The following is a 144,179-nucleotide window of genomic DNA, read 5'->3' as shown; positions in this document are numbered from 1 at the left end:
TATACACATAAGTAATTTTATATTGACCACAAATCCAGTGTTCTTGATAGTTTTGCTTATTCATTTAAATAGGTAATCTGTGTAATTTATCTGTAATTACCTTCAGATTAAACAGACAATGTAAAGACTTTCTTGCAGAAGTTTTATGTCATATGCAAATGATAATAGCTATAGCTATGTATTTTCAATCCTTTCTTGTCTTAATTATCTGGCTAAAACTCACACTATCACTGTGGTGACAGTTTAGTTCCTGGTGTCAGAGAAACTTTGATAGAGTTTTCAACCACTTAAGATTTGCTTGCTTTATTTCATGAGTATGAATGTCCACCCTGTGTTAATGTATGTACACCCATGTGCAGTGTCCACAGAGGCCAGAAGAGGGCAGATGATCCCCCAGAACTGGAGTTAAAGAATGTTGTGAGCCATCAAGTGGATGCTCGGACTTAAAATCAGGTCCTCTTGCAAGAGCAGCCAGTGTTCTCATCCCCTGAGCCATCTCTTCATCCAGCAAAATTGGGTTTTTGTTAAATTTCGACACCAGTTGGTGGGGAAGAGTTTGTCTCAGGAGAAATGGAGGAAGAGGAGAGTGGAACTGCCAATTCTGTTAGCCCACCTGTCATGTAACACTCACTTCTGTGCCTGTTTGCCAAGATCTGCAGTACTAGAAGTAAAGATGGTCATCGCCAGGGATGGCTAAGCACTTATCCAGTAATAACCCTGCAGTGCCCACAAGTGGGGAGCAGTAGATGACTCAGCAGAAATCAGCAAGTCTGATGGAGCATGTTATCTAATCTTCTATTTATAAGATGGGTAGAAAAGCACAGTACGGATGGCTTTTCCAGTGCTATCCCACAAGCTTTCATAACCCCTACCTATTTATCCCTTTCTGAAGTACACATCATATAGGACTGCTAGTTTTTCCTCTCTTGACCAATCTAGAGATGGTTTTCATACTCCACTGGAACCTTCAGTACTTCTGTGTTCTTGGGTTAAAGTTGGGCACATTCCTCACAGAGCCCTGAGTGTGCCATATGGAACTCATGAACCCTTGGCAATACACAGGGATCTGAGCTGTGACCTAGTTTCCAGTGAGGTCTGGTGGCATACTCCTCCAAACAGAGTGAATGGTAAAGACTTAGCCTTCTGCAAGAAGACACATTAGACGCCAGCAAACCAACAGTGTCTTCCCTCTTCTTGTTATCCGTCCCTTAGGTAAGTCAGAAGGTATGTTTAATGCTCCCAATCTTGGCTGCTGAAGCTTCAGTTAATTCAGTGACTTATAACTGGTCAAAGTGCTGAGGACAAGTGATGGTTGAATTCTTGGCCCTAAGTGAGACATCTATGTCAACTCTGCTCCCCCAACCTCATGGATGTTCCCTGGTATATTAGATCATGAGGGCTGCATCCTGATCAGTGTTTAACCTAATGATGGATTTAAAGTTTTAGTAGTCTATTAGGTGGTCCAGCTGTAGAAAGTGAGAGCTAGACAGAGGAAGCAGATCTCTGAGAATGTCCCTTGAGAGATGTATGCTGTCCTGGAACCTTCCTATTTCTCTCTCTGCTTTTGGCTTTCAAGAGGTGGCCATCTGTACTCCACTAAGCCCTTTCTGCCACCTCTCTCTTACCACATACCCACAGCAATGGAACTAAGGGACCGTGGAATCTTAGCTCGGAGACCTCCACGACCATGAACCAAAATAATCTTCCACCATTTCAATCTCGGTTACTTGTCACAGCAATGGAAACCTAACACAATATCTCTCCTGCCCCACATTCTTTCCCCTTTTCTTTGCTAAGTATATAAGGCGAGGTCTTCGCATCTGCTTCTCCTTGCCGCTCTGGTTTTTCCTGTGCTTTTCCTAGGGGCTGTGTCTACTTTTAGAGCCGTTGTCTGACTATATAGTACTTGGGCTCAGACTCAGCATTTCAGGAAGAGCCAAGTCCTAAGAGGCAGGTTCTGCCTCATGGGTATCATGAGACATGAGTTCCAGGCTCTGTCATCGCCCCCTAGAGTTCAATCAGCCCGCATACTCCCTGAGGTCGGAAGCATGCTGTACACAGTGCCAGATGAAATCTTATGTTCCTAACTGTGAGAATATTTCCTCTGGAAATTAAGAATTAAATGAGAATAAAAAATTACAAGGGACCCTCTTTTTTTTTTCCTGACCTGTATCTTTCCCCTCTTACCTCTCCTAGTCCTGTCTATGGCTGACAACAGAGAGAAGGAAGCGTCCCTTGGCAGTTGCTATGAAGGGGCTGCTTGAATGGAGAGGAGAACTGTGCAGCAGGAGCTTTGGGAGGAAGGAGCTGCTCTGGGCAGTGCTACCCAGCTGAGCTCCTCCTCAAGCCTCCATATGCATCCCTCACACCACCATCAGACTGGGACACGAGCTGAGCATAATTAATTTTTATTGAGAGAGTTTTTCTGTCTGCAGACATTGTGTTCTGCTTTTGCTATGACGATAGAGTCTCCAGTACAATTTTGGATTTAATTATAGTTCTATTTCGAGGGAATGAAGAAGAAGGAAAAAAATCCACCCTATGTCAGAGGCACAGATAATTGCTGATGCCAGGTGGAACTGAGACATGGGTTCTGGGGCTGGGAACAGTTGCTTCCGGCTGATTCAGATCTCATGAGCCATTCAGCTAGCTTTGGTTGGGTTCATGAATCTCCAAACCAACCCCCATTCCTAGATTCAGCTTTAAGCCAGGAGGCAAAATGAAGGAGAGAGATGAGTGATGCGAATCTAAAATTGTGCAAGCATACTTACTAAAGGCTCACCCTCCCTCATCTCAACCCTTCCCACCCCCCAGGATTCCAGGGGCATTAAACCAGGCCAGGATTTTCCACATGGAAGTGATCAGCAGATTCCACAGTCCTCTGCAGGGCCTCGAGTCAGTTCATCCTGGGTTCTGGGATTGCCAGAGACCCTTTGCGTGTGAGGCTGCATCTGAAACTGATGCTGATGACCATCAGGAGCTGTGAGGCTTGAGCCAGGCCAGAGTTGGGTACAGCATTTACTTTGAGCAGTTGGCACAGGAGCATGATGTCAGACAGAAAGAAGAAATACAAGAGTAGGAAGAGGGCTCAGGAAGAAGAGTATGTTCACACAAGCACTCCAAGCCAGACCTTTTCCCCAGAGCTCCGTTTTAGCAAAGAGAACAGTAGATTTTTCCAGGCTGAACTTTGAAGCAATACTTGATGATGAAGACCTGTGATTCTAGCTATTTGAGAGGCTGTGACAGGAAGATAACAAGTCTGAAGCCTGGATGAGCTACACAGTGAGTTCAAGACCTGCTTAGCAACTTAGTGGGATTTTATCTCAAAATGAAATGGAGAAAATGAACTAGGGATGTAGCTCAGTGGCAGAGCATTTGCCTAACGTGCACAAGGCCTAAGATTCCGTTCCTGGCACCGCAAAGCAAAACCCATCCTAGGTTTGTGTTATAAGATCTGGTGGAAAGACCAATTACAGGTTAGCTGGTGGTTTCTGATTGGTTAGATTTAAGTCTTATTTTGTTGTTCACTCAGATTGTTCATCCAGGAATTAAAACACTAGCGTCATCCATGCCCAACAATATCAGAGTTTTCTCTTTTTTGCATTTTTTCTTTTATTGAAAACAGATTCTTTTCTCATACAATATACCCTGATTATACTTCCCCCCTCTGCTCATCTAGATTCCTTCCCACCTCCCCTCTAGAGCTACTTCCTTTCTGTCCATAGAAAAGAAAGGATTGTAAGAGATAACAACCATACGTGACCATATAAAATACAGTAAGATAAAAAAAAAAAAAAAAAAAAAAAAAAAAAACAACAACAAAAAAGTTATATCAACTCAAAAGGAGGAAAGGAGTCCCAAGAGCAGGCACAGGAGTCAGAGACCTACTCACTCTCACAGTAGGGAGTCCCATAAAAACACTAAGCTAATAGCTATAATGCATATACAGAGGACCTGGTGCAGATCCACGTAGGCCCTGTCCTTGCTGCTGCCATCTCTGTGAGCTTATATGTGCATTGCTTAATTGATTCAGAGGTCCTTGTTCTCCTGGCATCCTCCATCCCCACCGCTCTAACACTCATTATATCTCCTCTTCTGTAGGATTCCCTGAGCTCTGAGGGGAGGGAGAAGATAAGCACCTCCCATTTAGATTCTCTCTCTACGTAACCCCTGGCTATGGATCTCTGGATCTGTTCCCATCTGCTGCCATGGAAAGCCTCTCTGATAATGACTGGATAAGACATCTATCTATGAACATAACAGAATATCATTATGAGTCATTTTATTTATACTTTTTTTTTTAACTAGTAGTGTTTGCTTTACCCTAGGTCTTTGAGCTATCTAGTCTCTGGTTCTTGGTTACATAAGCAGTGTCATGCATGTCATAGTTTTCTTAAATGCTATTTTAAAACCAGGATCCTGGGTAGGTAAGCCAGAACAACTTTCTAAATAAGAGCAATGGAGGCAGGCTGCAGTTACAGATGTGTGTCAGTGCTGGAAAATGCAGCTGTCTCTTCACCCCTGTGGGTCTGTATCCATGGAGTCTACCAATTAAGGGACATTCCAAGACTGGGCTCTATCATATGACAATCCTTCACTTATATTTTTTGTGTATAGCTAAGACACTTTGTGTTCAAATGGTGCCTCATAAGGACAATAACTTCAATGACTAAGGCCTAGGAAAAAACTCAACCTTTTAATAGAAAAAAATATAACAAAAAGTAACAAAACAAACAAACAAAAACAAAAAATGTTTGTTCCATGGGGGTTTCAAAAGGAAACCCTTTTATAGCTTTAAGAGTTAGCTATAAAACTCAACATCAGTGAGCCAATCCTGGGTCCAGCTATACAGAGATTTATCAAGGAGATCAGCCTTGCTTTTCTTCTCATGCACACATGAGCCGGGCTTCCCAAACTTCGATCCCATGTCTCTGTTCCCCGGCATCTGAGGAGAGGCCAGAGAACAGGAGCAGCAGGCTTCTGTCCTGGGATACAATGTCTAAGAGTCAGGAAACATATCTCTTGCCTCTGAAGATAGCCCACCCCCATCATTTAAGAGAACTAACAAATGAAAGAACCCCGTGAGGATTAAACATCGCAGGCTGTGGCTGGAGAGCAAGTGAATGTCTATTCCATCCCAGGAAGAAGGAGAGAGGTGGGATTATAGCACACAACCCAACCTACATCAGTGTGGGCAGACTGCCCCCAAGCTCCAGGTTACTACTGGCAGGAAAGCATCTGTGATTCTGTGCCCCACTCAGGTAGACACATTCTTATTCTTCACCCATTTATTTCAGGCAGCTTTGACCACCTTTCCCTTTGCTCTTACCCCTCCTGGTGCGCATTAAATGGGTTTCTTGTTATTGTTGTCGCTATTGGTGGCAGTGGTCTTTGATTTAGGGTTTGGAGATTTGTTTTGGTTGGTTGGTTGATTTTGTTTTTCTTTGTTGTTTGTTGTTTGTTTTTGTTTCTTTGCCTAGTTCTTTGGATGGTTGACTTGAGACAGACCCTTACTTTGTAACCCAGACTGACCTCAAACGTGGGCTCTTCCAGCCTCTGTCTACCAAGGACATGTACTAGGACCCTGACAGTCTACAGTAAGAACTGATTTTCTCTGATATGTCTTCTGTAGCATAATGTAAGCTGCTCCAAAGCAAGAAATGGAAGCCCCTTCTCCCCATGTCCTGTTGCTGAACAGTGCCTGGACTCAAAGGGCAGCTAGTGAAAGCTTCTTTAGAGAGTGTGGGTTTAGGATTCAGGCATGACTTTGACTGATCATCTCTGCAAGCTTTTGGGCTCTGAGCAAATAGTATAACTCTCAGCCTCATCTGCAGAAATGAGCATAATAAAACAAACCTCATGCGGTTGCAAAGATTTCAGGCGATAATGAAGACACTTCAGGCAGCCCCGGGTACTCAATAGCTGTTTGGAATATACTAACAGGAAACCCACGGTGAAAGTGAGCGATGAATCATCAGTCCTGAAAGTCTGTGATTGTACCTGCAGCTGGTTCTGTACCCCCAAAGGACACCTCTCTCCACATACTTGAAAGAGTATAGGGACAGTGGAACTGGATGCAAACTGGAATCAGAAATGAAATCGAGGAGCATTTCAACCCTGTCTTGTATAAGCCACTTTCCCATTTCCTATTATCTCCCCTCAGTGACAGCTTGGGTTGGTATGACTTGAGGTTTACAGATTTCCTTAGACTTGAAAGTTAGGTCTCAAGTTGTCACCATCACCATCATCGCGAGTAGTGAGTTGTTGTATTGATGGTTGAGGTGCTGCTGCTGGGAATTGACCCTAGGGTTCTGCTTAAGCTTGCAATATCCCCCCATGCCCGCTTTCTGTTTCCCCCGGGAAGGCCTGTGGTGGGCTGCAACTCAGATGCAGGGTGGAGTACAGAAGAGGCCACCACAGGCTAATTGGTGAAAGAACTGCACTTGGCCTCTATCTACAAGGTTTGTGCCAAAGCTCTGAGTGTGACTTCCCGGTCAGTAGTGGCTTTGTCCTACACTGGAGGGTTGTCCTCCACGTAGAGAAAACAGCCTATGCAAAGATCCACATGCCCTGGAGAACTTGGTTGGTGGGCAGGCAGTCACTTAGGAATGGCCAGGGAGGACTAGGGAAAAGCCAGATCATGAGAAGGGCCTTTTCTGCAAAGCGCAAATAGATGTTACCCAGTAGGTGGTGGTGGACCACAGAAGGCAGTTTAAGCTGGGTTTTGGGCTATGGGTCAATCTCCCAGGTAGCATTTGGAGGAACCGGGGTACATTGGGCTCTGTCGCTCTACTCAGCGCCACCTGCTGGTTGGAATGCTCTCCTCAAATGCTGCAAACCTTCAGGTTTTCCTGCCCCTCCTTTTTTGGGACCTCACTCAAAGATACCAGGGTGCAGGTGGGTCAAGGAAATTGTCAATCTCACTGCTGATAGCAGCTCTGTCCTCCAGGAAGAGGAAAGATACTTCTTTTTATGGAAGGGCTAGATTCTTCCTTGACAACAGCTCTTAGAGTCTTGCTTAGTAACAGAAGAGCCCCACTCCCACTTTCCAAGCTCTTGGGAGCAGCTCCCACGCAGGCTCCACCAGCTCTCAGCCTGCCAAAGGCACCCCACTCAGAGGCTGCGGAAAGGACTCCCGGGGAAGCGGCATCTGTGCACCCGGTGCCACGCATGTGTGTGGGTGTGTCCGGAACGGCCCCCACTCTGCCAATGGAACGTAATACATTTCAGGACTCCAGAAAGCTGCACTGAACCTAGTCCCATGGAAGGTGAAGGCCTGACGACAGCAGCACCACACATAACACAAAAGTAGCAACAACAGAAACACCAGAAAATCCACATTTTTTACTCTATCTTGGACCGCTTTGTTGAGTTAAGCTGACCACCGAGCTATCCACACCTCTAAATTAGACATAGACGATACCTGCTTTTCAGGGACGTTGAAGAATTATAAAGCAAACGCTTCTTGTAGAATTGTATGAGCTTCACATGCTAATTTAACTGGGGCCTCGCAAAAGCACTGCCTACCTCCACTCCCACACATGTTTAATCAGCTATACTTATTAGAACTAGTGAAACCTACTAGGTTCTAAGTAACGTCGTAAGCTTTATAGGAGATTAAATGTATGTCATATTAAAGATATGTGATAACCTAGTCCTGGGATTGTTTGCAAAGGGAGTAGAATGGACGGTCATGCTGAGAGCCTGGATTTTCACGTGCCTCCTTAAACCTGAATTGACTCGGTAAAAGGAAGAAAAGAACACACTGTCCAGCTTAACCACAACTCAAATATTCGTGATCCATAGCACTTTGGCAGTTTGCAAAAGCAGTGTGTGTGTGTGTGTGTGTGTGTGTGTTGTGTCTGTGTATGTGTTACGTGGTGTGTGTCTGTGTGTGGTGTGTGTGGTGTGTGTGTGTGTGTGTTGTGTCTGTGTATGTGTTATGTGGTGTGTGTCTGTGTGTGGTGTGTGTGGTGTGTGTGTGTATGTGTTATGTGGTGTGTGTCTGTGTGTGGTGTGTGTGTGTGTTGTGTCTGTGTATGTGTTATGTGGTGTGTGTCTGTGTGTGGTGTGTGTGGTGTGTGTGTGTATGTGTTATGTGGTGTGTGTCTGTGTGTGGTGTGTGTGGTGTGTGTGGTGTGTGTGTGTGTTGTGTCTGTGTATGTGTTATGTGGTGTGTGGTGTGTGTGGTGTGTGTGGTGTGTGTGTGTATGTGTTATGTGGTGTGTGTCTGTGTGTGGTGTGTGTATGTGTTGTGGTGTGTGTGTGTGGTGTGATGTGTGGTATGTGGGGGGTGTTGTGTGTGTTGTGGGGTGTGTGTATATGTGGTGTGGTATTGTGTGTGTGTGTGGTGTATGTGTGGTGTGTACATGGGGAATTCAGGAGTGGTGGGGTTATGGAGAACCCTGGTCTCTGTAATGTGAGAGAAGAGCCATTCCTCCTCGGGACACAGAAGGATGACAGCTGAATGCCAGTTCCCAGATAGGCTACTTTCATCTCTGAGATGACAATTGTCACCTGCTCTTTTGTCACTGGATCAAAAAAAAAAAAAAAAAAAAAAAAGTCACAAGTGTTCTGAAAAACTATCCAGCACAGATGCTGGGGAAACTGAACACAATGCAAACCGTGTTATGAGTGGAGGGGTAGGTCAGGCATAGGGGATGGGAAGGATTGTCTTCCAGGCTAAAGGATGCAGCAAGCCATCCATCTGTCCCCTACCAGGGCCTGTAGAGGGAGAAAAGCAGCAGAGAAGTCTTTTCTGTCCACTCCAGAGACCCAGCCATCCCAAATACTCAATGTGAAACCCTCACACCTGTCTGTGCCCTCACACCACGTCTTTCTCCTTGCTACAAACATCCTCAATTAGACTTTCTATAATCGCCTTGCTGGCTATGGGTGACCTTAATCTCCATTGACATCCCATACATGAGAGTCTGTTAAGAAGAGGCACCTTGTAAGATACACTGGGGCAAAGGAGGCACAAGTTGTGGGGATAACAAACCAACATCTTATTGCATTTAAGTCCCACTGTGTGAGACATAGAATGCCCAACAGTGATCGGGTAGCTAAGAACCTGGGACTAGATAGGCCGTGGACCTAGAGGAAAACAAAATACTACTGACTGCTAAAAGAACGTAGCAGTAAAATGACTCCCAACCACAATCTGCTTTACTCAGCCATCATAGAAGCTTTCTCTAGCAGTAGACGGGAACAAATACAGAGACCCACAACTGGAAAATGAACACAGGGTGAGAGACCTGGCAACACTCACTCCTAAATGGGATGTTCCATCAAAGCCCTCCCCTCATGGCTCAGGGAACCATCTGCAGAAGAGGAGGCAGGAAGATTTTAAGAGCTGGTGGTTATGGAAGACACCAGGGTTTTCCAGACATGACAGCACTGATGCATGCATGAGTTCACAGAGACTGTGGCAGCATGCACAGGAGCTGCACACGTTCAAGCCAAATGGGATCCCAGAGCTGGGAGGGGAAGAGGCACAAGCCCCCATCCCTAACCTAGAAGTTATCTCTAATTGGCAAATGCTCACTAAGGAAACACACACACACACACACACACACACACACACACACACACACACACGCACACTTCAGTGCAGGTTCCTTGCCCAGCAGGAGATGGCAAACACAAAGCAGTGGTATTTTTGGAAGATTCTTGTGTATTTGTTTGTTTGTTTTGTTTTTGTTTCACAATACTTTGGGCTTTTTCCCCCATCCCTTCAGGTCTTTTGCACTTACAATATGGTCCCCAATTGTATGTATCTATGAAATGTCTGTGTGTTTCTCTGCATCTATATGTGCTTTGTGGAATACGTCCTTTGTTTCTTTCTCTTTGTTTTGTTCTACTCAGGTTTGTTTTATTCTTATTATTTTTATTACTCTTTTAGTTTTTATCCCTTTTTTGTCTATTATTTTTTTAGATGCCTGTTTGTTTTCTAACAAGATAAAGCAAAAAGGGAGAGATTTGAGTAAAAGGAGAGAAGGGAAAGAGGAGAGGCAGGGGAAGTCATAATCAAAATAGATTGTTTAAAAAAATCTTTCAATAAAAATACAAGAAGAATAACACCTCCTTGCTTAATATGCATAACCAAAGCTCTTGAATCACCAGATTTTCTTGCCCATAAGGCATTATAATGATGATGGTTGTGGTAATGTCAACAATAATAAACTGTGCAAGTCTATTTCTCACACATTTGTTAAGGGCTTTGTCTACATTAGCTCACTCGCTCTTTCTTAATGATCCCATGAAGGAAATTCTATTCTTATTTCCATTTTTAACTAAGTAGACCTGTAATCCCAGTTCTTTGAGGTGAAGCCAGGACAACCAAGAGTTCAAGGCCATCCTCTGCTACATAGTGAGCTGGAGGCCAGCCTGGATTTTTATGAGATCCTGTCTCAAATAATCGAAGTAACTCCATTCTTCACGCGAGGGAACTGAAACATTAAGACTGAGTAACCTGTATGAGTCATAGTCACACAGGCAGAGACAGGAAGGCCCAGGTCTGACCCTCTGCCCACTTTCTTAGAGCACTGTGTGTGTGTGTGTGTGTGTGTGCGTGCGAGCGTGCGTGCGTGCGTGTGTGTGTGTGTGTGTGTGTGTGTGTGTGTGTGTGTGTGTGTGTTTCCCTGTACCGCAAGATCATCTGGAGGCCATGTAAAGATGAGCCTGTGCTTTGGACACATGAAGTCAGGAGGAATAGTGAAATGAATTTCCATGGCTTCAAATGTGAGTCATACCAGTTGGAGTTGGGAATAGGAATGATGGTTTGGTGGGCACCCTGGTTGAGAGAGAGAGAGAGTGAACTAGACTGAACAAGATGACCCTTCTGTCCTCTGTCACCAGTTTCCTGGGTAGCGTCAGGTAGGACAATCCTGTTGACCTCAATCTCCTCTTTGTAGTATGCAGGCACCAGAAATGATGTTAGCTCTCCCAGTGCAGCTGAAAGATGATTGGCTTGGGGTAACCATGAAGACACATTCTCCTAGAGTAGAGCTGCAGAGCTCTCTTTTCCCCCTCTCTAGAGTTTCATCCTAAACCCTACGGTAGGCAGTTGTCCCCAACCACAGAACCTGGTGGACACGAGAAGATGCGGAAAGGGAAGAAAGAAATCTAGAAGCTCCCTTTTCCCTTTAACTTTTCCGTCTGGCAGCCAAATAACACATCTTGTCTCAGAGAGGCTTCCATGGCATATAATTTAGGGCCTATAAATAGATGACTGTTATTACACACACACACACACACACACACACACACACTTCTCTCTACTCAGACATCAGCAAAAATATTGTACAAGAAGCAAGCGGTGTAAAATGAAAGACACTTTTTCCTTTTCCCACCAGCTGGAAGGCTGTATCTGTCTGTACTTCTGCCTCTTGCTTTCAATGCCTTCTCTGCTAGGTTCTATTTCTACCTTTGCTCACCTTCTCCTCCCTTCACCCTCATCCATGTTCTTACTGTGATCTCTCTGCAATGCTCACCTCTCCCTCCTAAAGCTTTCATTATCAGGCAGCACTCTACTCTACCCCCAAAGACAGGTTCAGTCTTCATTAGTCTTCCCTAGAATTCTGAAGGACGCACAAGCAAGAGACACAGCCAGATGGACAGAAAGAGCTAAAAGATAAAAACTGCAAAGAAACCATATCAAGATCGGTGGGATTAGTGAATATAGCGGCTCACTCCTGTGATCCCAGAACTTGGGAGACTGAGGCAGGAGGATTTCTGTGAGTTTGAGGCTAGTTTGGGTTACAGAATGAACTTCAGGTCAAGAAGAACTCTTCAGTGAGTTCTGGATCAGCCTGGCCTTCACAGCAATACTATGTTTTAAAAACGAAAGAGAAGATAGAATGCGTGTGTCAGACATTATTTATTGTTTTGGCAGAATTATGAAGATGATAAGACCTGCTGTGATAGAGTCAGTAGGAAAGATTCATTTGCCATTAAATGAAATGTTCATTTATATAACATAATATTGACCTCACATATTCTTCAGTGAATCATTGCAACTGAACCTCAAATCAGTGAAAAAGAGGACAAGGGCCGGTAGAGACTGACAGGATTTGTCCTCTTCCCAAAGGTGCTTAGCCATTGAGTGGCAATTTCAGGACTGTATCCCCTGGGGGGGGATCCTACATGGATCCATTCACCATTTTCCTACTCATTGCAATGACTTACAGTGCTCTACGCATGTGTACTTCTACAGTTTTTATTCTATCTCTAGTGCTAGGAAGGATGTCGCACACGGGGGACGGGTAAATAAGTATGCCCTTAAAGGATGAGTCGGTGAAAAGATAGGTGGGTGAATATGTGGCTCTTCCACCCTTCCACTCACCCCCCCCCCTCACCGGGCAAGGCTGAGTAGTGATCAAAATGAAATTTGGCATGACATACCTTGCGTTACTTTCTGCCATCTTATCTGCTTCTGGACAACCCACAGTGGCTGTATGTCAGCATCCACACCATGGTCCCCAATCTTTACTAAACCCGCTCCTAAAATTCCAGGTCATCATAGCTCTGTCATGCCCCATCTCTAACACTAGCTGATTCTGCCTTATAAGCGGGCACTGCCTTAATTTCCCACCTACCATGAGCTCACAGCTTCCTCCACAGCCATGACTTGTTTACTTCCCTTATCTATCATCTGCTACACACAGCACACCATCTTGACCTTAGGAGCTTAACCTTTAACGTGTACTTTATTGGTGAGGAGTCTAAGATTTTGGGAGCTTCATAAATTATAAAAAAAAAAAATACCAGGATGTTAGTGAGTGTCTCTTTAATGGATGATGGTGCAGATACTAATTGGAGTAGAATTCCAGGCCATGTCTCTACGACTCTGAAAAGCAAGCTCTCTGAGGTACATTATCCTCTTCTAGTTCTTATTCCATTGATGTCCCTGATAATTTGGAGACAATACGAAAGGCTTGAAGACATCAATGAATTAAAACAATCAATTTCCAGTCTCTAAGCATTTGTAACCATCCCAATAAATTCTTTAAAACTGTTTTAATCTTTTTTTTTTTTTTTTTTTTTTTTTGGTCAGAGATCCTAAGGAACAGCATGTACGGAACATAGATAGCACCAGCTTTATTTGTGAATTAGGGGAACTTGTTATTAGCTCCATTTTTCAGCCTGAGGCATCGAGCTATTTCCTGTGTGGCCTACACTTACTGTGTGAGTAAGGGATGGCTCTGGAGACGGGCAGCCTTGGCTTGGCACTCATCCCTGTCATTTTACTAGCCTGATCACAAAGCATGCATTTGACTTAAAAACATATACTCGTTTTTGGATTATCACCATGAGACCAGGGAATTGCAATAAAGCCACTTAGAGGCTCACTCAAGTCTGGGTGACATGCTAGAGGTTGCTCCCTGGTTTCCACATTCAGACACACACACACACACACTCACACACACTCACGCAGGTACACACGCATACATGCACACATGCACACATACACGCACATATGCACTTTCAAACACATGAACATACACACCCACATGAACATACTAACATGCCCCTTTCAAAACTGGAAATGTGAAAATTGCTATCTATGGTCAACCTCTATACATTAGGCCTCTATCAATCAAAATTAGCCAGAAAAAGCTATCAATTACTCCAGCTAAACAGACAAAAACATTTTCTGGGTATCTGCCCACTGGGGTTATGTCTCTTTGCAAGTATTTCTTAGTGACACGAGGTTTGACATGAAAAGCAAATGACATAGTGGCACCACGTCTACCACCCAGCAACAGTACTTCTAAAGTCACCAAGGAGTAAGAGCCACGGCTGACTCACGCAGAGTCTCCCGTGCTGAATCAAACCACTGAAAACTGAGATCCGGGGCAGACAGGAGTTTCACTACTGCCCTTGCTGCAAAGCCTGCCTGGAACCTGACACCTGGCCCACAGTCCGTCTCAGGTTGTCCCCATCTGAGCCATGTCACTTGAGCGGCAACATGGAAGATGCTTGTGTGGAGACTGGGATGCTGGCATCTTTTATACATTTTTCAGACATCCCGTGGCCACCATGCTTTCTCTCTTTCTTCCTTGCTCAGACGCTGTTGGGCACCGTAGGCCAACAGAGAGTCAGTTACAAGCCTAAGCTGCTCTCTTGGGTTTTTGCATTTTAATGCAGGAAATTAGGTTGTGCAAAAGTAACATTTTAATCAACTGTCCCCTAGAAGCAAACCTCAGGGGATCTGTAGTAGAACAAAAGAGGAGTGTTGGAATCTGGGATTCCAGACTCTGGAGCTGTGAGGAACCACATACCTCACAACAGGGTGGTCGGGTGATGCAAGCTTGGCTGACCCACAGTTGAGACTGACAAGAGCCTTCCACGGGACTGTCACATGGAGGTGAAATTATGTGTTTAAAATTAGCCACCAAGACCCAGCACCACCATTAGCAGTTTTGAAGATAATTCCTATTTCTGTCTCGTGCGAACATGCTTATTTTTCTGTTGGCCTTTATTTGTTCTTTCTGCCTGTATGTGTAGAATCCAAGACAACCAAGTGATTGTGACTTTGTTTACTCTTCTGGGTTTATATATACCCCTAATTTTAAACACACTCCTTTGAAAAGCTGTGAGCTCTGGAATTTTTAAGTAAACAGACAGTTAGGCCAGGAGGGAAGCTAAGTGTCAAACAACAAAGGAGCAATGTTGTCGTACTTCACTATTTAGCAGACAGAAGAGACCCAAAAACAATACTAAATAATTAAATTCCAATAATCTCTCTGCCTGACAATAGACAACAGATCACACAAAAGAGTATGGCTGCGATGACAAGTCCCTTGAGGCAAGCTTTTCCATCTTAAACCTTCAAAGCCATTCCAGTCGCTTCGTCCCGCAATCACGGCTGCAGAGACACAGGACCCTCCTCATGCCACAGCTGAGAAAAGTGAGGCTCAGAGAGGGTCACCAGCTGGCCCAGGCTTACTCAGACGGGTTGCCATGGAAACAGTGCAAGCTCCTATTAGTTTATCCTGTAGACATTTGTTTCCATTCACCCTCTACTTCTGTTTCCAGATAAACCAGAGGTCTCATGTGAGCCTTCTTCATTCTTCTCTATGGCTGCTGCAGCCTAGATCGTTCCTAGAGGACTATTTTTGCCATTGTTACATGGGCAACAACTTTACCAAAAAGGGTCCTTATAAATGCCTGTCAGTCAAGAGTGTCACAGTAATTCTACCAAAGGGAAAAACCAAAATCTTGAAGCTAAATCATTTCATTCCAGTACACACAGTAACTCTACAAGAAGCAGTGTTTTGGTATCCCCTGTCATCCTCTAATCCATCCTAGACCACAGGTTAGCAGTCCACCAGAGATGTACTACTGAAGGCATTCCTGACGTGGTATCCATCCTGGATAAGACTGTCAGGGGAACCTTCTCCTCCAATTAAATGGGAAAATATTTGTGGGTTAAAAACAAAAGTTCATATAAGACAAAGTGCTGCATAAATGCAAAGTGCTCTTGTTACCTTCACATTTTGTGAATTCAACAGGAATATCTCTTTTTGTCTCTTTGTTTTGAGACCAACTTCCTGAAGTCCTTCTGAGGTTCTGTAGCCCCTGAAGGTATCAAGTACATTAATGGGCCTCTGTGTATGTGGTTAAGTGACTGTGCTGGGCCAATGATTATTGCTAGAGAAGCTAGAGTGATGAGCTGTCCATGTCCTCTCTCCAAGGCTTACACATGGCTATTCTTGGTTCCCAACTGTACTTGAGTGGGATTATTTCCCATTGTATTTCTCAATAGAAAACTTAGCTGAGTTATTCATCAACTCTGTGGGCCATGTGTCTTTCCTGGCTTCCTGTAATGGGAATGTTCACAGAGAGACGATAATTTGACCTTTTCCCCATTACTTGAAAAGGTGTGAGGTATGGACACATACACAAAAAAGTACATAAAACACAACGTGCAGTTTGAAAAATTGGCTATGAACCAATATAACAAGAGAATATTTGCTAAGAGGATCCCATGTGCCCATTGGGCATGTACAGAACCCATTGTAGTCATGTTTCATCAATTGATTGTTAATCTTACTTTTCATGGACTGAATGGTTTCTTTTCTGCTGCTAAAGACCCAATCCAGTGTCTTGAACATGCCAAACAATCACTCTACCACTGAACTACATCCCTAGCCCCAAGCTTTTATTTATTTTAAATATCGGTGTAAATATTTTGCCCATTGAGTTAGCTGCCTTTTTCATAGTTACCTGTAGGAATTATCTCAATTACTTGATACCAGCCTGTTGATTATTTCACGATATTCATATTTTCTTTTCCGATTTTCTGTCCATTTGTCTTCTTTATTCCGCTAATTAAATGGACCTTTGTCATATGATATGAAGTCAATGTTCAGCTTCATTTCTTCCATATGGATCCCTTATCGCCCCAGGAGTTTGTTGAACAGGTTGTATTGATTTTGTTTTTCAATTCTTGGGATCTAAGCCTCAGTCCTCAGACAATGTGCACTATTCTTAATACTTGGTATAGTAATAAAAATGTTTAAATAAAGGCCAGTGAGATGCCTCAGTGGTAAAAGGTGTTTGTGCCAAGCCTGGCTTGAGTTTGGTGCTGGGATCCACGTGGTGGAAGGGAGGGCAGACTGGATTCTCCCACATCGTTCTCTGACCTCCATACCCATGTGTGCACCCATGTACACATTTGTTAAAGAAGCATAAACAAGTGTAATAAATGTTTAATTGTTTAAATAGGCCTGCTGCATTAAAGAAAAACACAGATTCATGGAATTCTGTTTGTATTTGCATGACATTTATAAGCAAAGAAATGAACTATTCAAATTCATAATCCGTGTATCAAGCAGTACTTGGTTGCTTCTCTATTTTAGTGTCTGGTGTTTTTAATCTTCATGGCAGAGATCTTGAAAAAAAACTGTCATATCAGATTCGCTCCCAATGGCATCATCTTGCCTTGTAAAATTGTAAATGGTAGGGTTTTTTCCCTTCTGTTTCAGTTTGTTGCCCAATTATAAGAATGAATCTTATTGCTTAAGTATTGCATGTGAAGACCACAACCGTGTCAAACTCTTGCATTAACGACAATAATGTTTCTATGAATTCCTTTGGATTTTCTGCCCATAATTATGTCCTCTATAACAATGAGAGTTACTCTCCCTACTTTTCCATTCTTATAGCCTTTAGTTCCTTTCGTTGTTTTATCGAGCTGTCAAGGGACTCCAGGACAGGGCTGAACAGAACCAGCAACAGTGAGAACTCTGTCTGGTCCCAAATCCACAGTTTTCAGCATCCGGTGATATTTGTAGCAAGATTACAGCAGGTTCCCCTCCCCATATGAAGGACTGTTTGCTTTATTTCCGTTTCATGAGGAAGTTTATCATGAATGATTTTTTTTTCCCAATTAAAACCCAGACTGGTCACTTTCATGAAAGAGCCTGGGTTTTAATCCCTGTCCCCTGTTTTGCCTGTGTATCAAGATTCTGCAATGTTCATAAAGTATAATGGCTAGTGGGCACTTTTGAGCTATAGTCTGAGGGATGTATATAAACTGGAAATTTCACTCTTGTGTGTTTATAGATTTGCTTGTAAAATCACCTGGGACAAAGAGTTCTGGATAGGAAGAGCTTCAGTTTCCTTTTAATAGCATGAGAACAAGTTATAATTTTTATTTTTTGTGTAAAATGGTTTGAGTAAGTTATATTTTCCCTAAGAATGTATACAGTCAATATTAATTTCCAAGCATATTGCACTGATTTGCATAAGTAATTATATTTTAATATGTATAGTACTTTTGTTACTATTTATTCATTCCTGATATTACTATTCACCTAATTAATCTACCAATTCATATTTTAAGGGACACGGTATTACTCACGCTTATTTTTAACATTGTGCATATTTTATGTGTATGAGTGTTTTACCTGCATGTACACCTGTGTACCACATGAGTGTGTGATTCCTGAGGAGATCAGTACAGGACATGAGATCCCATGGGTCTGGAGTTATGCGTGGGCATAAACCAGCATGTGGGCCCTAGGAACTAAACCCAAGTTCGCTGGAAGCGTAGTCAGTGCTCTTAGCCACTCAGCCACCTTTCTGGCCCCTTATTCATAGTTTTAAGGAATCAAAATTTTATTCATAGTTTTAAAGAAACAATGTTTACTTTGTGTAACCAATGTTTCTACGTTGTGTGTTTTCTGTGCCATCAATTGACCTTCTCATCTTATCATGCCTTCTTCTCTTCTACTTGATTTCTGAAGTCAAGACATCTTGGCACTGCTTTCCCTGCCCTTGCCTTTTTAGGTTGTAAATCCCCCTCTGTGTGATTTCCTAAATGCATCCCATAGAGGACTGCTGTGTGCTGGGCATGGAGGCTCAAAGAAAGCGAAGTTCAGATATATGCAGTGTCAGTTCCTTTATGTTGTTATTTATTTATTTAATTATCCAGTTTTGAGGCAGAGCTTCATGTAGCTGGAACTCCCGATCCTCCTGCCTCAGCCTCCCATGTGGAGGGATGCCAGGCGTGCATCACCACACTGGGCTCCAGAACCGAGAACTGTCCATCACGACTAGTGAGGAAGACATCTTCCTAAATACTTAGCAGACTCTCTTACAAATCTGAGCCAGCTCACCCACCAATGGCTGCAGAGAATTTTCACCATAGCTTAGTTCAAAGTATGTCCTAAGAAGCACCATATTTGGGGGAATTTAAGGTACATGTTTTGATTACTAAGAAGTGTGTATAGATGTCTAATCATATGGGTATGGTCTAATTACATTTTTCTTTTTGTTTCTTGGCTTAATTGCATTCTTTATTGAAGAACATTCTTGATTTGATTCCAATCTATTAAAATTGGTTAAAATTGACAACATTCAGAAATGATTAAATCTTGTAAATCTTATATGTGCCCAAAAGGAATGAGTTTTCTACAATTATTCAGCACAGTGCTCTATATCTACCCTTTAAGTCAAAGTTTTAATTGGGCTTAAGTTCCCCATGCTATCATATTTTTATTAGAAATGTATCTGTGGTAAAGAGAGACACATTAAAAATTTCCCATTTTGATTTTAACTCTTATAATTGTCAGTTTTTATTTTATGAATCCTAAAGTTTTGAGTTTTATGTGCATACATATCACATTGCAAATTTTTGCTAATTGAAGCATTTCCTATAATAAGTCTATGCCATCTTTAGAATGTTTACCTCTGTTTTGTTTGACATTAATATATCCTTCTAGTATCTGTGGATTAAAATTTGTCTGCTATGTTCTTTCTATCCTTTTACCTTTTGCCTTTTTGCATTCTTACATTTGATGTAAGTCTCTTAAAAATAACATATGGCAGTGTATGTCTGCAATAGCTTATATGCAAGAATAAATATGTACTATCATATGTTATTCATATATGCTATATACTGTATGTAAAACTCTCAGTTACTGCTCTAGCACCATGCCTGTCTGCTTCCTGCTGTGAAGATCATGGACTACTCTCTAAAACTGTAAGCAATCCCCCAAATAAATATGAGTTACCTCGGTCGTGTGAGTGTGTGTGTGTGTGTGTTCACATGAATGTGCAGGCATGTTTGACTACATGAGCAAGTAGAGGCCCAAGAGTGACCGGCTGTGTACCTTATCTTTTGAGTCAGGGTACTCACTAAATCTAGAGTTTGCCAACTGGGTACATAGGCTGGATAGTGAGATCAAGGAATCATTCTGTCCCCATAATTCACCCCAGGGCTAGAGTTACTGAGACACCATGCTGGTCTTTACATGGGTCCTAGGAACTCCTTGTGATTCACAACAGGCATTTTCCCAGCTGAGCCCTCTTCCCAACTTCCAATTCTGGAAACGTTAATCTACTTAAATTTTTGTAGCAAGCAATGATTATCAGTCAAAAACTTACTGTCTTAATTGTATTTAACCAGGCTCTTTTATTTTCATTCATTTTTTTTTTTAAATATTGGAGCATTTTATTATCCCTTTTTGCTGTTTGTCTTAGTCACGGTTCTATTGTTGTGAAGAGACCATGACCAAGGCAACTCTTATCAAAGAAGGCATTTATTTGGGGGTTGCTTGCAGTTTTAGAGGGTTAGTCCATGGTCATCATGGCAGGAAGCAGACAGGCAGGAAGCTGGGACAGTAACCGAGAGTTTTACACTCTGATCCACAGGCAGCAGGAAGAGAAACACTTTCTCCAATAAGACCACACCCTTTCCCTCAAGGCCCCAATCCTAATTCTTCCCAAACAGTTCTACTAATTGAGGGCCAAGCATTCAAACATATGAGCCTACAGAAGCAATTCTTACTTAAAACCACCATACTGTCTATTACAGAGTTATGCATTCTATGTATTCCTTTAATATTTATCCTACAAACCAAGCCATATATACTTTATCTCTGTAAATGTAGATCTACACAATATCCTTATGCTCACTGCAGGTTGTATAAAGAACTTAGAACAATACATTCTACTTTTCCTCAGGGTATAATTTATTCTTACAGGATACTTTAATTCTTAATATGACAAGACATTATGCTCAGTGTTTCAACAGTAGGTCTACCAAAATTCTCATACATTCTTACAAGTCTTTCTTTTTCTCTCACTTGAGAGCAGACACATAATATTGTGGTAGTCTATCTTGGTTGCAACCTTGATTAGACTGAGAAACACCTAGATTAGGGAATATCTGTGAGGGAAATTCCAGAGAGGATTAACTAAACTGAATATGGAAAGCAGCATTCACTAGCTTGAGGACCCAAAGAAACAAAAGAGGAAGAAAGAAGACCCCCAGCACAGGGATGCTTGCTGTGCTCTGCTTGCTGGGCAGCTGTGCATCACTCTCTGCGGTATGTTACACATCAGCTCTCTTTCACCACAGTCCCAGGAGCGCATCCCGTGACCATGGACTGAACGTTCTTAAACTGTGAGACAAAATCACTCCTTGCCCCAAGTTATCACAGTAACAGAACAACGGATTGCACATGAATGGACACTAGAATCCTAGGCATAGCTCACAAGGTGAAGTGTGCACTGAACATAGAGGCATGGATGACGGATTCAAGGGCACAAAGGAACTGATGGGCAAAGCAGAACCAGGATCAAAACTCAGGTATGGGGGCAGAAGTCATGGACAACTAGTCAAAGCATAAGAATGAGTTTACATGAGAAATTAGGAAGCTAGGATTTGAAAAGGCAAGAAATGGAATCCAGTCAATCACCCTAACCATACATGTAAAGAGTCATAAACAGAAGGTTTATAAACTGAGTAATCTTCTACCACCCTTCAGGGGGCATCTTATGAATGTCTTCCTGAGAAGTTCACAAGCTCACAGATGTGATCCATAAACCATATTAGGAAACTGGAAGCTGGAAAGTAATAGAAGTCGAGAATACAAGCAGAATTTATTCTATCTGTTGACACTTCTATTTAAACTATTGATCAAAGCACAGCTCAAAGCCCAACACTTATTAAGAGCACACAACAGACATCTCCTGGTTGACTTACTGACCCTCATTAGACAAATGTGACTATGCTTGTGTTTAGAATGATAAAAATGGCATCGGTGACATTTCTCAGCAGGTAAAGGCACTTGTGATGCAAGCTTGGCTGCCTGAGCTCGATATTCAGAACTCATATAAAAGTGGCAGGAGAAAACTTACCCGCCTAAAGTCATCCTCTGACCCCCATATGCACACCCATGCATAATCAGAGAGGGAGGGAAGAGGAGTGAAAACTACTTTGAAAATAAAGATCTGGCTATGTTTCCTATCCTTAGGTTCTTAAATTTAAAGATTGTGGCCAGCATATAGGTAAAACCTAAGACATGGTGACATGTATGCTAAGCAGAAGTTAAAATGTCAGGAAGGGACATTGGCTCCACTTGAGATAACCAGGCTGGTTTCAGGGATCAAATGACAGCCTTGCTTAAAAGACCATTCATGCACGACCTATCTTTATAACAATGACAGCCACAGGGTACATCGCTAACATTCTGAACCTATGCTTCTTGGTCTATTAATACTAGAGCCTAGGTCAAGGATTTGCTTTGTGGAAAATTACTTTGAAGCAGCCTTACTAGCGAAAAGTTGACACACAAGAGAGACACTCCCTCTACCTGCCTGCCACCTCCCTTACCCACCAATTGTTTCCAGCTCTTGAATATCTGCTGGTGCGTTTTCTCCTTGTATCCAAGTGTACATGTCTTGTGGCATCCTAGGTTTCTGAGAATGCAATACAGGTTAGATCATTGCCATGTTCACATTCTGCAAAGTTTTTCAAGACCCAATCAGATACCAGCAAAACTCTTGGCCTTAAAGCATAATCAGCTCACGAGCATTGACTAAATGCTAGGGTGGATGGATAGCTAAGAAAATGAGGGAGATAAATGGAGAAGAAGAATGGACAAGTAGATTCATCAAATGAACTCCCCAAGGTCAGTGGGAGGAGAGCATTTCCTCTTTACTCAACAGGCCATATGAGGGAATATCAATGTTGTAATTGTTCAGAGGACAAGAGAAAGAAAAACATAAAGAGATACAAAGGGACCAAGGAAGGCTGTTAAGGCTTCCTAAATCCCTGGTGACCAACATCACCAGGATTCTTCTGTTCTAGATTGAGGTGAGGGCCAGCAATGGTCTGTATCATTTTTAATGCATGGGAATCAAGAGCCACTGGACTCAGTATAAGTTAAATGAGGTTTATTTAGGGAGAATTCACTTACACATGAAACAGATGTGCTTCCGCGGGTTCCCTTCCAAGGATGCCACTGGATGCTTTCTGCCATCCAACCAGGAAGCAAGAACTCAAGCTGGGGTCTGGAATGCCAGACCTAGCCTCCCCCTCCCCCCGCCATCACGTCCATACCTGTGACCACGCCCATTTGTCAGTGCTATGGGTGCTGGTGGGGTGGATATGTCACTACAAACTTCCACTGTCAGCGCAGACTCCAATCAGAGAGTTTATTGCAAAAACAAAAAAAAAAAAAAAAAAAAAAAACCATAGGGGCATACTCTTAGCTGCCACCTTCCATATGCTCAGAACCTAGGACCCCACCATGAGCCTATGGTGTGACCTCCAAGGCCACCTAGATACACTGACATGGGTAGAAACAATCCAGATTATTGTTAGGATTCTTCATGTTGTCAAGGAGGAAAAAAAAATTCTCTATGTGAGACCCTTGCCTAGCCTACTTCCTCCTCCACAATGCCCTCCCTGAGATAACCTCTTCCTGAGATAGCCCTTTCTTGTAACTTGTCATTATTAATCTATCTAGGAAGACACAGATTGCATGTTGGCATATACAAAGGTTAAAAGAGGTTTGCAGTTGAAATCATGTCATACTGGTATTTTCATGGGAGCTACAGTACCTATCATGGGGGAAGGCAACAGTAAACCAGTGGGTAAATTATTTTAGTTGAGTGCTTATTAAATGCCAGGCTTCACTCAGAGAAGATCCTCTCTGGATAGTAATGGGAGGTTGATAGTTGATTATTGTATTGGCTCCTGGAGTTTCTATAACATAGTTTCACAGAATGTGTGGCTGAGAACAACAGAAATGTATTGTCCCACAGTTTCACTTGCTCAGAGTTGGAAACAAAGCCATCAGCAGAAATGATTCCTGTTAAGGTCTGTAAGAATCTGTTCTATGTTTCGCTCTTAACCTCTGGTAGCCCTGTGCTTTCCTTAGCTGAGAGATGGTCCACTCTCCTGTGTCTTTCTATAATTCCCTTCAGTTTGTAACTTTCTGAGCCTATGAAGATGCAGGCCATATGTACATCCTCGTTTTAATGTAATAATTTGTGAAAACTCAATTTTTAAATAAGGTTGCATTCCCCAGGCACTGGGAGTTAGGACTACAGTGTATTGGGAGGCACATAGTTCCACTCATAGCCATTAGTATTTGGATATTTGGAGATTCTAAGGAGCAGAATTCCAGACCATAGACAAGGTGCAAGCTAGGTGTGGACGTGAAGAGGATTGTGGTTTTGTGTGCTTCAGACTGGGATCAGCTTCACTTGGCTCCATGAAAGGATTTAATGAGCATTAGCATATCTGAAGGATAGATCCATGTACACATAACTTGTTTTATGTATTAATTCCTAGTATTAATACTGATGCACTTTTTTCTCTAGTCCAAAACTTCCCAGTTTTTGTGTTTTAAGAGGTTAAGAGACATGCAGTCCACCTTCCAAGTTTCTCAGACGTGGGGAATGGCTTGCTGTGGCTGGGGATCCTTTGCGACAGGTTGATGGGTCTTTTTTTTGGGAAGAGACAAGTCAGCACTGGTGGCCCGTTGGAAAGGGAGATTGGCATCTTCACTACCTACACCTTTGTAAGACATTAGGTAAACCACTCATTTCCCATTCTGCAAACACTGCCTTCTTCCTGGACTGACGGTTCCCAGGGGACCTGGCTGCAACTGAAGACTGCTCAGACCTGAGTAGTAGAGTGTGTCACAGTGCTACCTTCACTCTGGTACCACTTCTGAAAGTTGCCACGTGGACATGGGCAGAAAAAGATGCATCATAATATACTTTATCTCGTTGAACTATAATCACACCATTCTCCCTACTACACGGTTTGGGTTTTTGTTGTTTTGTACTGGTGATAGCAGCTACAGTGCTGGCAGGAGTGATGGTGGAGGGTACACAGTGCTAAGTGTGGGTTTGCAGACAATGTCAAGTTTACAAATGACTGTCTTGTTAAGTTACTAAGCAATAACGGACTGAAATTGTGAGTACCGATTCATTAAGTCAAACTTCATTGGCTGTGAGGAATCTTTCTAGTGTTGTGTCTTGGGGAAGGAGGGACTAAGGATTGACTCTGGGTACATACCCATCTCCACTGCCCCATTCGTCACAGGATGACATGGTGCAGAGAGGGTCCACAGCCACATCAGCATGGATGCTCTCTCCATTATCCTTTCCATTGGTTTTTCACACTTTCTCTGTCTCTTCTCTCCAGCTCATGCCCAAGCTTCTGGGTTAATGCATCATGTTTGTAACCGAATAAGAAAGTGAGCCATTTCCAACGAAAAGGCAAAATAGATTTAAAATCAAGAGTTTTGACCAAATGCAATTGGGTGTATCCTTAGTGCCAGAATTTGGGAGGCAGAGGCAGGAAGGTCACTACAAGCTTAGGGACACCCTTATCTACACAGCAAGTTCTAGGCAAGCCACAACTGCACAGCAAGACTCTCATCAAAACAAAACAGGATATTTCATATAAGACAGGGTAAGTATTCAGCTTGGAAAAGAAATAGAGTCTGTGTTTTTATTGGATAAGAGATTATCCTTAGGGTCCTCTGTAACGAGTACGGTTTTTCCGCCTGCCGCCGCCCTGTGTTGTCCCGCTGCTGCGCTGCCCCAAATAACACACTGAGACTTTGTATTTGATACAATGCTGTTGGCCCTGTTACTTGTTTCTTATCGGCTAGCTCTGCCTTAATTATTAACCCATTTCTGTTGATCTATGTATTTCTCTTACTGGGGAGCCGGCGGCATACTGTTTTCTCCAGACTCTCCATCTTGACCCCTCCTTACTACTTCCTATTTCCTCCTTGTCTCCTAGTCCCTCCTATCTTCCTTTCCTATTGGCCAACAGTGCTTTATTATTAACCAGTATGAGAAACATACAGAATGACCTCTCCCATCAGTCCTCCTTGTTTCCTAGCTTCTCTGGAGGTGTGAATTGTAGGCTGGTGATCCTTTGCCCTATGTCTATAGCTCTAGAGGAGGGGAAAGGGACAAGATCTCCCAAGCAAATTGGGAGCATGGAGGGAGGGGAGAGGGAGTTAGGAGGAAGAGGAGGGGAGAACAGGATGGGAGAGGTGGGCATGAGGGAACAGGAAGATTGAGACAGGGAAAGAATAGAGGAGAGCAAGAAAAGAGGTACCATAATAGAGGGAGCCATTATAGGTTTAAGGAGAAATCAGGCACTAGGGAAATGTCCAGAGATCTACAAGGATGAACCCAACTAACAATCTAAGCAATAGTGGAGAGGCTATCATTAATGCCCTACCCTGATAATGAGATTGACAACCACCTTATATGCCATCCTAGAGCCATCATCTAGTAGCCGATGGAAGCATAAGCAGACACCCACAGCTAAACACTGAGCCAAACTTCTGGGATCCAGTTACAGAGAGGGAGGAGTGATGAGCAAAGGGATCAAGACCAGGCTGGAGAAACCCACAGAATCAGCTAACCTGAACAAGGGGGAGCTCATGCACCCCAGACTGATAGCTGAGAAACCAGCAGAGGACTGACCCAGCCCCCCTGGATGTGGGTGTTAGTTAGGAGGACTGGGCAGTCTATGGGGCCTCTGGTAATGGATCAGCATTTATCCCTAGTATACTAATGGACTTTGGGAGCCCATCCCACACAGAGGGATGCTCCCTCAGCCTAGACACATGGGGGAGGGCCTAGGCCCTGCCCCAAATGAAATGGCAGACTTTGAAGATCCCCCGTGAAAGGCCTCACCCTCCCTGGAGAACAGAAAGGGGATGAGATGGGGGTTGGTGGGGTAACAGGGGGGGAAGGGAGGTTGAGGAAATGGGGATTAATATATAAAACAACCTTGTTTCAAATTTAAATTAAAAAGGGAAAAAAGTCATAAAAGAAAAAAAATACTCATCAAGGCACAGAAGTTCCACTCCAGTTAGGAGGCCCAACAGGCCCCAAGCCCTGACAACCCAAGTCTGGTCTCCAGAACCTACATTGTAGAAGTCAAACAACTTACACAAGTTGCTCTCTGATGTCTACACCTGTGCAATAGGACAGCAAGACAAATGCACACACACGAAGAAATCAATGTTGCTTTAACAGATGGAAACCTCTTCATCATCTCTCTGAGACAAATACGACCCCAAAATCAAAAACTGTTAAAAACACATGTAAGGCCTTCAGATTTAACAAGCGTTTGCTGAACGGTCTTTGAGATAAGTTGACTATTTATCAGGCAGGAGCATAGGCAGACCATGTCTGTCCCAGGAAGAGTGACCAGGACTCTGATGAGCTGATGGAGGTACAGGCCACCTACTGTGGAAACCTGAATGTGTCCAGCTGGAAAGATTGGAAAAGTCAGCTGCAGCCCATTTAGTGAGGCCTTTGTCTTCCGCTGGCTTTGTTAGTAGCTGATTGTCTCCACTTTGGTCCCATCTGAATCAGCTGTTAGCATTGTGGCACTCTCCAGATCAGCTATGCTTCTGTGTTTCTTAATAATAGCCCACATTTATTTAGTTCAGCATTTCCACGCAGCCTCCAACATACATTATTTCACTTTATCCTCGCACTGCCCGTGAGCAAGACCCGGCCGGCAGCAGGGAGGTCCAGTGCCGCAGAACACACTGCTGCCCAGTGGGAACTCAATGTGTTTCTGTTGAAGGGGGTTGGCTGGCCAGCTGGAGGGAGGAAATTACCTATTTAGTTTAAGTGGTTTTCCTAAAATGTCATGGGTCTTTAATACCAGTGTGGGAACAGAATCCTGCCTTCCAATATTTCTGTCCATGGTTCCTTTTACTTTGCCTTGACGTGCCACAGAGTCAGGAATAAGCACTTTACCAGGTGGGACTGAGATCTCCAGGCTTGTGGGAGTCAGCGTGTTACTCATTTGATCGCTTGGTTGGTAACTTGTGGGTTCTATACTGATTTTCAGGACCACTGTCATTTCAAAGGATCTGTAATACAACACATAGGGTATTTGTACTGATGTAAGTTACTTCTTCACATGGCCTTCTTTTTCTAGCTGGCTAGACTCTTAAGTTATTTCCTGTTTCTGCTTTCTGCAATTCTGGGGATCTAACTTGAGGCAGTGTGCATGCTAGGGGAAGCATTCTACCACAGAGCTACATTCCCAGCCTTAACTTTGCATATTTGCATACTATACTCATGTATGCCTAACTTTTGTTTTCTAATGATGTAGACACAACCTTCAGGGCACAGAATAAAATCACTTAAATTTGTACATCCATCATTAATTGGTTTATCATAATGCATAGGAAGTAATTACAGTTATCATTTCTGATAATTTTTACCAGTTTCTACTCTACCATAAATGGTTTCCACATTGTTCTATGGATAATTACCATTTTAATAAGTGTAGTATTTCGTCATTTACTCAATCTTACACCTCATTCTTTGTCATGGTTTCCAGTTATTGGTTACTAAAGATAACATCCCAGTGAAGATGTTTTAATTACCAAGCACACTGATAGACAATAATGCTCATGACTCACACAGTTGTCTAGTGTGGGGGCTTGGTTTGTATAATTCAGCAGTATTTTTTATGTAATTGCTATATGTTTAACGATGTGCAGCAGATGCTAGAATATCATAAAGTAAATTTATAAATTGAGTGTACTGGCACATACCTATAATTACAACACTCCAGAGGGTGAACTTCTGTGAGTTCAAGGCTATCCTGGGCTATTTAGTATGGGCAAATCCAGCCTGACCTACCAGAGTTAGATCTTGTCACATGCACACATGGAGAGAGAGAGAGAGAGAGAGAAGGAAGAAGGGGGAAAGAGGAGATACTTATGACTTTGGTGATAATGAGCAGACAGTACCTTAGACCCTGGAAGCTCTATTCATCTGTCAGAAAGTGTATACAGTCTGAAGGCCTCCTGTGAGAAAGACACCAAGGGCTCTGGGCTCATGGGAAATATGCAAGTTGAAAGCAAGACTGTCTGTCTTACCAGTGTTCATACTGGAACTCTGCCCCCACTGTCAGCATACTGACTTGTTAGCAAGTCTGAAGAAATGAACGATGGGAAATGAATTATCACCAAACTGTCAGAGGAGGGATGAGATGAGAGAGTTAGGATGGTTTAAAGACACATGATTCCACAGACCTAGCAGTGGGTTTGGCCAATGACCCAGGGGTGTGACCAGGGGTGTGACCAGTGTGCTGGAGGCATTGGAGTCTCAGTTATGAAGGGAATAGATGCTGTGTCCACAGGAGGTGATGCGTCCTTCGGGGGTAAAGGTTGTGAAGTGTGTTCTATCCAGACAGAGCTACTGAGGGAGCTGGTGCACTCTCCTTTCCGGGGAAACCCTGGACTCGGCTTAGACTCACCTCTAGCTCGCATTCACAACAAGTCTGCCCCCCACACTGTGATTGTCACTGGGGACCTGTCACATCCTAGGCACGCACAGCCTCTGGGGCAGGCTACCCAGCCTGTTGCCCTTTGCCCTTGCTTGTAAGGCAGATGCCCGAGCATCTACCAAGCTTTGCTGCTCAGCAGCTTTGCTTTTGTCAGCCATCATTGGAACTTGGAGTTTCAGAAGACGAATACTATCCCTCCAGAAGAAGTCAAGAGTTTCAGAAGATGAATACTATCCCTCCAGAAGAAGTCAAGAGTTTCAGAAGACAAATACTATCCCTCCAGAAGAAGTCAAGAGTTTCAGAAGACAAATACTATCCCTCCAGAAGACGTCAAGAGTTTCAGAAGACGAATACTATCCCTCCAGAAGACGTCAAGAGTTTCAGAAGACTAATACTATCCCTCCAGAAGAAGTCAAAATAAAGTCTATGTCCTCTGGGCCACCACAAAACCAAACCACCATGCTAACTGGATTAGAAAGTCCACAGACTTCCAAGTCAGCCTCTTTCATCAACTTCTTCAGTCCACACAACATTGAGCATCATATTAAACACACACACACACACACACACACACACAGACACACACACACACACACATGCACGCGCACACACACACATGAACAGTGAAATGACTAGTCTTTCTGACAATTAAAAAGAAAGGCAGACAAGAATTGTTTTCAACTTTTAAAATAGAAGCCTTTGAAGGCCTTTTTGATGTGGTGTATTGCTGGAAGATTTGACCACAAGAAAATTTAATTGAATAGCTGGGATTTGGAAAGTGTTGTATGGAATGCTTTGGAGATGGATGGGTGAAGCCAGCACAGCACTGTCTCTCAGTAAACCGAGCTCTGGATAGCAAGGCCACCATCTTAAAAGGAGGCTGGTGAAGTGCCATAACTTTTGAGGGGTGAAATTAATTTCTTCTAACCTGGAGAAAGAGGCAGGGTGGAAGGAAGCTTCCCAAAGAAGGTGGTATATTAATGGGAGACAGGAATGTGTAAAATTCTGGCAGGTGTCAATGGCAGTGGGGACAAGGTGGATATCATTCTAGGCAGTGGGACAGAAAAATTAAAAGTCCTTGGAAGGGAGGGGAGGATCTGGGAGCCCCCCCTGAGATCAGAAATGTCACCTTTTATTTTGATATTCTCAAGCCTCACCCAGTGGTCCAAGAAATACCCAGTAAGTCAATGAATGCACAAGAGAATACAGAAAATGTGGTTTGATTTAGTGGAAGCTGAGGGAGCATGAAAGGAGTAATGAGAAATAATGTTGCAAAGGCCACACCTTGAGTGGCCGTGGGCTTGATCCTGTGGGGAATAGAAGAGCTGCTGGAAAGATATGGGCTGGGTTAGGACATGATGAGAGCTCTACTTCAGGTAGATTAACCTGATAGCTAAGATGGATTCAAGTGAGGCAGAGAGATACTGTTTGGGAGGTTATTGCTGCAGTCCAAGCAAAAAGGTAATAAGTGCTCGAATTAGGGCAGTGGCTACTCGAGGGGATGTGAAAGATAGCAGGAAGACAGAACCAACTGCAGACTTGGTGTTGTCAGGGAGGGAGAGGGAGAGACATGGAGAACAAGGAGCCTATGGCCCTGGTGGCAGGGAGGATAGCAACACCATTAACAAAAACGGGAGGTGGCGCTGGGTTGAGAGGGAAGGTGATGAACAGTATCTTACACAGCAAGATGTGCTGATACGCTTGTTTCTACATGTAGGGTGTGTCAGCCTTTACCAGGAAAACTCATGCAAATGGTGGGTGGGCTCCCAGGGTCCAGCAGCTACAGCACTGCGTTTTAATGAACAAGGTGAAGAACCAAGTCATTTTCTGAGTGTGGGTTTTACAGACAAACTTCAACGGTGCTTTACACAGAAACTATTTTTGGGGGAAAAATCTGTTTTAATAAAGATTTGAGATAAAACTTGCCAGCATTCTTGCTATTCCTCATTATTAATGAATTAGGAGATACTCGGAGCTAATAAAAAAGCACATAAAAGGCTCATAAGCATCCTTCAGATCTCATTTATCAGTCAGTCACTTTCATTTCATAAAGCTAGAATTTCCAGTTTATCAATACTGCATAAGGGTAGAATTTGACTGTAGTCTTAACATGCTATTTCAACAACCATAAAACAGTATGTGGAATAAGCATTCATCCTCTACAGTCTAGACCGACACCACATACTGCAAGATAGGAAAGAAAGGGGTTTCTGGCCTCAGGAAGACACAGTAGTAGAGAAGATACACACACACACACACACACACACACACACACACACACACACTCCCAAAAAGCTGTAAGATCTCACAGTGTGACTTAACACCAAAAGAAAAAATGTAAGCAAGAAAGATGTAGGAATCAGTGTTCAAGTCCTGTCTTCAGAGAAAGATTCTGGGAAGAATCGCAGGTGAGGTAACACTGGACAATGGATAAGGAAGATTACTTTTTGAACAGTGAAAATCATTCTAAACCAAAAGTGAGTAAAAAAGAAATGAAGATGATTGGTTAACAGTTTCTTGATTGTGAAAGAGAGAATAAAGTGTCAAATCATGAAAGGCCATATGTCAAACACAAAGAGACATAGGTGTTATCTCTAAGAATCTGGTAAGATTTGTGCTCTAGTTTGGGTTGCCATGGCAGCATTGTAAAGAATGTCTTTGAAGGATGATATGAGATGGGCAAGGACCACAATTAGGATATTGTCACTATCCAGGTGACAGGTAGAAAGATTAGAGAAGATGGAGAGTCAAGAGCAAAACACAAAGGTTGGTTTTAGAACATAAAATCAATTGAACTTGTTGATTAATGAAAGAGGAGACACAGATGAAACTTGGATTCCTGAATGATGACATCTGTAGAGGGAAAAATAGAAGAAAGGAAATAGTTTGGGCCAAAGAGGACAAGGGTATGTGGGTATTATCCTATAGATATGAAATATTATTGTAGGAAAAACTGATGTTTAATAAAATAAAATTTTGGAAATAGTTCATTCTTAGCGTATAAAAGAACATAAGGTAATTTCCTTGGGTAATCGATGACTATATAAACAGATTAGAGAGATGGAGACACAGACAAACAGATGGAATTATGGGTTATCTAGTCATATGCATTTGTTAGTATTTAATGAATAATAAGCTTAAGATCTGTGTATCTGTAGTGTATATGTAGGTCTTCTAAAAAAATAACTACAGACCTACAGATAGTTGCTGAGCTGTGGTTGATTTGACTGTTAGTCATAGTGCTTTGGGTTAAGATTTCTGAAACTTCTTCCTGTGTGGTCTAGGAGAAAGAAATTGGGTGACATACTAATCATGATAATAAGAAACAAGTTTCTTATTGTTGTGTCTGGGATACAAAAGATCCACCAAAGAGCCTCCATGTTAAAGATGATTGGACCATTTGGACTCTGTTCTGGCCAATATATTAATTCATTGACTAATTCACAGTGTATGGGCTGTTAGGAGGCATGATCTAGTTTTTCAGGAAGAAGGCAACCGAGACCATAACATCACGGGGCACATCTTGTCTCTGATCCTGTTGACTTTTCTCTGGTTCCTGTCTGTTGTGAGTGAGCTTCTTTTTCTACCTGATGCTCAGGGATACAGCAAAGGCTCCAACTGCCCTTGAACTGAAACTTCCAAAACTGTGAGCCAAATCAAACCCTTCCTCCTTCAACTTCTTTGCCTCAGTCGGGTATTTGGTCACACAAGCAATACCAGTACACTATTGAATACAAGAATTATACATGTAAAATGAGGAAAGTGCATCACTCAGGAAAGCAGGCTCTGTTCCTCCCCTGGTGGTCTAAGATGAGAGTGACCCAGCCCCAATGCTGTGAGCAAGGGAAAGCTGTCCTGATGACTCACCTGACATATGGTAGCATGGACAGAGGAGAGAAGCCCTCCACCTCCAACCCCTGCCCATCAATGCCTGAAACAAATGGAGAAGCTGGCCCTGGGGTCATAAGAGAGGAAGGGCTGTCTCTGCCCCTCACCAACTGCAGCACCGGGAGAGTGGCCCCGTAACTCCCCTGGGCAACATAACAGAGCTGGCCCTGATGGTGTAGGTGTGGGAGAGCTGACCCTGAGGGCATAAACGCAGGGAAGCTGGCCCCACTGCTTGCTCATTGCTGCAAGAGGCAAATTAGTCAGGGCAGTGCTGGAGAGCTCTCCCTGGTGGTGAAGACAGGGAGGAACCATCAGGAGATCCACCCTTCAGCAGCTCAGGCCCAACACCGGGGTTAGGACTTGGCAGGCCCCAACATCCACCCCATCTATGATCTGCTGGAGCTCTTGAAGGGACCTGTAAAGCCCAAAGCTTCAGTATCTCCATAGCACATGGCAACAACAAGATAGCCAAGAAGAGGCCCCTGAAGGCCGAGCATCAGTAATGTGGTAGAAACCAGAGTCTTCGAGTCAGACCAACGACTCTTCAATGGACACTTGTAAATAAAGCTATATGGACAAGGGGGTTTAATGCAGTTTCCATGATGAGAATTTTAATTTTTTTCCTTTTTTTAAAAAAAAAAAACAGTTTATGTTTCTCTTTATTTTTTTTTTCCTTTTTCCTCTTAAATTTTGTTTTATTTTTTTTTTGGGGGGGGGTACAAGGGCAGAGAGTTGATGCAAAGGGATGAGGAAATGAATAGGATCAATATACATGATGTAAAAGACGCATAGAGTAAATAAACAGAAACAAGAAGGAAAGTGTATTCCAGCTATTTATCCTTAGAAAGCCTAGCAGCAATGCCGTCCTTCTAGCACTTAAATGTGTACAAAACCAAGATGCTAGCTTCTAAATGCCAATCTTCATTAAAGGCAACCAGGTTCCTTGTAGAAAAGTATAATTCCAAGCAAGGAATGGGCAATAAGAGTGGAAAAAAAATATTGATGAGTAAGAGAACTCTTAAAAAATTATGTATCAAAAGAACACAGAGGACAGCTTACACACGTGCCCATAAGGCCAAATCAGAGTAGTCTGACTATCAAAACAATTATAACAAATTTACTACAACCTACAGGATAGCATAAGAATCCATCTTTTAAAATAACTTTCAACACAGTGAGAATAGAAGAAAATAATCTCAACATAATAAAGGCCGCAAGTGAGAAATCCACCATAAATGATACACTCTGTGATTTAAAAAAAAAAAATCTACTGATAGGTTTTCCTCTAAGATCAGGAAGAAGACAAAATTAGCCCATTCTCGCCGCTCTTATTCACAAAGTCCTAGAAGTCATGGCCAGAGCAATTAGATAAGAAAAAGAAAAGGTGTCTAAGGCATTCCAAACGAAGAAATACAACTGTAGTTATTCGTAAATATCATGATCTTATACCCTAAAAGATCATAATTCCATTAAAAACTGTAAGAACTATAACCAAATCCAGTATAGTGTCAGGATACAAATTTACCATACATATGCGACTTGGTCTTTTAAATTTAGTTTTACTGTTATGTATTATAGTTGTTTTGCCCGCAGGTATGTATGTGACCCTTATGTGTGCCTGGTGTCAGGGAAAGTCAGAGAAAAGCATGGGATCCCCTGGAACTGGAGTTGTACATGGTTGTGAGCTACTAGGTAGATTCTGGGAACTGAACCTGGGTCCTCTCCAAAAGCAGCAAGTGTTCTTAACCACTGAGCCATCAGTTGAGTTTTTATACCACAACAATGAACTACCCAAAGAGGAAATTAGAGAGAAAACTCCATTTATTTTAGCATAAAAATAAATTTATAAAGTAGGAATGATCTCACAAGGTACATGTGCATGCCAAAATTATAAATATGTAAAAAAAAATTTAAACAAGACAAAAATGGAAAAGCACCTCCCCCTTGTGGATCTAAACATGTAACATTAAAATATCCATCCTACATAAGCAATTCACCAATTCAGTACAATTTCCATCACGGCTCTATTTTTCACATAAATAGAAAAATTCTAATATTCATATGGAAATAAAAAGATTACAAATATTGTGCAGTTGTTATATTGTCAACTTACCACAACCTAGGACCACGCAGAAAGAGAGTCTGGATGAGGATATAACTAGGTCAGATTGGCCTGTGTGTGTGTCTGTGTCTGTGTGTGTGTCTGTGTCTGAGGCTGTGTCTGTGTCTGTGTGTGTGTGTGTCTGTGTCTGTGTCTGAGGCTGTGACTGTGACTGTGTCTGTATGTGTGTGTGTGTGTGTGTGTGTGTATCTCTGTGTGTGTGTGTGTGTGTCTGAGGCTGTGTCTGTGTCTGAGGCTGTGACTGTGACTGTGTCTGTATGTGTGTGTGTGTGTGTGTGTGTATCTGTGTGTGTGTGTGTGTGTCTGAGGCTGTGTCTGTGTCTGTGTCTGAGGCTGTGACTGTGTATCTGTGTCTGTGTCTGTGTGTGTGTCTGTGTCTGTGTGTGTGTCTGTGTCTGTGTGTGTGTGTGTGTCTGTGTCTGTGTGTGTGTCTGTGTCTGTGTGTGTGTGTGTGTCTGTGTCTGTGTGTGTGTCTGTGTCTGTGTGTGTGTGTGTGTCTGTGTCTGTGTCTGTGTGTGTGTCTGTGTGTGTGTCTGTGTCTGTGTCTGAGGCTGTGACTGTGACTGTGTCTGTATGTGTGTGTGTGTGTGTGTGTGTGTATCTGTGTGTGTGTGTGTCTGTGTCTGTGTGTGTGTCTGTGTCTGTGTGTGTGTCTGTATGTGTGTGTGTGTGTATCTGTGTGTGTGTGTGTATCTGTGTCTGTGTCTGTGTGTGTGTGTCTGTGTCTGTGTGTGTGTCTGTGTCTGTGTGTGTGTCTGTGTCTGTGTGTGTGTCTGTGTGTGTGTCTGTGTCTGTGTGTGTGTCTGTGTCTGAGGCTGTGTCTGTGTCTGTGTCTGTATGTGTGTGTGTGTGTCTGTGTGTGTATCTGTGTGTGTGTGTGTGTGTCTGAGGCTGTGTCTGTGTCTGAGGCTGTGTCTGTGACTGTGTCTGTATGTGTGTGTGTGTGTGTGTGTGTGTATCTCTGTGTGTGTGTGTGTGTCTGAGGCTGTGTCTGTGTCTGAGGCTGTGACTGTGACTGTGTCTGTATGTGTGTGTGTGTGTGTGTGTGTATCTGTGTGTGTGTGTGTGTGTCTGAGGCTGTGTCTGTGTCTGTGTCTGAGGCTGTGACTGTGTATCTGTGTCTGTGTCTGTGTGTGTGTCTGTGTCTGTGTGTGTGTCTGTGTGTGTGTGTGTGTCTGTGTCTGTGTGTGTGTCTGTGTCTGTGTGTGTGTGTGTCTGTGTCTGTGTCTGAGGCTGTGTCTGTGTCTGAGGCTGTGACTGTGACTGTGTCTGTGTGTGTGTGTGTGTGTGTATCTCTGTGTGTGTGTGTGTGTCTGTGTCTGAGGCTGTGACTGTGACTGTGTGTGTATGTGTGTGTGTATCTGTGTGTGTGTGTGTGTGTGTGTGTGTGTGTCTGAGGCTGTGACTGTGGAGGTTTTCTTGATTGTTGGTTGAGATGGGAGGACCCATTCTGAATATGAGAAGCACACTATCATGGGTCATACCCTAAATTGTATGACTGAGAATAAAGTCAGCTGAGAGCAAGAAAAGAACAATCAAGCAGAGGCGTGCTTATTCTCACTTTGCTCTTGACCATGGGTGTGATACAATGCTTTCAGTTCTTGCCTTGAATTCCCCCACCATAATGGGGACTATAATCTGGAAGTTACAGTAACTAGAACTGTAACGGGCAAGTATAAGATGAAATAAGCCCTTCCCTCTCTCATATTGACCACTTCTGCAAGGCCATTTTATCACAGTAACAGAAAGAAAACTAGAAAAACAGCCAAATCGGCATTGAGAGAGAATAAAACCGGAAGGAAGCGTTGCTCCTTATTTCACAATACATCATGAAGTTATTGTACTCAGTTATGCTACTGGCATAAAGGTAGATATGTAGACCAACGAGAGAAACCAGCACTAAATTGAATTCATATGATCAACGATCTTCAGCATAGGCACAGAGAACACCACGGTCTCTACAACAAACAGTGGTAGCAAAGCTGTGTGTCTACAGGTAAAAGAATTAAATCAGACCCTTGTTTTCCACCATGTATGAGAAGGAATTCAAATCAGCTCAAGGGGAATTTAAGGCCTGAGTGTAGACACAGATGCAGCTCCTAAAAGAAAAGGCACTGCAAGAGAAAGGCTTTACAACGTGGGTCTTGGCAATGCATTTGTGAATGACTCTAAAAGCACGGGAGCAAAAGTGCAGATAAGCAAGTGAGACTAAGAAGTCCAACAACCTTCTGTACAGTAACAAAATACTCAACAAGGGCAACCGACAGGCTGAGAGAAAAGATTTTGTTGGGGATTTTTGTTTGTTTAAGAGAAAATTATCTGCAAATAGTACATCCAAAGAGGAGTTCATATCTAATATGTGCAACTCAGTTCAGGTATTTTTAATGTTCTGACCTGACAAAGTTAGCTAAGACTCTAAATTGATATTTCTCCAAGTAAGACATCCATGTGGTGCTAGGGCCCTGACCCAGTGGGAGAAGTACTCACCACATGAGCATGAGCACAAGAGTTCAGAACCCAGAACCTATATAAACGCCAGGAACCACAAGACAGCCTGGCTGCAAGCAGGAGCCAGAGACAGAGATCTCCAGGCCATTTGGATAGATACACAAGCCAAATAATAAGCTCTGGGTTCAAGGGAGAGCCTGTCTCAAAATTTAATGTAGAAAGGAGTCTAGAAAGATACTTAATGTCAAGCTCTGACCCCCATAGACACACACAGAGACATTTACACACCCCAGACACACAAACACTCACACAACACAAACACTCATACAAAGACACAACACACTCACACATATAATACACACATTTATCACATACAACACACATACAAACACACAACATACACACAGTACACACACACATATATGCAGACATACACACACACAACACACACACACACACAGACACACACACACACACACACACACACACACACACCCTCTTCCATCAGTTGCCGATGGCCAAAGCAGGGAATTACAATTAGTGGAACCCTGAGAGTGGAAACCCTGAGAATGAGAGATGGTTGAGCTGTAATTATGGACACCACAACAGCTGTGACTGACCGCTAAGCCATGAACCACATGGTGATACACAGCTTAATAGAAATTAATTTAAATGTAAGAGCTAGCTAGTAATAAGCCTGAGCCATTGGCCAAGCAATTATACTTAATATTATGCCTCTGAGTGATTCTTTTATAAACAGCTGCCGGTCTGGGCAGGACACAGAAAACATCTAGCTATAAGCAGATTAATTGGGTAGAAAGTGGTCAGTGACAGTAGGAGGGAGGTGAGAGACAATGGAGGGGTAAGTGGAATCACAGTGCATTGCATACAAGTATAATATTGTCAAAGTTAAAAAAAAAAACACTAACATAAATTGCTCTTGAAGCATGACTTCACTAAGAACTTACCATGTAGCTGAGGCTAGCCTTAAACTCCTGATTCCCCAACTCACTCCCTGAATGCTGGGATTACAGGTATGCACCACCACACATGGCTTCATGCTTTGAACTTCAACAAAATAATTCTCATGTTGTGTTCTTACCACTGTTTGTAAGTACATAAACTTCTATAGGCATAAATATGCCTTTAAAGGAACACAAACAGCTGGGCAGTGGTGGCAGTACTCAGGAGGCAGAGGCAGGTAGATCTCTGAGTTTGCAACCAGCCGGGTCTACAGACTGAGTTCTAGGACAGCTAGAGCGACACAGAGAAACCTTATCTTGAAAAACAAGCAAACAAAAAGAACACCAACCAGTACAAAAGAATTAAGTGGTTAGAAAATAATCTCATTTTCAAAACTAGTGGGTAAGAAACAGACAAGACACTGTCTATGTCTTGGAAACTTTTCTCCATGAGTTTCTAGAATGTCACAAAAGAAGAAATTGAGACTTAACAAAAGTAACAGGTAACAGATGCTATGTTAAGCAAGTAATCAAAGTTAATATCAGCAGCATTAGGACAAACTGACATCAGAGGTTGCCAAAATGGTGTTCCTGCCAAAAAATAAAAATCTCCCAGCCTGAGTTTACTTGTGAGGAAACAGTCTGTAGAGACAACCCCCCTCCCAAGAGGCCGAGTACAGGCAGAAATTATGACTCATTTTACTGCCAGACTCCCTCCAGACTCCTTCCCCTGTCCCAAACCCTTCAGGGGTCCACTACCTTCTTAACATCAGTTACAGGCACAGGTCACTGAGGCTCTCCCTCTCTGGTCCAGGGACATGGGAAACCTGCCGAGGAGTGCTGCATTTCACACAGAGTGGTGTTTGTGTCATACTTAAGTGTATAATTCACTTCCTGTCTTCACTGAAACATGGGTAGAAAAGCCTGTAATAATTTTAATGCTGGCATCTTTCTAGCTGAGTGACATTAACAAAGTCCCATCTTCATTCTTTCAGTCCATCTATAGCAATGGCAATAATTCTCTACTAAGGACTAAGGGACATAATGATTGCAAAGGCAAAGGAAGAGTAGGGAGTTGGTCAGCTTCCTTGCTCAGTGACAGACACACAGCAGCCACCCAGTAAGCCTGGGACAGCAAAACAGGGTTATAATAGTCAACACTGTCAACTTGACAGAACCTAAAATTGCCCCAGAGACAGATTTCTGGATCACCTCTAAGGAATCTTCTTAATTGGGTTAGTTTCTTGTATCTGTGACAGATTTTCATACTTAGGTTGAGGCAGGAGGACTGGCCCACTGTGTGTGGTATCATTTCATGGACTGTGGTCCTCTCCTGGGTACAAAGAAAGTGAACCAGCACCACAATTCATCACTCTCTGCTTCCTGATGAAGCTGTCCAGCTGCCACAGACTCTGGCCACCATGACTTCTTCAGACCCTGGAACTATGGGCTAAAGTTAACTCTTCCTTAACTGATTTTTGTTAGAGCATTACAGCTATAGAAAACATAACAACAAAAAAACAGACATAAACAAAACAAACAAGCCAACAAGCAAACATTATAAAGAAATCACGTACCAATAAGTACTGCTGTATGGCTGCTGCTTTGATAAACCTGATCATATATGGTTCTTCAACTTTCAGGATTATGGAGTTTGAAACTTTGAGCTACAAAAGCTCTAGAACCCTGGAGCAGAGCAGAAATGGGTCATTCAGAAGGGAGGTTGGAAGACCAGAATGTTAAGAGTAATATAGGTCACAGAGACTATCTTGGTTAGGGTTCCTATTGCTAATAAAATACAATGACCAAAAACAACTTGGGGAAGAAAGGGTCTGTTTCATCTTCCACTTCTGGTTAACAGCCCATCATCCAGAGAAGTCAGGGTGGGAAAGTCAATGTAGGAATCTGGAGGCAGGAGCTTATGCAGAGGCCATGGAGGGATGTTGCTTACTGGCTTGCTTCTCCTGGCTTGCTCAGCCTGCTTTCTTATAGACCCAGGATCACCAGCCCAGGGATAGCACCATCCACAGTGATCAAGCCTTCCCACATCAAGCATCAATCAAAATGTTCTCTAAAGATTGCCTATAGGCCAATCCTATGGAGATATTTTCTCCATTAAGATTCCTTCTTCACAGATGACCTTACTTTGGGTCAAGTTGACATAAAAATTATCCAGTTCTGAGAACTAGCTTATAAGGTTCAGAAACAAAGACTCTCTTAGAAACTGGACTAAGCATCATTCTTAGCCTGGCAAAGACTCTTATATTCCACCATATCCCGAGACCTTAAGAAAGTTGAATTTAAAAGTAATGGAGAAATTTATATAGGAAGGGAAATTTCAAATCAGGATATGTGTCAGTCTGGTAGCTACTATTTAGTTTTCTCATTCTGATCTGCCATGAAGGGGCAGGAAGGATGGAAAAAAGTAAGAAAGGAAGAAAAGAAGGAGAGATATTTAAAGCATGCAGTTTGATGAGGGAAAGTGTGATGGAATTCAAGCTTGCAGAGAAAGCAGGCTTGATATTAACATAGCTGCACACTGACATTGAAACCTCAATGGCTAAAGAGCTCAGCACCATTAAGAAGAAGCCTGGTGCTCTTCACTGACACAACAGGAAAGGTATCACCAGGGCAAGACTCTACACTGGAGATCCCATTTTGTGAAAACCCAAATTCGTTTAAAAAAAAAAAAAAGAGCCTAATGGAAACAGAAATGATGCTGAAGGGTCCCCTAATCTCCAAAAGTTGCCTAGAGAATTCTTCCCAAGAGTCAGCATGTAGAAGCTGTTGGGACTATGGGCTGAGAGGCAGCAACTTAAGCATCACCCATGGGCTATTGCTATTGCAAGCATAAAATATGAAAAATAGAAGAAGACATGAACTCTTAAACTGTGGTTTCAAGTAGCTGCTGATGCTAGGCAGTGTGTAGCAGGCACAGAAAAACTACAACATGATGCTATGAAGGTGAAGTCTAAATTACAATGACGACAGCAGGATGCTAGAGAAGTGAGGACCTGAGATGTCCACCAAGGAAAGCTGTACGTCTACATAGGAGCTGGGTCAAGAAAGAGGCTTTGTGTGCCATGGGTGGCAGAGACAGAAGGATGGGGCTAACCCAAGCGCTTTAAAGCCAAGACAGTTCCGTTACAGGTCTACCATGCTGGATATAGAAACTGTGAGATTCGGTTTTTGGCGGTACAGGGACCAATAACTGAGTGACTGCTTTAAACCAGATGAGACCTGGACCTTGAACTTTTAAACGATGTAGTACCTTTGGAAGACTCTAGGGGCACTTACAAATGGGAGATTTAACCTCTAGCTATGCCTGAGAGATGTTATGTAGATTAAGTTAGATTATATCCTCTAGCCATACCTTTGAAGGAATCTTTTGGTTAGGTTGAAGAGCTGCCCACCATGCATGACACCATTGCCTTCAATGTCCCAAAATGAATAAAAAGGAGACAGTGAGCTGATGGTAAGCATTCACTGCTCTCTTTCTGACTACAGAGCCATTGTGTCCACCCACCTCAAGCTCCCTATACTGTTGCTGGAGGTTCTTGTCTTGCCAGGTCCCACTGCTTCAGTCCCAAATTAACACACAGAAACACTATATTAACTATAAAACTGTTGGCCAGTGGCTAGGGCTTCTTCCTGGCTAGCTCTCTGTTAATTGTTAACCCGTTTCTATAATTCTAAGTATTTCCACGTGGCCTTATCTTACCAGAAAAGGGTCCAAACCTGTTGCTCCTTCCTCAGCTGCTACGTGGTGTCTCCTCACAGTCTCTCTCTGCCTTCCCTTTCACAGAATCCTCCTCATCTCCTAGCCCCTCCTATCTTCCTGCCTCTATTAGCCAAACAGTGCTTTATTCATCAACCAATAAGAGAAACATATATACAGATGGACATCCCCCATCATCTCCTCTTTTCTGTCTAAATAAAAAGAAAGGTTTTTAACTTTAACATAGTAAAATATATGCAACAAAACAGTTATCAAATAAGAACTATAGTTAACAATATTTAGTCCATTAACACTTGGCAAAATTTAAAGAAAATATTCTGTCTTCTACCCTATCTTTGTGAATCTAAAGTTTTATATGTAACATCTTTTATCACAACTAAGGGAAACTATAACCATAACTGTCTTCAACCCCCTCAAAGACCACAGAAGGGTAATATGTAAACTCTAGAATTGACAGAGACATCTCACTACCTGGACAGTCACCCAACTTCTTTTTCCACAGGCCGAGAGTGTCTGGCAGACTTCTCAGTGAAGCAGGAAACTTTAAACTGTCCTGTCTGTTTTGGCAGGTTGACAGTCATTTTTCTCTGTGTCTTGTAGAATGTCTGGCAGACTCTTCCAGGAAGCAGGGACGCTGCAGGAATGTCCTATTTTGTTTTGGCAAATTCAGCAATCACTTTCCTGTGGGTGCTCTATGTCCAGTTTGGGCAGCATCAGTCAAGCAGTCCAGGCATGATCAGTTTCTTGCCCAAATGGCTATTTCTGCTATGTCGAAGGCAAACTCCATAACTAGTTTCTTTGATGCCCATCTTCTTCTCTGAAGTAATTGGTGTTACCAGGAGCAGTTGTGTCTTACTGGCATGAAAAACCTAAACCATTTTAAATGCCATATTCTGTAGGTTTTTGAAAGGTTTGAAGAATACCTGTCCATTTGAAATAAATCTCTGTATATGTAGAAAACAACTTACCTAACTATAAGTTTTTATTATTATAGCTGACCACAATCTGTATTTAATTATACATTTTAAAATGAGCTGTATAAAAACAATACCAAAACAAGAGAAATATATGCATATAACAAAGTTGACCTTAAATTTGTAACAATAAATCAACCTCCATACCAATACAAAGTATGCATTTCTATATCACTCTGCCATGACTTGTCCACTATGATGGACCATGCCCTGGGACCCTGAGGCAAGCAAACCTTTCTTCCAATAAGTTGTCTCTCCTAAGGCATCTTATCACAGGCCCAAAACAAGTAGCTGATACATGGGGGTTTATTTACCTTCATTCCCCTTATCAAATATCTAACAAGAAGTAACATAAGGGAGGAAGGGTTTATTTGGCTCACATTTTAAGGGGATGCATGGCATCATTGTAGCAGCAGGATCATGGGGCACCTTGTCAAATTACATCTTAGTCAGGAAGTAGAGAGGAGACAGGAAATAGAGCCACACTATGAAACCTCAAGGCCTGACATTAGTGGTCTACTTCCCTCCTCAAGGCTCTTTATCCTAAAGATGTTACAACCTTCCAAAACAATACCCCCAGCTGGAGACCAAGCACTCAAACACAGGAGCCTATGAAGGACTTTCTATATTCAAAGCACAACGCAGTATTTATAGCATTCAAGACGTGATAGGGACTAAGATGCCCACTGTTAAGAGTGTCAAGGACAGCAGTTGTAATTGTACACTGACAAGGAGCAAATAGTGAACCCTCCAGATTCCACTTTCAACCACAGCATTTACTGTTAGCTGAATGGGTTTTCCTGAGATCAGGATTCTGCCCTCAAGGAAAGAAGGTTCAAGCACCTTGTAACCTTCCCTAGAAAGTGCCAGGACCCCCATGCCTAGGACATTACCTCATTGTCCCTGGTAAAGTTCAAACTTGTCTTTGCCACCTCATCTCACTTCTTCCCTCCCTGATTTGGTTTCTTCTTTTTCTCTCCCAATCTCTCTGTGTCAATCTGTGTGTGTGTGTGTGTGTGTGTGTGTGTGTGTGTGTGTGTGTGTGTGTGCCTGTGTGTGCACGTGTGTGTATATATGTCTTTCTCTCTGTCTCTTTCTCTCTATACATATACAAATATACATATATATGATGAGATGGTGATAATGTCTACTAAAAAAAGTGAATAGTTGGTCAAAATAATTAAAAACACCTCCTATTGAGACTAGCCCATCATAGTCAGTAAATATTGGCTAAACTTTGGAGACCTGCTGGAAGTGTCTGTAGATCAAGCTGCATTCAACTTTAGAAGATAGTTTCTCAAGACCATGATATAGAAATGTACATGTGTGGGTCTATTTACTTTCCAATTATCTCTTATTAAAAGTGGGATAAGGTGAGATCTGAATTCGACTTACTCCCCTGAAACCAGCCATATGCTCACCACCAGAAGGGCCATGATAAGCAAGGTTTGATCCTGGATTTCAGGGCCATCAGCTCTTGCCCTGCCCAACACTCTGTGACAGCACTTTGGGTGGTATGTCCCTAACTTGAGGGCTCTGTACCTATTTATTCCCATGGGGCTCTGATACCTATTGAAAGTCTAACCTTAGGAGTGAAACTCTCAGAACTTGCAAGATAAATGGTCCCTGCTGTGTGGCACTCCTCTTTATTTATTGAAATAGTCTGTCCTGGAGGAGGAAGGAGGCTCCAGAGTTCTGTGACATTCACAAGTAATGTATAAGATTCATGAGGCTCCTCCCTGACGTTACATAGCCAGGAAACAATTCTGGAGGGAGGATGAAACTCTCCAGTGCTAGCACTACCTGCAAGCTATGCAGAGAACTCCAGTAATGCAGCCTTGCTGGCCTGTCAGTCACCATCATCACCATCATCACCATCATCACCCTCACTGGGGAGGGATTTTCACTGACACAGCTTTCTGAGTCACTAAGGTAAGTGACCTGTCAGGAATGGGGGTAACCCAAATAAGCCTATTGGTTCTCAAAACTAGATTTGAGTGGGGTCCTTGCTTTGGTCTGTCCTTGCTACCATATCTTGCATGGGTAGACATGTGTTTATGTCTTCCCAACTCATTATCCTATCCTCATTAAGGAACACTGCTAAAACTGAGATGACCTTTTGGAACAACCCTAAGCATGGAGGTCAGCCCTGACATAACTAGGCTGCAAGATACATCAGAAGTTCATTGACATGTCTCATATTATATACCCCATGCAGGCACAAAGAAGTAGGATATGAGAGGTCCCGGAACTTAGAAACACACTCAGCCCAACTCCACCATGGGTTTAGTAGTCAGCTCATTCAGGACAATACTGGCTTTATGGACCAGAATGAGAAAGAATGATTGAAATGGCCTGTATCTTGATGAGGCAATGACAACTAAGAACACCGTTATGTGCCTCAGTCATGGCGATGACAAAAAAAGGCGATACCCACTGTAGCAATTGGATGGTCTTGAAGACCACTGCTCAAGTCTTGATGATCAGGAGCCATTAGAGACACTGACCACTGATGTAGGAAGAAAGAAGGGGGTGGGGTTTGTGGTGGAGGAGGAATTGTGGAAGGAATGAAGGGAAGAAGAGAAATAAGAAGAAAAGGAGCTGGGTACTGGGGAAAGAGATGAAGAAAAGAAGGTTCTGCTTTTTATAAGCTAGCCTTGGATCCCTCCCTCTCATGGAAGAAATACGGTGGGCTGTTAAGATGACCTTTAAGGGATCCAAGTTGAGAAATGGAGTTGCTGCTCTCAGGGTTTCTGCCTTAAATCTTCTGTGTGGTTGGGCTGAGGCTCTGTGGTGCTGGCCTTCTCGATGCAGGATGCTGCCTTCGAATCCAGCATGAGAGAAGTAGCTCCAAGTGACAAGCTACCCTGGGGATCGAGTCTGTAATTGGAACAGCAGATGGCCCTGGTTCCCAACTGTTTCTTTGTGACTGTGTCACAGTCTGGCTGTGGGTGACTCACTTCCCAGCACATTTCAGTTTCCCATCTGCAACATACAGTGACAGCCCTAACCCTAAGCATCATGAGATGAGGGGGAGGGAAGTCTGGAGGAGATGCAGCCTCAGATTCCATGCCTCATGGCTTCTGGAAGTAAGTTCTGGGTCTGAATCCACAGCACTGTGGGTAAGGCACTTACTACACAAGCGTGAAGACCACAGACACATCCCAGCATCCACATAAATGCAGGGGTCCAAGTGCTCTGGAAGAAGGAAAAATATCTGCAGCAATCTGGATAGATAGAATAGGTGAATCCACAAGTTCTGGACTCAGTGAGACATTCTATACCACTATATAATATAGAAACCAATTGAGGAAGACACTCAAGGTCAAACTCTGGCCTCTGTATACATGTGCATGCATGTGTACATGCACCTACACACACATGCTTGTGCCACACACATGCAACCATAAACACACACAATGTACATGTACAAAATAGGAGTAATCATAAAACTAATAATAAAAGAAGTAGGCCCCAAAGAGAAGTGAGCCCACACAGTTCTTTGGTGAGGAAGATTTTCCTCTGTGTTGGATGAGATTGTGCCCTATCTCTACTCAGAGCCTAATTTCTCTACAGAGCCAATCTCCATAAAATGTCAAGTCCGAGAAAGGGGTAAAAGAGTTTAGGAACGTGCTCCCTCATAACAGCCTCCTGGCAAATGATTCAAATATATGGCCCAACAAATAGAATGAACAGATTGTCACCCTTTGGGGGGGTGGGGGGTCTTTGTCAAATAGTCAAATCTATAAAGTACTGGTAATGTTTACTGAATTTTTGTCTAATTTTAAAAGTGATATGTTTGTATCTTTTAAAAACAAGGACTCATAAAGAGAGTGGTAAATGTGACCAATAAATAACTGTGAATAGCCTGTGTGCTTCCTTCTAATCTCTCTGTATGTAAATAAGGTCATGGGATCACATTGCATGAATCCAATTTCACATCGTATCTTTTGTGCTTTGTGCTATGCTATGAGCATTTCCTAAGGTCCTTAAGCATTCTTCAGAAACAAGATTTATATTTGTTTCATAAAATTTTATCATATGCACATAATATAATTTATTTAACCTTCACATATCTGGGGACATTTATGTGGGCTTTTTTCTATTTTTCCCTTATAAATCATAGTGCACTTGGAATTTTGTGTGAATTTATTAGGATAGATTCCTAGAAGTGAAATTCCTGGGTCAAATTGGCAGGTTTTCAGTAGCAAGTAGCAGAAAATTTAACACAAACAAGGACAGCTATCAGCCACAGTTGGAACTATGATATGCTAGTCATATCCAATGGGAGGGGGAACATTTCTCTTTCCTAATTCCAAAAAAAATACTTTAGTATTCACTGTGATTGAGTTATAGATTTCCCCTCCACCTGACAACAAACACAATGTGGGCAGAGGCTTCGGATGTTTGAGTTGTCTTAAGGCAATCAAGGGCTTTCTGGAAGACAGAGTCAATTGGCCCAATTCCTGTGATCTGTGTAAGAAGAACCTGTATTCAAAAAGAAAGAAAGAAAGAAAGAAAGAAAGAAAGAAAGAAAGAAAGAAAGACATGAATAGTATTATGAAGGCAAAATATCAGAAATGAAGACTGAATTAATGAACTTTCTAAGGGATTGATACAAATGCTCAAATTCCATGAGGACTGTAGCAATGTTGACTCAGCAATATGTGAGAACATCGAACTGTACCTCCACCAGCATTTGTGATTGCATTTTAAGACACATTTGCCTTTCTTTCCCAATTTCAGTATCATTTATCTTTTCCTGCATACTTGTGATGGTGGTGATGTGTTTGTATGCATGCAAGTGCACGCCACTATGCACACATGACAGAGGATGTCCTCGGTTGTCAATCCTGAATTTTCATTCATCTGGGAGTCATTTTTTCAGGGATGTGCACACCAGGCTAGTTGGTTGGTGAACTTTCTGGGCTCTGAACATCTTCATCTCTCATCTCCTGTGGGAGTGCTGGGATTATAGATTCCTACTACAACATCCACATGATTTTGAGGATCTGAACTCAGGTCTCCATACTTATCGAATCATCTCCCCAGTCCCCAAATTTCAATTTGATGGGCCCACATAACTACTACATCTGATTTAAGTTTCTATTCCCTTGGCTATTGCTCATTTTCATTAGGATTCATTTAGGATTTCTGCACTTTGAATGCTAAATATGGATTAGAACTATTCCAAAGAATCCCAAGCTTCAGGCTGATCTACTCTGCCCTGACCATTGAGATACAGAATTTGGTATTTGGGTTTTGTTTGTGAAGAGTCTAGATTTCTACTGTAGTCCATAACCGAATGTTCCTTTAGCGAGGACCCCTCATATCCCCTGTGCCTCTAGAAAAACAAATTCTCCCCTAGACTCAGCCCTACTCCAAATTTGCCCTCAGAGACTCATTAGGATTTTAGATGTGATTCCTCCAAGTAGGAGGAATGTGGAATGTTTAACTAAACATTAGCCACAAATGTCCATCCATAGTACTTGCTATGCTTAGCTAGGAAAGGAGAGCTGTTACTGCGCTGTTACCCTGGAGCTCTGAGAATCTCTACTGTACTCTTTCATGGAGACTGAAAGTGCCATCCCAGAATCCCAGTACAGCATCTCATTATAGCTTCCAAGACTGGACCAGTGCTTATGATGACATTTGATGGTCCACGGGGCCAGATCTCCATCCAAGTCAATCTTCCTCAAACTGGCCCTCCAAGTGTTGTCACCTTGGAGCCTACCACTGACATTCACTCTGCTATATTGCCAAGGCTCGTCTGACACTAACAGAGACACAGCAGTGTCCCTCTCCACCATAAACCACTGATCACTCTCTGGAGTTTCTGCCCTTTAGCTTCATCTTTCCTGGAGGCTGGCTCTAAGAATGAGAGTTTTTAATGTCATTAAAAGATAGAAAGGGGGCTGGGAAGATAGTGCAGTGAATAAGAATATTTGCCGAGCAAGGACAAGGATCTGAGTTCTCAGTGCAGCACCCAACGAAAATGTATGTGCTTGCAACACCAGCACTGTGAAGGACGAGAGACTAGGGGATCCCTGGGGCTTGCTGTCTAGTCTGTCTAACTGAAAGGGTAAGTCTTAAATTCACTGAGTTGCCCTGTCTAATGGTAATAGAACAAAGTAATATAACACAACACCCAATACCCTCCTTTGCCCTCCATGTTCAGTCATGGGCATGCCCTGAACATACACATGTACATACAACATACACATATATACTGTACATATAACACATACATATAAAGAGAGAAGAAGAGGAGGGGGGAGAAAGATGGAGAGGAGGAGGATGAGGAAACAGGTTGAATATTAACTTTATTAAGGGATGAAATAGGGAACACAAGAAGTGATCCCCTTGCCTCTCGGTCTACCAGGGAAGGATGGAGAAAGTTCCAGATCACTGAAGGGTATGTCAGGAAGCCTTCCATGTCCCAGCCAAAGTGAGTGACCCCCCACACCCACACCCACCTCAATTCTTATCAGGTCAGTATCAGAGAAAATGATGCCCATAGGGCTAGTCACCCCACACATCATTGGCTAAATGGAGCAAGCCCCACAATAGCTCCTTAATGGGGAGCAGACCTTCAGAGCTTCCTTGGAAGGATGGGAATGGATAGTTCTGGAAGTGTCTGCATGGCACTCAGAGGTATTGCTCTAGTAAGTATGGCAAATTTTTGAATCTGGGGTCCAGAAAACATTTTCTGTTCTGGAAATTTGGATGTGAAACTCATCATTAAAGAAATGAGTGAAAAAATTCAAAAGGAAAATGACAAAGATGAAGAACATCTAAAAGACAGACAGGAGAGGAGGAAGCAGAGCAGGGAATGGGAAATGAGCATCCCAAGAGATAAGAACAGAACTCAGCCAAGGGTGGAGGCCAGGGCTGAGGAAAGAGGACACCAGGGCATTAAGAAGAGCCAATGGGGTTCACTTGTAAACTGGGTGAGAACAAGAGCAAAGTGGAGTCTTGATAGAGACCCAAACTTGTCACAGCACCCTCCCTCCCACCTGCCTCTCAGAAAAAGGAAGTAGATAGCCTTAACCGTGGCGCCAGCCTTTGCCTTCCTCTTTACCTATGGAGCCAACTAATTGGGCAAAACAGATGTCCAGCTCGGAACCCAAGCGTGATGGGAAAGGAGGAAAGGTATCAGGAAGGAAAGGTTTGATTTTCCGTTCTGTACTCAGTGCTGTCATCGTGTTGCCCTTGTATTTCTAGTTAGGAGACAGGATGCTGTGGTAGACCCAGGCTGGCGTCCCTGTTATCTCCCCTGCCCACCCCTCACTACCTCCTTCCATACCTCTTCTTTAACACTCCATCCTGTTTCCACAACCACCAGCAATGGCCACACCCAGGCACACTAAGAAGACTCAAGCAGAGGTAGGAAAATGTTGACAGTCCCTGGAAAGGTCTGGAAATGAAAATTGTGATGAGGAGGTCCTGGCTGAGCTGCCCAGATTGTGTTAATTGTAGCAGTCACTCCTGCTAGGCTATTGCAGTGTGAACACAACTAACATTCAGACCTGCTGAGACTCTGGTCTCAGGGCCCCAGTCTCCGGGAAAGAGAAAGATGGAAATCAGAGAAAGATGGAAATCCACCCCCACCCAAAACTCAGTTTATAGCTTGCTCCTCTGGGGCCTTGGCAGGACTTAATGAGGCAGCCCAGTGGGCTGTGTTGGGAATGCAAAACAAAGTCCATTACCCCAATCAGGCTTGGGGGGACCTCTGCGAGTTGTCTGCCATGGAGATCCTCTGGCCTGGAGCTGCCTGACACTCAAGTGACTGCAAAGTCAAGTTGTGAGAAGGGTTCTTCAAGCTACCTGGGAAGTCTGGTCTTTCACTGTGGCAGCTCTTTGTGTCCCTTGGTGCTCCCTCGGGTCCCCTGAGTCGTGACCCTAAGGGTTCATCTTTAAACACCAGAGTTAATCACAAAACATCGGTAGATGGAGTGTTTAAACCACCACCCAGTCTGTAAACTAGTTACAGGATTGTCTCTTGCCTTCATTGTCATGGTAACCAGGCTGCAGCTTGAGAGTAATCCTGGCGAAGTTCCCAAGCATCTGGTGGGCAGAGGACATTTAAATCTGTAAGTAACTGGTTTATGGAGCACTCTGAACCCAGCAGGATTTATGCGTAAAATAATTGCATTTTTTCCAGTCCTTCATCTATCTTCACTCGGTAGAGCCTCCCTTCCCTAATACATAGCACAATCCCTTAATAATATCTTGGGTGGATCCCATAACTTGCTGGTCATGTTTGCCTCTTACAGTACAGCTCAGGATATGTCCATCTGCAGTAGACTGAAATGGCATCTTCCCTGTCCCCTCCTTCCTACACAGCTGTGAGCCTCCTAGGGCTGCTACAACAATGTTCAATAAGACGGTGGCCCGGGACAGCAGAAATGTAGTGTCTCAGAGTTCTGCAGCCTCAAAGTAAAAAACTAAGGCATGGGCAGAGCTATGATTCTTCATGAGATCCTAGGAAAGAGTGCCTCTCACCTCTTCCCAACCTCTGTTGACCCTGGCAACACCTCAGTTTATGAAAGCTTAACTCCAATTTTCAGTTGGTGTTCCAGATCGTTCCTTTCTTATAGCATAAGGAGGTGGTCCCACTAAATAAGAAAGCACTCCAAAATAAACACAGGTTTGACATAATTCTGCAAGATTGTCTTTCAGAATATGATGCCATTCTGAGGTGCTTTGGGAAGTTAAAGTCGAGGCCCAGGATCAAGCTGCCAGCGTCATTCCTGGAACTTGCAGCTAGACTTTCAGTTCATCTTTTTTCACCATATCCTGCTGACCTAGGGGAAACTCCTGGATCACAATCCATCCCCTGTGCTGCCCATGTGGCTACACCTCAAGTACCCAGAGCATTTAAGGCAGCCATTGGATGGTTGGCGTTCATCTCTCTGCTGCGCGTCTCTGAGGATCTAGCAAGTTTGCATTCACCTGTACTGAACTGAGCTCTGGTTCTGCTAATGAATGCTGAGATCCACGTGGGATTCATCAATATTTCAAGTTTAAACAAGGATGCAGGGGACAGAGAATAAAAATAGGCCCCTATCAGGATGAGGGAAAAAAATGTTCTTAATAGAACAAAGAGGGGGGGAGAAGCTATCACATTAATTCTTTTTACTTCTTACAGGTCAATTTGAGCTAGTCGGGCTAAGAAGAAAATCTATGAAATATGACAAAATTCATGTGCAATTAGAACTATCTCTGGCAGTATTTTTGTTGTATTCAAAGCAACTCTGAATATAAAAATTGAGGGAGGAAAAGGAAAAGAAAAGGGAGCAGGAAGCCGACAGAAGGGAAGAGGGGGGGGGGGAATAACATCCAGATTGGAATGAAGCAGGAGGGGGAGAGAGCATGCATTAAGGTTCCTCTGGCATTTTTCAGCAGAGCATTACCCATCAAGTGAAGACAACCATTGTCAAAAGCCCCAGTGCTGCTTATAGTAAATGTCTGGCCACAGTACGAGGTTATTTATAAATGGATGAAAGCACGGTAGCACACAAGCCTGGAGAGAAATACGGTCCACTCAAGCCTGCTTCTTGATTTGCTGGTGCCATTGGGTGAAACAGATATCCTGCAATTCAAAATAAGCGATGATGCTGAGCCCTGTTGTGAGTGAGAAAAAGGAGGCAAGTGTCTCCTGAGAGTAGAAGGACAGTGAGCATGGTTACCAGAAGCACACACACACAGCATATGCACACACACTTATCGTGTGTGTGTGTGTGTGTGTGTGTGTGTGTGTGTGTGTGTGTTGCTCATTGCTATGATGCCTTGGTCTCAGGCATGGTATCATTTCCCACTGGGATGTAGGATGCACAATGAACTGCATTTGTGCCTTCAGAGTGGTAGTATCAAAACTCCCAGCAATAGGAGGTTTGCTCACACAGGCATTAAAGAGAGCCATTGGCTATAGAGCCAATACATCCAGGGGGAAGCAAAGGACTAACACCCCAAGTAAGGGCTGCTTTCCTCTTTCAAGCATTCCCAGATCTCTGCCAATCTCATCTTTTTGGCAATCATGGACCAGTATCTGTCAGTTTCACTGCCAGCAATTTCTTACATCCAATCTCAGGCACTTTTAGCAATGCTCAGATACGTGACCTAATGAGCATTCACAGAAAGGGAGACTGTTTCAAAAGCCACTCCCTTTGACTTTCCATCTATTCCCCATCTCTTCATTATCTTTACCACCTGATGCTGATCCTTCCAACATCACTGGAACTGCACTGTTCCAGTAAGGCCTCCATCAACTTGTTTGTAGATTTAAAAAAATCATGAAATACTTAAACATATATTGGATTTTGTTCTCTGCCCTCTAGCGAGAAGCCTCCAACCAGTGCCCCCTCCAGCATTAAATCACAATGCTATAGAAACATCAAGTCACAAGAGCCCTGGGGTTCAGTTGGCACACCAGCATGTTTCAACCTTACACACTAGAGCTTACGACATCGGTGTTAAGCATAAGGGTTGATGGGTTGGGAGTTATGATGTCCAGCTCCCAAGTGAAGCTGCCATCAATGTAAGATGCCTGCTCTCACACTCAGGAAACCTTCTGTAAATGCAAGCCAGTAAACGCTAAATAATCACTTATCCTTGATTTATTAAGTATGAAAAAGGGCAAATCATCTATAAGCTCCCATATTTCTAAACTTTTTAGTAACGAAATGAATAACTTCTACACTTCATTTGTAATAACACCTCTCTTGAAAAGCACTATAATTTAAATCCCTTTAACTGGCCTGATTTCCTACCAAATTGGGGAAATTCGTATGATTTATGTCGTCTGACTATTTAGTCTTTGATCAGAAAAGTCACAGGAGTAGAGTTCACTGCCTGACTAGATGCCCCATGCGCTTTCATTTTAGCTCTTCTTTCCTTTATTGTGTGTGTACAGCTGTTTAGGCTGCATGTATGCCTGCAATCATGTGTGTGCCTAGTGCAGGTACAGACTAGAAGAGGGTATCAGATCCCCTGGAACTGGAGTTACAGATGGTTCGGAGCAGCCACGTGGGTGCTGAGAACTGAACCCAGGTCCTCTGTGAGAGCAGTCAATTGCAGAGACATCTCTCCAAGCCTCCCAATGGCCCCCATTCATCATCCCACCCTGGAACCCTGCTGAATAAATCCTGCCCTTTTGTTCAGTGACACACTGCCCCAACTCTATCCTGCCTTAATTGGTCCCTACCTTGCTTGTTCGGTAATGTTCTGATTCCTGCCTCTGTCTCGTTTCCTTCTCAGAGCATCCCTTCTACCACCTGCATCCCCTCTCTTCATTTGTCTGTATCCTGTGAAAGTCCCACTCAAGCCAAGTGCACCTAAACTGGGGTCTCACTAGAAGACACTTGTAGTCCCTGAACTTACATGTGTAGCCATTACTACTGTTGCTGGAAGATTCTGATCATGTTGCCTGTGGAGAATTGTTATCCCACTTCAGACTGTAAAAACTTTGAAACTGGGGTCCTGACTCAGCAGTCTTTGCAGTTTCAATATGGGAGCTTATGGCTGTGCAAGAGCAGGTGCTCAATAAAACACCATGCATGTGCATAGGTATTGGGTGCACTGAATCCCCCCTAAGAGGAAGGCTGGAAACATCCAAGATGTATGTTTGGCCCAGCTCTACACATCACATCCCTATGCAAAGTCTCTAGCAGCTCTTGTGTGAAGGGCGATGTGTAGACTCAATGGCTTGGTCTTTGCTGCCCTCATCGCACAGGTTTAATCGTTCTCCCTAGCACTATCCTTAACAATCCAGTTTTCTGTCCGTGCTTACTCTCCCTGCTCTCGCTGGTGCACCGCCCTCCATCTCTCCTGCTCTGCTTTGCTGTGTTCTTCTCCACATCCTCTCAGATGATGTCTCTGTCATCTTCGTCATCCTCTGAACTAAGCCCACCCATCCTCCTAAGTCAGAATTGCCTTGTGTCTTCAGAGGAGCCTTCTCAGCCCACCTTTAGCAAACACCTAAAGCTGTCCTTGTCTATGTTTTTCACCATATCGTTAATCTTAATGCCTCATGACACCTCTAACATTGTTTCTCATAATGTCATTTAATTTTCCACTCATTTATGTCATGTATCTACAACTGATCATAAATTTGCCAAGGATAAGTGTTCCATCTTATAAGTCTTTGTTTCCCCCCAAAGTAGTGTTGTGTCTCGCGCACAGTAGGCTGTCAGTAAGTATGTTACTTGTTCTCCCCCATCTTTTAAAGTCCAGTTAAGTCCTCCCTCACTCATATGCCATCTCTTCATGCTCCAGCATGAGTATACCTTCCCTAGTTCTATGTTCAGTTGTAGTGTGTGTCCTGCTCAATAAGCACATTAAAGGCTATAATCTTACTTACGGCTTTTGTGTAGAAAACGTCTTCATCCAACTGAATTGTCTCTTTCATAAGAACAGAGCTCTGTGTTCTGGTTAGTGTTTGTCGACTTGACACAGTCTAGCATTATCTCGGAAGAGGAAACCTTTACTGAAGAATTGCCTCTAACAGATTGGGCTATAGGCAAGTCTGAGGGCATTTCCTTGATCAATGATTGATATAGAAAGGTCCATCTCACCACAGGCAGTACCACCCCGGGGCAGGGACTCCTGGGAGAAATAAGAAAGCAAAGTGAGCAAACCGTAGGGAACAAGCCAGTAAACAGCACTCCTCAATGGCCTCTGCTACTGTTCTTGCCACTTGTCCTGGGCCCCTGATCTGGCTTCCCTGGATGGTAAACTGTTACCTGGAAATGCAAGGTGATAAAACTCTTTCCTCTCTAAGTTGCTCTGGGTCATTGTTTTATCATAGAGAAGCAAATGAGGACACCCTGGCTAGGAACTTTTCTAGGACATGTTTCCAGTACCATTTATCTAAAGCCATTTTCAAATTCCAGTGAGGTATAATCTAACAGGGTAGGAATTAAATGAGACATACCAATAAGGATTGAATTGGATATGAATATAAATGTCCTCGCAGCTTGCTATATTTAATTGATAAGCAGGGATCTACAACATAACATATAATTTGTGTGTCTGTGTTTCTATTGTGATGAAGACATATCAAGTCACTTGCTGGGATGTTCTTGACAAGCTAGAAACAGACTAGTACACACACACACACACACACACACACACACACACACCAATAAAATGCCCTGTGAGAGCTTCTCACTCAAGCTGTGGTTGGCTTATAAAGCTTTTTTGCTGCTGAGAATTGCTACTCAGACACGTGTGTTTCAACAGAGGCTGTGATGACTAATATGAAATAATACCTCGTCCCCAACTCCTCTGCACTTTATCTGATAATAGACTTGTTTGTTCATTGTTTCATGACTACAGACTCTGCTGGCACTGACTGTACAAAGGTGAATGTGGTGCAAACAGCCTTTGTCCTGGAGGAATGGAATGATTAAACAACTGGTCACAAGAGAAGAGTGACAAAATGTGAAAAAAGAAACATGCTTTTGTGTGGGGGTTGTCTCTTAGTCTGTTCCAGTGTTGTGACAAAATAGCCTGGGCACCTCGTAAACAATGGGTTTGTGTATAGTTTTGGGAGTCTGGGAAGTCATCGTCCCATGAAGGTCTCATTTGCTGGTTTGTAAATGGAATCTTCTTGCTTTGTGCCTGTGGTAGGAAAGGAAAACAGACTCATGGAGGCTCTGTCCTCATGACCTAATCACCTCCTGAAGCTCCCGTGATCTAGCACAGTCACAATGGAGATTAAGTTTCAGCATATTAATTCGAAGGAGGGATGACACCACACAAACCTTCAAAGCAAAGACAGCAGAAAGGACAGAGTCCCAAAAAAGTGTATATAAGCTTGCATCCAAAGGGTGAGAGCAATCAGTCAAAGAACGTGCTAGGCAAGGCCCTGGAGTTGATTTGAAGACCCGAGGGAGGACAGCATATTGAGGACAGAGGGAAGGAAAGTGATTTTTGTAGACACCGAAGACATCAGAGATGCAGTGATTTTAGTCCAATCTGGAGGATAGACTCCCACAAGCTATGCTCTAGGTTCCAGTTGGTAATACAGCAATGGGTCAGCAAAGAGACTCTGGCCTGTATAACAGGGGCAGAGCTTATGCCCTAGGTGTGCGCTAGACAGCTATGTGGTCCTTTCTGCTGTCTGCAGTTACGCATGCATTTACTCATCCATCCATTCACTATCCTTTCAGTTGAACCACTGCTTACCAGGTGTCTTAGGTTTTCTATTGCTGTGAAGAGACACCACAACCACAGGGAAAACATTTAATTGGGTGGTTTACAGCTTCAGAGGTTTAGTCCACTGTCATCATGGTGGGAAATGTGGTGTGGTGCCATGGAGGAGGCATGGTTCTGGAGATGGAGCTAAGATCTCTGGATCTTGACTTGCAGGCAACAGGAAGTGGTCTGAGATACTGGGCGGTATCTTGAGCATATGTGAGATCTCAAAACCCACCTCCACGGTGACACACCTCCTCCAGCAAGGCCACACATACTCCAGCAAGGCCATACATTAGGATTGATAGTGCTACTTCCTCTAGGGGTCATTTTCTTTCAAACCAGCATGCCAGGGACCTACTCTGTGTGCTAAGGCATATTCTAGGGACAAGGGAAACAGTAAGAAAGATGAAGGGTAAAACCCCTGCCTGCTGCCTAATTATATAATCACTTTTCCTCTCCTCATACCTACTTTTCAATCTGTCCATCATCCATATATCTTCTATCCTCTATCCCCTATGTGTGCATCATCTATCTATGTGTCTGTCTTTCTTTCTACCATCTATCTCTCTATCATCTCTCAGAGGACAGTAAAAATAGAATCTTAGACGCTCTGTGGAGAAGTTATGTGTGTCTGAATGAAACAAAGAAGACCCTGCAAAGCAAAGTTGCCAGGAAGGACAATCAAGAGGGATACTGAGTGTAGGTCTAACCAAGGAACTTCTCTCACCGGATCCAAGAGCCAGGCACCATGCCCCATGGTTTACGGTGTTAACTTATTAACGCCCTAGGATGTCCTATGACACACGCATGGGTTCCCTTCTGTGCAGTGTGCGCAGCTTCTCATGCCATCTCCCTGACATATGTGCAATAGCTCCTGAAATCACTTTAGGTTAGTGCAGGTTAGTGGAGGAACTGATGATTCTTTAGCTGCCAAGTGGTTACAGGTTCTAGTAAGAGTCCTCTTTAGTCCTTCGTGTGCAGACATCACGAACAAGTCTGGGGGTCATTCAACGTTTTTTTTTTTTTTTTTAACAATAGGAGGAAAGTCATAACTAATGTGAAATCATTGTCTAAGTGCTTTTCAGGGTGAGGCAGGGAGGAGGTGGGGGCAGAGGAAGCGTACTTGTTTCCTGAGCCCATACTGGCTGCATGTTCGAAGGAGTTGGGGCTAAGCAAAGAAGAGGCAGATGTAGCTAAGCAAGAGGAGGAGAGATACCGGAAGTATCTGACAGGTAAACTTCAGCCAGGATGTGGCACCGTGGGCACCGACCCAGGGCAAGAGGTGTTAGGGAGTGTGCTCAAGAGTGCCTGGGAGTCTTCACCATGGAGGGCTGTGACATGGGACCCTCTCCTGGGACTTGTGTAATCTTGATATGACTCTGTGGTGGATTCCCTAGAAGGAAGGAATGCCCTGAGGTGTTCATTCCTACTGGATGGATTAGAAGAACGCCAGCCGGCCCAGACAAGTCAAACGAAGACATTTGCCTCCACGCTGGTGTGGAAGCTATGGTTCTGAGCCTGCCCTGATTCATCTAGAGGCAGGCTGCTGCTGAGATCATTCCATTTCCAAAGCAGAGTTATTTTCCTCCACACAATGTGCTGTGTCCTTGGCAGTGACTGCCAGCATTCTAGCCTTGACTTGCTTTATGTTTTCCCACTATTTTGACCACTAGAAACAACAGAAAGGGGCTTAAAATAAACAAACAAATAGCTTTCTGAGAAAATGTTTGGAGCCAAACTGAACCTCTGTAGTGTATAGTGGAAAGCATGGGACACTTAGCTCTGCACCGGGCGACAGGGAAGTGAGCAATAGAGACATCATTTATCTGCCAGTTACATAATGTGGAAGCAGTTGTCCCCCGTGACAAATAGGGCATAGGGCTTGGGTCGTGGCCACTCTCTTATCAAAAAGCCTGTATTGCCAGAGGTATTGCATTTTTAGTGATCCAAGAAAGTATCATTGTTGCTGTGTTAATTTTAAGTTGGCTTCCCTAAAATAACGCCCCAAGGCTGGGCAGTGAGAGAAATGAATCAGAACCCAGCAAACTGGGAGCTCATGGAGCATGCCTGTCCTCCAGCTTCTTCACAATTTGCATAGCAAATGGGTCACCTGAGGGAGCACTTTCTGCTGTCTGGTACATAGTTGTCCTGGATTGCACACTGAGAGATGAAAGACATTGCACACTGAGGGATGGAGAGATGGCTCAGTGAGTAAAGTGCTTGCTGTGCAAGCATGAGGACCTGAGTTCAGATCCCCAACCCCCAGACAAAATGCTTGGCATATTTAAGTGGGGAGAGGGATGGTGTGAGAGAGAGAAGGGGGCCAAGGGAGGAAACTAACGCTACACATGTTTGTAAAGGCCATATGGAAAACTACTATCTTATCAGCGTGCTCTGTGTGTATGTGTGTGTGTGTGTGTGTGTGTGTGTGTGTGTGTGTGTGCTCATGTGCATGTACATGTTCAGTTGCATGTACCCTACAAGGACAATGCCCCTCCCAGAAGATGTCGGGTATCAAAGAAAAAGCCAAGTGCCAGCTGTGGGGTATCTCCCCCAAGTCATTGGTCAAGGGTGTTTCCAAAAGCACAAAACAATGCAGGCCATTGTTACTGCCCTTCATTTCCTGCCAGAACTTGGAGGTAACACCTTAACTGCTGACAACATCACACACCTTTGTTATGGGACATGGATAAATCAAGTAGGTACCGGCCAGGAATCTTTCTCCCTGCTGGCCAGCTTTAATAGTATACTAGAAGGTGTTTTCTGATGAGAAACAGAAGTCAGATAACCTATTTTCTGAGGCCTACAATTACTCCACCACTACACTTGAAAACACCTGAGGGTATGACTATGGGGTCTTTTTCTCTGTGTAGAAAACTGGTATGTGTCTTAAAACATACGTGATACTCCATAGTTTTGGTTTGATCTTCATAGAGGGTAAGAAAGTACTGACTGGAATTGATGAGAAGAACCCTCATTTACAACCCTTAGCTTTAGAATAAAACCCCTCGGAGAATCTGAAACACAAACCCTTCACTATCAGTTGGTCCCTTTGTTGCAACAAAATACTTGATAAAAAGCAACCCAAAGAAGGAAAGGTTTACTTGGACTCAGTTTTGGGGTGAGTCCCATTATGGTGTATAAGACATGGCAGCAGGAGTTGGCAGGCAGTCACGTGGTACCCACAGTCGGAAAACAGCCGAAACTGGTGCTCAACTGGCTGTCTTTCTCCTTTTCCTTCAGTCCAGGAATGCATGCCAGAGAATGGGGCTGCCCACACCCAGAGTAGGGTTTTCCCCTTCACTTACCCAGTCTAGAAACTCCCCCAAAGACATGACCAAAGGTTTGTTTCTTGATAATCCTAGATATAATCCTAGATCCTGACAAACTGACAATCGATATTATTGGGGGGAAAAAGTACATATACACACAGCATGGTGGGTATGCCCCTGGATCCCTGCTTAGACCCAACCATAGAGTTGTGGACCTAGGTGTGTCTGTAGCAACAGCTAAGTGACAAGGGCCTTGCCTAGCATAGACCACACACCACCTTTTGCAACACTGCTCAGACAACACTCCATTCATCAGTAACACAGAAAGAACCCGTTGGATGATTTAGTTCTCTTTTTCCTTCCTTTCCTCAAGGGGAAGAAGGTCGTTAAAGGTGAAAAGAGGTAAATGTTACCATCTTGAACAATTCTTAGAGCTAAATAAATGATCTGACAAACTTGCGAGCATCAGAGGAAGAACCTGGAGAGACTGCCAGAGAATCCAGTGTCAGGAAAGCAATTTGCTTCAAGAAAGTTTCCTTGGCAACTTAGTTTAAAATTGGCTTGGACAAGAACCCAGCCTCATTGATTAAGCCCTCCTGAAAGACCATAGGGTAATGATAAATCTCGATGAAGTCCACTGCAGAGTGAGTGTCTAACTATTGCCACAGAGTTTGAGGTGAGAACAAGTCTTTCTCTGCAACTCTATTAATGAGCTGGATGTAACCACAAAGGGTATTATGTTCATGCTCAACTGGGAGTTACTACAAGCAAAAGAACGGCAGAATAACAATACAAACAGGCTAAACAAAATGGAAAATACCCCTACAACATTCAACTTAGAAAAGTAAAATGTAGTCATTTTTTGAAACAGGAAGATAAAGGGAGTTGAGAGAGCTAAAAGAAAATGATAGACAAATGAATATAACAGACCTAGAATACTCACGAAGAACAGCATGAGCATAAGCCCTGTGGAAGGCTGAAGACTCACAATGACTCCAGTGTCCATGAAGACTATAGAAACAGGTTAAAACCACCATGTACCTACAGAATACCAAAGCTGCTCCGGGCCGGAGAGATGCCTCCACAGCTGAGAGCACACTCACTGCTCCTTGAGATGATCTGAGTTTGGTTCTCAGCACCCACATGGTGGCTTACAAGTACCAATGACTCCGATTTCATGAAATCCAATGCCCCCTTCTGGAGTCCACAGGCACTGCACACACATTTTGCACATGCACACATATGGTGGGGGGGGGGGGGAATCTCATATAACTAAAGGAAAAATAAATGATAAAGTCTAAAGTAAATAATAAAAAAAGGAATTCCAAAGCTGGCCCTCACTGTTCCATGTACTCCTGGTGGAATTCCTGGGCATGATATGAGAAGAAGCAATGAATCAATAGCTGTGTGGCTAAGGAGTGGGCTCCTGATATTCACAAGCTAAGGGAAGCATCCTAAGAGGAAAACAAAATATAAGAATTAAGAGACCAGTGTCTAGATGGTGACCAAGGAATATGTTCTGTCTGAAGCCAAAACGTTTCAGATCTAGTGAGAGACTGGATCTCAACTCACACCTTAGACAGAGGATGTTGCATCCCGAAGTGGAACCATCATCTGCAGAGAAAAGTAAAGTGTTTGGTGATCGAGAAGAAAGGGCAAGGAGACTTTGGTAAAATAAAAGCGATTATGGGTAGTGCTCAGAAGAAATAGACACAGCAATGCCTGCACCTATCCACACAACTTCCAACATTAACATTGTGGCCAGGAGGGAGTCATAAAGACTGTCAAGAAGAGGGCCCCACACAGTAGGAGACAGCCAACTCCTGAGTATTGTCTTCTGACTTCTGTGTGTACTCAGTGGTATGTGGACATTCATATGCATGCTCATACATAATAAAGAAAAAAACAAAGGCCATGAAGAAATAAACACTAAATCACAGGAGCAATCTACAGCCACATAGTAGAAGCCAACTGGATGACAAGAGTCCTGGAATGGGAGTCAGAAGTGTGTCCTTGAGTTCCCTGCCTTTGCCTCCAAAACAAACATGGTCACCTAGAGGGTGTGGACATGGAGTTACTTTAGGCAAGGCCACACCACAGGCCCTAATCCAACACTGAGAGTTCTTATAATAGAAAAAAATAAGTCAGATGAGGCTCTTGGGAGGACAGCAAGGCAGAGACAGGGATTACTGTTACCCCTCTGTGGTGACATATTTTTTATGACTTAATAAAGCTTGCCTGAGGATTCAGAAAGCAAAGTCAGCCACAAGCTATAGAAGCCAGGTACACACCTTTAATTGCAGCAGCCAGAAGCTGGGAGGTGGTGGTACACACCTTTCATCCTAGGACTCAGGGTTAAGAAGTAGAATCTCTGTGAGTTCAAGGCCACTCAGATCTACATAAGATTGAATCAGTCTAAAAGAAAATTAGAGCTCACACTTTTAATCCCAACATTAGGGAAGTATATAAGACAGAAGCAGGGTCTCAGTATGAGGCATTCATTCTCCAGCCACACTAAGGAGAGGGTACAGTCTGAGGCTTGGTGAGAGAGAGCTCATAGAGACAGGATCAGCCTATTTAGCCTGAGGTAGAGGTAAGAAGCTAGTGACCAGATGCTTTGCTTTTCTGATATTCAGCTTGAAGCTTGAACCAATATTAGTCTTTGGGTCATTTTTTTTTTCATGTTATACCTCTTTATGTCAGAAACCACCAGCAACTACCAGAAGCTAGAAGAAGCCAGCTTGGGTAATCTCCAGAGCTAGAGGGGTGGGATATACTGAGTCTTGACTTTAGACTTGTAGCATCCAAAGACATGAGAAGAAGAAAAAATCATATTGTTTAAGTAGCCCCATTTGTGACATTTCGTTACAGCAGCCCTAAAACAATAATGCATGGATCTATCCATTCAGTTCTATCAACAGTCATACCAGGCTTTTTCTTTTTCTTTTCTGGACCACCAACCAGCTCCCAAATCATAACATGAAGACTTCTTAATATGGATGCTTGGCCTTATCTTAGCTCTTATTTTAATCTGTTTCTCTTTATGTTCTGCTTCAGGGCTTTTTACCTTTCTTTCTGTATGTCCTACTCCGTGACAGCTGGCTGACAACTGCCTAGCTTCTGGCCTGGTGTGTGTTCTCCTCCTCTTCCTCCTCCTTCTTCTCTTCTTTCTCTCTTGAGTCTGCATCTCTCCTCCTAGTTATTCTCTCTGCTTGCCAACCTCACCTACCCCACTATTGCCTAGCTATTGTCCAGTCATATTTTATTAGACCAATCAGGTGTCTTAGGCAGGCAAGGTGAAACAGCAACACATCTTTTCATAATTAAATAAAATGCAGGAGAAACAAATGTAACACACCTTCACATAGTCAAAGTAATATTCCATAACAAAGAGTAGATTGTTATAAGCACTTTCCCAACAGCATGGTCCCATAGCTGTGTCAGACCTGAAATAACACACAGAGCCTCTATTAGTTATAAAGCTGTTGGCCAATGGCTAGAGCTTCTTATAAGCTAGCTCTGTCTTAATTTTTCACCCACTTCTATCAATCAAGTGTTTCCACATGGTCTTAACTGAGAGACAGAGAGTCTGGATCTCTTATTCCTTTCACGGCCTACATCTTGATTCATCTCTACTACATCTCCCAGAATTCTCCTTGTCTCCTAGTCCTGCCTACCTTGCTTTCCTATTAGCCAACAAGGCTTCATTCATTAACCAATAAAAGAAACATATTTACAGAATGACATCTCCTATCATCTCCTCTTTTCTGTCTAAATAAAAAGAAGGGCTTTAACTTTAACACAATGAAATATATAACAAAACAGTTATCAAATAACTATAGTTAACAATATTTAGTCCATTAACATTGTCCAGAATTAAAGAAAATATTCTATCATCTATCCTATCTTTGTGAATCTACAGTCTTATATGTAACTTATCTTTAATCCTAACGAAGGAAAACTATAGCCATAACTGTCTTCAACTCCATCAAAGACCACAGAAGGATAGTATATAAACTCTAGAAAGTTCCTCTGTAAATTGGCACATCCATCTTAGGCCCATAGGCCATAGTGTATCTGGCAGACTTCTCAGCAAAGCAGAAAACTTTAAACTGTCCACCTGTATTGGCGGTTTGTCAGTCACTTTTCTCTGTGTCTTATAGAATGACTGGCAGACTCTTCCATGAAGCAGGAACCCTACAGCAATGTCCATATTGTTTCAGCAGTCACTTTTCTGTGGGTCCTGTATGTCTAGTTTATACAGCATAAAGTCAAATAGTCCAGACAGGAGCAGTATCTTGTCCAAATGGCTAATCTTGCCATATTGGAAGTAAACTCCCTAATGAGTTTCTTTGATGTCCATCTTCCTTTGTGACACAGGTGGTATTGTCAGGAGCAGTTATATCTCACTTTAAAGAAAACCCTACATCATTTTAAATACCATATTTTGTGGGTTTTTGAAAGATTGAAGAATGCCTATCCATTTGAAATATAACTCTAATATCTATAAAAACCTAACAATCCTAACTATAAGTTTTGATTATTATAGATAACTATCTATAATTCAATTATATATTACATTTTTAAATGACCTATTTTGTGATATATATGTCACAAAATTGACCTTAAATTTGTATCAATAAATGAAAATCCATTCCAAAACAAAATATTCATTTGTATACCATAATCCCCTTTTACCTTTAAAAAGAGATTGGTTGTGATCATTAACCATTTATAACCAACCCCATTTAAAATGAAAACAAATATTTATAAACAATATTTGGGAATTTGGGCACCATTCTATACAAACTGCTTCCTACTCCTTGGGGACACTGTAATACTATGGGAATCCTAAGAAGACTCAGAAGTCCTGGCTGTAGTCTGCAAGGCTGCCTTGCCCAGCTGTTTAGAATGTTAGATCACCTATGACACTGTTTCAGGGGGTCTTGCTTGATCAAGCCATGTTAGTCTAGAAGGAATCCACAACTTTTCATTTTCTATGGAAACAAAAATAGAAACTTTTGAAGTCAAAGCATTTTTAATAATATACGTTGGATTAATTAGCAGTACTGATAATCAAATGTATTTTAGCAGCTGTTGCTCTTTCCTCAGCAAATAAGAAATTTAAAGACAGCATTATTGTATACTGTATCCACATGCCACATTTATTTTCCATTTTTATGTGGATTTTTTATTACTCTATTTCTTTTCCTTTTATTTATTTATTCATTTATTCATTTATTTTCTGAGACAGGGTTTCCTCTGGGAACTTTTGTCTGTCCTGAAATTCACTCTGTACACCAAGTTCATTTTGAAATCACAGAGATCCACCTGCCTCTGCCTCCGGAGTGCTGGGATTAAGGGCGGTGCCACCACTGCCCAGTCACTTCATTTTTCTTTTTAAACCAAATATCCTTTTTATTTTCGCTCCCAAGCTCAGGTGTATTTTTAAACACTCTGTAAAAAACGTTTAGGTTTTACTTCACCTGAATCTGTCTTTACTGTATATCTCTACCTTTTTTCTAGCTAGTCCTGTATCTGCTAAACAGCATTGCTAAAATTAGTTGTTATCAGGGCCTCTTAAAAGAGCCCTGCAGGTTTTGCCCCTTATGCCGAGTCAGGAAACCTTCCTTAAAGAGTCGAGCAAGGTCTCTGCTTGTCTCTAGCAAAACAGAGCCCAAACGAGGAAAATGCTGCTACCAAGAAGACTTGCTTGTCTGTGTTCTTTTGTTTTTAAAATCCTTTTAAAGCTTTTGTTAAGTTTTAAGTAGAAGTTCTTAGTAACCACATTTTGTTATGAGCAGTTTCCCACCAGCCTGGTCCCAGAGTCGTGTCAGCCCCAAAAAAAAACACACAGAGACTCTATTAGTTATAAAGCTGTTGGCCAAAGGCTTGGATAAAGCCAGGGAGTGTAAAAAGCTCTGCCCACCATGCCAACAGAGGGAAAGTCCACACTGGAAACAGGTCAGTGGCTCAGAACTGTGCTGGGGTATAGATAAGGAAAGGGGGCATGGATGAGGGAAATCCTTAGTCTAAGACATTTATGTCAGAAGCACACTAAGAGTTGTTGTGGAATGATCTTTATGTGCACTGTGAAGACGTGACTTTTGCCATGGCACATCTTGATTGGTTTAATAAAGAGCTAAATGATCCATAGCTGGGCAGAAGGAGTAGGCAGACTTCCAGACTCAGAGAGGACTCTGGGAAGAAGAGAGGCAGAGAAGCCAGCCAGATGTGGAATGAGTTTGACACACAGAACAGGGTTGAGGTAAAAGCCACATGGTCGAATGTACATTAATTAAAAAAATATGTGTTAATTTAGTTTATAAGAGCTAGGGGAACAAGCCTACACTATAGGCTGAACTTTCATAATTAAAAAGCAGTTTCCATATCGTTGTTTGGGAGCTGGCTGACCAGACAGAAAAAGACTCTTTACAAAGAGTCATATTTTATTCAATCCCAAATCAATAAATCCCAGAAACACAGGGTCTGATATTTCTTTTTAATGTGAGCTTTATTGAAATCAAAAGTCTTCAAAGATATAAAAAATAAATGATGTCATGTTTCACTAAATATATATTTAATCTCCTTTGTCAAAATAACAGATTATCCCTTCATGACCCAAGAAGATCCAGGTGGAATTTTGATGTCAAAAACCAATCTTTCTGTGGTCCAAGGCTCTGATCCAAGTGAAGTAAATGCTAGCTCTGCAAGGGAAGGAAATGATTAAAACTTCAGGGGACTGATGACAAGAACCTTTCTCCAGGTCCCGTACACTCTCTTCAAGTACTGTCCACAAGTTCACTTAACCTGCAGTAGGAAGGACTCAGTCTCCCTGCGTCTAAATGCTACACTCCTGCACGGTGTGAGTAACGTCATTAAAACATTGACTGTGGGTGTTCTGTCGGGTCATTTTTCATCTTGGAGCAAGTGGCAAAGTACGAATTGACAATAAGGGGGGAGTGGGGTACCACAGGGGAGGGGGTAAGAGTAGATAAATGATTGTCAATCCAGAGAGGTCAGGAGACAGCGGAAAGAGGCAACACAGGCAAAGGGGAGAAGGCGAACGGAGGGCTTGAAGATGTCACAGTAAACGTTGCCAACTTGGCCGTGCCGCCAGCTGGAGCACGGGAACATCAGATGTGCGGGATTTAGAGTGACAAGCGGAGCTATTTCCAATGCTGCCGCCATCCCATCCTCCTGCCTTAGTTTACTTAGTAAGCTAGCTATCTCAGAAAAACAGCAGGCACTAAGTGCTACAAGTTCTCATGTATAGACATTCCTGTCCCCTCTGCCGCCCCAGCCTGTTATTGTCTCAGTCATGTACTGAAGAAGAAATAGAAATAAACACCTTCCCAGCAGGGGCAACCCCTGGTCCAGCCTTCTCCCAGGCAGCTCCCATTGGAGCTGTCTATTTACAGATGGAACTAAACTTGCCCAGCCACTAGTGTTCCAAACAAATCTTCAGTGTTCAATCCCCACTCGTAAGCCAGACTTGCCAGGCTCAGACAATCAGGGCCCAGAGACTTAGCCCAGGCTGTCAGGGTACAGAGCAGAGACATGACTAGGGACAGAACACAGACTTTCCGCGGAATCAAGATTCAATAGACTCAGTACAGGTTAAGTGAGATTTATCTGGGGATAATGCACTTACACCAGAAACCGATGACCCCCAAGTTCCTGCCCCAAGGATCCACTCAGGCTGCTCTCAGTGACCCAACTGGAACCAAAAGAGAGGTCAGGGACCCCAGACCCAACCTAACCCTCCATCATGTCTGCACCTATGACCACGCCTGCTTGGTGCTACAGATGTGCGCAGGGTGGATATCTCACTACGCCATGCCAAGTGAGAGAGTTCAGCCTTATTCTACAGACAGTGCCTCCCACCATCATCAGAGCATTAACACGTTAATGTGTGGGATTGTAATGGGCATCTGGGGCTCTGTCCTCTGCCTGCTAAATAAGAGTCTCAGTGGCAGGGCCTTGGAGTCGACATGCTGGGTCAGGGGAGACTTCCCTGGACATCAGCAGCGGAGATGATTTCAAACACCTATGAAGATGGCCATTGAGTACCAGTCCAGAAGGAGTTAGGAGGTGGATGGAGAAGTACTAAGACCACTAGTGATGAAACCGTTTGCCGGAGGGCTTCAGTAACACAGGAGGAAACTACGAGAAGCTGAAGACAAAAACCAGTGAGGAGAGAGGTGGACAGACACTGGGATCAATGGGACTTAGCAAATGAGCAGGTGGCTCTCAGGGGGATCCAGCCCCTTACACTGAGCACCCCACAAGAAAAGTCTTGATCTACTGGGCTCATTAAAATGACACCCTATAGGAAGCAAGTAGTATTCTGAGGAAAGTCAAAATATCTGGAGACTTACTCTCCTGAGTCCTTCCTGGACTCCAGAGCAATTTGCTTCCCACCCTAATTGCACCCTTCAAGATGCCAGCCTTCAGCTCCTCTTATCCTGCCTTCTAGACGTCTATTTCTGCCCCTCTCCATGCTCCTAGACTACGGGGTCAGAGCTCTGGGTGGATCATGCATAATGGTTGTGACAATAATTAGGTACCCAGCAGCTGGCATTGGGGCTGTGTGGGTCTGCTGTGGCTTGCATGTTGAATATTCAGTTTCCAGAGTAGCACGCTTGGTCTGCAAGTGGCAAAACCCTTAGGAGGTGGAGTCTTAGGAAAGCTTAGGCCATTGACAGGGTCCTTCCCTCCAAAGGGGCAGTGGGTTCTCTTTCTCCATCACCCTCTCCCACACCTCCCTCCCTCCTTCCTGGATCAGGTGTGACCACCTGATCCTCATACACTGGACTTCCATCTGCTGCTTTCACTCTAACATCCACAGGCACCACGCCTTGGAACCTCTAAAGCTTGACCTAACTAACCTCAGTCTCTTTACAAAGCTAGTTGCTTCTGTTATTGAGAAAAAGCAAGCCCACTAAGAAGAGGTACCGTTTATCACCCTTCCGTGCCGTCAGTTCAGGGCCACGTGTATTTCTTACACCCCCATCTGCCCCCACAGCCGCTCCCTTGAGCTCTCAACCCACGCGACACTTTCTCTTGTGCCCGTGTGTCATCATTTCTTGTTGTTTCTATCATTGACTCTGTGGCCGAGTGTTCTAACTAAATAACAATGAAATAGCCCGGTGAGGTTGTTTCCCTTAAACCCCATTCACTGACCATCACTTCACTCTGGCTCTCTGCTCAGCCTCCAAATGTGGCCCACAGAGAACCCGGGTCTCCTGTGAGTCTCCTATGCTGGCACTCTTCCATAGGGAGAGGAGTGAGGCTTGTCCCTGGCACCTGCAGGATGGAAGGGTGGAAAGTGCACAGCAGACTTCTGGTTTGCCTCACCCAGGAGGATCGGGGAAAGGGTGGGTAGGGACTTCTGTTCTCATTCACCCTCTTCTGTGCACAGTTACCCCTGGTGTCTCAGAGGGATTCTTCCAGGGAAGCCCATTGTCCCATGGATAGCGAAATCCAGTGTTGTTCTTTTATATAAAATGGCACGTGATACTTTCCTATAACTTACACACCCTCCATTTACATTATGCCATTTCTAGACTATTCACCTTGGAGGACACACCTGGTGGAACAGGCCAATGATCCTACCTACTTAGGAGGCTGAGGTAGGAGGATGGCAAGTTGAAGGCATGTCTGAACTCCAGAGTGGGCAATGTAGTGACATCCTGCCTCAAAATAAAAAGGAATGAGATGATGTAATCTAGCTGGTGGTAGAGTGCTTGTCCAGCATGTACCAAGGCCCAGATTCAGTCCCTGACAATGCAAACAGAAACAATACACTCTAAACATTACGTGAACAGTTGTCACACAGCATTGTTTAGGGGATAATGACAAGAAAAGGAGTCAATAACTTTTCAGTATGAAGATGACATTTCAAAGCTTTCGATCCGCAGTTGGTTAGATGCATGGGTGAGCTGCCCTCAAAACAGAGAGCTAGCTGCAATTTGCTTTTCTTCTTCCTCTTGTTGTCCATTTTGACCTGGCCCTGACCTGACAGCTGTGTGAAGAATGCACCGCACCTTGGGGGAATGGCTCAGTGCTCAGAAAGCGTGGCTGGGCTTGCATTTCCAGCACTGGGAAAGGGACAGGTCAGGGATTGGCAAAGGATGATGTGAGCAAGGGACAGTGGGGTGGCAGAAGGGCTTGATGCAATGCAAATTCTCTGCTGAGGGTATGAGTGAAGCAGGGTGGCAGTGCAGGTGCCCTGGCAGGAAACGTGGCCTTGAAGTTGTGTTAGTTTCCTGTTTTGTTGTTTTCTCATTATTGGAAGAACGGGTTACTCTGGCTCCCAGTCTGAAGGTACATCGTGGCAGGGAAGGCGTGCAGCAGGAGCATGAGGACACGGGTCACACAGTGTCTGCGCTCTGAAAGCAAAAGTGGTCACCACTGGTGCTCGGCTCATTTACTCCTTTTCCCCAGTCTGGGATGCCAGACCATGGCATGATGCCACTCACATTTAGGGCTGGCCTTGTCTTTTCAGCTAAACCTTTCTGGGTACCCATGGATGTGTCTCCTGGGTGTCTCCTGATCAAAATTAACATCACAAAGGCACACTATGAGATCTGGCGCTCCCAAGGAGCCTCGGTGTGGCTATAGACTAGCTCTCAGCCTCACTTGAGGAATGCTCTGGGTTTTCTGCTGCCATCTGAGACCCCTCGTTCAGTCACCACCACCTACTGCATTCTCCCAGCTCTCGACAGAACTCCTTTTGCTGTGGACACACTGGTGCTGATGACCACTTGCTATTAAGAAAAGGAGGAGAGATTTTATTTTTCATTTACAAAATGAGAGATAAGAGCTATCTCTTTCTGTTGTCTTCCTACTCATTTTCCTCCCATGTCTCAGATAAGGGACGCAGAGTTATTTTAATTATGTTTTCAGTGTGAGCATACAAACCCTTTATGCAATTTTGAGAGCGCCCTTTGGGGCTGCTCGGCTTCTTAATGGCTTTGCTTTCTTGGAAGGAAAACAGCAGCTTAGTTTTTGTCTGTTTTTTTTGGGGGGGGGGAGGGGGCTTGGGCTTTTTGTCGTTGAGAATGACATGATGAATCTAGCCTCTCTCAAGTACTTATGTCCAAACCAGGGTGGGAGAGTGGGGGAAGCCTAATGCAGAGTGGTAATTGTTGTTTGTGAAGGAAAATTCTCAACTGCACATGCAAAATCTGGTCTTCTTAAAAATCAAGTCTGAGACTGTCCTCCAATAAATAAAGATGGGACAAGGTCCATCCTGGTATAGGCCCCAGGGCACTTGGCCTTGTCTGGCCAAGTGAGTAATGACCAATAAGCTTAATCTGTTCAGTCTCTTACCATGGAAGCCCTGTGCCTTCTGTGGTCTCAAGTGAACCTCCTTGTGCATTTCTCTGAGATGGGATGACAGACATAGGTACACGAGATGAAGCTTATTTACTAATGCATGAAAAAGTGAAAGCATGGAGCAGTAAAGTGACCACACACACACACACACACACACACACACACACACACACTCAGCAAGGATCATGGAACCAGCAATCAAGATAAGACTCAAGTATGGCTTGCAAGCCCTTGCTTATGTCATAGCCATTCCATATGGAGGCTAAGCACCGAATCACTGTTGTGAAATCTTTGATCTCTGCCCTCTCCTCCTCTACTCTCCCCTCCTCCCCACTGTCAGTCAGTCACACCAGTGTAAATGGAGTTCTTGATTGGCCTAAGTAATAAAAACCCAGAGTCAGATATAGAGGAAAATGCTGAGAGATCAGAGAGAAGAAGGAGTGAGCCACAGCCACACCTTACCTCCTTAGCATCTCTGTGGAAAAGAGACTTACTATTTCTCCCTGTTTATATCCTGTTTCCACACAGCTACCTCACTTCCTGTCTGTCTGCACAGACCTCCAGACCTCTATGGTTAGCTAGTGGAAAGCTCCATTCTCTGACCTTCAGACAGGCTTTATTCGTACAAGCAAGATTTCACCACACACTTGGTCTTGGTGATGCTCTCCTTTTCACGCATCTAGACATTTCTCACATCAGCTAAGAGAGCAGAGTTCTGAAGACCCTGACTTCCTGAACATTTAGGATAACATCTCACCTGATTTGTCTGTATATAGGACATCCCTTACCCACAACCATTTGCCATTCTCATATTTTACAATTCTATATCCTTGCCTTCCATAACTTCTCTACCCTGCAGATTAAAATCCCTAGTCCCATCACCTATTGTTCAAGGTCATTACTGTCTGGCCCCTGCTCACTTCTCAGCCTGATCCTTAGTTAGTTACTCCATCACACCAAGCTTCCTTTTGATTAAACCATCTGCCTTTCTTGATTTCCTTCCAGAGTATGCTCATCCCTACTGTTAGGCAGTTACTTAAATAAATGCACTGGTTAAAAACAGAAAAAACAAGTTTGGACCCCTGCTTTGAGTATCACTTTGTAAATTAGGTTACTTATCCTTCCTAAGCCTCAGTTTCTGCTCCTGGGAAATGGATCTAATACTACTTGATCCTAACATTATGAAAATGAGTGTTCAATGCATTGTTTATATAAAGGGAGTGCTTGGTCATGTTCATTAGCCTACCAGATTTCCCCCTCCCCAAAGTATGTTTTGTCCCTAAAATCTTCCCTGAAAGCCCAGAATATAGCAGCAATGAGGACAGATAACAACTAAAGTGTTCTTTCCCATATCCCAGGCATGGTTACATGTATCTGCAAATATTAACTTACTTACTCTTCATATCAACTACAGTGTAACATTGTTGCATCTACTGGAATCCAAGGAGCTCAGAGACATCATTAACAGGGCTCAGATCACTCCTTGTCCAGACCCTCCCTGGGCACTGGGCTATAGTATCTTCTCTGGGTTCATCATAGGCAATGGCCAGGTTCCCAACACCATTCATCTGGCAGATGTTCAGAAACAAATGCAGTGATAACTTTTCCAAGCTCCAGGCAGGACCTGGGAAATTTCCCTACCCCTGTGAACTGACTTTGGTGAAAACACAGACATATTACCCTGTAGCTTTGTGGATATGAAGATCAAACCAAGTCTCCCTGGTAAAGAGCAGGGTGTGGCCTGGCCATGTTCATTTGCAGACGCCTCATTTTACTGACTCTTCCTTCTCTAGATTTCCACCATCCCTGGCTTGTTGATACCTCCCTTCATCTCTACAGGCAACAATGGAAGACTGAGTCCTCTCATAACTCCAAATCTGTCTTCTGTTCCCTGTTGAATTCTGGAGAATTCTTATACCTGGGACTGGTGACACAGGACGGTAAATCCAGCTACTCAGAAGGCCGACACAAGATGACCTCAGGTCCAAGGCCAACCTAGGAATTTCATGTAACCCCATGTATAAAGGAAAGCTTGTAGCACGATGGTGGAGCATTTACTGGCATAAACAAAGCACTAGGTTCAGTCTCCAGCATCCTCAAAACAAAAGCAAAACAGAGAGCATCTGAGAACAAGAGCTCACCTGTGTCTGATGTTCTGAAGAGACTGGATTTGAAATCCCAATTCCACCTGCAAGTCTTTGAGTTGAAGGCAGCAACACACACACATACCTTGAAGATAGGGAGATGGACATCTTTGAAGGGCCGTTGGTCTGCCTTCCACCATCCAATGAGAAGTTCAAAATAAAATCAATACCTAGTGATAAAATAAGTATAAAGAAATATTATAAAATACTGTTTTCCCACAACTAACTACCTTCTTTGAATTCATTTTGTGTGGTCTTACTTGTGAGTCTCCTACAGCTGCAGAGTGCCCGGCGCTGACAAGGACCCTGCCTAGAGAGCCCTTCCTGACCTTCCCCGGCTGGAGGCAATAGGGGAAGAAGAGAAAAGATATAATGATCATCCAGGAAAGAAAGAATGGATTCATGGCCACAGAAGAGGTGGTAAACAGACAAACATCTTACCACTGTGCTCCTGGCCACAGCCAGCTAAGGAAGTAATGGAACCGAGACTCCTGGGAACCATCAAAGTCAGCTAGCGGAGCCCTAATATGGCAGTGACAGCAGGAAGACAATGATTGGTGGGATGAACACTCAGAGAAGATAAAACCATGGTCTTAGTCATATTAAGTGCTTTTCAGTTTTTACCGTAATTAAATGTTTTTTAAAACGTTAATGGAATAAATTGAACTTGACTTCCCCATTTTCTCCAGATCCTGCAATTATGCTCAAGGCCTGTCTTGAAAGGATGCCAGAGGGTGATGGATTAACTCTAAAATAAATCAAATTTCCCTTGCCTTGCAGTTAGGGAAATACAATAAGCATCCCATCCTGCCTCTAGTGATAGAGGTGCTGCATGCCTTTTCTACAGCTAGTCTACTAGGAACAGCCTGAGGAATAAGCTCGCTAATACGCTGTCATAAACCAAACTCCACCGGGGCAATAAACCGGCATTGCCACAGTGCAGTGGGTGAAAGGGCCTGGGCAACATTTCTGCCAAGCTGCCTCCTCTTGCCAAGACTCCCTCCCAGAAAATATCTAGCTAGCAGCTCTTGGAAATGAGCCGGGCACTAGGCCAGCCAGACTCCCAGCTTGCCAGGACAGGCAGTAACAGAGGGCCAGGCACCTGTTCCCTGTACTCTTGCTAGTATAGGGCACTGCTGACTGGGGATAGTCTCTGGGTAGGATCCAGGAGAACCAGCTCTCCATCAGTACCCAGGCCTGAATCAGCAACAAAACCTCCCACACGGGTCTAATACATTGAGAATGGAGCGTAGGCTGAGAAAGGTCAGGGGCAGTCCCCCGCCTTTGGGGACTGTGGTCAATGGAAGTTCTATGACCTGGACACTCCCTCTCTTCATGGGTATGAGCTGAACAAATAGAAACAAAGACAAGCAGCCAGGCCTAGTGATGCACACCTGTAACCCTAATTGTTTTGGAGGCTGGGGCCAGAGGGTAGCAAGTTCAAGACATCCAGGGCTCTTCACTGAGAACTTTAGAGAACTTTCTTTTTGTAAGTCCTCTTTTTAAAAGCCTGAAGGTGTAACTCAATGACAGGATTCTGACCCAGTATGTGTGAGGCCCTGGGTTCTGTGAACAGTACCACAAAAAGGGGAGGAAGGCGAGGAAGAAGAGAAACAGGAAGAGAAAGAGGAGAGGAAGAATGAGAGGAAGAATGAGAGAAGGGAAGAGAAGGAAAAGGAGGAGAAGGGAAAGGTGGAGGGGATGAAGAGGAGGAAGAGGAGGCAGCAGCTTCCAGAGACAGGGTATCCTATACACAAATCCCCATCCATCCTCATGTTCTCTGTCTCCTTACCCACTCCCTCATTCACACCTATATGCAATTCACTGGTGGGGCTCCCAGACTTGCAGAAAGCAGTAATCAAGGCCACAAGCTACAGAACAACTAGCTAATGAGAATGCTTGGAGCACAGCTAGGGAAGACTTTTCTGGCCATTAAGGTTTTCAGGGAGATATGTGAGGGCCTACATGACAGAATCCTTGGCAGCTATGTTTTGTTTGGACCTTTCACGTGTTCCACTATGGTTTTAAGGCTGTGCCCAGCAAGCCACATCTGGAGAATTTTATCTATATGGAGCCCTCTTGAGTAAGACCATAGCAAGAAGATAGTGAAAGTTCTGGAACAACTGTGGATCTCTTTCAGCCATGGGATCTATGTTTCAGATATAAAATCTGACTAATCACAGTACTCTAGCGAGCAGGGATGGGTGAGCAAGCTTATCCTTTGGGTAAGAGGAACCAAGACATCTCCATCCCTGTGGGAAGGCAGAACTAGAGTGCTTGAGGAGAACTCAAAATATCAGGCCTGGGAGGGAGCAGGGCTACTCCAAGGTGCCATGAAACACCAAGAAAGGCACTCTGGACCCAAAGCCACCCCCGTTTCCTGGAACACCCCCTCTTATAACAGACCCCTTTCCATGAACCAACCACAACTTCCACAAAACCCATGGAATTTCCTGACACCCAGTCTTCTAGCTGGCCTCTAACTGAGTGAGATGTCTCTCCCACATCTGGGAGTTGGATGCCCCTCCCACATCTGGGGCTGGGTAGTCCTTCCAGAATCTATGTGGATTAAATTTCCTCATATGGAATAGTTTATTGTCCTCTAATTACTTTAGCAAGATTCTCCTATTTCCTTCCTGTGGTCCTGATCTAGTATCTGTCTCCATGAGGTACCTGCTGTCTTTTGCAACCTGCTAACCTATCTTTCTCCTCCTCCTCAGTGGATGAGTCCTAGAGCAAAAGTTCTCAAACTCGGGTCAAGACCCTACATGGGGTTGTAACTAGATATGGGGAGAAAGAAAATATTTCTGAATTAATTCAAAATCAAATGTGTAATGAGCCCAAGGTGCTTTTGCCAACGCCCACGTTACATCACACAATGTCACTGCAGCCTTTGTCCTGCACACACAGCATGTTCACTTTGTCCTGCACATGTCCTCACACCATCGACCACAAACAAATGCTGCTTGACACACTGCAGTCCCAATCTGAGCCCACGGCGTGAATTAATTGCAATGTTTTTACTGTACATGCAAAATTTCCTGCTCTTATAGAAACATAATGGTTTAATTATGGAAAATAATGTCTTTTAATATTTTCAGATCATCATTTCTCAGCATGTAAGCTTCAAATTAGTATGTCTTTGTATAATGTTGCATTAGACAAACAAGCATATCCATTAATTCATATGCAAATTTACTTTTTGTCTTTAGCAAATAATATAATTATATGCACATCAAATAAAATCCTTTATGATTCATTATGAGCTGATGTTTGGTTCATAAACATGTGGCATGTATGTACAACACATATGTGCATACATTCATGTATGTGCATGCAGACAAGTGAAGCATGTGTGGAAGTCAGAGGACAATCTCAGCTGTCAGTCCTCATCCTCCATCTTTTTTTGGGATTGGGTCTCCTTCTTGTGTTACTGCTGTGTACAGCAGTTAGATAGCCCACCAGCTTCCTGGCATTTGGCTCCATCCCCTCTCTCCCCAAGGAAACACTGTGATTATGGACCTTCACACTATGTGTCCAACCCCAAACAGGTCCTGGGGATTCAAACTCGGATCCTCACACTTGAACAGCAAGTGATTTCACCCACTGAGCCAACTTCCCAGCCCAATATTCCTATTTTATGTCCCAATATACCCAGAATCGTGTAAACATTTCTTAGGGGGAAGGGGATCACAGGAGAAAATTAAGAAGCCCTGTCCTAGGGTGCCACACTCCCTTCTGAGAGTGTCCGGTAGCTATGTGCCACAAATTTCTTGGACAGACCTACTCCTGTCCCCACTACCACCTGATACCCAGGCCTCATCTTCGCATTCTTCACCTTCTCTACCTCTTACCACAACCATCCCAGAAGAGGCTGCTAGGCAGTGTGTCTCGTGTCTCCTATAGACTGTTTTAATTCCTTTTTCTAGTGATGTGGCAAAACAGCATGGCTAAGGCAACTTACAAAGGAAAGAATTTAGTTGGGTTTATGTCCCAGAGGACTAGAGTCCATGATAGCAGCAAGAAGGCAGGGTGGCACAAACAGCTGGGAGCTCATATCTTGAACCACAAGCAGGAGGCAGAGAGCCCACTGGGGACAGAGAGAGGCTTTTGAAAGCTCCAAGTCCACCCCTATGGCATACCTCCTCTTACAAGGCCACTCTGACAAATCCTTCCCAAACAGTTCCACCCAGTGGAGACCCAAGTGGTCAAATATAAGAGCCCATGGGGACCATTCTCATTCAGACCACCACAGAAACAAGCCAGAACTTCCACTTCTGGATAATTGCTGTCTGTGAGTGAGTGGCTGGGACAAGAGGCAACTCCATTTGATAGTTTTACTGCTCTGCTTTCAAAGTCACCTGTGGGAACAGCATCACATAGTTTAGAACATGCCAGTCCTGTTCAGGCTCTGTTCTCTGCTCCTAAGTTCAAGGTTTTGAAGAAGCTTTTGATTTACTTTGGAGGAGAATTGGTTAAAAAAAAAAAAAAAAAGTAAGCTCTCAGTTATCAAGAGGAGAATTGGTACAAAGTAAGATCTCGGTTACCAAAGCGCGCGCGCGCACACACACACACACACACACACACACACACACACACACACACACACATACACACAGGCATGGCATGGCATGCACGCACACACACACACAAACACACACACACACAGGTTGAGGGGGAAGAGAAAGGTGCAGTATACAGTGGAATACTTGGAGCATTTAATATGATGCTGTTCAAGATCACATGGGAATGTCATGGAGATCGGCACTGGGTAAGGGGAGGGTGTGACTATGAAAGGCATCGGGCTGGATGCTGATGGGTCTGAGCAGAACCTGGTGGCAGTCGAGGACACACAACCTGCATGCCTGATACAGCCACAGGGAAAATCAGAGTTGCTCATCTATCCCTGTGGCCAAAACACCCAGGAAAACAAGGTGAAGGTGTGCGTGTGGAGGGGTGGAGATTACTTTGGCTCATGGTTTCAGAAAGTTCTCTCCTGGACCTGGGCAGGTCATAACAGCATCGAGAGTTTGTGGCGGAGGAACTTCATCTCATGGTGGACTAGAAGCAGAGAGGGGGAACAGGCAGGGCCAGGTTGTGATCTGCCTGCAAAGACATATTCCCAGTGAGCCACTCTGGATAGTTCCCACTCTCTAAAGCCTTCCAACACAGCACCACCAGCTGGGAACTGGATGTCCACCACATAAATCTGTAGGACATTATGTATTCAAACTATAGCAAAGAGCTGAAAGGGAAAGAAAGGAGGGTGAGGAAGGGGAGAGGGAGAGAGAAGGAAATGGAGAAACAGGCAGACTGTGCATTTTATCAACACCAGTATTTTGGTTTTAAAAGATTTATTTTATTTTAATTCCGTGTCTGTGTACACATAAGTACAGGTACCTGCTGAGGCAGATCCTGGAGTCACAGGCAGTTCTGAGACACCTGGTGCATGTGGGTACTGGGAACTGAACTCAGGTCCCCTGCAAAAGCACCAAGCCACCTTAATGTCTGAGCCATCTCTCCAGCGCCAGCATCCCATTGTTGATAATAGTGTTATCACTGGGAGAAACTGAGTAAAGAATAAAAGTATCTGTATATCATTTCATAAAACAGCAGATAATGCTACAATTATCTCAGCAAAAATTCCCCTTAAAGAACACATTTGATTCAATAGAGCATGATTCAAACATCATTGCAAGAATGTTGTGCCTTAATTTCAGGAAAGAATTGGATGGGCTCATCCACAGAGTGGTAAAAATAAGTGATTCAATGTAACATACTCAAGGCAAAAAAAAAAAAGTATGCACTCATAGCAGTTAGATGCACATTTTTGTAGAGCTAATGAAGTGTATGTGTTTTGTTTCATAATGGCTAGGGGACCATGAGGCAACTTGCAGGGCCAGAAAAGCTGAGGTTCTCTAAATTCCTCTGCCTATCCCCAAATTCTGATCCTGTCTCAAAAGCTTGCCTCTTGGTGAGTGCCAACTGCTCAGGGAGGTGGCAGCACAAAGCTACAATCTCATTCTCTGGAACTCTGAGAATGCTGGAACAAAGAGAACTCTGAAGGTCGGGTGTTAAAGATGTCCTTGGTGGCTTGTGGAAAAGTCAGCCCTTTAGAAACACATAAAAAGAATCACTACCATGGTCCTAGAGATCTCTGCTGAACTGTTCCTGCTGCGTGGCACTTATTATGTGCCTACTGCATGCCAAAAGAGTTGCTTGAGGTAGGAAAGAGAGTACATGTCCTCATTTTGAGACTTTGTGATTCCATATGGGAAGTCTCAAACTTCAAGGAATTCTGTGCTAAAATAAGCCCCCTGGCCTCAGGTAACAGTTCAATCTGTGGTTTTTAATCTCTTTGGGTCTGATCTGGCAGGCTTTGATGTGCCAAGTCTTAGTAGGATTTCAGTATTTACAGATGGAGAGCAAAGGAAAATGTAGAAAATCTTACCTCCTAGAAGAAATAATTAATTTATGTTAATCAAACAAGCCTGTGAGACAATGTGTCACTACGGGGTGACAGTCCAGAGCTGTGATAGCAGGTAGCCTAGCTGAGTTCTGGGCAGGGCATGGTTTTCTCCTATATACGCCACACCAAACAGTACACACACTGAAGATGGTGGTGACAACCACACCGCAAGCAAACAGGGAAGTCAAGGGTTAAAGCACTTGGCATAGTTACAGCCACACAGACATGAATGATCACTATTGTTAGTGCATGAAGCTGGTTGGGATGCAAAGTATCGTCTCCGCAATTGATCTCAACACAACTGAGCTGAGACCTGATATCCTTTGTCCATGATTGTATCCAAATACTTGAGAAGTGTCATAATGGTTGGGCTCTTCAACACAAGTACAATTAATGAAATGTGATGTCACATACCTATAATCCCACCATGGGGGTGAAGCCAAAGGTAAGAGTATTGGGAGCTTAGGCCAGCCTCTGCTACATAATGAGTTTGAGGCCAACCTGAGCTACATGAAAACTTGTGTCAAAAAATACAAACAAACAAAAAAACATGCAAACAGAAATAGTAAACTCTTGAGTCTTTGATATTTTCAAGCCTCCACTGCCAGGGTCTAAGTAGAGCAAGGCAATCATAAGCTATTGCAGATTTTATATCAACTCAGTAAGCTTTCATGGATCCCAAGACTGCACCCTGAGCCACGGGGGTAGAGGGTGGGTAGCTCTAATGACTCAGACTGTTCTCTTTGGGTTCCAAAGAAGTACATTGTAAACAACTAACAACTAGATTATGGACAACTATAGTCCCACATAGGATAATAAAATGCATGTCATAGAGATCTGTGAAATGAGCTATGAAAAACTTCATCAATTTTCTAATCCATTAGTTAAGCACACACTATAGTTGTGGTAGCTGTCTGGATGTGTATGGTGTAACAAGCACTATGTGCTAGACGTTGGGGTTTTCAGAACTAGATATTGAAACAGATGCACTCAATTATCTCACAGTCCGGTGAGGGAATCAGATAATTATACAACTAGTATAGGTACAGTGAAAGAAATACTCTTAGGGCACACAAGCGGGAGGGGTGAGTTAGGAAGTCTTCATTCCTGTGGTTTAAAGGATCTGTCACAAAGAGGGAAAAGGCAGCTGTATCAATGGGTGCAAACCCAACAGCTCGACACTCGGGGGAAACACAAGGAGGGTTGCCGCTACCTTGGACAGCACCCAGTTTGATTTCTGTCATTCTACACAAATCTAGACATATTTGGGGAGAAGAACCTTAAATGGGGAAAAGTCTTCACCAAATTGCCTGCAAGCAAGTCTCTAAGGCATTTTCTTCTTTAGGGGTTAATGTAGGTGGGCCCAGCCTGTGGGTTGGGGGTAGTGCTAACGTTGATGGTCCTGGGTTGTATAAGAAAGCAGACTGAACAAGCCATAAAGAATGAACCAATGAGCCAGTGGTTCTCAAACTGGGGATCACAACCCTTTGGAGGTTGAATAACCTTTCCCAAGAGTCACCTAAGACAATCCTGCATGTCACGTATTTACATTACAATTTATAAGAGTAGCAAAATTGCAGTGATGAAAATAATTTTATGGCTGAGAGCCACCACAGTTGTATTAAGGAAGTGTATCAAGGGCCACAGCCTGAGGAAGGTTGAGAACCATTGCAATAAGCAGCGTTCCTCCATGGCCTCTGCATTAATACCCACTTACAGATCCGGCTCTGACACAGTGATGGGGTGCAACCTGAGAGTCGCAAGCCAAAACAAGATCCGTCCCACCCCCCCAAGGTGTTTTTGGTCATGGTGTTTTATCGCAGCAGTAGCACCGTAACTAAAACAGCTAGTCAAGAAAAGCAGACAAATGTGAGATAGGAGATAGAGATGGAAGGAAGTCCCGGATCATGAAAGTCTCACCATTCCATGCTTAGGGACTTGTCCGTTATCCTAGAACACACAGTGATCGCTGAAGAAAAGATATGCCAGAGTGACAACCCAATATGACTTTTGAAGTCATTCATAAAAATGAAGAGAAAGATTTGGACATAGAATGGATGGAGTGGAGATGGACGGAGGAGTGTCTTGATTCAGGTGCCCTGGGGATGATAAGAGTAACTAGTGTAAGAGAAGATCCAAGGACGGGAGAGGAGGAGAAGGGAAAGGAGATGAGAAGACTGAAAGGGAGGGGGTGGAAAAGAAGGAGAAAGGGGTGTTTTTAAGGTGGAATGCCACAGGGTCAGCATTGATGGGATGCTGCTAAAAACAAAACCTGGAAGACTTCAGGTGAAGCTGTTAAAAGGCCACAGATGAGGTGATGACAGGAGGAAGCAGCGAAGTGGAGGAGGAGGAGAGATGCACAGGGAAGGGAGAAGGCCCTTATCTTTGCGGGGGGGGGGTGTATAGACTGAGCAGAGAGGCTCACAGTGGGGCTAGGCTGGGGATATGCTTTCTTTCTCCAGGTAGTCACACCTGAGGGCTACCAGCTTCTCTTGCGTACAGGCGGGACATGGCCACATGCAGTAGCTCTTCTCCTTCTCTCTGTCACACTTTCTAGATACTCTCACAAGAACCCATTGGCACAGCCACACTCAGAAGTCAAACTTGATAATTGATGCTATAATCCCTTGAATTCCCTCATTAGCAACTGCTAATGGCTGGCGCACTAACGACTCAATTAGGGCTCTAATAGGCCCATTGTAAGTGGTATCCCTTCAAAGAGAAGGGAGTTGCAAGGGAAAATGACTGAAACCTGACGTGATGGCACTGGCAGCACCCAGAGACTTCTGCTCTTTAACTGTGAACCCCTAATGTCTAGATTAACCAGGGCCTAGTTTGGTAGTCTTGGAGTCTTACAAGTGGAAATCCAGAGACCTTCACTGTATAAAAAAGAAGTGCTCTTAAATCTGAGGATTCTGGACTCCCCACTCCAGCACACCCTCTCAGAATCCTGTCACTGTGAGATCTGGCTTTGCCCCAAGCCCACTGGGCAGCACCAACTCAAAGGCATCTTCAGAGGATGCACTTCAGAAAGTTGGCTAAGGAGTCCACACTCTCCAGCATCCCCAGCATCCCCAGCATCTCCAGCATCCCTTACCAATTTTGCCTCCACTGTTTTCTGTTTGATTAGAACTTTGGAATTTGGAGATCTGGAAATGCCTCTGTAAACTGTCATCCCAATACTTGGGAAGTAGAAGCAGGAGGATCGAGAGTTCAAGGCCAGTTTTGCCTACATAGTCAGTTCAGGGCTCTCTCTCTAAAAACAAAAAAGTTTAAAATTTAGAATTCAAGAAGCTTGGTGGGAGTACAGATGTTACCAACACTCTCAGAGTTCAGGTGGTGTTCTAGAACCCTTTCTGTTGCTGCACTAAACACAAGGACCAAAGGCAAGGTAGGGGAGGAAAGAACTTTCTGAGACAGAAACTTCAGAGAGGCACCAAGCAGAACTTGCTGCACCACGCTTTGCTAGCTTTCCTAGTCAGTTCAGGACTACCTGCTCAAAGAATGGCCTGGTGCATAGTGGATTAGACCCTCCCCAAAGACATGTGCTCACAAGCCAATCAGACCTAAGCAAATGCTCAATCTAGGCTTTCTTCTCAGATGACTCTAGGCTGTCAAGATGATAGTCAAAGCTAGCTGGAACATGTTGCCTCTCTCTCTTGCCATTCATTGGGTGTGCTCTAGAAAGATATCAGAGGCAGATTCTTTACCAGCGTACTTGATTGTCACCAGTAGCAAGCAACTATCACTAGAGAAAGGCCAGCATGCTTCCTCTAGTGCTGATTATAAGAAATATGGCTGTGAAACATTCTACACAGCCTAAAGTTGGTGAGAAAATGCGGTCAGAAAGTGCAATTTCTCCAAGAGTTTTTCTTGCTGGGTGTGGTGCCATATATCTGCAATACTGGTACGTGGGAGGCTGAGGCAGGGTGATTACTATTGAGTTCTAGGAAATCTGGTCACAGACTCACACTCAGACCTTGAATGTGATACCTAGACCTGGTACACAATGAAAACTCCCATGCCCACCAAAAACAGTTTAGAAAGCAGGGCAGGTAGCCATGTCACCATCTGTTGTCCTCCCCTTCTTTCTCAGTCCTGTCTTCATCAATTCAAGTTGCTCTGCTGATGGAAACCATCTCCTCTGGGGCTCTCTGCCAGAGACTGGTGGTGCAATGCTCAACTCTGCAATATCTCATCTTCATCAGTCTGCGCAATGCAACTAGCAATCCTTTCTGCTGGGCTGCAGGACGGCAAACTGAAGACACTAAGGATGACTTTTCAGAGATGGAAGCCAGAGCAAAGAAACTGCAGAGAAAGCAGCAGAGCTTTGTGTTCACTGAGGGGTCAGAAAAGGCACTAAACTGGGTGCCCTATGCAGCCATGCCAACTTGAGTAAAACTACCCTTTCCCCCTCTGCTGTCATTGCAAGAAACTACTGCCACTGTCTTTATATGAGGAAGGTCCACTGAAGAAATCGGGGCCTGACAGCCTGAGAAACCAGGGACCCCAAGCCTGCCTCCTGTCTTTCTAAGTATGGGCTGGAAGAGCCTAAAGGGTGGGCTGGGACCTTGTCTCACCCTGACAGAGCTGCTACTGAGTGGACATACCCTACAGATTTGAATGCCTACCTTTTCCCTCCACACTATGTGAAAATGAAACAAAATACTGTGGCCAAGCTGGCTTTTCTACTCAAGTAAATGGCATAAGAAATCTGTAGCGATTGTCACAGGAAAACACACACACACACACACACACACACACACACACATTATCACTGTTCTCAGATGTTCCAAGAGAAGGTGGTGTATCCTAGGATTAGTTGTAGCTACATAAGAGTTGTAGGCAGGCTTCTTAGTAGGCTCCCTTTATCACCCAATAATGCTGTGTCACATGTCTAAAGGTATTTGCAGATGTCGCTAAGGTTACTAACCAGTTGGCTTTGAGTTAGAGAGATGATACTGGATGGCCTAGCCTGGTGACATGGAGCCTTTCAAGTGGTAGGAACAAAAGGGTAAAAAGAGAGATTTGATGAGTAGAAAGTTATTGGTTGCTAGCATGCATGGGTCATGAGGAATGACCTCAGGACAACAGTGGCCACTGACTGAGAAGGACCGACAGCCAGCAGGGGAGCAGAGACTATGTATGCTCCTAACCCACAAGGAACTGAATTCTGCTCTCAGCCTGAAGGGGCCTAGAAATGGCTTCCAAGAACCAGCATAGTCCACCCCAGAGCCTGATTTAAGTCACCCACCCAGGCTACAAATCTGAGACGATGAATAGATGAATAGATCAAACTTGAACTTGTTGATAATGTGTTATACAGAAATTTAAAGCTTACCGTAAGTAATTGCCCTTTGTGTTATTCTACCCTAGCTGAACATCTGAGCTCTGCAGCTAATTCGAAGTCTGCTACTGCAAAAAGGGAAAGCCAACTCAGCTAGGCTGAGAAAGGCTCAGGTCTTAGCGAAGCATTTCACTTTGGGGTGTAGCTGTGAGGGTGTTTCTGGAAGAGATAATGTTTGAATCAGTAAAGTGAGTAAAGAGGACCACACTCACTAATGAAGGGGCATAATGTACTCTACTGGTCCCAGATGAAATAAAAACACAGGAAAAGTAATTTTCCCTCTGCTTGAGATGGGACAACCATCTCCCTCTGCCACTGACTGCTAGATCTCATGGTTCACAGCCCTTGGGGATGGATGGAATTATCCCATCATCTTTCCTGAGACACAAACTGGCTAAAAGATAGATTGAGGAACTCATCCTCCATATCTCTATCAGCCAATTCTTCATAAGAGAGCTCTATTATCTACCATCTATTATCTATCTACATGCCATCTACCATCCACCTATCTATTATTTATCGGTCATCTACATCTATCTACTATCAGGAATCTATCACCTATTTACCTGCTGTCTCTATCATCTATCATCTAGTGTCTATCATCTATCATTTGTCTGACTACTATCTATCCACTGATCATCTCTCTATCTCCTGTTGATTATGTTTCTCTAAAAACTCTAACACATCCACGCAATGGAAATAACTCTAATTTTGAAAGTCAGGGCCTGTGGCTTCCTTCTGCCATTTACCATCTCAACGACACTCCATGCCCCATTGTTTTTTCACCTGTGAAATGAACAACCAAAATGGCTGCCCTCTGATTTGCTATGCAATGCTGAGAGGATCTGTTGGTCTCTTCAAAGAGACAAGCCCTGTTATGAATGCTCTATGTAATATTCCATTACTAGAATTATTGCCATTGCCAAATGGGATCTGAAAGCCACTGACCTAGTTGATTTTGAGACTTCTTCCAGTTTCAACATCCTTCCTACAAGGAAATCCAGTTCAACTGGACCATAGGGAGACATGGCATGAATTTTGGCTTCACTTTGTAGACACAATCAGGCCTTCCCCTTCATCAAAATGTCTATGTCCTTGTCTTTCCTCTGGGAGCCTGACTTTCTGGAAATTCAACAATCAAACCAGATGGATGTCCATTCATATTGTGACTCATTATTCAAATGCTGACATTGGGTGGATAATTAAGTCTTCAATTCTCAAAGCAGCAAGTCTCCAACCTATGGGATGGTGAGAACTTAGTCAAACACTCTACTCAGCTGTAGGATATGCCTGTTGGTAGGGTCTTTGAGGAGGAGACCAAACGCAATGGTGCAAGAACAGTGTGGAAGCTTGTTTACTTTGTTTTGACTTTTGTCTTTCATGTGCATCTAGAAGCCTTTTTCCAGAACCTTCTGCCACAGGCATTATAGAGAATATGCAAAGGGATAGCTTACCTTTGTGACCAGAAGGACAAAGGGTGGTAGCAGGGACAGCATTGAGAAGTACCAGAACAAGGCTCTATCATCAGGTATGGAAGTGGCTAACGTCACTTCTACCCATGTTCTTAGATGACAGGTTGCCATGTGCCACACCTCAGGCCAAAAGGAGCCATAGCTATACCCTTGTCTAAGTAAATACTTCCAGGCTGAAGGGATACTGACTTGATTTTGGTGGTTTGCTGTTTTTGTTTGGTTTGGTTTGGTTTTTGTTAACTAGACACAAGCTAGAGAGTCATCTGGGAAGAGGAAGCCTGTAAGCAATGACTGATGTGGGAGGGCCCAGACTGATGTGGGTTGGTACCACCACTAGGCATTTTCCTGGACTGTATAAAAAAGCAAGCCAAGTGAGTCATAAAAAGAAAGCTGTTAAACAAAAGTCCTCCATGGCTTCTGCCTCAGTTCCTGCCTCCAGGTTCCTTCTCCAAGTTTCTACCCTCACCTTCCTTGGAATATAATACACCCTCACCTTCCTGGAAATATAATATAAAATAATCCCTTTCTTCCCCAAGTTTGTTTTGGCCACAGCAATGGAAAATTAACTGAGATTTATGGAGACTTAGCAGTAGATTCCATTATACACAGAAAAGAATTCAGTGCCTAGAAAGTTGGGACTCAGCCTTCCTACTAGTGTCAAGTCTGATAATGAAGTGGGTTTCTGTGTAAGGGAATTTTCAGACCACATCAACAGTCCATAGCCTCATTCCAGAAGTCTGCATATCTGCTCATAATTGACTCTTCCTGAAGGATTCTCATTGGCTCCATCTCCTATTCCAGAGTGAACATCCTCTAATGACCCTTCCTGGCTCCAATCCCCACTGGTTCACAGTCTGAAGGCCTCACTGGCTTGTCTGGAATTTGGTCTTTTGAATCCTGTCAGACCAGCTTTGCATCACTGAAGGACTAAAGTGCAAAGCAGGCTGTCAGCCACAGGCATGCTTCCTAAAAGAGAATGTGCCAGCTGCAGCCATGGAGAGAGCGAGTCCCCTTGAATAACTTTGCTAATGTGTGAAAATGAGCTCCCTTGCTCCTTACTGGGCTGTTGGGCATTAGACTAGAACAAGGACAAGGGCAGATGCGAGTTAAAATGAATCTCAGTTCATCTGAACCACATAGAGGTGGAAGGGAGGGTCCCACTAGCTACAACCCTGGAGGTCTTCAGAGCCACCACTCACTGGACCAGATTTGCTGTAGCAGTGGCAACAGGAACATTTCTGGAATGTCTTCTTTCAGTCAACTAGCTATGGGCAGTGCACATGTCAATCACAATTCTTCAGATCCCAAATCCAGCAAGCAGCTGCTACAAGCCCAGTTCTGTTCTTTCTGGCTTCAGAATTTACTCCAGTGAGCCCGGGGCAGTGGGTATGGCCCAGTCCTGGGGTCACAGGAAACTGTTCATTTCCACATGGCTATGATTCAGTTTTAGAACTGGGCATGAGAACATGTCCCTGTGTCCCCCACCACTGAGCGGCTGCTTTGGACTGAGCCACAGAGATTGTTTCCCTTTGCCTTCAAAGCCTGCTGTCAGGAAAGGGTTACATGCTTGGAAGAATCATGACAGATTGGAACTGTGTGTCAGAGTTGCTGTCAGAGTGGCTGGAATTTCTGCAAATACTAGGTGTGTGGTAATTCACCTTGCAATCCCAGAACATGGGAGGCAGAGTCAGGGACAATCAGAAATTCCAGACCAACCCAGTCTTCCAGTGAGTTCCAGAACAGCCTGGGCTACAGAGCAATACAAAAAGAAAAAAAAAGTCAAAAAGAAAAAAAAAGTCAAAAAGAAAAATCAATAGTAAATTTTTACACGCTGGTGAGACATTTGGGAAAAGAATCCATTTCTCCTTCATGTAACATGAATGCACACACACATATACACCACACACACATACACACACACACACACATGCACACGCATGCACGCACGTGCACACACACACACACACACACATGCACACCCACACATACCATGCATATACACATTGATGTGATAACCTACTCTGTCTACTACTGTTGGGACTGGTTCCACAAGACAGAGCCGAGATGTCACTCTGCTCCAACAGGTGGCAGAAGGAACCCTGGGGAAAGTAAGAGGACAAAGACAAACAGAAACAGGGAATGCACAGGAGGACAGCAAAACCTGCTCCTGGCTCTGGAGAATTAGCAACCACAAGTTTGGTTACGTCCCTTGTTTTCCAGGGGAGGGAACAGAGGCACTGTACCATCAAGAACCTTCCTGGAGTTGCTCCCTGAACCAGAGCAGAGAGGTCAGAACCTCCTGAGCTCTTGAGGCCTCGCTCCTCCAAATGCCTGCTTCCTGCTGGCACCAATCCCAAACACGAGGAAGCAAGGCAAGCCCCAACCTCTCTGGTGTCATTCTTACGGGTGATTTTCCGTCTCTCCTGGTGTCTTCAAAGGGCAGCGTTCTCTCTGCACCTTCCCCTCTTGCTTGGTGCAAATGAAATGTGTGCCTTTGTGCTTTCCGTCTCCTCTTGAGATTTGGGAGCTTCCTCCTGGGTGGCTGGCTACTCACCGAACATCCAGGCCTCTGGAAAGTACCCCCACCCTGCTTATCTCCAGCAATAGACTTGAGAATTCTAAAGCATTCCCTAGGACAGGTTTGAGTGCTCTTAGACCACGCTGCTCCGTTGTACTAACTCTTCCCTGGGGATTACCAGAAACCTGCAGAATCTGTCCAGACTGGAAGAAAGAGTCACTGGGAGAGCACAGAGCTGCAGACAGAACCAGGGCTGTAATTGATGGCAGGGGAGGAGTGGAGGAGACGGGAAATGAAAGACGTGATGCATCAGCGCCAGCAAATGATGTGTGACATGCGTTAAGCACATGGATCACGGGCGTAATGGTTTCTGTAAGGCTTTTCCGTAATTCAGCATTCACCAGCTTTAACACTCTCGTATTTTACCCTTTGGACTCTCATTTCTACCTGGCCCTGTGTTCTGCAGATGGAGAGCTCAGGCTCAGAAGGGTTGTACATCTTGCCCAAGTCCTCAGGGCCTAGCCAATGGTCCCACATCCTGGCACCATGTGCTTGCAAACAAGGACGACACCGCTGTAGCTACCTGCTCTGATTCTTCCAAGGCAGTGACAAATTACAAGGTGTGCAAGCTCTCCAGGCACATTGGCAATCTGCATAGACACCGCAGGCTGCCAGCCCCAAGGGAGTCTGAAGATGGGCCTGGAAGGTTTTCATTTTCACCTGTCATGGTTGACAGCACCCCAGGAAAGTAAAGCATCAGGGCTTTCCACAGCCCTGTGCTGGGAAGTCCTTTAAAACTCAGAATTGAGGGGGGGGGGGGAAGAGCTTGGCCGTATTTGCCAATAAGACAATTAAGGTAGACAGGATGCACCTCGGGTCTGGGGATTTACACAGCCTGCCCTGGCACTGCTGGGTGTAAAGAGAAGAGAGACGTCACAGGCAGACAGGCCTGCCCTTCTCGCCTTCTGTGCTAAAGATCATTTCAGAAAATGTATATAAGAGATTTCTTAAATTTATCTTGAAATTATGCAGCCTTAGAAGATGAGGAATGTAGATGTTAAGCTTTATTACAGAATACTTTTGCCAGATATATATTGTTTTTGTTTCATTTTCTCTTTAGGAAAGGGGACAAGTTGTATTAATAATATGTTTTAAGGCAGAATGAGGACATTCTGACTTACGTGCCAAGAATAAGAGGCTATCTTGTAAGCACCCACAAAGCCTGATCAGAAACATATTTTTTTATTCCTGTCATTGGTTAAACATGGCCTTCTTAAATACAGTGAATAATTCTATCAATAATTATAATGATATCTGCACTTAGACTCTTAAAAAAAGAAGCAGGATACAGGTAAACTGTCCTGTATTCTGATGAGGACCTCCGACCCCAACTAAACCATCATGGGGATGGAAATTACCCTAAGGAAGTTCTCCTGTGTGTGTGAAGTTAGGGTACCATCTGATGCATCTTTGTTTTGTTGCAGTATGCAGGCTTAACATTGACCATTTTCTCTACAAGCAGCAGAAAGGTTAGCTTACTCTTAGAACCCCTGAAATGTAAAGGCAAAGCGGAACCCAAGACAGGGGCTTTAGGAGAATAGCGAGTGATGGTCCATGGCTTCCTTTCCCATTTCCAGTACTCAGTGAGGCTAGCTTCTTCTCTCCTGCTTTGGAGCTGAAAAGGCTCAATGCAATTAAACATTGGAAGGCTAGAGAGGAACTGGGTGGGTGAGTCCTTAGTCTCTCAAGCCAATCATGAAGCCACCAGTAGCTGTATGAATACACACACACACACACACAGAGAGAGAGAGAGAGAGAGAGAGAGAGAGAGAGAGAGAGAGAGAGAGAGAGAGAAGAGAGGCATACACGGGCCTACAAACGCCGACTCTTTCAGCTTTTCTAGTGTGCAGGGAGTGAAAGGAAAACTTAAACTCCCAGTTAAGGACCCTGAAGAGATATGATGAATCATTGTTGGGGCATCTCAGAGACTCTGGTACTTCACCAGAGAAGACTAAGCTAGTGCCCAATTTACATAGTCACTCCACCTACGAATGCATGCAGGGCACTAGTGTTTGCACAGCCTTGTCGGGGTCACACGGCATCCTTTCCTGCTCTAAATCATATATCAGCAATCAGGCAAAGAAATCTATAGCAAAGCTTTAAAGTGTGAAAGGCCCTCAGCTGCAAATGTCTGTGAGGCATTTGGCCAGAGGATCATGCCATGTCTTGCAGGTTCCCCTCACGCGGCAGACAGGCAGCAGTATTGGAACTGAAACCGGTTATGTCTTCCGGGCTCTCTAGCTTTGTAACAGCTAAAAGATGCCCTTTGGTTCCAGCTAAAATACCTTAAACACAAATAAATTCTAGAAGCCGGCCGAGTTAATATTTGCCTCGGGGGAGAAAGGAGAAAGAAAGAAGCCCATCTGTTCCTAAAGGTGCCTCAGGAGTGTGCCTGGAGCACTTAACCCATCCTCGGCCTGTCAGTCTCTCAGCAAGATCTGGTACTGTTTGAACAGAAAGTACGCAGGGTAGGAGGAAGGAGGGCAGCCACTTCTGTCTAGTGCTAGTTACTGATGTCGGCAAAACACCACATAACACAGAGTATCCCCTCCCCCTTCTCTCTTAATAGGGTACTGCTTTCATGGCTGGGTCTGCACTGAAAGGCATCCTAAATTCTAAAGCCGCATAGAACAGAACTGAACCATGCCTGGCTTTTTCCTCTAAATCATGTGCTGTGATTCAGCTGTGTCTCCTCCGAACAAGTACGGAAGCTGAATGATGGCTGCTGTGTTTGGACATGGTCTCAATGCTCCCTCCAAGGTCACATGGATTGGGAGTTTGGCCACAAGGAAGGGCTCCTGCCAGATGGTCTTACACTTTTAAGAGGTGGGGACATGTGAAAAGCCAGTAGGTGAATGGGGGAGGCAGTCCTAGGTAGGGATTCTAGAAGCCTGAGCCTGGCCATACCTCCTAGGTCCCCAGCTTCCTGCTGGGAATGGAGTCTTCTCTTTTCTCACACACTCATACCACCGCCATTCAACAATGTGGTCACAATTGTACAAAGGGGGGTATTTGTTGTTTATTGTGACATCCCCCATACACACAATGTGTTTTTTCGTAATATTCACTCCCTAGTATTCTTAATAAATCCCTTCCCTTCTATTCCACACCCCAACACCTCCTATTCTCCTCCACACCCCTAATTTACCCCTTTACTTCTATACCTTAGTCTAATTCCTGAATTCTAACACTCAAATAAGTAACCGTAGAAAACCCCAAACTTGTAACTAGTATGAGCAGAATCCAAAACAGCCACAGCATATACTGGGAGATTGCTACCTCTCCAACTGTGCTTGGGATGGGGAGATGGGAGCTTTCTGTGGGAAGCTGGGATGAGAATGGAGATATCTGATCCACACGCATTCAGAATCTATACTTTTGTAGGGATCTTTTATATGAGTGAGCAAAAATGGAATTAAAATGCACAAATACAGAGAAAAGAAATAAGGTGTGTAACAGGCAGTTGTCCTCAGAAAAACCGACTGGTAATTCTTTTTAACACCATTCAAAACCACAGGAGAGATTGCTTGGTGAAATTAGAAGACTTACATGAAAATTAATTTTATATCAGTAAAAGCGTAAGAAATTTATTGAGTTTAAATCCTCCACCAAGTAATAATAAGGAAAACTGAGCATAAAGGGCAGCAGGATGTCTCCCAAGGGGTAGAATGCACACAAAAAAGATCAAAACCACAACTTTTTATTTCAAAACCAACTTGAAAAGTAACTTTCAAAGGTGACTAACACAAATCAAAAGTATAAGAAACTCAAAATTGGGTTATAGAACACAGAAAAAAGATTACACATAAAACATCTCAAAAAATGAATATGGAACAAAAAGACACATGGGTGAGTTAATATACAGGTAATTCTTTCAAAGAGCTAGGAAGCTTAAGAGAGGAAAACTCAAGTAGGAAAAGGGAGGAACTGGTTTGAGACAGAGACAAATATTAAAAACAAGTGAAGTAGGCAGAAGCCCACAAACCAACGTGGAGGAACAGGATTTTGATGGTTAGTTTTGCTTGTCACTTGAGTCGATTGAGACTGTCCTTGGGAGCAACCCTTTGGGTATGTCTGTGTCTGTGTGAGCATTTGCAGACAGGGAGGGACTTAACCGAATGGTCAGCACCATCCCAGGAATAAACAGAAAGGGAAAGCAAACAGCACCAGCCTTATCTCTCAGCTTCCTGACTGCAGACATGTGACCAGTTGCCTCCAGCTCCTGACACCATGCCCTCCTCTGCCACAAGGGACTCCACACCCAAACTGTTCACCAAAACGGACCCTTTCTTCCTTAAGCTGCCCTTGTCAAGTGCTTTGTCGATGTGGCAAGAAAATCATCACCATTTAAAAAGAATTACAACCCACAGGAATTTTCTTGCAATCAAAAAATTGCTGCAAGTACAAGGAACACAACCCATGCCCGTCGTTGTCAACTCTGAATGACCACACAAGCAAGACCTAATGACCTATTTGTGTAATTTGCTTGACCTAAATAAATAAATAAATAGAAATCGACCAATGAGATGGCTCAGCTGGCAAAGGCACTTGTCACCAAGCCTGACAACCTGGGTTCAATCTCCAGGTCCCACAGTCCCCATGTGATGAAAAGAAAGAATGGACTTTCTCAAGTTGATCTCTGCCTTCCACACATATAACATGGTACATGCGTATGTGCCTGCCTGCAAGCATGCACACATGTTGAGCATGCATGTGTGTGTGTGCATGTACACTTGTGCACATGCACACACACAATAAATGTAATTAAATTTTTAAAAAATTAAAAATAAGTTTTAAAATCCATTGATCAATAAATAGAAAAGATGTGAAATAAAATTAGACTGTCTTGGACTTTTGCCAAAAACACTTTATGACAAGCAAGAATTAAATCCGTTACAAGGAATAGATAGCCAGAATGCCTCTTGATTTCTCACAGAGCCATAGCCAAAGTGACAGAACAAGAAAGCAAGCTTTTCAACCCACTCAAGTAACTTAAACCGATGAACTTTATAAAATGTGAATAAATCTATTTTTAAGAAAACAGACAAAAGAAAGCTAATTTAGTAGCAGAAAACAATGGAGAAAGCTTAGCAACAAAACAAAGAAAATATGTAAAGCCCTAATATCCAGCATGGCTAATCTTCAGTCATGAAGAGCACAGATTGTTATTGACATGCCAGAGCCCAATGAATGTTGTTTCAGGTGCGAACTGCTGGGAAAATCAACTGACAAAGATCTAACATGACCATAGCATCATGTACTACATGAACCAGAGCACTATATATACACAGCAACTCAAACAACTATGTCCTACACACCAAACCCACAGCACAGAATGCCTGCAACTCTGATCACATACTGAGACTAGGGGAGGATTAATGGTGAGTATGTACACAGAAGAGTTCAGACACCTCTGAGTTTTGTCGACACGTGTTATTGCTAAAGTCAAACACCCTGGCTGCTGATGCCACACACACCAAATGATGTATCATCAGTCTAAGTAGTATCTAGGCCCAGTGATGTAGATCTGTGTTCTTAGCTACTTAGGCAACTGCGGCAGGAGATGGTAACTTCAAGCCTTGCCTCAGCTACAGAGTTCAAGGTTATCCCGGACAACTTAATAAGACACTTTCTCAAGCATAACTCAAAATGTGGACTGGGGCTATAGCTCAGTGGTAGACCACTTGTCTGTCATGGAAAATGGTGAGGCCAGTTCTCAGTATCTCCTAGCAAGAAAGGAAAAGAATGGTGTTAGACTCAATGGCACTGCAATTGTCCAGGATATATATGTGGAAGGGCAAAGGAAGCCAAAGAATTTTCCTATTTCTGTTTTCTTCTTTGTGCTGTTCACTTGCTTGTTGAGATAAGACCTTTCATTCTGTAACCCAGGCTACCCTGGAACTCACTAATTAGCCCAGGCTGTCCTTGAACTCATGAAGCTCATTCTGCCTCAGCCCTCCAAATGCTGGGGTTACTGGTGTGAGTCATCAAACTCTGGTATGCCCCGTGTCCTTGGAAAAGAGAATTTTCAGCAAATACTTTGCTGAGCCATATCCCTGGCACAAGACTAGAATATATATATATACACATACATACATACATACATACATACATACATACATACATACATACTGGGGTCACTTGAACATCCTAGATTAAGCAGTCTGAATATCTGACCAAAGGAGAGACCCTGTCTCCAAAAAGAAAATGGGGCATGGCTTTTGAGGAACTAATCCCATAATCCTCTGGCATCCACATGCACATGCTCACACATGCAAACACACCCATAGACATGAGTGCAGCCATACACAGAGAGAGAGAGAGAGAGAGAGAGAGAGAGAGAGAGAGATGTTCTTAGAATATTTTACATACCGAATAGCAAAAAAGCTATCAAGTACTATTAATCTCATTGTAACAGGGCCAGAGCCAAATCACACAGGCTGCACTAGGTCCACAACAGAACATTCTGAGCTTCATTAAGTATAATTGCAATAGATGTAAAAGTTTCCAATATGTCTAATTCAATGAATTTACAATGATGCTTTACAGAAACCATCAGTCATTTGCAAAGATGAAGTAATAGAATATCAGTGCTGTTTATAATCACCTAAGCTGTATGCTGGCAGGAACTATGTGCCTCTTGCCAGTGACAGAGAATGTGGCCACTTCTGCCAGGTGGATTAGCCTCTGGATCCAACAGATAATTTATAAGAACTATGGAAAGCAGAAGAACATGCTGACCTGTACCATTAGAATACAGCCAGAAAATTCCACACTGAAACTCTACATGGCAACCAACCTAAACCGACTGCAAAGTGAATTGCCAGTAAAATATTGGAAGGAAAGCCTGAGGATTAAATAGCTCCTGGAAAACCATAGCATATGTCTATGAAGATTAAATGATGATGTCCACTGGTGCAGAAGAGGTGGGGGGGAAATGATAATGAAATATGGGATAAAACTCAAATGAAACACCAAGCGAAGTAGTGACGCTTGTGAGTGGCTGAGATGGAGGGGGTGGATTCTGCTTGAGACAAGCTTCATGAAGTTCTGAAACAAGTGATACACAAATGCTTTCATTAATTCGTGTGCTTGTTTGTACAGTTTTTCTCTGTGCTGTGTGTTAACTGTACTTCATCTGACATTAGAGGAAGTTGTGTTACACATATAGTAAAGAATTATTGGGGTTTATTAACTTTTCAAAAATTAGGGAGCCACTTTGTGAACAGAAATTTAAACCTCTAAACAATGGCATTTGAGGACTTGGGCCCTTGAGAGTCATGAAGTGGAGTTGGTGTCCTTATTCTATTGGTTGTTAGTTGTGTGGCAACTAAGCCTCAGTACCCCCATCTAGATTCAATATAATAACAGTAAACCTCGCAGTGGGTGCTGTAAGGTATAAATGAGATAATTGATTATATGAGTTAATTTTCTCTTTGCTGTGACAAAGCACAAGAGAAGACAAATTTATATGTTGTTCATGGTTTTAGAAAGGATATAATCCATCATGTCAGGAAGGCAAGGCACCAGGAATGTGAGGCTGTCAGTCATACTGTGTTTTCAATCAGAAAAACACCATGCATGCTGGCAGCCAGCCTGCTTTCTCTGCTGTTCCTTTTCAGGCAGCCAGGAACTCCAGCTCATGGAATGGCACGACCTGAATTCAGGATGAATCTTCCTTCCTCAGGAGTCTCTGAAAGAAGCCTGACAGACATGGTCAGAGGTGTGTCTCCTAGGTGATTCTAAATCCAGTCAAGTTAACGATGAAGACTAGCCATCACTTCCTGTGGAGCAATCACATAGGAAACACTCAGTAAATGATACCCATTGTGCATGGTGCTGCTATTGTTGGAAATGTCGGAAGCTTCTAGCTGTGTAGGCATCTTCTCTATAGATCACTGGGGACTCCGCGAAGCCTCTTTGGATTTCCTTTGCAGCTATCAGAGTTCTTTTTCTCTTTACTGCTCCAATTATATTCCTCAGAAAATTTGGTCTTCACTTCTCTAAGCACTAGGTGCTTTGGGATATATAGGAAAATGAAAAGTATTATGGATTTTCAAACTATATTAAACCAATTAAAGTTGTTGCCCAACTGCCACAGGGATCAGTGTGGCACTTACTGCCACACTGATGGAGAACAGAGACTCAGTAGGAACATGATTAGCCCATAGCTAGCGTGATGGGCACTTCCCTGAGCATCAAGAGACAGTAGCTATGCTCAACCCCTCAAGTGAGCCAATGTTTATAGATGTGGATTCTAAAGCAATGACCCTTCTCAGTATGCTGTCCCTAGATGCACACACACACACACACACACACACACACACACACACAGAGAGAGAGAGAGAGAGAGAGAGAGAGAGAGAGAGAGAGAGTTCCATCTATATTCATAAGCCATCTACACTACTGAATGTCAATTCTACTGACGTGTCCTGCATCATTTATTGCTTTTACTCAACTATAGCATCAGGAAGGGAGATGCCCTCTGGGATGGAGTGCTAGAATTAGCTTTCATACCCTTTAGGCTGAAGAGCATATCAAATAGGGAGTAGGGTGTAAAAAATCCCTCTACTTTCTAAGAAGCCCCCCATACTCCATCTGGACCATAAATACACTATTCTTTTATTTTTCCTGACCTGAATTTCCACAGCCAGTTCAACACAACCCTGTTTTTCTATTTCAGCTATCTTACTTTGCCTCTTAAAATTTGCTTATATGTGAACTCTAAGCTATAGAAAGATGGATGGATGGATGGATGGATGGATGGATGGATGGACAGATGAACAGATGGATGGATGGACAGATGAACAGATGGACGGATGGACGGATGGACGGATGGACAGATGGACGGATGGACAGATGGACGGATGGATGGATGGATGGACAGACACATGAATACACACACTCAAGCACTCATACACACACACACACACACACACACACACACACACACACACACGGGATGGAGGGGTAACAGACAAATTGCCATAGAATATTTCTTTATACTGTGTGAATACATGTTATGTTGCTGTGGTTGGCCAATAGCTGACTGGCCAATAGCTAAACAGGATATAAATAGGCAGGAAAGCCAAACTGAGGATGATGGGATGAGGAAGGGGGGAATCAGAGGAGTAGCCAGAAGATGCAGAGGGAGTGGGAGATGAGGAAGGCATGTTAGTAAAGGAACAGCCATGTGACCGAGTTCATATGGGTTAATTTAAATGTAAGAGTAAGTTAGTAATAAGCATGTGTAACTCATATTAAGCCTGAGTGGTTATTTGGGACTGAGCAGCTGCAGGACAAGGAAACTACCATCTACAGGTAGATAGGAAAGCCAAATAGGATCACTTGGAAAGACAAAGGGGACCAGAAGATGGAGAAATGAGGCATAAGAGACGATCATAGGGGGTGGGTGAATAGAGGAAAATACATGACATCTGTATATGAAAATGTCACAATAAAACCAGTCCTTTTAAGCAATGAGTGGTGCTAACAACCTTCTAACTGAATACTCCTTCCACCTCCATCATTTCCGCAGCCAGGCAAGTACTATTAACCTCCTTGGGTTTTACTCAGAGTCTGGCATCCTAGTGGCATGATGTGATTATTGATAAACTCCTTGTCCACCAGATTACACAGCAGAGCAAGGGCAGAAAAGCCTGAGGATAGCAATGTGAACCATGGCTGCAGCTTCCTTTCCCAGTGTCCTCCAGATGTGGCCTCTTTCTAAGGGACAAATAAAGGTGTGTGTGTGTGTGTGTGTGTGTGTGTGTGTGTGTGTGTGTGTGTGTGTGTGTGTGTGTGAATGCAATCCTTGATCTATTTGTTGAGCAATTTTGTTTGATAAATATTACCTTATGTGGGTCTCTCTGACAGAAAAATCAGACAAATAGTTAAATACAATCATCTAAAGCAATCACAAAATGGTCGAATTTTTAACAAGGTGATAAAACCGGACTGAAACAAACAAACAAACAAACAAAAACCCACTCTTATGAGGAGGAGGGATTCAGGTTTCATTTCTACCCTCTGCTATCGTGTGTGCTAATTTTTCCATCGTATCTAAGACAGTGTCCAGTTCATTTTTAAATCTATATATGGTTGAGACTGGAGAGATGGCTCAGAGCCCCTATGAGTTCAGTTCCCAGAACCTATGTCAGGAAGCCCACAACTGCCTATAACTCCAGCCCCAGAAGGATCCAAAGCCTCTAACCTCTTTGATACTGCACGCATATCTACATAACCCCTACAGGTACATAAACATACTTTAAAAACTAATATAGTTTTATGTAGTAATATATTTTAATATAATTTAAAAATATATTTCTTTGTATTTTTTATATGTACATATGCATGTGTGTGTGTGTGTGTGTGTGTGTGTGTGTTTATGAGTTTATGTGCAACCTGTACATGTAGGAGCCTGCAGAGGCCAGGAGAAGGCATCCGATCCCTTAGAACTGGAGTTAGAGGTAGTTTTTGAGCCACTGTTTGCGTCTTCTGCAAGAAGTATCCTTAACCACTGAACCATCTCTCTAAGTCCTTTCTTAAAATATTTTTCAGAATACTACAAAGGCTAATTAATACTTACATGTAACTCCCTAAATAGTATCAACATTTTCTTCATGCTTACCTCAGATTTTTCTTTTAGAAAATACTGGTGTGTCCTGTGCACTCTGTCGCTGGTTGTCTTCCTCCAAACCTACATCAAATCACCACCCAATCTGTCTTCTCCTAGTGTTTAAAACTATGGGCTTCAGGGATGGCTCAGTGAATAAATGTGCCTACTGTCATGCCTATCAAATCTGAGTTTAATTCCAAGGAAACATGAATTTAATTCTGAAGATACATGTGGGGGGGGGACTTCTGTAAGTTGTCCTCTGATCTACACACACACACACACACACACACACACACACACACACACACCTCTCAATGGACAGTTTCCCAGTTGAGAGCCATTGCTCTAACATTAACCCTTGTAGGAGCTTTTCTGACAAAGGCCAGGTGTTTTTCAATCTGAATCTTTTTCTATTTTATTTTTTTCAATATTTTTTAAATTAAATCTCCTCCCAGTACCTTCCCACCATTTCCTCTCTGTGCCCCATCCACTCCTCCATTTCTATCCAGAAAGGGAAGGCACCCTACGATCATACACAAAACATGGCATATCAAGTTGCAGTTAATCTTACCATCTCCTCGTAGCATGTTCAAAAAAGCAGCTTATGCTGGAGAGGGTGTGGAGCAAGGGAACAATCCTCCATTCTTTTTTGTTTTTGTTTTCTGAGACGGGGTTTCTCTGTGTAACTATGGAGCCTATCCTGGCACTCCCTATGAACTCACAGAGCTCTACCGACCTCTGCAACTCAAGTACTGGGATTAAATGTGTGTGCCACTACTGCCCGGTTATACTCCGGTGGGAGTGCAAACTTATACATTCACTTTGGAAATTGATTCAGCAGTTTCTCAGAAAATTGGACATTGATCTACCTCAAGACCCATCGTTACCACTCCTGGGCATATACCCAAAGAATATTCAACCGTGCCACAAGGACACTTGCTCAATTATGTCCACAGATGCTTTATTTTAATAGCAAGAACCTGGACCAGCCTAGATGTCCCTCAACTGAGGAACAGATAAAGAAAATGTGGTACATTAGTACAGTGGAGTATTCCTCTGCTGTTAAAATCAGCGGCATCATGAAATGTGAAGGCAAACAGATGGAACTAGAAAAGATCATCCTGAGGGAGGTAACCCAGACATGGAAAGACAAACATGGTATGTCCTCACCCACAAGTGGATACTAGCTGTAAAGTAAATAATAGCCATGCTGCAATCCACAGACCCAGAGAGACTAGGTAACAAGGAGGGCTCAAGGGGGGATGCACGAATCTCCCTGAGAAGGGGAAGTAGAAGAGATTTAGTGGGTGGACTTGGGACGGGAGGGGATGGGAACATGAGTGATCAGGTTGAGGAGGGATGGAGGGGGACAGTACTGAAAGTACTAGAAAAGAGGTTGTTTCCGGATCAGGTAGAAACCGGACACATGGGAAATTCCCAGGAAACCTCAAAGCTAACCCCAGCTAAGACCCCTAGCAATATCAGATGCAGCATGAACTGGCCATCTCCTATGACTATGTAAATCTGGATTTTTTTTTGAAAATTCATCCAAACCTTTATTTTCTCTCAGCACTCCAGTGATGTTAGCTCATGAGCTTTCCGGTCTTTACTGAGTGGCCAACGGAGCAGGGTTCTTTCTAAAGAGAGCAGGTTCTGTCCTTGGCTGGTGAATGTAAAAGAAAGCCCTTTCCACTTTTGCCATAATGTGTCTATGTGAGGACGTGTTTGCGGGTTCAAGTCTTCTGCCTTGTTTTCCGATGTTGCTCTCAGTTCCTGTACCCTCCTCTGGGATTTCCACCTGTGCCTACCTCATCCGTGTCTCTCATCTGCTCTAGTCAGAGTACCCTCTACACCAAATATCTTGCAATTGACAAAGCCTCCCTTTGTGTCAAGTGTGAGCTTTACCAACTTTCCCCATTTCAATAATTGTTACTCCTAAGATTCCCAATTGTTTCATTCTTATAAATTTGCCGTTTTGCTTTGTTTCAGACTGCACTCTGTCCTAACTTGTTTTTAAGATAATTCTTTCCTAACATGAAGAGTGTTAAGTGTTAGCTCATTGGGGGTTGCATCGATGTAAAACGGAGGCTGAATGCTTAGGAAGAAACAGGTTGTGCTTAACTCGTGGAGGCTGAAAATTCAACACCACGACGTGGACTCTGGAGAGGAGGCACGGGGCTGAGTCATCTCACAATAGTTTGTTAATCCCACAAGTGGAGAATAAGACCACTACCACAATTTCTGAGCCATATTTGAAGCAAGCAAGCAAGCTTTTATTAAATACTGGCCAGGATGATGGACTCTGGCCAGGTCTGAGTCACACTTTGCAGAGGGTTATAAAGGCAAAACCATAAGGCTACATATTTCCCACCAGGTCCAATCAGGGGCAAGCACATATCCCAATGTACTTCCTGCCCACATGCCTCCAGCCCACATGTGATCACGCACATCTGGTGCAGCTGGGTCAAACAAACTTGTTTAAGGGAGTGAGAACACCTGGCTTGTTCTCTCCCATAAACAGGAGAGACCGATCAGGGACAGAGCCGCACAGGAAACAAAGTGAGCTGGGAGCACTTGCAATGATTCATCCTCACCGCCCAGGATACCCAAGGACTCCCCACTATGCTATATTCTTTTTTATTTTCTTTTACTGGGCTACACATTTTTCTCCACCCCCTTCCCTCCTCCCTTCTCCCTCCCACCCTTCCTGTTGCCCCTATGCTTCCAATTTACTCAGGAGGTCTTGTCTTTTCCCCTTCCCAGGCAGATCCAGGAATGTCTCTCTTAGGCCCTCTTTGTTACCTACGTTCTCTGGGGGTGTGCCCTGTAGGCTGGTTGTCCTTTACTCTGTGTCTAATATCCACTTATGAGTGAGTACATAATATATTTGTCTTTCTGGGTCTGGGTTACCTCACTCAGGATGGCTTTTTCTAGTTCTGTCCATTTGCCCGCAAATTTCAAGGTGTCATTGTTTTGTTTTTTACTGCTGAGTGGTACTCCATTGTGTATAGGTGCCACATTTTCCTTATCCATTCTTCAGCTGAGTGACATCTAGGTTGTTTCCAGGTTCTGAGTATTCTGAATAATGCTGCTATGAGAATAGTTGAGCAAATGTCCTTGTGGTGTGAGTGTGTATCCTTTGGGTACATGCCTAAAAGTGGTATTGCTGGGTCTCAAGGTACATTGATTCCCAATTTTCTGAGAAACTGCCAAACTCACTTCCAAAATAGCCGTATAAGTTTGCACGCCCACCAGCAATGGAGGAGAGTTCCCCTTCCTCCACATCCTCTCCAGCACAAGCTGTCATCACAGTTTTTGGTCATTCTGACAGGTGTAAGATGGTGTCTTAGAGTTGTTTTGATTTGCATTTCTCTGATGACTAAGGATGTTGAGCATTTCTCCTTAAGTGACTTTCGGCCATTTGAGATTCCTTTGTCGAGAGTTCTCTGTTTAGCTCTGTACCCCATTTTTTATTTGGGTTATTTGGTCTTTGGATGTCTAGTTACTTGAGTTCTTTGTGTATTTTGCAGTTCAGTCCTCTGTCAGATGTTGGGTTGGTAAAGACCTTTTCCCATTCTGTAGTCCACGAAACCCTCAGGGGACAGATAAACTGTTTCTGTATTGCCCTGATTTCACTGGTGAGAATTTGTGTCCTAAACACGGATTTTGTTGCCTCCCATTTTGAAACATTGTTTTCACTCCAGGTTTTGGAGATCCCAATCTCTCTCTCCCTCTCCCTTTCCCTCTCCCTCTCCCTCCACCTTCTCCCCTATGTCCATCCTCACTTGACACTTTTGTGAATTCTCCTGCACAGTCCTCTAAGACTGTCATACCCTTGGCTTTAACACCAGGCAGAGGTCTGGGTCAGCTTCACTCCCCAGACACCAAGAAAGAGTTCGATGACATTTTGTTGGCCTTTTGTCATGAGTGTGTCCCCCTTTGCTCTGCCCTGGCCCTTAAGACTCCTCTGGAGGGAGACCTTTCCTGTCTGATATTCTATAACTCTTGAAACCCCTGCTGACTCAACCTATTCCAGGACACAACCCAGCGGGCCCTTGCCCGTTTTAAACTTTAAAATATAAGTCACACAGAGATGTTTATGTTGCCTTTGAACTTAGCTCTGGCTTTGGAGCACCTCTTTTTAAAATGTGAAAGGTGTTGGGACCTTGGTGTGTATAAAGAGAGTTGGCTTTCGGTGCCACCTTGAGCAGAACTCCCAGAGCTCCTCTGGAGCCCATGTCTGCCTATCAATTTCCTCTTGGGTCCTACTGACCAGAATGAACTATATCCATGTAGATTAAGCCTCAGAGGACCCGAAGTTTCTTGCCTTTTCCTGGGGCCTCTAACTGTTTCAACTTGGTTGTGTGTGTGGGTTTGTACGTACATGGGCTTGCTTTACTGGAAATTAAATTTAGGTCTTACACAAGTAGCAGGTACTTTACCACTAAGTTAGCATATCCTCAGCCCCCCTGTGAGTATTGTTTGTAGATGGAATCTCACCAAGTAGCCTGGGCTAGTACTAAATTCACTCTGTAGTCCAGGTAAAGCCTTGAACTTACTATCTCCTGCCTCTGCCTTTTGAGTAGCTAAGCTAAGGAGGAGAATTGTTTCATTTTTATAGGCTTTGTTTGTTTGTTTGTTTGTTTTGCACAGGTCTGGGTATAAAGGAACTCAATGGATATAGAACATTGTGATTAAATATAGCAAGAAGTGTTTTCCCATCTTGGTCTTCGCTTTCTCTAAGCCAATTGCCTATTATACTTGTTCATTTGAGCAACAGTTTTTTCTCCTCCTAGCCCCAAGTTAAGGGAGCTGATGAAAGATGAATAAGCCAAAGACATCTTTGAAGGCCCAGGAATTATGCTGGGGTCCAACTTTTAGGCCTTTACAGCAGAGTGGGAAAACTTCAATCAAGACATTCCATATCTGTCACATCCCTCATGGCCTGGAGGCTTCCCACTTACTCTCCAGAGTCCTTGTTACAAATACAAGGGATTTTTTTCCAGTGAAAAAGTAGCCTGGGGGTACACTTGGCCTGAGCCTTCTCCCAGGAGGCTTTTCCTGGAGAATAAGGGGGTGAACTCCCCCAAATGAGAAAGCCTGCAGGGAAGATACCCCCAAGCAAGGTCTTTGTCTACTAAATACACAATCCCTGGTGTCCCTGACAGTCACATTGTTTGAACCCCAGCTCTCAGGGGCCACCTTGCTCCCAGACAGGGCAAAGCAAACAGTGCTGAGGCTGAGAAATAAGCAGGTATTTAGTCACAGAGAAAGGTGCTCCTCATATCAAAGGGGGCGGTAATGTGGCAACTATAATCAAGCTTTACTCAGTTGTTATCATAATTTACCACAAAAATGAACTTGCTTCAAAAGAATTCTGTTCCCATTGAATATTCTATTTTAATTCTAAAGATGCCAGCCAAAGATAGGATCATATTAACTCCTAGGAAAGCCAGCAAAAACACCAAAATACAAGCTCCGGTCAGGGATGGTTGCTTGTCTTTTGTCTCAATACAAAATTGTAATAGGTAAATGTATCCTGCAAAGTTCACAGTGGGGAAGGGGTTAACAACAGATGGCTACCACCTGCACCCTTCCCCTCAACGTTCCTCCCTTTCTACAGCTGCTGCTTCCACAGCGATGTGTGCTTTCCACACAACAGGAGAATGACATCTCAACTAGGCGTCAAGCAGCCAGCTCATTGACCGCTGAGTGACTTTCACCCATTGTAGGGCCTGAGTCTAAACTTGTCCTGTAAAATGGGAGTCATGATGCCGCTCTGCTAACAGGGTTGGGAGGGGGGAGGTTAAATGCACCCCTGGCAAACCTTCACCAACTGGTGAGAATTATATTTCTATTATGAGAGTTACCATGAACGTCCAGCACCCAGGCAGAGCGGCGGCTGCCTGCGCTGTTTGCTCACACCCACTCTCCATCTGTTTCCCTGAAGAACAGGGAAGGAAAGCTCTGCAAAGGCAGCCACAGGCTGTGACTACAGAGTAGGTCACGAGGGTGGAGCATTGCTGTCTCTCCCGTCCGTTAGGCCTGGTTTACAGATAGGCTCTGGTCAACCGAAAGGCATAAACAGGGCATAGCCCCAGGCTTTGGAACCGTCTAGAAAGCAAGCTAGCTTGCCTGTCACAGACTGAGTGGTAATCTTCCCAAAGGTCTCTGGGAAAACTATCAGTTCCTATTCTACCAAATGCCTAGTTCTGTACCCTATTGATGTATGACTCACACAGACATTCACAACCCCCTACTTTCCAGATAAGTAGAGACACGAATTGATCCTGTCACCACGGAACCCACCAGCATTCCTCAGCATAAGGGTGGGACATGCTCATCAGACTGTGGGAGGGGCCTGGGGAGAACAGGACCAGAACTCTCACAGATGAAGCAACCTGTCTGCTACAAACACTCTGGATGCCATGTTTTCTGCAAACCCTAGGTTAATTAACACCAGGTCTGTCCTACAGGACTTCTCTTTTGAAAATATTCCTTCAGTCTTTCTCTGCTCTACTTTTGAAAATGTTCTTTCATTCTCTACCTGCCTTTCCAGCCCCACACCCAAACCTTTTCTCCCTAGCCAGGCTGCCTGGACAGAATGAAGAAAACCCACAAGATAGCCTTACAAACATCTGGAAAGCATCTGTTCACCACCTGTAACCAATTCCAGGTGGTGCTGGGGGATGAGGGGAGAGGAGAGTTAACACTACTAATGAATAAGCCTAATTGATCACTAAGCTCTAAGAGCCTGCTGATAATACCCCCTTGGAATCCTGCCAATCCCTAAAATTTGCTTACAGGGGATCTTTATTTTGCTGGGGATCAGGGACTGCAGGACAGCTCAGCATGCCTGAACTAGAAAGCCACAGGGAACTTGGGATCCTAAGAACGATAAATGCTAAGTAATAGAAGTATTTAAAAATGTGTATCTCAACTGCATCTTCCAAGGTTTCCAAGGCACTTGAGCAGGCTGAGCCTCAGTATAAAGTTTACCACTGACTTGACAGTGATAGCTATCATCTACCACTCCTAGGGGTGTGGTGGGATGAAGGACAAATGGTGGAGTTTAGGCCCCAAAGAGCCCAACCATTCTGCCTCTCTTTTCCTCATAAAATTAGAAATTCAGAAAATAACTATCAATACTCAGGCATTCAGACTACAAGGTATGTATTATATTATATAAGTAGAGATGGCTCTTGTAGTATTTTGAGAATAGAAGGCTTTAGACATCATGGATTTTTTTTTAACAAATGTTCTTAAAATGTTTAAGTTTTATTTATGTGTATTTTGGGGGTCTGGGGTGCCTGTGGATGGCAGAAAAGTGTAGGATACCTGGAACCTGGAGTTACAGATAGTTTTGAGCCACACAAAGTAGATGCTCAGAAATTAATTCAGGTCCTCTGAAAGAGCTGCAACTGCTCTTAAACAGTGAGCCCTCTCCTGTGACCTCAGCAAACATGTCTGGGTGCCATTCATAATCCAGGACCATGATAGGTTTAGTGATATTCAATTTTTGTTTCTCTAAAAGCTAATAGTATAGACAGGAAACAAGGATCTTGTAATGACTCAATTGCTATCAAGTGGCTAATTAGGTACCTTGAAAATACCCTTCTCTTCTCAAATAATTAACCCCTGAATAAAACACACTTTACTTTGCATTTGGTGAACTTGAAAGAAATCTCCATGAACAGCTGAAACCAGCCCTCAAAGGATGAGCTGGTTGGTGGGAGTGGGCAGTTTAAGCAAAGGAGAGGGTAAGAATGCCCTAGGGCAAATTCTGATGGTACACTGCTGTGAGGACATCAATTCTGAAACAGTAATGAAATGGAGATATTAAAGCTGAGAAGCTTGCAAGTCCACAAGTGACAGTAACACAGCATTGATCAGAGCAAGTATAGACAGATTGTCCGAGAATGAGGTCCTTAATGGGGCTTTCATTTAGGACTACCGGATTCCAGGGATTAACATGCAAAAGAGAGCTCACAGCAAAAAGCCATCATGCCTGAGAATCTGGTCACATTGGACCAGGCTCAAGCAGACCCCCTGCTGTCTGGGGCACAGGCCTAGAGGGCAGACTGAAGCTGGGGCACGAGGCTTCAGGCCCACACTTTCTATGAGCCTCTGTGTAAGGAGCACCCTTTCCTGACAGCCTGGTCCCACAGCTGTGTCAGCCCCAAAATGAACACACAGACGCTATATTAATTATAATACTGTTAGCCGACAAGTAGGCTTCTTATTGGCTAGCTCTGTCTCAATTATTAACCCATTTCTATGTATTGCCACGAAGCTGTGGCTTACCTGGTATTGCCCAGCATAGTGTTACTCCTCCTGCAGCATCACGACTTTGTGGCGGGCTCCGACTGTCAGGCTTTCCCAGTATCCTCCTCCCTCTAGTCCTGCCTTTCTTCCTGCCTTATTGGTCAGCAGTGTTTTATTCATCTCCCACCACCTCTGTGTGTTTCTTTGGGACTGAATGGCTGCAGAACCCGGTGGGACAGAAACTTCCGTCTACACACATCTGAATGTGCTGCAGAGCTACGAAAGAAGCTCCCATAATAATAAGCTTTCTCAGTATTCTTAGGTACAGAACCATTACCCTTGCTGCCTGGGTCATGCAAGGGCTCTCTTTGAATAGAGCCTTGATGCATTTAACTATTTCTTTACTTCCATATCCAAACCACATTCCCACTCTCCTCCCTGCTCACACACAGCCATTGTGAAGTGTATCTCTTCTGTGGGCATGCTTACTAAGTGAGTACTGTCACTTGGTGTGTGCATATTTAATTCAGGTCATGTCACAGAGCCACTGACCCCTATCTACTTCCATTTTCACTACATTCTTAAGTCTATGTTAGGAGGCAATGTTTGTTCACTCACAGAGAACATTCCAGTAGTGAATCATGAAACAAATTTGGTCAGACCTAAATGACTTTTGTTAACAGAAGCAAATGGCAACACTAAAGAAGTTACCATGCATAGAGGTAGATATTATCTCATAATACATTTGCATAGTGGTAAATATTATCTCATAATGCATGTGTATAAAAACATGCATGTATATATACATGTACAGATTCAGATTATTATATCATATGTTTATTGTAAGAACACAATCAGGAAGCATTTGAAAATTGCTCTTCTATAAGGTTCAGCAGACACCCCAAGGAGACAATAGTATTATCTAAGTAAGAGTTTTAGGCAATGTAAGGTAAGACCCAAAGATTTTTTTGTTTTTGTTTTTTTGTTTGTTTGGTTTGGTTTGGGGGTTCTTGTTTTTTTTTTTTTTTTTTTTTTTTTTTTTTTTTTTGAGATATGGTTTCTCTGTGTAGCTATGGCTATCCTGGAATTTGATCTATAGACCAGGCTGGCCTTGAACTTGGAGATCTGCCTGCCTCTGCCATCCACATTCTGGGATTAAAGGTGTACACCATCACCACCAGGCAAGACCCAAAGTTTAATATTGTATATGATGTTTGTTTTGCTTATTAAAAATAGGGTGGATAAATAAGAATCTTGGAAAAGAAATAAGCTGATGGATGTTTACTCAGGGAAAATTCACTTACACCAGAAACAGATGACCGCCAGCAGGTTCGTCCCAAGGATGCTTCGGGATGCTGTCTGTCTCTGACCAGGAAGAGAGAGAGAGTGTGCTAGGGTCCCAGATCTAGTTCTCCCAGGTCAGGCCCACTCCTGTCCCCACCCCCAATGGGCGTGGTCAGTGCCACAGCTGCAGGTGGGGTGGATATGTCACTACAATTCTCCTTCTAGTTTAAAGAAAAGATTTAGGCTTGATACAAAACTATATACAAAGACAGTAAATATCAAGTATGCTCTATGAAAAGAAAAATTAAGACCACACAAACTTAAAATCTACATATCCCATTATCATTTTCAATATACTGAATTCTTGTTACTAAGTGTCCTATGGTTTGTACAATTTCCTTATTCTTCACTCTAATATCAAACCCTTCCTTTAAGATCATTATACTGATTATGAAACTAATCACCATTATTAGGAAAATATATGTGTTGGTTAAGTCATGGTTATCTTCTAAGATTTATTCAATATATGAAATGAAAAGATTCCTAACATCCTGCATCGTAAAATTATTCGCCATTGGTATAGAACAGTTGATCTCACTTATTATATCAGCTTAAATTGTGAAAGGTTGTAATTACTTTAGGTGTAATCCTGCTGTCTTGGGACTCTGATACTTTTGGTTGTAGATATTAACTTGTAGTAATTACACCTGGCCAGTAGGTGCACAGGTGTACCACCTTTCGATCCTGATCCCTATTAATAGGTCTTAACGAGCTAACAAGCAAAATGTTGTTAGATGGAGGAGTGAAACCCAGCGTTATGTAAATCACTGGGACAGTAGGAGCAGAACTACTTGAGACCTCGCACCAAGGTGGGGTGGGCTCCGAGCTCAGGGCTCTGTACACAGTCTCAGCGGAACGTGGGGGCATGAGTAGCAGAAGCAGCCGCTGTAAGTGCAGTCTCAGGGCTACTGGGCAATGGAGCTGCGGGGAAGGAGCTTTGCAGCACAGACTCAAATGGCCCACTAGTTGCGGTGTGTCCCGCTGGTTTAGTCAAGGGACCCTGCCCAAGTTCGGGTTTGGGTCAGCAGTGGTGGTAGCAGCTGCAGAGGCAGCAGCAAGCAGCTGCATCCTCCCGCATGGGGTGCGAGGTCATTGCGGAGTAAATGGCACCAACCACTGCCTGTGGTGCAGTGAGTGGCTGCAGCCTGCAACTGGGAGCACTTCCTGGAGCAAGGAAGCCTCACACCATGGGGGCAGTGGAGTATTGCCAAAAGGCTGGGGTGGGGGAAGGAGGCAGCACTGCACAGATGCTACCCACCGCTTGGGTGAAACTTAATTCCCCAGACTCCTGGACAATCTAGATCCCACTTCTGACAGCAGATATCGTGGATAAATAAGAAATCTGGGAAAACAAATAAGCTGATGGATGTTTATTCAGGGAAAATTCACTTACACTAGAAACAGATGACCATCAGCAGATTCCCATCCCAAGGATGCCTCCAGATGCTCTCTGTCTCGGACCAGAAAGCAACAGAGAAACCTAGTTCCACCAGGTCACACTCACACCTGTCCCCAACCCCCAATGGGCGTGGTCAGTGCAACAGATGCTGGCAAGGTGGATATCTCACTACAAGGGCATTTGTATGCTGGTAAGAATACACCAGGTTTGTATGGAGACATCCATGAAGATAAGAAACTGGATTTTTAAAGTTGACTTGGATTATTTAGAATTCATGCAGCAGCATATTCTGAGGTGGAGAAGAGCACAGATAGAGATAAATATGTCACAAAAACTGTATAAGCCATCTTAATACCTTCCTCATTTATTATTATCATGTGTATGCATATTTACTCATATGTGCACATGGCCATGTGTGTTACATTGGCACATGTGTGCATGTGTGTGCACTCATGTGAGTGCAAGCCCTCATGCCCCAGAGTTTATGTGGATGTTAGAGGTCACTTTCAAGTGTCAGTTGGCTCCACCATGAGTCCCAGGGAACATCAAATTCAGGACATCTGCATTGTGTAGCAGGTGCCTGCTGAGCCGTCTTGCCAGCCCATGCACAAGCCATCTTAAAATATGGGATTTTATAGCTTGAGCAATGGACAGGCACTGAAGAATTTATTCCGGGATGTGATCTGAAACATTGTGTAAATTAGAGACACTTCTGGCAGCATTCCAGGGAAGTATGACTGAGCAGACATTAGCACTGTCCACCCAAGCCAAAAGGCAAAAAAAAAAAAAAAAAAAACAATAGCTTGTAGGAAGATTGTTAGGACAGCTTGAGTTTTCAGCATATGACAGACTGTACTACTGGCCAAATTATTTATTACTTCCTACACATAATACTCATCAAGATGGGAGCAGAAGTGGCAGAAGGTTGGAGAGCTATCCTGTATCTTCTGTGGACTTTAGTTTTTCTCTGCCAAGAGAGATACTGCATCCTGTCTCTCTGGGCTCTAGGCTGGGAAAGATGGTGAGCAGGGATTGTTCAACCTTAGGTGCACATGAAGAATGGGGGCGAGAGAGGCCAGGGCAAAGTTGTTACCACAGCAAAATCTAGCCCATCCTGTCTCAGTCAATACACCTGAGGTTAACAACAGGACATTCTTTAAAAGACTATTCCTATCTCTAATCTGTAAGAATTAGCAGTCTGACTTTTTATTAGTCTGTGACTTTTTCCATTTTTGTATGCATGTGTGCACGTGTGTGTGCGTGCATGAGTGTGTGTGTGTGTGTGTGTGTGTGTTACTAAGGATCAAACCCAGGCCCTGGGGCTTCAAATATGCTAAACAAGTGTCCCATTGCTAAACTACATCTACACTCAGTTGTCTTAAGAGAGAGAGAGAGAGAGACAGAGAGAGAGAGAGAGCACCTACTACGGAGACCAGGCTGTAACATTGCTCCCAGCTCTGAGTTCCCATCTCCCCATCCAGGGCCATCAGGGCAGCAGCAACCACAGAAGGCAGCAGTGTCAAGGCAGTGTGGCGCATGCACGATTAACTTTCGATAAACGGTTGCAGATGGGACTTGGTTAAAGGCGAATTCATGTCAACAAACGGTGAAAAGAACTGCTGACAGAAGGGTAGGGAAGGGAGGGCGCAAGAGCTCAGGGGGTCAGCGATGGAGGAGGGGGAGGACCAGGAAATTTAGGGGAAAGTCTATGAGCATAGCAGACACGCCGGCTCAGGCAGGCCTCTGCGCCTCATGTCTCTGGGTTTGGACGACCCATGGTGCCTCTTTGCTCAACACCCTGTGGCATTATCTGCTAGACTACTATGCAAGTGAACTTGTAAGATGGAGGGGCATGTGACTGTCTGTGAACATCACATTTGCCTCCTCTGAATCTTCGGTGAGACTCAGGTTAATGAGATCCTGTTATTTCTGTGGTAGGAGAGGTGGAGCTTGGCTCTGTTCTACCTGTGAGTGGACCACGGTTTGGAATAGTGTGGACTGTCCTGTCTCCACCCAACAAGAGGGGAGTCTCAGAGGATGCCTGTTCCCCCACCCCGAAAACATGATGGTTTTCTTTGTCTGAGGAAAAATCAGAAACCTCCCAGGCAGCGTACATAGTGAGGAGAGGGGCGTGATTAAAGGAAGAACAGAAAAGAAATAACAAGAAGCCCGTTTTAAAAGCCTCCTAGGGAACACAGGCCAGAGCTCTGCCGGGAAAACACGAGAGACTTCTCAGGAAGAGGGAAGAATTTCAGAGGAAATGAGGATTACTACCCTGGAAAACTGCCTTCACATATGTCTATAGGCAATACCGCACACAATAGCCATTTTGTGTGTTCATTCATTCATGCATCCATGCATCCATGCATGTATTCACAAGCACCATTAAGAAACACATACGCCACATGTGCTATGCACAGGGAGGCTGAGGCATATGTACAAGACCTCCTCACTCCATTTGGACTATTATAACCAAGCACCTTACAGTAAACAAGTTATAAACAACAGGAAATTATTCTTGGCTTTTTAAATTTTTGACTAGAAATACCAAAGTCAAAGTGTCTGTGGAATCAATCAGCCACTGGGAAGGGCTCTCTCTGCTCCACAGACGGCTGCATCCTTGCGTGGCAGGAATAACAAGCGAGCTCCCTTGGGGATCCTTTATAGGAACACTAATCCTGTGCATGAAGGCTGTACCTCCTTGATGCAGTACCCTCACCAACATTCCACCTCTTAATAACCATGCTTTGGGAACCACATTTTATCATGTGAAGATCAAAAGGACATAAACATCCAGATCATACCAGAAACTGATTATATGTGCCCTTTACTAAAAAGTCCCTTAAAATGACAGACTTTATTTCCATGCCTAACATGTAGCAAATGGACCACGGATATTAACTGAAATGACCATTCAGGACAATTAGTGTTCTGGTAACCTGAGTTGCCATAGGAACCCGGAGGAAGGCTTTCTTAGTAAGACTGCAGCCCAGCAACATAAAGGGAGACTCAAAACATGAATAGAATTTCTAGGCTATAGCAGACCCTGGTGAGCCAAGCGCAGAGCCCTCGAGACTTGAGGAAAGCTATATAGTAGGGAAGCAGCTAGAATCGCACATCCTAGGAGTGATTATGTGAGATCCACACTCCCAACGACGAGAAGTTAGGATTTTATCTGGTAGACAATGAAGGAGCGTTGAATGTGTTTGAAAGAGGAACAACAGATTTCGCCTTTCGGAAAGAGTGCTCTAACTATAGCACAGAAGACAGATTATAATCCATGGGGGGAATCTGGGACAGGGGAACGGGTGGGGGGCACTGAGGGAAGCAGCATCTGTGGTAATGGCTGGGGGGATATACAGGAGAGAAGGATTTAGAACCGAGAAGCTGACCGTCCTCTGATGCCACCTGAAGCAGTTACAACAAACCTCCAAAAATCTGGCTTGAGTGAGCAGTAATACATAAGTGACTTTTGAAAAGAGGTTCATTCTGAGTGACAGGAGAAAGCTGTCACTTCAGAGCCTCATGAACAAAGAGACAGAGAAAAGCAAACATGTGCTCAGTGGCCTAAAGGCTATGGCTGAAATCCCCTGTACCGGTGATGCAGTTTTCTCTATTGTTCCCAGAATGAAGGAAGATGAAGGGTGGGTCTCTGGAGATGTGGGCTGGGTGAAGGTAGAAGGAGGCAGTGGCAGCTCAAGACCAAGGGGGTTATTGGCTCCAGGAAGGTGCAAGTCATGCTGGGCTTGCTCATCATAGTGTCCTGATAACAGCAGTGTCCAGCACATGTGGACAGTAAATATGTCTTTCATGCATAGCAAGAGATCAAAGTGTAAGTCTGGTGGGGGTGGACACGTATGGAGAGAGCTTTCTTTCCTGCTTTTAAGACTCTGATGTTGGATAGAGGGGGTGGATTTAAATTTACAAATTGACAACAACTCAGCATCCTCTTGTTAAAAGGATGTAATTTCATCCCTCTATGATCAAAACCATCTGACAACTCCTTTCCCTTGGCCATTTCCTTCCCTTCTCCCCCCGGGGATCAGGGTGAGGGAACCTAAGGTTCTAATACTTAACAGCCTATATTACCCACCACCAGAGGGAAAAGACATAGCAGCCCATCCCCTTCTGACCATTACTGGAGGTTGCTGGAGACCACAGAGGCTGCTTGTAACCATCCATAAACACATGTCCTTCTCCATTCTCTGTAATCCCTTTGTGGACTGTCCGCCAACTTTGGCTCACCCTAAACATGCAGATACTCCAAGACCCAACTGTGTCATCAGTTGAGGAGACCCATCTTGGGCTAAGAGTATCTGTACCTTGTTGCTCTTACCCTCAGGGAGGAGTTGGAGTACATACCCTGGGAAGAACATGTGGATGCCCCAACTCCTACGACTGTGAGGGTGGCCCTGCTTGGAAATGGATTCATCCAAATGTAAACAACTTAACATGAAATCTTTAGCACACTCTTACAAAAAAGGCTGGGCCATGGGAAGATGGAGAATACTGGCAGAATCACAGAAGGATGGTCATGATATATTGGCAGGCCAAGGAATACCAAGCATCAATCACCCCCCATGAAAGCTAGAAAGAAGCCAGGAAGGACTCTACCAAAACTCTCATGAGATTGGGGCACTGGTGACACCTGGAGTATATGCTCCTAGCCTCCAAATCCATGGGAAATACTTACTTGATTTATAAAACCACCCAATGAGTGGCAATGTATAATGGCATACCTTGGAAACTCATACATTCTTCTTTTTAATTAATTAAAATATTACACCCTTTCCTCCCTTCACTTTCTCCCACAAACCACCCCTCTGCCCCTCCTCCCCCTCAGATCCATGGTCTTTTTGTTTCATTGTTACTATTACACACACACACACACACACACACACACACACACACACACACACACATAGAGCAATACAACCTGCTGTATTCATTTAGTGTTCCTTATATGTACAAATACTCTGACCCAGGTTACTGTCTGGGGCTTGCTTTAATGAGTCTAAGAGTAGGAGGAGTTGGTTGCTAAGGGACAAGGCATGAGTTATTTGCTGTTTTAATTGACAGGATTGAGTTCAGTAAGCCTTTGTCTACTGTACATATAATTTCCCATGATGCAACTGATTTTAAAAATATGCATGCCCAATTATGCATGTGCATAATTGGTAAGTAGGTGACTTTCCCTAAAAGTTAACTCAAAGGGCAATTTGTCTTTCTACATATGCACCTCAAACCAATCCAGGCTGACCAAACCACCGCCCCCTGGTTCCAGGAGCTGTCCCAAGATGTATTCAACCACAAACTGGGAGTTACTAGAGGTGGCTAAAGAGTTACTAATGGCACTGTGACCAGTTGCTTTGTTCCAAGAGCACTGAGCCTGCAGCTTGATGCAAGTGGGAGGGCTGGGGTTACTATGTATATCTTGGGGAAAGGAGTGAATGTGTAGCTCAAGACAAGTGAGTTCCAGGTTCCTAACCTGTCCCTATGCCTGTCTGTCTCAATGCCAGGTTCATCGTTTCCCAATACTGGTCCCACCCTTCTCTTATCCATTCTTTACTTGCTGTGACTATCCTGTGGCAGGCGCTCTTTGAAGGCGGGCTTCATTTATGATAGTCCCCAATGTATCCTAACTCCCTTGGGTACGTTTTTACCATACCATGGTTTCTAATGTTTAATCTGCTGGTGTGATGGTGAGTGACCTTAGCTCTTTCCTTCTAAGCCAAAGCCACTTGTCATTTTTACTCTTGCCTAGAAGATGTCCTGATCTACCTGTCTCAATTCTCACTCTCTTTTGACCTGCTTCTCCATCTGAGGAACCATCTGAAGGGGTGACCACTCTTCCTTCCAGACTGCTTCTCTCAGCAGGGAGCCTCTGGAGGTATGGCCTTGCCGTGAGAATATGGCTCTGGTAGAATTCCATGGTGTCCCTGTCAGGGTGATGGAGAAGGGCTTTTGAGTTGCCAGCCCCTCTCAAATCACCCTGACCCACATAAATGTGTGGCTGACCCAGTGGACAGTCACAAATGTACTGTGGTTCTACTTGATTTAGTCTTCAAAAAATGCTATGGTGCCAGTGTTTAGACTAGATAGATGGCCTTTCACTTTGTGCTAGGAAGCATGTACCAACCAACCAAAGTAATGGGCCAGGAAGCCCAGTGCTTATGTCTGTATGGTCCCTAAACAAATAATGGGTTTTGTGTTAGTAGGAACTTAAAAAAAAGAAGAAGAAGAAGAGGGGGAAGGAGAGGGAATATACACACACCATACATGATAGATAAAACCTAAACTGTTTTCTGACTTTGTGGAAAAAAATAACAAAAGGACTCCAGTGCAAAATTCATAAAATACTTGGGGTGTCTTTATTGCACCCAGGAGACCATTCAAAGCAAGTCAGTTTAAGCATATTACCCTTTGTCTCCTAAAGGACTAAAACACTCACCATGTCTAAGGTTCTGAAGGCTCCTAAATTAAGAATGTAATATTGCTTTCGGCTCAAAAAGTCCCTCATAATGATCATTCCGTAGGACTTTTTTTGGTGCTGATCCAATGTTCAACCCATTTCACCCTCTGAGCATCCAAAGCAGCATGGACAACCCTCGAGGGTCAGCCCAGCAAACCCTGCTGAGGCTGCTGGAGGGAGAACCAGAGGCACCATCCATCCCAGGGGGTTCTGCCCCTAGTGCTCCTCACCCCTGAGCCAGCTTAGGAAAAGTGCTTAGAAGCAAAGTCCGTTCACTATACACATGTTACCCCAGTCCTTACATCACTGCAGATCATCCTAACACATCCAGATATGCATGGCCAGTCTCCAAGAAGATAGCAGCAGCCTTGCTGGACACAGAAGCTGGACAGAACAGCAACAAAGAATGACCTCAAACTGTCTCACCTTGCTGTCACTCAGGTGATCCCAAAAGTCTCACAAAGAAAAAGCCAGAAGGATGCATTGCCATGGGGAAAAAAATATAAAGATAAATCCAGTTCCAAATCTGTCATAGTTTGGGAGGGGCAATGTATAAGTACATAAAAATGTAATTCATATGGAAAATATAACACCCCAATCAAAAGCTCTGTGACTTAGAATGGAACACTTCATTTGGGGATGGGCAAACATTTCAGTGACTACCTCAATCTGGCTGTTTAATATTTTTATTTGTGAGTTCTTCACAATAAAGTGATTTTATAAATTTAAAGCATAATTCTTAGGCACAAAGGGAAAAGGCAAAAATAAAGTGTCATGCCTTATTTTTCTTACAGAACAGGATCCCAGCATCCAGAGCCCCACCAAAGGGAGCCATTCTACCTCAGTTTCCGCACCTCATCATCGGGACTCCACTTGCTCATAGCCCTGAGCCCAGGCTGCTCCTCCTCCAAACCTCAGGCTTTTATTAGGCTCTTCATGTGCTCTCCATGGTCCTGCACTAATCTTTTTGTGCAATGGTACCTCAGCTAAGAGATGGCTGCCAGACATTGTAATATGAAGGGCAGCAATAAACGAGCCGCACATCAGATTATAGCCTGTTTGTTATCCATCTGGTTCTGGCAACCTCCGTGGCTGCTATGCTCCAGCAGTCCTTCAATGACTTAGCTGTTTTCTGAATTTGGATCTCTACCATGTGACACCATAGCCTTTACTCCAGGTATACAACCTTGACGTTGGCAGGGCTTCCTCAGAGAACTGACTATTCCATTCCAGGACCCTTCCTAAGACTGTGTGTTTAAGCATAGCCAGAGGCCAGGTTTGGTAGATGTAGCCACTGCCTTGCATTCACGATAGAAGATGGGTCAGTTGCATCCCTTGCTGCCCTTCTGGGCTGTGCTGTAATAATATAATATTCCCCACATTTGGAAGCTGCCTGCTTGCTTGTCTATCTTCCACATTCCTCTCCACTAGACTGGCACACGAGGGGCTGTCCTAGCTGTAATCCTCAAATGTCATCAGTGAAGGTTGAGATACAGCCAGGTTAATTTGTGCCTCTGGCAGACATGGGCAGGCCTTCAGGGTGTATTTCAGACTATACTAGAAGAACATCAAAATAGTCTTCTAGGAACTTTAGACCCAGACGCCTAATTTTAAAATATGAAAGATAACTAGGGGTGTACAGTTACCCATGGGAAGAATTCTTTCAAGAAAGCTCTGTCCTCCCATTTATTGGTTCATCTGATGGATAACTTTTGGGAATCTCTTTTGTATCAGGCATTGTAGTAGGCTTTTGGAATGCAGAGATGTGTGAGGGACAGCTCTTGGCCTCCAGGACCTCAGAGGCTAGTGTCAAAGATTGAATGTTGAGGACTCTGCTGGAGACTCATAGAACACTGCCAACTTAGGAATGTTCCCAGATCTTCTGAGGCTCTTGTCTTCTCCAGCACAGAGCATCATAGCCCCTGGTCTTTTAGCAGTTGTGGACCACTGTGCTCCTGAAATGACATGGCCATTATCCTCTTGAACTTCCATTAGCTGTTCTTACCTACAGGAGATCTGCAAAAGACTGGGACTGTCCTAGGGGCCTTGGGGTGAGGAGGTATATGAAGCTCTGTCACTCTCCAAAGGTTTATAGACACTTAACAGGCATAAGGGTGTGGGTCGGTGCCTCAGTGGTGTAGCTGCTCACACTCCAATACCTTAGAGCTCATTGTCTGATTCACCAAGCTATACATACTTGGGTGCAATGGTGTCTTTGTATCTGTCGTTGGTGCCCTGTTTCCTCATGAAGTGTCTGTGCAACAGCATATGCATTTGATTTGCTTTGACAGATTACACAGGAGGAGAAAAGTGGCATCTGGCTTACAGGTGAAAATCTTTAAGAAAAGATGTGTTTCCCTATCTATTTTTTCCCTTTGGGAACTGGGAAATAGATGTAGATATGGACCACCATCAGTCCCCATCCCAGAGTGACTTCAGTGAATAGAATCCCTGGGCAACTCACATGGGATAAACTTCTATTTCGCCAAACCACTAACACTTAGGGGTATTCGTTACTGTACCACAAACCTGGCTTATCTTGACTGATGGGCATCAGCTTCCATAAATGAAGCTTTGCTGCACACTGGTACCCCAAGAAGAATCTTGCACATCAGGACCACAATGTTACTTGAAGAGAGATGGAGAGTACTAGGGAGTCTTTTAGAGCTAGCACAATGGCAACCCTTACAGCACATTAACTCTCTTTTGTCCTTTGTCACTTACAAATTCCCCTACTCAAGTGATTAGTAAATCTCACTTATGGCATCCTCTAAGAGTCATTATCAGAATCCAACACACCTGGCACCCTGAACTTCTATTCATCACGAGCCTCATCAGACTGCTTGATTTTCTTCCTATCTCACTACACTGAGATATTCAGAGCACAGTGCATATGCGTAGACAGTGGTTATGACTTAATGAGTACTTATTGAATGAATGCATGAATGAATGAACGAATGAATGCCTCTGCTTTCTTTGCACACAATGTCATCATATGAGTGACGGCAAGTCCTTTCAGTAGAACATGAGAAGTCGGAAGGATGGAGCAGATGTACTTTGTGATGGCCATGGCTGCTCTGCAGGGGAATGGTAATGAGAACAGTCCTGGAGCAAGTGTCACAGACCTTAGCAGTGCCATCTGCTCCCCTCCTTCTTAGTGATGTGGTCTCAAGTAAGCCATTTAACCTCTCGGTCCCAGTTGTTGGGAGGTTTGCAATGAGCTAATGACTATAGTTCACGGACTACCCTCAATGGAAAGGACTCGTGGGTAATTTCTAGCCTACTGTGCTCTGTCTGACTCAGCTAGCCAATGGTGGTACTGGGAATAAGGAAATAGAGCCCGAATCTCCTAAAGCTCTGCTTGAAGTTTTAATTCTGTGAGCAAAAGAAACATGAGGATCAGCACTATTGTGTACACACTTGTTTAAATGTTAAAGAAACGGTATCTTGTATGGCTCCATGTTAGTGTGCAGTTTAACCTCCTCATTCCTCTTAGAATACAGGAAGGAGATGAGAAGGGCTATCAGCTGGCCACCCAGCCTTCACACATTCCTCCTTTATTCCCTGTTTAAAGTCCTGGTAAGGGCCAAAGCCTGGTACATTTCTGGCAAGCAGCTAATCCCTGAGCAGCTATTTTCAAGGCTATATAACTCTCTCTCTTTTTTTAAGCTTAAAATGATTGGGTAAACATATTGGTATTCCCTAAGATGAGTCCCCATCCTGTAACATGTAAGGATTTTGGCATAAATAACTCCATGCTAAAATAGGAAAGCTGGTTGGAATTTAAATAACTTTCACATAAAGTGGACACATTGCCTTGAGTACCAATTAACAATGAGCCAAAAGTTCCTTTGTAACAAAGTACAATAGCCATCTCTGGGTGGGTGGCCTGAGATGGACAGCCTTGGAAGCATGAGATACGCATCTATCATGCCAATACATACACAAGTGTTTTAAGGTCAGCCATGTAAAATAATGTAAAGTAGTCTAGCACATAACATATTGTAGAATTTGTAATGTGAGATGCCAGGTAACCCATTTGCACGCATGCTTTCCAGCATTTATGGGTTCCCTCCTCAATATTCAGACGTCAATGACCACACAGAGGGCTATAGTCATGAGTAGTAGATCGCTATAGTCATGAGTCATACAGAACTTTGTTTTTACCTACTTCTCTGCTCCACATCATTTCCTAGAGGTTTCACTATCTACTCCTTCTGCCAGACATCCCCGCTCAAGAGCTTGGCAAATGAACGTGTCTGTGACCTGACTTCCTCAATATTTCCTCTGATTTGTTCTTGCACTCCAGTAGGCCTTCCCTCTGCAACGATGGGTAACTTGGCTACATTTCATAGAATTTCATTGTGTCCATTCTGTGTACACACAGTTTAAACAAGCAAAGTTAAAAACACAAAACAAGCAATTAACATTATTAGTCTCTACCCTGTGTGTCTCTTGAGAGGGATTGGGGGGCCTGGGAGGGAGGGAGGAAGGGAGAGGGAACTGGGATCGATATGTAAAATAAGAAAAAATAATAAATATAAAAAGCTAAAAAAATCCCCTTGCCCATAGGAGAAAATACACATTATATGTGTATACTATTGATATGTTTATCTTAGTATATTACCTCCTATATATGTGTATGTATTATGTTAGTTTAACCATACCAAGTGGTGTGTATTTTTTAGTGTCCTGTATACATTTCCTATTTGCAACATTTAATTTTAGCTATACTAATATTGATATATTATGCAATTAAGAATCTATAAATAGGGGCTAGAGAGATGGATCAACAGTTAAGAGCACTGGCGCTTTTCCAAAAGACCTGAGGCTGCTCACAATATGTCTGTTCCAAGGAACAGTGACCTCTTCTGGCCTCTATAGGCACTGCAGACACATTCATGAATGTAGAGGTACAACACCCACACACTTAAGATAATATTTTTTTAGGAATCTGTAACTGTCATTCACATCTGAATTGTGGAATATATGATTGTTCTGACAAGCCTCACATTTGAGTTCTCCCAAAATCTGTATGTTAAATCCTAATTTCCAACGTAGTGGCAGTGGGAGGTGATCATGTGGTAAGTACCAAGCCCATACCAATGTGCTAATAAAAGAGACCTCGGAGAATAACCATCCTTTCCACCATTTGACGCAGAATAAAAAAGGGCCACCTAGAACCTCACCAGGCAAGGCGTCTGCTGCTGCCCTGATCCGGAACTACTCAGGCTCCACTCCACAACTCTGTGGAATAAACATCTATTGTTTATAAACCGCTCGGTCTCTAACAGTTTTTATAGCAACCCAGATAGACTAAAATAATTATTTTTGATTTTAAGTGTAATTGTTTTCCTTCCCTGAAGTCAGCAATTGTTTATTCTGTTTGACTTTCTAGGTAATAAATACCATTAACTTCACTTCAAGTTCTTTATTAGTTGTCTAAATCCTCTCATCAGGCATTCTATCAATTTTAGCTTGGAGAGTCTCCTCTCGGAGACTTCTGTGTGCTCTAGTTTGACCTATAACTCCCCAGGCCTGCTGCTATTATCATCTCTAGCTTTCCCCTCAGCACTGCTGCAAACAGCTAAATGTGCCCACCCCCAAGATTTTTACTTTGGAGTCCTAATGACCACAGCATTGGTTTAAGAGGTGGTAACTTTAGGGAGGCTCTGCCCTCATAAGTGCAGCTAGTGCCCCTGTGGAAGAAACCCCAAAGTCCATTCTTCCCTTTTATTATGGTTGACACAGCAAGAAAATAGAATGCATAAATAAAACAGCAAGCCCTTGCCAGACACGGGATGTACTGCTGCTTTGTTCCTGTACTTCCCAGCTGACAGGGCTATGAGAAACAAATATTGTTTATTACAAGAAGCTAGTTTCATCACAGTCAAGAGCAGGGAGAAATTAATGTGTGCATCCCTACTGCTCAGCTCCATTTCGCCCCCTGTATTCAGTCCAGGACCCAAACCCACAGTGGGCTGGGCCTTTTCATATCAGTTAGCAAAACCAAAACAAACTCCATACACATGCCCACAGGCCAACTTAATTCTAGAAAATCCCTCATTGATATTCTGGATGACTCTAGATTTCTGTCAAGATGATAATTAAATCTAACCATCATAGTCATTTTAGGAAGATTTGAAAATACTTTTGTGACATTTCAAATGCTTTCAGAAGGAAGTGGAAGAGAGCCCACGTGGCCAACCCACGGCTTACCTACATACCAATTTATAAAGATGGTGAACACACCTTCCAGAAATGCTCTAAGAGACATGCAATCCCCATAGGAAAGTCTCCAAATGGCACACCAAAACCACACCACCTACCATCAAACTCAGTCCAAAGAGAGCCCCAGACGCTTCTCCCCACATTCAATGCTGGCTACTTTCAAGGCCAGAGAAGAGATTCAGCTGCTCTAAGTCAAAGCCTTCCCTTTTCTCTACAGAAGGGTGATCAACAATAAGACAACATGTCATCCCCAGGGAAGGTACCTACTCTCACCCATGGTACATGGTCTTGCCTTTGGGATCCAGTTAAGACAACCCTAATTCCCTATACATCTTTACCCTAGTAGTCAGCTATCCAATCTCCAGGCATACCAGATAGGCAACATCAAGATTCTTGTCCAGGTGATACTGAGCCAATACAATGCCAGACTGCATGTATTGTCACAAAAAAATAAATAAATAACTGAATAAAATGTGAAACTATTCCTTCTGCCTTTGCCTCATCTCTCAGAAATCTGTGTAAAACATTTTGACCTCTGTCCTCATACATACATACATACATACATACATACATACAATTGTCAACCTGACACAAGCCAGAGTCATCTGGGAAGAAGGAACATCAACTGAGAGAAAATGCCTCCATTAGACTGGCCCTGTGACCAAATCTTTGGGACCTTCCCTTGATTAATGACTGATGTGGAGGGTCTACCCCAGTGAGGGCAGTGCAGTCCTGTGTTTTATAAGAAAGCAGGCTGGATATGCCGAGATAAGCATGACAGTAAGCATCCCCGTGACCTCTGCTTTGCTTTCTGCTTTGGGTTCCCACCTGGCAATGAGCAGTGACTGAACCGGTGGGTATCTATGCCCCACAGAAAAGAGTTATACCAACTCTGAGTTTCTGGCCTTCAGCCCAGTGTCAGGAAATCCAGACTAAGCCACTACTCAATAGTTTTATTCTCTTGGGTTCCCAGAGTTCTCTGTACAGGTAAAGGTTAAATCATATGAAATTGCTGACACTCCATTTCCCCTACAATTGTAACAATTCGTGTGATTTAGTGTAAGAGTAAGGAGAGCACTTAAAGTTAGTAGGTTGGTTTTGAAACCTGGCTGTCCTGCTCAGTGACAGTTAAGCTTTACCAAGTAATTGAATGTTACTCTGGGATCAAGTTTTCAAAAGAAATGGGATTAGCATGAAGGTTACATAGATGAGGTATGAGCAATGGAAACTGCCACCATCGGTACATGGTCACCATCTTAAGTGTCTGAAAAGCTGTGGATCACTTCGATTCATCTCAAGAACTCTATAAACCAAGATAGTGTGGCATTTTAAAAGAAAAAAATGAATATTCATAGATCCAGATGGTTTCCAAAAGAGCAGGTAGCAGTCAGAGTTAGAACCCAGATCTCTATTCTTGATCCTTCTATTTCTCATATTGCCCTGCTTTCTGGATGTCAGAGCTTTGCAGAGGGAACACTGTTAAGTAAGCTGCAAGAGTCCTCATCAACAAAGCACAGCGCCCCAAACTGACATTCTCAAGAATGTCTTTTTATGGTACAAGAACCATCCATGTATCTAGTGAATAACTTGAATTTTCATTCATTTACTCTCATAATCATTTCTTTAGGGCTGCTGAGGTAGGGCATGGGATAGGGGGTACCTGTCATCAAGCCTGATGACCTCACATTGGTCCTAGGACCCACCTACATGGTTGAGGGAAAGAACTGACTCTCACAGTACATCCTCTGCCTCCACAGGGTACCATAACATGAGGATGCGTGCATGAGTACACACACACGCATGCACATGCACATACACACACACATAATCATCGATATGTGTGTGTGTGTGCACGCATGCGTGTGTGTGTGTGTGTGTGTACAATAAATCCTACTTTGTAACTATAGAAGTTAGAGTTCAAAGTGGTGTGACAAGTAACTGAAGTGACACAAAATGACACCTATCCTCAAGGTAAACACTTTAAAAATTAATTCCTGCTACATAGATGATAGATGGCATCACAAATTAGATGTGTGGGGTTTGGTTTTGATTTTCCACTTGATTGGACTTAAGGTCACTTCCGAGGCTGCTGGGGCACATATGTGGGTGTGTTGGGATATTTTCAGAGAGGGTGACTGATGTGGGAAGACCTACCCTGCATGTGGTGGAAACACTGCATGGGCTGTGGGCCTCTTAGATGCAGTAAAAGGATGGGAGGGAACCTCAGCCAGGCGCCCAAAAACACCCGCCACATGCCTTCATTGCCACAGTGAAAGCCAAGTGCATGGTGGGAAAAAACCATGGGAAGAGACTTCTGAAATTGTGAGGCAGGATAAACATCCCCCCTTTTAAGTTACTTATGTCAGGTAGAAATATAGCCAATACAGCAGGGAAACACAGAAGTGTGACTTATTTTATAGTCTCTGAAGACCATGTGATATAATTTAATGGTGAGGAATTCAGATCTGGAATTTCCCAGTTGCCTGCTCTATGATCTTGAGTTCTGAATCCTTGAAAATTCTTGCCCTGTATCTTTCTCTGCAAAACACAAGTGATCTCGTTCTTGCTGGGTAACACTGTAGAGTGTTATTTAGAGGGTCTCCTTATACAGCCAACTGCCCTTAGCTGCTATGTAGCTGGGAGTCATTCTAGGGCATCCTGGGCCCCTGGGAGGGGCATGTGACTGGTTTCTAAGGGCAGCAGCTGTTCTCAGAGTCAGCATTGGTCAGCGTCAGAGGAGGTGCTAGGAGAGGATAGTAAGTGAGTTCTCCATCCCTACAGAGGCACCAGATGAGAGTGATCATACATATCTAAGAAACAGACTCTCTATCTCATGTTCCTAACTGCTTGAGTCCAGGACTGGCTCATTTCTACAGAACTGTTTGTCCCTGTATTTAGGAATGGGGTTCTGCCTGAAGAATCCCCTCCTCATGTCTTACCAGCAGATATAAACACTAGCTTCAGTGGGCATCCTTCCATAATATTCTAAAACAAAATAGTTCCCACTGGGCTTTTCTAGAACAAGAGGGTGTGTCAATGCCAGTGGGGCTGGATTAACAAGTTCTCTTAGCACTAATGTTCTTTTCTGGATTCCAAGCCCATGAATATGTTTTCTGAAGAGAGAATTCCAGAATGTTCAGTAGTGACAATACATCTTGCTTTGATCTTTCATTTTGTGCAAATTTCAGAGATGTACTGACTGCCTGGACTGGTCTCCTATTTTTTCCCCTGGCATCTATTTCTTGGTTTGTTTGTGTAAGCTTACTTGGCAGCGGGCCAGTCTCTACCTGATTCCACCATCCTTTTATCTTTCTTCCTCTTATTTCTTCATTGATCCTGCTCACCACATGGCTCAGCATCACAGACATGGCTCTGCCACCCATGTTTGGTGACTGGTCTCTTTGCCGTTTTTATCTACAAGTGCATGATTCTACACAGATGTTTGCCAGCCCACAGGCACATCATTGTGGGCAGTGACTGCCGGCTGGGAAATAAATGCCATACCCTGAAGGCTTTGGGGCAGGGAACCAAATAAAATTTCAATCCCCTGTTGCAGCACTGGCAATTGAGAGGGAAGTTGCCTTGCTCCTGCCCAGCGCCGGGGCTGAGGAAGTATTATCTTTTGGTAAAGCTGTGTTTCCAAAACTCATAATCCTGGGAGAGAGTGGGTGGTACTAACACAAAAGTTTTTAAGACACTCTAACATAATAATTAGACTCTCTTAGACAAGATTATCTCAAATCTAGATGGATTCAATTTTCTTCTAACTCCCAGAGCTGTTTACTGTATTGTATGAGAGGTCGATGAACACTTGTATTTTCCCTTTAGGATCTGTCAGTGCCCTAATTGCTAAATGTACTTGTTCTCAGTTTTGTTCAGAAGCTCAGACCAGAAAAATCAGCTGTCCAGACTTACCTGCGGCCCTTCTAATGATGTTTGATGCTGATCATACTAAATCAAAGCATGGTGAGATCCTGACATGTTCTATGAATCAACCAGGAGAGAGAACACACATGCTGACCCATTTTCATGACAGCATTTATTGAACGCACACTTACTATGTGCAGGATATATGGTATGACCTAGGGAATTGACACAAATAACGCATGCAAGAAAACAGATTCAACTGTGTGATAGAAATGAGGTTACTGGTTAAAACTTAAAGAGGGAAGCCCCTTCCTATGCAATGTAGACATCGGCAATACAGAATGTCAGATGAGAAAGATCTCAGTAAAAACTGGAATTGGATGGGGAGAGACAGAGGAAAACTCCACAAAGAGAAGAAAAATGACCAAGTCCCAAGGCCAGAAAGATGACACTGAACGTTCAGAAAAAGAGCAGAATATCTGTCAAGAGAAGAGCCAATATGAGCCCAACAAAGACCAAGGAAGCATGTGAAGGGTTAAGTGAACATGTATGAAAGTGGCATGTTGGGAATCATAATCAGCCTGTGTGATGACTTTATCTTACTAGCTAGAGAATTCCTGGAAGGTTTGAGTTGGTTCAAGAAAGTCACTCTTCCAAAAAGTTAACCCAAAGAAAGGTATCAGGAACAGAATGGCCAAACAGTACAATGACCATCCAGAGGAAATGAATTTACATTCTTTGGAAATCAGGTTATGTGTCAATAGCCATTTAACCAGAATGCTGGAACTATATAACATCTACCTCCAGATACTCTGGGTAAAGGGAAATTTGCTATAATTGGTGAAGTGTGGTGTTGCAAAAGGTTACATGTCCTGCAAAGTGACATTTTCTACCAAGGAGACATGAGTCTAAGCATCACAATGAATTGCGCTCCAAGCTACAAACTTCGCCACCTTTCACATTCTCTGCTTTAAACAATTATTTGATTATCCACTATGAAAAGGTGACATCTCATTAAGCAGAAAACGCCTAACATGCTCTGTAGGCAGGTGAACCCAAGAAAGAGCCCGTGACAGTTTTCACTTCAGGGATGTGCTTTGCTACCTCTGTGGTCTTCAATGGTTGCATCCTGCATCCTTCTCAGAAGAGGAGGAATGTTTGTGTGGAGATGCAGCTCTTGTCCAAATGCTGTTTGGAATAATAAAAACACTTTAAATAAATGTAGTGGGATATTCACTTTGTCTCCTTCTGTGGCACTGACCACACGCATTGGGGGGTGGAGCCAGGGGCAGAAGTGACCTGGGGAACTGGCCCTTGAGCCTAAGTCCTTGAGATACTCTTGTCTCCACACCCTGCTCTTTCCATCCCAGAACTGAGGTTACAGATGTGCACTGCTGTGCCTGCCTGGCTTTTCTATGGGTTCTGGGGATCTGAACTCATGTCCCCATGCTTGTGCCCCCTGCTTAACCCATCTCCATATAGACATATTTATTGTATTCAATTAGCACTTTTTCCGATAATTCTCCCTTCCTTTGCATCCCTTTTCTGCTCGGTATGTCTCCTTCTCTGCCAGAACAATTTTCAACATTAGGCCCTGAGGTACCAGTTCCCACTTTTTTTTTAGTAGATTCCCCAACTAACTGGTTAATCTCCTACTCTCTCATTACTTTCTCCTTTAATGACGATAGGTAGTAACTGTCTCCAGAGACATCCTACCAACATTTATATTCCTTCCAAATTAGAAGAGCAGGCATCTCTCCAGATCATAAAGAATACATTTATTTTAAGGTACAGTGGAGAGAACACACAGAAATTAAAGTGTGTTTAATGAGAGCCTCCGTAGCTTTTAGAAATTCTAGCTTTGTGCGAATGTCAGCTCTGCTTTTCTAGCCACGTTTCACTCTCCATGGCCTTGGCACTGGGTCATAGGACAACTCAGGAGTTATCAGTACAGAGGTAGGCGAAATTAAAAGTTCACATTTTATCTCTGGCTATGAATATTTCATTTTGGGGGGTTGTTGTTTTAGGTTTGGCTGGCTGGTTGGCTGTTGTTTGTTTTCCAGAGTCTCTGTAGCACAGGCTGGCCTTGAACTCCCCAGGTCTGTCTGCAGGCCCCTCCTGAGAGCTGAATCACCACTCTAGGCCATCTAGTTATGACCTTCTATATGTCCCTATACATTCTTCTCTGCTCTCCCTCTCTCCTCTTCCCTCCTCTCCCCTTCTCTCCTCTCCTTTCTCTCTCCTTTTTCCCTTCACCCTTTATTTCTGTAATCTGAGCATCACTGGCTCTTTGCCTTCCTATGGTCTTTAGACTCTTTGTTCTTTTCCTGCACATGCTGGTTGAAAGCTCTGACCTTAGTGTTTCTGATCAAGAACCCACACCTCTAAGGATAATGAACCCCCCCCCCCCCGTCCTTAGTCTGAATCCACAAAATGCATTCTCCTAAGCACAAGAGTTTGAAGCCCATATATTCAAATTGGGAACTCTAGAAACATGCCTGATTACGTACCAGGTCTCATGAGCCCCTGGATATGGATAATCCCTGTGACTTTATCTGCCCTGTGAGGCAGGTTTTACGCCCATGCCCGGTGAGATCAAGAGCCTCAGTGTAAGCAGCAGAGTTGAACTTCACCTCTCCTGCCTTGCTGCTGTCACACTGGTTCCAAGGCAAATGTTTTCCAGGGAAGCTTACACCGAAGTCAGAGCATGCATGTTAGTGAAACATGGTGCCATGAACAGTTGTAAAGGTTGGAAGCTTGAGGTTAGGGTACCTACATCAGGTCCTGTGGGCCTAGGGGACTGTGGGCTGTATGTGGGTGCTGGAACTGGGCCTCCATCTTCGGCAGGGTTAGCATGTGCTCTCAATGCCTGACCCATCTCTCCAGCTCCCAGGGCTGAGATCTTGCTGAGAATTATTCTTACGTTCTACAGACAGAAGACGTCTTGCCATGGCCTCATCAGACAGAACGATAGCGAAAATAGTTCCCATGTTGGATAGTGTGGCTTCCACCCGCGATGTTGGTACAGAACAACCATGCTACTCAAGTTTGTAAAACTAGAATCTGTAGAGTAGAGAGGCTCATTCTGGGCTCCAAAGAAAAAGCTTTTGAGATTTGCCATTTGACTGAGTGATGGGATGTGACAATTATCTCGGATACAGAAGGCGTTTAGCGGGAAAATGGTTAGAGTCCACAGGCTTTAGTGACTGCATAGGAAAGTGGGGCGCCTGTGGTTATTTGGGGATTTTTCAACAGCAAGCAACATAAAGAGTCCTCTGACTTGAGAGAGGGTATGAGAGGGTGGGGAAAGGAGGGGGTGATGAGAAAAATCAAAGAAACCTAGGTGTGGTGGTTTGAATGAGAATGGACCCCATGGGCTCATGTGTTCAAATGCTTGGCTCCCCCCCCCCACCCCCCGGTTAGTAGATCTGTTTGGGGAAGGATTCAGAGGGGTGGCCTTGTTGGAGTGAATGAGTGTGACTTTGTTGGAGAAAATGTGTTACGGGGGTGAGCTAAGCCCATTCTACACACACACACACACACACACACACACACACACACACACACACACACACCTCCCCTTCCCTCTTATCCCCTCTGGATAAGATATAAGTTCTCAGCTACTGCTCCAAGACCATGCCTGCCTGCCTGCTTACTGCCTTATGCCCCTGCCATAATGATCAAGTAAGTAGGGTTCAGCTTTTAGAAACCTTAACTCTGGTTTCTTTTTCTTCTGCTAATGTTGCCAAGATCAGGACAGAACCCATGGAACCCTTCTGATTGCTGTAGGACCAATATCACAACCACAAAGTGACTGTTGATGCCAAGCTGGTTATCACACTTTGCCTTCTAGCCGATGAAAATGGAGTTGTTGTCCATTCCATGCTCCTGCACCAGCCTCTAGAACATTTCCTCTACCTCTGTCTCTGTTACTCCATGAAGCTTTCACTCTCCTTTAACTCCCAATTCTTCATTATCATTGACCAAATAAATGTTCTTGGGTGTAAGAACGCTTTACCTGTATATACGTCAGTGAACAGCATGCATACCTGGTGCCCATGGCAGCCACAGAGGGCACTGGATCCCCTGGAGTTACAGGTGGTTGTAAAGTGCCATGTGGGTGCTTGGAACAGAATCCAGGTCCTCTGCAAGAGCAGCAATGACTCTCTAGTACTCTTAGCCACTGAACATCAACCCAGTGGACACAGCCAATTTTAAAAGAGTGTATGACTCATTCAGTTGGCATCACCAGGGATATATCTAAATATAGAGAAGGGAATATAGGTTAACAAGCATTGGCTGAGCACTTAGTGTACGCAAAACCTCACCCACCACAGACTGAGAATCAGCGTCCCTGTTCCTCTCCCACCTCCTCCCCACGCCCATTCTGTCCTGTGTGAGATCTCAGTTCCTGCAGCTTCATGCAGTATTGACCTCACCTTCTGATCACCTTGACTCCTTGCTGTCAAAGAAACGTATCCTCCATCTGAGTGCCTCACCATGAAGAGACTCAAGAACGAGTATTGCATGGATGACCAAGAACATATCTCCATTCAGTGCACATTGGGATGGCTCACAGCCCTTTAGTAGGCTTCTTCTGCAATGAGCTCATGATTCTTGGGAGGCTTTCTCTTCCACTTCCATCTTTCCTTTGCCTACCCTCCCTCCTTAGTTCTTTCCATCTTTATCGTCAAGCCATCTTTTTCTATTCCTCTTCCACCAGTGAGAAAAGCTGAACCATCGAAAGCAGCTGTTTGAAGCTGGCATGAGCTTCCTTTCCTGATCCCTCGGACTCTCCGGCACCCCACACCCCCCTCTCCCACTCTGAGTGGCCACCTCTGTAGTGGGATATTTACTTTGTCTCCTTCTGTGGCACTGACCACGCCCATTGGGGGGTGGAGCCAGGGGCGGAAGTGACCTGTGGAAGGAGGTCTGAGGAGGAGCCAGGGAATGGGCTCCGGCTGGCGGGACATGGACACACACACCTCACTCTCCCTCAATCTTCATACTCTCTGGGCCTCCAGTGGACCCAAGGTCCACAGATTTCCATGCTTATATTATGTTGGCTTCCTCACTAAAGCAATTTCTTCACACATCACCAGGGAAATAAAACCTACAGTGAAAATGATACTATTGGTTTTCCATTTTATTTTCCTGGCAATAAAATCCAAGAATCTCTTTCCACAGAAAGGACTCTTGCATTCTCACACCAGAACAATGCAGGAGAAGGGGAAGCCATGCAACCCCACTCTCTCACAAAGCAAGCTGCAAGCCAATTTAAATCTGAGCTCAACTTTTATGCTCTCGAACTCAAAATAACTTATATCCGATGAGGAGGAAACAGCGGAAGAAAATTTAAAAAGAAAAATTACTGAAGTGTGTGATCTGTGTAAGGGACCCAAAGAGGTTGTCCATGCTGATCTCCACACTGGGAAATTATGAAGCAGTAGGAGGGGAATGGTTAAATGTTTTCGAGGAATGGTATTAAGATAGTGAATCAATAGGGAACTTAGGAGAAACTGAATGGGGCTGAGGAACAGGGATATCATGAAATCAGCTCACACACCACTCCTGGTGTGATCTGGACTCTCTTAATCTCACCAGGCCTCATCTTAATTGTTTATGAAATGGAGGAGGTATTAGATTGGTGACTTCTTGCAATAGTATAGTTATAAGATCCTGTCACTCTGACCCAGACTCAGGGACTGTAGAGAGCTTTTCCCTGTAACCTACTAGGGAGGAGACACTGCCAGTAACAACCAATGAGAAGAAGTCTCAGCAATCATGTGTCCCATCTTGGACTCCTCGGGTGTAGGTAGGGTTCCGATAATCTCATGTACATGGCCTTTTAGGTGGTAGCTCTGGTTTCATTTCTGATTCTGTGATAAAAAAAAAACAACCTGACTGAAAGACAGCTCTGTCTTTGTGGTTAACATCGTTCACATCACATCCAAAAGCAAGAGCACACAGCAATGAATGAGCATGTGCTCACCTGATTGCTTGCGCTTGTTCAGCTTGACTTCTGTCTTACACACTTCAGGTCCTCCTGCCTACAGAATAGTCCTCCCTACAGTGGGTTTGGTGTTCCCACATCAGTTAATACACAACTACAGGCCAACTCAATGAAGACCATCCCACACTGAGGGTGATTCTAGGTTGTGTCAAGCTGGCAATTAAAGCTAATCATCAAAGTTTGCCTATTGATTCTGGCCTCTCCATTTCTTCCTATATTGCCACATACAACTCTGAAGCAAAACTTAACTGTTACTAGCAGTTTCCCACCAGCCTGGTCCCAGATAGCACACACAGATGCTGTATTAGATATAAAACTGTTGGTCTATTACTAGCATTTCTCATTAGTTACCTCTGTCTTAAATATTAACCCATTTCTATTAATCTAAATATTTGCACGTGGTCTTATCTTACTGGAGAGGGGGTATGGACCTCTTCTCTCAAGTTCCTACATCTTGACTCCTCTCTACTATATCTCCCAGAATCCTCCTTGTCTCCCAGTCCCACAGAGCTTGCTTTCCTATGGCCAACAGGGATTTATTCATTAACCAATAAGAGAAATAAACATATTTACAGAATGACATCTCCCATCATCACCTCTTTTCTGTCTAAAATAAAAAGAAGGGTTTTAACTTTAACATAGTAAAATATATAACAAAACAGTTATCAAATAGGAACTATTGTTAACAATATTTAGTCCATTATCACTTAGCAAGATTTAAAGAAAATATTACATTACACATTATCTATCTTATCTTTGTGAGTCTAGAGTCTTATATGTAACTTATCTTTAATCCTAACTAAGGAAAACTATAACCATAATATCTGTCTTCAACTCCATCAAAGACCACAGAAGGATAATATATAAACTCTAGAAATGACAGAGACAACTTTTTATTTAGATATAAAAGAGGAGATGTTGGGGAATGTTCTTTTATATATTATATGTTTGTCTTATTGGTTGATGAATAAAACACTGATTGGCCAGGCAGGAAGTAATAGCAGATACTTCTACTAGCTAACCATAGAGATCTGGAGGTCTGTACAGACAGGCAGCACCGTATCTGGGCAGAATCAGAATATAAGCAGGGATAAACAGGAAATCACTCTCTTCTAGCAGGCAAAGGAAATGCGGGTCCAGCATGTCTGGTAAGCCAAGACCATGTGGAAATACTTAGTTTGATAGAAATGGGTTAATATTTATGACAGAGCTAGCTAATAAGAAATGCTAATAACTGACCAACAGTTTCATAATTAATACAGCACCTCTGTGTGTTATTTGGGTCTGACATGGCTCTGGGGCCAGGCTGGCAGGACACTGCTCATAACACTTAACTAGACAGTAGTAGCAGGTGTCAAAGAGAACAGGTAGAAAAAAATGTATTGATACTCCTGACTCGAAAAATAGAAGAAGAAAAAGTTCAAAAGTATAGTCTAGCCACAAGACAAGAGGAGTAAGTTTCAGAGGCAAGGTGGAATAGAAAGCAGCCTTCCGGGGCCAGAGAGATGGCCCAGAGATTAAGAGTACTGGCTGCTCTTCCAGAGGTCCTGAGTTCAATTCCCAGCACCCATATGGTGGCTCACAGCCATCTGTCATGGGATCTGATGTGCTCTTCTGGTATGCAGGCATGTATGTAGAGAATTCAGAAAAGAAAAAGAAAAAAAGAAGGGAGGCAGGGAGGGAGGGAGGGATGGAGGGGGGGTAGAGGAGGAAAGGGAGGGAGGAAAAGAAAAGGAAAGCAGCCTTCCCCACTTAGTGGATCACTTTCTGAAAGTGAGTAAAATTTCTAGGCTGGTCAGCTGCCTGTCTGTTCTCAGATTAAATACCTCATTTTCTTTGACAAAAAAAAAAAAAAAAAAAATCCTTTTCCTGGAACCTTTGCCAACTATCTTCACTAGCAGAAGGAAGAAGTAGGAGGAAAGGAGAAAACAGGGACTGTCTCTCTCATCTCCTCAGAGGTAGGAATTCAGCCGAATCCTGGGCTGCCTTTTCTGATCCAAATCCCACAAGCAGGCCTGCCTCCTGGATGCTGGTGGTAACACATCTTCCTAGGGTACCCTAATTTTAAGGATGGTAGCTGACTGTGGATGCTACTCATATAAGTTGCTTCACTAACCCTGAGTTGACATCTCAACTCTTTTAGTTCATATATATATATATATATATATATGCTTTTTGTGCCTGAACTCTATTCCCCCAACATTATCATGGCTGACACAAAGGCCTGATTCTGTCCTTGAACTAACTAATGCATATATGCCTGTTGCCTATAGAAATTTTTTTTGGCTAAAGAACTTTATTATTATTATTATATTTAAATTAAAAACAATATTATTTTACATATCAATCCCAGTTACCTCTCCCTCCCATCCTCCCATGTCCCCCTGCCACCCATTCCCCATCCCATTCCCCATCCACTCCCCAGGGAGGGTGAGGTATCATCAAAATCTGTCAAGTCATTTGGAGTAGGGCCTAGGCCCTCCCCCGTGTCTCTAGGCTAAGGGAGTATCCATCCATGGGGAATGGGCTCCCGAGGTCCATTCATGCACTAAGGATACATCCTGGTTCCACAGCTAGAGGTCCCCTAGACTGCCAGGAATTCTTTTAAGGGTGTGTGTGTGTGTGTTCATGTGTGTGAGGGTAGAAGTTTTTATGTGTGTAAATGTGGGCATGCACATGCCATTGCAAGTATTTCTAGGTTGGAGGACAACCTCAGTATTGATCTCCATCTTCCATCTTGTCTTGCTGCAGATATCTTATTGTTCACTGCTGTGCACACTAAGCCCAGTTGGCCTTCATGTTTCTGAGTATTCTACCATCTCTACCTCCCAATTACAAGTGCATCTGGCTTTATGTGGGTCCCAGGATCCAAACACCAGTGCTCACACATGTGGGACAAGCACTTTATCCACTGAGCCATCCCCATCCCTTCTTCAGGAGTCCACCCAGGAACTTCTGGAACACTTTCCAGGGACATCACTTCAAAAAGTCTCTCCTCACATTATTAAAAGCAGGACCATCAGTTTGGTGGCTCTATAATAATAAAGTTAACACTGACAACAATAAGAACAGGTGGCTTGCTGTAAGATGCATGCCAATCCAACCTCCAGAAAATTGGTTCAAACAACTATTGCTGAAGAAGTTTTATATTTTAAATTAATTATATGATAATTTCATATGTGCATCTAATGTATTTTGATCATATTCACCTCCAACTCATCTCAGATTCCCCTCCACCTTCCCACCCCTCCAACTGTATATCCTCTTTTAGAAATAACCTACCAGGTGGTGGTGGCACGTGCCTTTTATACCAGCATTTGGGAGTCAGAGGCAGGTAAATTTATGTGAGTTTGAGGCTAGCCTGCTCTACAAAGCTAGTTTCAGGAGAGCCAGGGCTACATGAAACCTGTCATGAAAAAACAAAGTAAATAAATAATCAACCAAATCCAAAACACATTAGCTATAAACCATGGATATGAGGCCATCCACTGGAACTTGGTCAATCTACCAAGGGTCATACCCTAAAGAGAACAGATTCATGTGCCCCTAATGCAGTAGCTCCTGGGTTAGGAGTAAATGCTTGTGAGCTCCTTCTTTCATGCTGGAATGCTGACTGACTTGATCTTGTGAAGATCTTGTGCTGGCACCAATAGCTGCTGTGAGGTCATGAGTGCCCAGATGACACTGTGTGGTTCAGTTGTCCCTGACCTCTGGCTCTTTCAACCTTTTTGTCCCCTCTTTCATGATGGTCCCCAAGCCTTGGGGAGCAGAGTGATATAGACATCCCACTTGTGGTTGAGCTCTCCATAGGCACTTATGAGTTTCTGATTGCAGGAGAACTCTAAAGGCTGCTTTTGATTGCAGATGACCCAGAAAAATGGATCTGAAAAATGAAAGGGGGGTTGAGAGCCTCTGAAGGACCAAAGACACATATGGTAATCATCACTAAATTATCCCAACTCTTGATTGTTCTCACACTGTTGTTTCCTGGGAGGAGACAATATCAGTAGTAATTACAAAGCTCTTTCAAGCGATTGCATCACTCACATGCTTTCCAGATGAAGATTTGATAGTTCAGAAAAGCTACACAGCTGTATCTATCACTGATCAAAGCAAGGTCCAAGTCTTCAGACCCAATTCCTATGCTTCATACGTGGGGTTCTACTCTCCTGCAGAGAGCATACACAAAGAAGATAGAGCTGTTAAAGATTTCCCTGTACAGAAGTTTATGCCTGCCATACAATGACCCACCTAACCATCTGCTTTCATTTCTGTATATAGTATGAGCTAAGAGAGCAAGGACCAATATTAGCTCACTCTCACTCCCATGTCCATCAAACCTCAAAGCTAACTACATGCTCAGTACCATTTCTTGACTAAACTGACACATACGTGCTGAGTAAACTACTCAGGCCAAAATAACTACTGGTGGAATTGGAAATCAGTATCTGATAAAAGGACTGATCATATTAGTAGGTAGTGCAGAAAGAAGCAGATCCTATGTGTCTTAAAAAAAAAAGTGTTTATATCTTAGTTGATTTCTCACAGGACTGTAATTCAGCCTTAAAGGGTCTGTTGCTGTTGCCTTTGGGAATTCTGATGACTGACCTTCATTGCCAACCGCATTTGGAATCACCTAGGAGATACAGCTCCTGGCATGTCAATGAAGGTCTTTCCAGAGATGTTTGACTGGGGTGGGGAATCCATCCTGAATACAGGCAGCAGCATCCCATGGGCTGGGATCCTGTACTGAATAAGAAGATGAAAAGGAGAAAGAAAATGTGACAAATGCTTTCATCTTTCTCTCTAGGCTTATTGACTCTACCAGATCCAATATGGCCAATTGTCTCATATTCCTACTGCCCCACCTTTGCAGTCATGATAGACGGAACATTTCCCTTCACATCCTGAGCCAAAATAAATGCTTTCTTCCTTACTTGCTTCTGTCAGGCATTTTGTCATAGCTATGAGAAAAAAAAATACAGGAGTCTCTATAGCAAAGCTAATATCTCTAAGACTAAGCATAATGATTAACTTGAATTAAAAATAAAATAGGTCTATAAGTAGTTTCAATGGGTGTTTCTACCACAGAAACACTCCCACATATGAAATGATAAAGTAATGGTTTCTGCAACATTTTGTTTTGTTTTGTTTTGTCTTTGAAGACAGGGTTTCTCTGTATATCCCTGCCTGTCTGCTCACTTTGTGAACCAGGCTGGCCTCAAACTCAGAGATCCAACTGCCTCTGTCTCCCAAGTACTGGGATTAAAGTTGTACCTATGCAACAGTATTTTAAATAAAAGATAGTGGGAAGAACTCCAAGTAGCCATCCACAGGGAAATGGCTAAATAAGCAATAAGACTTCCTCTGTTTGCATTTATTAAAAAAGAGAATCAAAAGAGTCTTTATTTGTTGGATATATAATCAAGTCTGGGATTCTACTGCCCAGGAGCAAAAGCTATATGGAGGATGTATATGACATTCGCTTTTAAGAAGAAAAAGTGCAATGTCAACTCTTACCTGCATTGTTGACACAACACCCTGGAAGAATACACTTAAAATCAATGTAAATGACTGTAAAGAGAAACAGAACTAGAGAGGATGGTCTGAATGGGCAGGACACATTAAAGCATAACGCCCAATTCATCCCAGGTTTTAGACCTTGAGTTATAATAATGAATCACATTTAGTTCAAAAGACAGAATCTCAAAAAGACTATGGAGAGAACAAAACAAGATGTAGCCCTCTAGGGTTTCTGCCTTTCTCAGGCTCTTGGGAATAAATAAAAACCATGAGTGCCCCAGGAATTGTGCCTGTTAAGTCTATCTGATGGTGGAATTATGGCATCTACTTCCACTGTTATTGACTCTACCTTGACTCTATGTTGTTAATCCCTGGAGAGCAGAAGCCATGACTGACTGGTCTTTTTCATCCCAGTGGTTCTGGACACATAAAAGTACTTTTAAAATAAATAAGTCTCTCCTAAATGAAATTGATTTTTTTTCCTACTGTCAAGACTAATTCTGCCTTCAAAGTCCTGAACATGAGCCAGGGATATCTCCTTCCTTCTCTTTAAAAAGTATTTTAACATCCACTTAGAAGGGGAATGCTTGGTTTCAAACTGGTTTTCATCAGCTCTAAAAGTGGACAAGGGAAGTCTTTCTGCCCACAGTCAAGTGGAGGTGATGAGAGACGGACAGCAATATTGAGTAAAAGAATAAGTGAATGGATGCCCTTGTGAGCCACATTCTTCCCCAGGAATTGAGAGATGGGAATGCTGGCTTAGCTACAGGTGAGCAGCCCCATGAGTAGGAAGAGAGCTGACGATTTATAATCTCAAATAATGGTGTAAAGTGAGTTTGGGCCAAGTGGTTGACCTATCGAAAAAAGATCTTGTCAATGAGTTTGGATCAAAGTTCAAGGAGTATATTTAGTCATTCATTATTTTTTAACTTTCTTTCATGTTCTAGAAAGAAGATAAGGCACTGGAGCTTCAGCAATGAATAGTGCTTACTGTGGATAAGGTCAGGAAGGTAGTTATGCCCCCAGTATCAACAATCAATCCATTCACATTCCCAACCAGGGCCTTCAAAAAAACAAACCCAAATCACCTGCGGGGGGTGTAAGCTGGTGCTGGGCCCTTGGAACAGCAAGGGTTGAGGTAAATGGCCTGCTGTTAGTACCTGACTTCAAATAGAAATCCAGTTACATAGATTCACCACTGCAGTGGCCAAAAGAGAACAAGGACTTGATGAACATACGAGAAAACATGGCTTATGTCAGATACCTGTTCCAAACCAGACAACCCCAGACCCTACCACCTGGAAGACTTGGGTTATGATAGTGTGTTGAAAGCCTGGGAACGGTGGGTTACAAGGAAAACACTCCTGTGTCCAGACGCATGTTGACTCTCTATGCCTTCTACTGGGCACGACCTCCTCCCCTTGCACACATTTCCCTAATTTTCCATGCTGCTATCTTGCACTCTGTGCCTTTAATTCTTACTAGCCGTATCCTCATACATTCAGTGACGGGGCATCAGGGCACGACTGACAATGATCACTGTTGTCTTATGCTTTGCCTGGGACACTTTTGCTCCTTTCAAGCCTCTCTGGGATGGATGGCATTTGCAAGTAGGAAACACACACGTGCACACACACACACATACACAGCAATTACAGTCATCAGAATAGCTTATGTTAACATTTCAACTTTCCTGGTCTGTGTGGGGCAGACAGCTGGAGACCTGAATTGCTCACTGATTTGCAAAGGGGCCTTAAGGATGTCACTTAACTCCTCTGGGCCCATTTTTCCCTGTGCATGAATTGAGTTGAAATGACTATTTTACCTTATTAAAAAATGTGTATGGCAACAAAATTCCCTGAAAGGGGGCAAATACCACACAGATTTGTGTGTTTTCTAGTTATTATATTTCTGAGTTATACAAATGTAAGTCTCGGGTCAGGGAGACGGCTCAAAGAGTAAAAGCACTGGTCTTGCAAGCCTGGTAACCCAGGTTTGATCCCTTGAAACTCACAGGAAAATCAGGGTATGGTGGTGGACATCTGTGACCCGACCCTCCTGTAATGAGATGGGAGGCAGGCAAAAAGAATCACCTGGAAGCCTATGAACTGAGTGGTCTGCAGTATGTGGTACAGCACAGGAAACAAGATATATCCCACCTCAACTGGATGGAAAGAGAAAGCTTCTCCAAAAGCTATCTTCTCACCTCCACGGGTCATGTGCATGAGTGTGCGAACACACACTGGGTGGGATTTTATCTCTCTATTTATTTATTTATAATTATATGTATGTATGGCTTCCGTGTGTGAGTATATGTACATGTGTGTGATGGTATCGTTGAAGGCCAGGAGAGTCCTCAGGAGCTGGAGCTCACATCGGAGATTGTGAGCTGCCCAATGTGGGTGCTGGGACCCGAACTCAGGTCCTTTGTAACAAACAGTACATGCTCTTAACCACTGAACTGCCTCTCCAAAAGGCTCTGTGAAAAAGATTTCAAACCTTGAACATAAACTCTTTGGAAAGGATATGACTACGACACTACGACATTGTCATTGTAGAAAAGTAAATGGAGAGAAAGAGACAGGAAAACACTGTTTGGGTGTTTTTAAAGCTACTCTATTCATTGTCTGTGACATTAATAGATTGCTTTTGAACTGGAATATCTTTCCATGTTGAAGAGTTTTGTTTTGATACCACACAAAAGACAAGACACAAAAGCAGCCAGTTCACAAGCTCTCAAGGATGCTGACTTCTTAGCTGTTTCAGAATATTTTTAGCTCAACTCCACCAGGCAAGAAGTGCAGGTATGTTACAAACTCAGAGAATCGCTTCAGAAATAATCAAAACATCATATGCAGTATCAAGAGAAACACAGAAAGAGACTCAGAAATTCTCCTACATGGGCATAGTTTATCATAAGCAAAGCTCCAGGACAAATGAAAAGTGTGATGGATGGTATGTCAGAAATCAAGAATGCTGTTTAAAGTCACTGGGGACGGCTGAAGATGTGGCTCGATGGTACCGTGTTACTCAGGTTGGGAGAGCCATAGGAGACCTCAGAGAAGGAGCCGAAGAAGGTAAGGAAAGAAGTCACTCCGGTGCCTGGAGAAAATGTGACTGACAGAAGTGAATGAGGATCTTCTCAGAAAGAGGGAAAAGCGGGTGAGGGGCATTGAGGCAGATCACGACCCACATATTCACAAACTGCCAGGAGGCAGAGAAACGGAAGTAAGTAAACGGGGAGGAGAAGGAGGGAAGGTTGGAAAGACACATGGACAGGGGTGGGGCGGACTCAAAGGGGAGGGAACTCAAAGGGGGTGACTTCACCTGATTGAATTCTGGAAGGATCAATCTGTTCTCTATATGTATATGTGAGTGCACAGTGTGGACATGGGGACCAAAGGCAACCTTGGGGGTCACTCCTCAAGAGCCACACTCGCCTTTGAACACAGTCTCTCATTGGCCTGCTTGGTGCTGGCAGAGCTGTCTAGTGTAGCAGGCCAGCTAGTCCCCAAAGTCTCTCCTCTGTCCCTCCCCAGAGCAGGGGTTACACACGTGTTCCATTGCACTTGGATTTTTCCACCTGGGCTCTGCAGACGAAGTCAGATATTTGTGTTCTTACAGCAACAGCTTTAGTACCTGAGCTATTGCCCTAGCCCAGGATCTGCCAATCCTTCACGCTATGAATAAGAGAGAGAGAGAGATCAGAGCAGAAGCAGCTACATTGCTTGGGAGCCTTTTGCATCAGGGACAAATGAGGGGGCTGTAGACTGAGCTGGTGGCAACAGAGGTGGGGGAGGGGAGCGTGATCAGATTCAGGCAGGGTTTGAACACAGAGATAGTGAGAATTCTGGTTAAGTCTAACATGGAAAGGGAGAGGCCTTAGAGAGGACTCTGAGCTTTTGGTGCCCAGACATCAGGCTAGAGTTAGCATCAATTATGGTGCCGAAGACTGGAAGCAGCAGGTATAAGGAAGCCCTGAGATATTGTTGTGTTGATTGTATTAAGGTTCACTATTAGTCATTCCAGAAAAAAATATTCTGAAGGCAGCCTGAAATGAAAACTCTAGCTGAACACTGAAATCACGAACTCAAAGCAGCCGAGGACGCCTGCGCTGGGTCTTTGAAGGAATGAATCTGTCAAGTCAGGCACAGATGGAGGAGGGACTCTGGGGACCCTACCTCTCACTGGGGAAACGGCGCCACTGACAGTTCCAGCCTGGAGAACTCCATTGCCTGGTATGATACCCCACGACAGAATTCAGTACAACTAGTTTCCTCTTCAAACCACAGTCCCTGTTTCTCCGGACAAAAGAAGAAATGGCCTCCTCACACAAAGCTTGGCCCCTCCCTTACCTTCCCCCTAATTAGTGAGATCTGCTGA

The sequence above is a fragment of the Phodopus roborovskii genome, unplaced genomic scaffold, assembly GCF_943737965.1.
Source record: "Phodopus roborovskii unplaced genomic scaffold, PHOROB, whole genome shotgun sequence".
Classification (NCBI taxonomy): domain Eukaryota; kingdom Metazoa; phylum Chordata; class Mammalia; order Rodentia; family Cricetidae; genus Phodopus; species Phodopus roborovskii.
The sequence above is the reverse complement of the archived record's forward strand: the minus strand, read 5'-3'. Positions refer to the sequence as shown.